This window comes from Erpetoichthys calabaricus, chromosome 6 (genome assembly GCF_900747795.2).
Source record: "Erpetoichthys calabaricus chromosome 6, fErpCal1.3, whole genome shotgun sequence".
Classification (NCBI taxonomy): Eukaryota; Metazoa; Chordata; class Cladistia; order Polypteriformes; family Polypteridae; genus Erpetoichthys; species Erpetoichthys calabaricus.
In genome coordinates, this window is record NC_041399.2 from 83,854,181 (window position 1) to 83,974,289 (window position 120,109).

The following is a 120,109-nucleotide window of genomic DNA, read 5'->3' on the forward strand; positions in this document are numbered from 1 at the left end:
GTCTCTTCTGATGTGAACATTTTTTACCAATAAAATTAAATAAACCAAAATTATTTCTTCTCTGTGCAAATAATAAACCATCAAGCAAATCCTATAGAAATATTTGATTTTATGCAGGGCTAATCATAAACAAAGGTAGATTCCAAGTAAGGGCAAATTACCCTTGTATATTATCTGAAATTTGATTGTCTAATTATGAACAGTTATAATTCTCATTATAAAGTGTGTTTTGCAATCAAGACATTTTACATTTTCTTGTTTCTGATTATTTTTCCAAAACTTAACACTAATTTTTACTTACATATTGTTCACTAAAAAGGTCTGACATGTTTTGTCTTGATTTCACTTTAAAATCAACAAAGGCTGCAATTTCAATAAAGAATTGTAAACCACTGATATGTATTGTTGTAAAGATTTGTTGCATTTAATTTTTCCTGTTTTCTAAATTTATTACATGCATCAAATTTTCTAAATATAATGATTTTTGCACATATTGGCCCTTTATTTCAAAGAATGTTTTTACTAAAGAAGGGCTTCATAGTCAAAATTTTACATTTGAAGATCTTCAAAAGGACTTAACTAGATTTCAGGTTGTACTAATAATTCAAAAATGTTTCTACTCAGAATGTTATAATTCACAAATAAAAAATATACATTACGATTTAAATATTTTAAAATCATTTATGATTTTTTCCTACCAAAATAGTCTTCATTTATACATATATAAAAATGAAAGAAAAATATGCTTGATTTCACCTGGTGCCTTTTTCTGACTGGTAAATACTTTATTTCAGGTTGCTGTCCCATTTCCAACACCTCAGGCTTGGCTGACAGTACCACACTCTGATATATATTGTGTTCAGGCACATCTGCTGACTGAAAAGTAGAGCACAATTGACTAATTAAGCCTAAGTAGTTCTTCTGCAGGCAATGAGACTTCTGAAAAAAATATTTTGACAAATATGAAACACATTGAAATCTAAGACAAAATAATAAGTAGAATGTGAAATAATACATTATGCAATACATGTAACACATATGGTTTACTGGCTGTATATACAGCATTGTGCAAAGATTAGGCCACTCAAGAAAAATATTTTTAAACTAGTAATCTGGACAATTAATGTTTTCTTTGATAAAGAAACACTATATAACATTAGAGCAAACATAAAGAATCATTGACACAATAAAAAACAATAATCTCTTGTGGTTTTAAAACAAGACTGCAAGGTGCCCAAGTCCTTCCCAAGTAATAAGGAGGGGGTAGAGGGACCACCAGCAACCAGTGAAAGACCACAGAAGTCAGGTGAAGGCAGCCCAACAAGTCTCAGGTTGGTGCCTCACCCATTCTAGTCAATGAGATAAAAACTGTTGATATTCAAAAGGCAGAGTACTATCATCTTTTCTTCCAGCTTTTATGCAAGAATAGTTTCTTTGCTGAAACATGCCTACAAGACCATTTTTTACAACTTCTTTGCACCGTCAAATCATTATTACTGGATTTTCTACTGTTCTTTAAGGAAGCAACATTTAACCATTGCTCATAAAAAGTGTTTTAGGTCTTCTGCTGCATGTTCTGTTCCAACTTTCCTAGTTTCTTCAGATTTAGTTTACAAATATGGCATATTTTAAATCACAGTAAATGTGACATGTATTAAAATTAGGGAAACTGTACAATTAATTTAGTAATACTTTGACAAGGCCTAAAAACAAGTTACATGTAAAATGAAATGATGTTACAATTAATATTCTCTCTTCTAATCTCTCAAAATGTTGTTCATACAGCCTTAAAAGTTAAACTCCTGTAAAAAAGGTTACTGATGATTTGAAGATATAGATGCTCTAGCTGAAGAGTAGACCAGATATTTACAAGTAATTAATCCATACATCTAGGTAATTCCAAAAGGTTCAAACTTTTTCTTGTAACTTTAGTTAAATATATAATATCTACTTTCAGTAGCTGCGCACTATGGCAACACCGTCTCCAGGAATGAACAATACTAAAACTTCAAATACAAAAATTCCTCAGATATTCACTCTTTATAATGCACTTCTTAACCCTTTAACCGCCAACTCCCTAAATATTCCCCAAGCCAGGCGAAATCTGAACAATTTTTGTTTTTTTACTTTTTTACATTTTTTTTACATTTTTTACATTTATTCAAGCAGTATTGACCACTAAATGTTGTGCAAGTTGCCAGTGTATACACGAAATCTATAAATGTAACCTGAATTCTCAGCTAAGCAAAACATCTTGATACCAAACCGTGCCCTTTTCAATGGTAGATACTGTCGAAACTGTAAGCGGCCCTTCCACGACAATAAACTTTCATCAACTGCAACTGACGGTCTGGCATGTAGGGCAACTGAAATGCTTCAAATAAATGATTCAATCAAAGGACGTAGCTTGAACAAGTGGTCGCGGTTTGGATCTTTCTTATCTGGCTCGTTTCTGTTGTCATTCAAATGAAAGAATTTCAGCAGCAAAGAGAATCGGTTACGTGTCATGACAGCTGCAAAAATAGGTGTTGCATACATAGGATCTGTAGACCAGTACATCTCAATATCTGGTTTTCTGATTATTCCATCAAACTCAAAATCCCAATGAATTTTTTCATTTCGTTTTCATCAGTGTCAAACCAATCACGAACACGGGAATGTGGAGGTAAATTGGGATTTTTCTCAATAAACTGTGCTGCATACAGATTTGTCTGATGAACAAAATGTCTAATCAAATCAGGTGACACAAACAGCTCATAAAACTGCTCAGCAGTGTAATTGTTTACATCAACAATAAAGCCACACGTTCCCTCAAACGAATGCAGAAAAGGTAGTTCACCTCGGGCAGCAGCCCAGCTGAGATGCTGGGGATACACCCACTCAGCGCCGTCATCCGATGCGTCTTCATTCACAATATCATGCAGCGCACGTTGCTGCTCATCACTGTCACTAAAATCTTCTTCAGAACTGCTACAATCATGATCAGAACTGTCCAAAATCGCCTGCAAAGCCTCACTTGAAGTCAGTTTACGTTTCGCCATATTCACAGCTGTTACATGCGAATCACGTCACATGACCGGCCAAAACAACCACAGACTTGTCGAAATACAACGTAGTAATAATACCCACGCCAAACCGTCAGTTATACTACTTGCCAGGCATTCATATAACCATAGGCAAATGTGCCGGATAATTCCGGCAGTAAGGCGTTAGCATTAAAACAGCGGTGCCGGATATATCCGGCAGAGAGCGGTGAAGGGGTTAAACACTAAAAACTGCTTTTTATCATACACAAGTGCAAAACATGTTTTCATTTTCCACCTTATGTAAAATATTGACTAAGTGTAGCTATAAATCATTATAAAAAGAAAGAGTGTCAAACAAAGTCACACACAAATACAAGACTATTAATGTACTTTTATACTTTGTGTATGTACTCTGATTTGTACCACTGCATATAATCCATGCAAACAGTATACATTTTTAAATGGCAAAATAATTATTTAAGAAATATGTTCTCTGGGGATATCCCCTGCTTAACCTACTTTTGATTAAAATCAGAATTAGATTCACAATAGCCCCTAATCCTTTAGCAGCTTTATTTGTAGTAACACCCTAAGAAGCATTACTGATTAATAAACAGTTTATTACAAACCATACATTACTCTGCTGGCATGCCACCTCACCTTGCTCAGCCTAAAAAATGCCCAGTCCACCTACCAGACTTGAAAAAATGCCCTATTTTATACAAAATTATATAAAATTAAATTAACTCTAAAGCTAACAACTAAAAACATTTTTACAATCTGGTAAGCATTTATCAAAGTTCACTATTTATATAGAAAACATAAACATGTAAACATGACAAGTTACTAATTTACTTTTCTTTTTAATATACTGTAAAGGTGACAGTGACAAAAAAGTGGGAGACAGAAATAATGTTATGCTTTGACTTAACTGTTCAGCATTGTATTGCAATATGACATATTTTCTTTCATTACATGAATTAATACCCTGTTTTACTTGGAAAAATGTAAAGAAAGCAAATGCACAACAGTATTTTTCAATTAATTCATCATCAGTTTTTAGATTGTCGAGGTCTGAAAAGAATGTATAAAACATATGTGCAGCTCGGTGGCGCAGTGGGTAGCGCTGCTGCCTCGCAGTTGGAAGACCTGGGGACCTGGGTTCACTTCCCGGGTCCTCCCTGCGTGGAGTTTGCATGTTCTCCCTGTGTCTGCATGGGTTTCCTCCGGGCACTCCGGTTTCCTCCCACAGTCCAAAGACATGCAGGTTAGGTGGATTGGCAATTCTAATATTGGCCCTAGTTTGTGCTTGGTGTGTGGGTGTGTTTGTGTGTGTCCTGCGGTGGGTTGGCACCCTGCCCAGGATTGGTTCCCTGCCTTGTGCCCTGTGTTGGCTGGGATTGGCTCCAGCAGACCCCCGTGACCCTGTGTTCGGATTCAGCGGGTTGGATAATGGATGGATGGATATGTGCAGCTTAATGTAATACTATGTAAACTTGGGACTTATCCTGATATAGAACACTTTAATACAGGTCACATCAAAGTAGAGAGAGCACAAGTCAATCAAGGACTCATAACGAAATGAAGAAAAATACGTGGTACAAGTTTGATGTCTTATTCATCATGTTCCCAGGAAAGGGCACTGGTCTTTTGTTATTTGGCAACGAGAAATGACAAAATTAAAAACTACTGAAATACCAAGCCTATCCAGTGTTTTTTTTTTTAAAGTATACTTTTTAGGTGTGACCCTTTTTGGATAACATTTCAAATGGGTGACTCTTTCTATACAATGTCACCAGTCCTGCGAAGCACTTTCTAAACTCTAAGAATTAATTAATTAATTAATTAACAGTATGGCAAGATTATACTAACTGTTAAGAGGAAAGACAGGTAGAGGCAATGTAAACCTACTAAACTCTTGAGGCAACTATTGTTTAACCTTTTAGGGGCCTAATTTGTTTTTCTTTCTTCATGGCTGTAATGTAATTTTTTTTCTTCAGAAATAAATTAATTATGGAAAATGTCTATCATTTTTTAATTTGCTATACTGGGAAACATAGATTTAACAACTATATAAGCACTCTATAAACTATCATTTTGACGTGTATGATACCATTCAAGTTATATTCCACTCCATGCTAAGTCATGCTGTTTGCAACATGTATACTGGACACTTCTACTGGACACTTCTTTTCAGCAGCTTTGTCATTGTCACTTTTTTCTGACTGCTCAAAATTCTCATTTGACAGTGCAGAAACAGAGACATCAACACTACACAAAACATCTTCTGCAGAGAGGTCTTTTGACAAGAGCAACTGCTTTAATGCCATGTTGTAAGGGCAACAAATGAAGTTTTCCTTTCAGTATTTGCTGCCATCTAGTGGATAAAACTAAATACCTTATAGGAGAATTGTTAGTTTTCAACTTTTGTGGACACCTGCCTTCTCACTTTCATGTCAACTTTTGTCAACACTTGCCTTAAAAATGTTACATATTCCATTGCACACTCCAACAGATTCCCTGTGAGCAAAGAAATGATTAAGGGTATTCTGTGACAGTCTACAGGAAAGAAGCTTAGCAGGAGCTTAAAATAAGTATACATAAAGTTGCTGTAACAAGTCCCACAGTCAGCACAGTCAGTTTCTTTCTTTGGCCTGTCACATTTCTATTTTCTTAAAGATAAAATGCTCTCTATACATAACAACTACCAACAATGTTATATTTTTAACAATTAAATGTTTTTAATTAAATATAGAGAAACGAATAACACATATTCAGAACATAACACAATGCAACACCAACAGTAACATTTTATCTTTAACCATTAATATGAACTTTCTCAACTGCTAACATATATGACCTACAAATGCAAAATAGCATACATTAAAGTAAAAAGATTGAATCATTAAACTGTCAAGATTTAAATGTGCACAAGCATATCACACTAATATAAAATATAGTTCAAACATATAAAATGTTGTTCATGGAAAGATACAAACAGTAAAGCTAAATAGGCATTGTTTTACTTTCACTATATACATTTCATCTGAAGTGTTGTCATCTGATTCTATGAGGATTTGTATGTTTAAACCCTGTATCACTCACCTGCAACAAGGAAGGAAAGATTGTGCTGCTATTTAATGTAGCCACGCTCATTTGAAAGAGGCATTAGCACAGCCTTAACAGCACTAATCATTTCACACTGCTCCCCTCTACTGGTTGACAAAGGTTTATTATCTTAATTTAACAATATAACATGGAATATTTAACAATAACATGTACACAATTTCCATCCATCCATCCATTATCCAACCTGCTATACTCCTAACTACAGGGTCACGGGGGTCTGCTGGAGCCAATCCCAGCCAACACAGGGCACAAGGCAGGAAACAAACCCCGGGCAGGGTGGCCAGTCCACCACAGGGCTCGCGCGCACACACACACACACCAAGCACACACTAGGGACAATTTAGAATCGCAAATGCACCTAATCTGCATGTCTTTGGACTGTGGGAGGAAACCGGAGTACCTGGAGGAAACCCACGCAGACACGGGGAGAACATGCAAACTCCACGCAGGGAAGACCCGGAAGCGAACCCGGGTCTCCTAACTGCGAGGCAGGTAGCGCTGTGTACACAATTAAAAACAAAATCTAAAAATTATTCCAAAAATATGATCGCACCCTTTTAATTTCCTCAGGCATGTAGATCAGCTCATTTCACAAGTCACCCAGCTTCTGAGGGTGCACTGCATTTTAGTTTGGTTGCGTGTTCTTCCCCCTACCAAATGGACAGCTCCTGCATATTTTCTCCATGCCTCAAACAGCATGATTACTTTAAAAAAAAATGAATGTGCCATGCCTGAGGCAGAGAAAACAATATACCTGGCCTGTCTATAATGTTGTTTTTAGCTGCAGCTACAGTGGGGAGAAGAACACTCAGCCAAACTACTGGCTGCGGGAGAGCTTAAGGGAGGATTCTTGGAGGAAGGGACTCTAGATAGGTCACTATAGAAACCTGCAATTGTAGTGAAGGGAAGAATCTATCTGACTTGCAAAACAGCACACAAAACAGTTTTAGAAAAAAAACTGTAGTAGTTTGGGAACAAGTATAAGGTATGGGGAAGAAAAGTATAGGGAACAAACTTAAATATGCACACAAAAAATAAATAAATTTAAAAAAATAACTGTAAACTATGTACAGAGTTTAGGAAAAGCTATGTGTACGTGTTAGGAAAGGAGTGGAGGCCAAAGAAAAGAGAAATGAGGGCTGCAAATTTGCAAACAAAAGATGTATTTTGCAGTGGTTAAACTTCAACACCTTAAATTAATTTAGTCTGAATCATTCATTGACTTGTTCATATTCAAAACACTATCATATTAAGCCATAATGAGTTATGTTAACTCATAAAATTACACATGTGGCTATTTGGGGTCTGCCAACCCCCTTAACTTCCACCAGTGTCCTAGAAAAAAACGGGGATAGGGAAAATCAAAAAATCTATTGCAATTTTTACTAACCTGAAAAGTGACGCTTTTCTGGTAACTTTAAGAGCTACACGTTGGTTAGCAAAAAACGAATCACCACATACAACACTTTGAAAATTTTTTTTTGTTCTTTATTTCACCTTATACAATTTCTTGTATTAGGAATTTGGTAGTTTTCGCATACCCCTTGGGGTCAGAGCGCAGGGTCAGCCATTGTACAGCGCCCCTGGAGCAATTACAGGTTAAGGGCCTTGCTCAAGGGCCCAGCAGAGCAGTGGCCTTTTTTTTTTGGCAGTGACGGGGATTCGAACCGGCAACCTTCGGGATACCAGCACAGATCCTTAGCCTCAGAGCCACCACTCCGCCTAATTTCTTGACTATTGCAAGGTTGTCCCTTCATAAAACATTTTAATGTTGGTAAAAATGCATGTTATACCTCAGCAAGAATTAGGTTATGTTTATTTTTAAAGCAGGCTATGTTTATTATTTAATATATGCAATGTGGTCTCAGCACATGCGACATGCATTTATATATCTAGTAGGGATTTTTCTGGAGACTTTTCCCGTGTAGACAGTTCATCATAAACAGAAGATTGCTGTCTGTTGGACCAGAAAAATGAGACCACCTCTGATCTTTGCAGTTCAAAATCACCACCCCTACTTTGAGCACCATCTTCATGAGGCATTGGAGTGGTTTAGAAATGTGACACTAAGTGAGCCATCTAATTAATCCCAGCCAGTTTTAAGCACAATGCACTTATGGTTGTCTCCAGATGTACAGTATATATTATATGTCTGGGTTCAGCGAGACTAGTCATTGTGTAAACCACCAACTGGCTCTTATAAGTGGCCAAACAGCTGGCAAAATGCCTTACTTAGTGAGTTTTAATAATATCTTAAGGGAACTGTTTTTCTTCTTTCAAACTTTCTCCATTAGGTTGGCTGATTTTACTTTGATCCAAAATAAGCAACATTTTTCAAGTTGAACTTAAAATGGTTAGCGACATTAGATGGCTTTATCATGACTCTGCAGTAAAGTCTCTAACAGAAAGTACAATGGGCATTAAAGATGCACTTGAAAGAGAAGCCAAATTAAATGATATTATAGATGAAGGTTTAAGTAAACATATTAAAACATAGTTTTGTTGACAACAATTTTGCCTTTATTTTCTAACTTGATTAGAGCAATGCAAAGAAATACAGCCAATTTTACAAACCAAAAAAACTATCCATAATCGATGTAAAACACACCCCTGGCAGACATTTTCAAAATCTTCAACAGCTTGCAGATAAATGGTCATTTATACAAAAATCTAAATAAATAAATATTGCTAAAACTAGCAACAACATCTGATTTGAAAGATTCTTCTCCAAATTTAGCAAAACTAGTTGCTGCTGAACTAGTCATACTTATGAGCACACATGAATGTGAAAGGGAATTTCTTGCCCTAAAATAATACAAACCAGTTTGAGCACTTGCATGTATCAGAATACACTATACAATTTCATGTTTAATTCCTTGTGGGCACCGGATTCATGTGATATTGATTAGGTAAAACCTGCAGACACCAGGGCCTCTAAGAATTAGAGTAAAGAACAGTCAAAGAAGAGGAGAAGTGGATCAGGAATAGAAATGGAAATTAAAAAATAGTGAAATAGCGGATGCTCTAAACTTGCATTTTTCTGAGGTCTTTACAAGTGAGGAAGTACATAATCTCCCAGTGGTAAGAGGGACTACTAAGAAGATACTCAGTGATCTAGAAATTGTAGAAGGAGAAGTACTGCTTAGATTAAATTGGCTGAAATCAAACAAATCTCCAGGACCAGATAATATTTACCATCAAGTTCTTAAGGAGGTTAGTGACTACACATACTGTATAAACCCTTGATGCATATTTTAGGAAGTCCTGTTATATAAAAATGGTGATTATGCAGATCCAAGCAACTATAACTAACCAGTAAGCTTTACTCTCATCACAGGAAAATTAATGGAAAGAATCATTAAGGGTTAGATTGAGCAATACATGGCAAGAGTTGGAGTTTTACTGAACAGTCAACATATTTTACTGACATACTGTTATTCTATGAGGAAGCAACAAAAGGGTGAGGCCAAAGTGGAATATATGATATTATTTATCTGGACTTTCAGAAAGCATTTGATAAGGTGTCATGTGAGAGGTTGGGCATCAAACTGAAAGAAGCGGGAGTTCAGGGTGATTTTTGTAGATGGTTGCAAAATTGTCTCAGACACAGGAAGCAGAGAGTTATGGTACAAGGAACCTTATCAGAATAGGCTGATGTTAAGAGTGGTGTTTCACAAGGTTTAGTGCTAGGACCAGTGCTATTTTTAATATATATGAATGATTTGGATAGAAATATAAACAACAAGCTGGTTAAGTCTGCACATGATATTAAAATAGGTGGATTAGCAGATAAGGTGGAGTGAATCATTATAGAGGGACTTGGACACCATTCAGGCTATAAAAATTTTGTACATGTGATTTCTCCGTTTTTACATTTTTAATAAATTTACAAAAACCTCAAGTAAACTTTTTTCACGTTGTCATTATGGGGTGTTGTGTGTAGAATTCTGAGGAAAAAAATGAATTTAATCCATTCTGGAATAAGGCTGTAACATAACAAAATGAGGAAAAAGTGATGCGCTCTGAATACTTTCCGGATGCACTGTAACTACAGTATTTTTGCTCTTCATATTCTTTTACAACTGGACAAAAATATTAGTGGACATCTTGACACAAATGATATTAATGAATTGCGCACTTTCCAAGTATACATTCTCTATTCCTTGTTTATTTATTTATTTTTTTGATTTTTGATTTCACTCAAGAATTAATGTTTTTTTTCTAAGAATTTTAGTGATTTTTCTAATAAATGTAAAAATTGATTACCTACACTGTGATGTACTAGTCTCTCTATTATAAAAGGAAATCCTGGAAAGCAAAGCAAAAGCAAGGCTACGATACGTGATCCTCTCGGAAGACAATTTTAAAGACCCGCGAGACCAAAGACACTTGCCACGGTGCAAGACACGCCCTACTTACAAGATAAGACCACGGGCAGAAAAAAAAATCAGTAGTGTAAAGGCAGTCACGCAGCACACACAGCTCCATGGCTCTCAGTGCATATAAAGTGTATAAGGTCAATACGGTAGAAATTAAATGAATAGGGTAGAAATGAAACGTCGACGACTAAACGAAGAAGAAAGAAAAGCGCGGAGAAAAGAGACCAAAATGCAGTGGAGAGAAAAAAATGCTAAAAAGAAAAACAATAATCTAGGTGCAAATTTAAAAAATAAGGAAAGTGATAATCAGCCCAGAACAAGTGGAATTGAAAACAAAGCACGTCCAATAGGGCTCAGAATTAAAAGATTAGAACTTCATAAACGGGAGCAGCATTATACGTACTGCAAGTAAAGAGATTTAACCACACCCGGGCTGGAAATAAAGGACAATTATTGTTTTTACAACGTCACGCAAGATAAGTCAGTGAGCCATCATTTAAAACAAGACCACAGACCTCTAACTAAGCAGTTGTTGGATTGCTTTTGGCAGACCGCATCATGTGCTCCCAGCTCTTAAAACAACGACATGAGACAAGCAGAACAGGCAGCTCGCCAGCAGGTTGAAGCCTTTTTTGTTTTAAGTGACTGATAGCTCCGATTGAGGGGGGCGGAGTACAGCATGGAAGACTGATAGCGGGGTACTGATTGATGCGGTAAGGGGGAGGCGAGACCTGGGGGAGGAGGGGTCGGAGAGGGTGTTAGACAGTTGTGTTTGGGGTTACGAAGTCGGCGATTGTTCAAGTAAAACTTTTGTGACACTTTATTACGTCAGTCGCTACAGTATCAAAAAAAAAAAAAGATAATAAAGATCTCATTAGCGCAAACAAAAGGTGATTAATCATCAGAGCCAGGTGTAATTGAAAAAATAGCAGGACAAAGCAAGGTCGTCCCACAACAGTTAAAGCAACGACAAGTTTAATTTCAAAGGATACACAATTCGGTCGGGTGTATATTTATGATGACGGAGAAGCGATGCAAATTTTAGCAGGCGACAAGTAAGGTGATGTATATATTCTGCGAATAACATTAGACACCAAAGGAGATTGTGATATGCCATTCGTATTAAAATGTTTACAGTTTACCGTGAGAATAGCTTTTGCTATGACAAATAACAAATCAAAGGGAAAATCATTAGAAAACGTCTGATTATTTATTAGAGAAACAGAAACAATATTCACTCACGGGCGATTAAACGTTGCGTTGTCACAATGTATCTCCAAAAACGGATTAAAAATTCTATGCGATCTTGAAGAAAAGGTAATTCCAAATATTGTTTTTAATAAACCTTTAAAGTAAAAAGTGCAGCTAATGAAACTGAAACAATTCCAAAGAAAAAAAAGCTTTTAAAATTGTATATCCGATTAACCAAACAGCGGCACGGTGGCGCAGTGGGTAGCACTGCTGCCTCGCAGTTAGGAGACCTGGGTTCACTTCCCTGGTCCTCCCTGCGTGGAGTGTGCATGTTGTCTGCGTGGCTTTCCTCTGGGTGCTTCTTCCCACAGTCCAAAAACATGCAGGTTGGATGGATTGACGATTCTAAATTGTCTCTAGTGTGTGCTTGGTGTGTGTGTGCGAGCCCTGCGATGGGCTAGCGCCCAGCCCAGGGTTTGTTTCCTGCCTTGCACCCTGTGTTGGCTGGGATTGGATCCAGCAGACCCCAGTGACCCTGTAGTTAGAATATATCAGGTTGGATGATGGATGGATGGATTAACCAAACACAGGGGTTGGCGAGCGAAGCGAGCAGGGGGCAGAGCCCCCTAGTGCAATATAATTATAAAACCAGAATATTATTTTATTGTAAGCACTGGGAAATGTGGATTAAAATATGTTCACGTTTAAGAATATCTCTAAACATATACTGAATTTTCTTATCAAAGGACATTTACTGTTAATACACAAAAAGATTATCACTGTTAATACACATGGGAAAGTAGGCTTTAATACATTCCATGCAAGACCTATCATGTGAGACTGGCTTATTATCTCTAATTGTATTCTTGTATAAATGGTCTTTCTTTCAAAGACACATTAAACCAATAGCAAGACCTTCTGAAAAATTTGGGAAGGTGTGCCCTCTGGTGGCATCTCCATGAGAGTAACATGAGGATCCACATTTCCTGCATTTGGCTTCATCATGGGTACTCTTAGACACCAATATTTAGCTCTAAGATTACAGTAAAAGTATACATATTTAAATGCCTTTATATACTTTCCATCTAGTTTTCATTAATTTTGATTTTATGTGCATAATATCTTAATATTTTCCATTTTAACAAAATATTTATATTAATTTATTTTCAAGCGATATGCTTACAAAATGTCTTAATAATGAAATACGTATAGTAACCAAATACTGTACTATAGTAATGAAATATATATCTTATTCCTTTATTTACTGTCTTAAATTTATTTTTCAGTCTCAGTTAAAAATCTGTTAGTCCCAAAAGAAGAAACTGCCTATGAAATCAATAGGCATTACTAAATTGAATAATATACACATGCATTAGATATAAAGCTATAGTATTAACCAGCAGAAGTACTATAACGTAAATATATAGTAGCATATATCTATGTACAGTATATGTTATTTACTAATTTTTTGAAATATAAAGGTGCAGACGTCCGTCAATTTTCTGGATTTGCACTATTACAGCCTATCCAAGAAGTGCTGAGAATAATGATACGAAAGGATGACATTGTAAGGCGCACATCTTTGGGATGTGAAAGTAAATTTATGCATGGGGGAAAAGATGTGCTTGCACAGGGAGAATGTGCAAAATTCACATAGAGAGCCCTGGAGTTGTGAGACAGGTTAGTTAACCACTGTGTCAACATTTCAGCCTTAAAAAAATAAACAAAATAAAAAGTGTACTCTACCCCTCAATCTTATATCACAATCTTTTTTATTATTTTTTGCTTACCTTGCTTTTGTCTTTAGATGTCTGGAGATCTGAATGTATGCTTAAGGTGCTATGACCTTGTGTCATTATGACTGAGGCTCTTTCATCACAACTACTGCAGGATGAACTATATATATTGGCATTCTGTAAACATTTAGTACTTAGTTTTAGTGGAATATTTGCAGGTTTGGCATACGAATGTGGCCTTTGCAAATGTGGGCGACATCTCTTATTTTCTTCAGAGAATGTGCTTTTAGTTTGGCTGGATGTTTCCAAAGAAACTGTCTCTTTCTTTTCAAGTAAAAACTTAGTATCATCAGGGGTCTTTTGATATGCGTTGGTATGAAAAACTGGAATCATTCTGCTTTTTGCTCTGTAGAAAAATGCTGTTGAAAGGTCAAACCTAGGTGTAATTCTCCTTTCTTCACTTTGACTTCTACATACATAGTTAGATGTGCATTCCACAGTAGATTTTGGAGGTGGCTGAGATGAGCATTGCATCGGCTGAGTATATGGTTTCACAGTTTTATTTCCGGATGGATAATCTAGATAGTTGTAAGGCAGCTGTGTCAAAAAGGTTTTGTCGAAAGTATTATGGGTAAGACTGAATGGCCTGCACTGGGAAACCTGTAAAGGAAAGTGAGAATATTTGAAAAGCAAAATTAAACCTTAAAATAGAGTCATGTACAGTATACATATAAATTACACTGCACTTAGTAATGCTGTAATATCCTTTTCAAAGAAAAGCAAGTTTGAAATGCTTTACAAAGTCACACCACACATTATTCATTCAGATAACAATACAAGTCATGTTATCATTTTTTTAAATATACCATATACATGAAACATAAACAAATGTTGCAAGAAATTTTCTTTTAAACTTGACATATGTTGACCTAAGAGGGAGGTCAAAGCTTCCAACTTTTTGAAGCACACATGACATATATATTTGGATATCTACTTTCTGAAACCATTATCCTACTTCAGTTATAGAGGTATTGCTCCCTAAATGAAGTCCAATGTTCAATGTTCAGGGACAAAGCAGCCCCCTGGACTGCACCGGGTATTCAAATTTATTCAAAATTTGTGTTCCTCAAATAGATTACTCCCCTGTTTTTTAAAAATTAACTCTCAATTTGACCCTCACCTCACTAAAACCTTAGAAAGGTTATAGGGTATGGGCAAGAGGATGATGTTGATTATATCCACCACTGGCATTATTCTAGCACATATTCAGGCTCTTTCATGGCCTTTTTATATGTCATTCATTGACCCTTGAACCTGGGGACTCCAAACACAGAATGTTTCTAATGGCACACATATTTGTGATAGCATATCATGTTTGAAGTCATAGTCATTTATTGTCCTACATGACTTTTAAATCAAATATGCTTTTATAATTTACCAAGTTAATTAACATGATTTTAAACATTTGCTTAAGAAACAGTATATGTGTGGTGTTCAAAGGTTCAGTTCAAAGGAAATCATCTGAGATACTAATAGTGGTACTTCAGATTCAAACAGCTGACAGCATACAAAAACTTTCAACAGGTTAGTGAATGTGTTGAAGTACTGATATTTGCTAAAGTTCAGCTTTATCAATGAATAACTACTGTATACTACCTGTATGGTGCCAGGTGCAGGTATATGAAGGTCTCCTGTTGAATGCCATGGCTGACTTGTCATCTTTACAGAAAACCCACAGAGATGCAGCAAGTTAGAATGTAAATCTGAAATGAATGAACTCAGAACACTTTCCAAGTTTCCCCTTGGAAAATATTGTACTGGCTGACTTCTTATACAACAAAATGGATATCTTAGGATTAATTAAGAAACTTGGTATATTTAAAATGGATCTTTTCCATATGAACAGTTAAGTAATGTGACATGAGTTGCATACATTGCTTAAAATTAAAAAAATATATAATTGGAAGTAAAAGGGTAACAAAGTTTATTGACTCAAAAGTGATACAGTAAAAATGAATTCTAACTTACCAGCAGGTGTGCCTATGATTCCATTTTAAAACACTTATTTTCTGAGTGCAGCTTAAACTTTATATGCATATTTGTCTAGCTTTCTAACTGGAAGCTGAACAGATCCATTTCTTAGATTAACTTTAAAATATACAAAAACGAATCATAATAAAAATTTATTGCAAATGTTGTATTAAGGGGCGGCACGGTGGCGCAGTGGTAGCGCTGCTGCCTCGCAGTAAGGAGACCCGGGTTCGCTTCCCGGGTCCTCCCTGCGTGGAGTTTGCATGTTCTCCCCGTGTCTGCGTGGGTTTCCTCCGGGTGCTCCGGTTTCCTCCCACAGTCCAAAGACATGCAGGTTAGGTCGATTGCCGATTCTAGATTGGCCCCAGTGTGTGCTTGGTGTGTGGGTAGGTGTGTCCTGCGGTGGGTTGGCGCCCTGCCCGGGATTGGTTCCCTGCCTTGCGCCCTGTGTTGGCTGGGATTGGCTCCAGCAGACCCCCGTGACCCTGTGTTCGGATTCAGCGGGTTGGAAAATGGATGGATGGATGTTGTATTAAAATGCAAATGTGCATTTTTACTTTCTGAAATTCTTATGCTTTTTCACATTAAATTAATATATTTTCAAGCAATTTTGTATTATTCTCTTTTAAGAAAAAAGAAATGCCCAACTAAAAAAAGTAAAAACCTTAAAAGATACAGTAAATGTTACAGAAATATTTGCTACAGCAAAATCTTATTTGATACTACCATAAATATGGTAATAGGTTTAGACTGTCATTATCATCATGTATACAGATTAGTGAAATTCTTAATTGCAAGTTTTAACACTCTGAAGATTAGTCAGTAAAACTACCTTACCTAAACAAACAGAAAAAAGGAAATTTATACACTACTGTGCATATTAAGGTGTACTTATCTTGTGTAATGGACTACTTAAAGAAAAGCAGAAAGTACTGTATGTCCATCACATCAGAATCTAGACGTTGATTGTATTCAAACATAGGTTCAATATTCTGAATTCTAGATGTACATTTATACTGCACTGTATATGCTGTTTTTATACATTTTAAAATTATTATTAGGACGCCATTTACTGTAAGTGTTTCACAAAAGACCAGGTAGTCATGAAATGACATATGGGACTAAATTTAGCTTATTATTCTTTTTCCTCCTTTACAGATGCAGCAAGATTGTAATACAGGTGACCTTAAAGGAGAAGTTGAGTATTTCTCATGTCAAAGTTACTTTTCACAGACATGGCATACTGTATATTATTTTGCAACAGCAAAATGTGTTCCTAAACAAAGCACTTTCAATAAATTAGAAATAAACACACTGTCTATACCTGTGGTTCAAAATAATATGGTTCTTCCAATTGCTTGCAATATGACAGAAATAACAACATGTCATATATTTGCCTTTAAAAGTACTGATGGCCATTATCATTAACATTATTAATGTACATTCTCTATAAGTCTGTATCACATTAATTACATATGCTTTTCCAAAATTTCATAAAATTTTCATAATTTGTGAGTTGATCTGGAAGAAATGTGAAATGGAATCACTCTACACTGCTGGAATAGTAATCTCACCAAACTGAAAAAATCCTAATTTTTCATTGTAGTTTATGCCAATCTCTATATATATCCCTTTTAAAATTCTCCTAATTGCATATAAAGCTCAGGGCAATCTTACCCCTCCTTATATTTTGGAATGCCTGTGCCCTTATATTCATAGTTGTAATCTTGGACCCTCAAATATTGGTTTGCTTATCATTCCAAGAACTAAGTACAAAATAAGTGGAGAGGCAGTCTTTATTGTTACAAACACTGCTAAAATACTGTTAAAAATCTAGAATGCTTTACCAAGAGAGAGCTGCCAATCTAATACCTTGGAACATTTCGATAATATCCTAAAACCCCCACTTTTTTAGTTGCTTTTTACGTGTTTTTTCTTTTTTGTGCCATTACTAATTAAAGCTTATATGTATTGCAATATCAGACATATACTATATAGATCAGCAATCATTACTAACCTCTACTATTCTCTGTTTTTATCTAGACATATGCAGTGGCACCACTGTCATTTGATCAAATACTCTGATGATGGATGGAATGTGAATAATCTTTAAGGAGAGTACACCTTAATGAACTTCTTTAGCACATTTACATTTTTATAATTAACAGTGGCTATTGGACAGTTCTTTGACCTTACAACCCCTGCAGGTTTATTTTCTTCAGCATCATGCCAGCTTCAGTTTTTGTTTCCAGGCCTCCCTGTCCATCTAACCATTGCACTGGACTTATCATATAATCATTACAGACTTAAAAAATTATCTACATTATGTAAGTTTGTATGAAAACCCAGAGCAAAATGAGGCTCCAGCAGCTGCCCCTGTCTTGCCGCAGACACGAGATGTGCTGCCGAAGATGGCTCCCTCAGACGACCCTGAGTGTTTCCTATTTTGCTTTGAACGTATGGTAACATTGATGTGCTGGGACAGGGGTGCCTGGGCAGCTATTATGGCCCCGTTTTAAACCAAAGAAGCCCTCCACGCTGTACAGAATCTCCCTCCAGAAAGGATTGATGATTATGTCTACCTGAAGCAACAGATCCTCCTCCGCACGGCTGTGAACCTGGTGGCCAAGGGCCACCAATTTCAGCTGTGGCATATTGATCTGGATCACCCTGTACTAGGACAGATCCAGGGCTTAGTGGACCTGATTCAAAGCTGGATCAGCAGAGATGCTTTTGAGCGCATTGTGGAGAAGCTCGCTATTGATGCAGTCCTATCAGGGATAAACGAGAGCCTTTGTGATGAAATACTACGGAACAACGTCCACTTGCTGTTGGATCTGACACGCAGACTAGTGGGTGCAAAAGCAACCTGGAAACAACAGGGCTACCCAGGCTTAACCCCGATTTTGATCCAGTCAGCACAGACCTTCAGGGTCACCAGTGCCACGGGTAGAAGATGCCTGAGTGTGAACACGGACTAAACACAGCTGCTTTCGCTGTGATCAACTGGGACATCTGGCTCAGGAGTGTCACCTCCCACCTGCACAAACAATGGCTATCGGTCTTGCCCAGGTATGTGGCTCGCACATTTCCCCCAAGATGTTAAAGGAGGACAATTTTAAGGTCTTTATTACGTTGGTCAGATAGGAATTCTCAGCACTGTTGGACTCTGGTAGCGACATCTGTGTAGTGTGCCATGACTTGAGACCCCTTATAAGACCACAGATAAAAGTAAACATCCACTGCGTCCATGGGGATGTTAAAACATACGAGACTATATTACTCCCTCTGAAATTTAAAGGGATGAACTTTAAGGTTTCGACTGCCATATCAGACACCTCGCCCTGGCCACTCCTAATAGGAAAAAGGAATGTCCTCTTCCCAAGCGTCTTGGGCATTTTTCAATGATTGAGAAGAATATTTGCACTAATAGTTAATATGATATAATTGATTATATATTTGCTTGTGATATGATATATTTGCTTATGACTGCATATGTGTTTTAGTACATTCTGTAATTCTTTGAATTTCAATTGCAGTTATTATTTTGTAGCAGATATTAAATGAATATAAGTAATCTGCAGTATACGCTACAAGACTAATTCTGCGGCTAAAATAAATTTCTGCATCTATCAGGCGATATGAAATCTGTCCTATACTGCAAATGTTACGGGGGTTTATCTCTTGCTCAAGTGTTTTTTCCCTTTTATGTATTTTATTCATTGACTTTTGAAGTATACTATTAGTTATGTTTATGTTTTGTTTCTTTGTAATTTATTATCCTATTATGATTATTTTGTTTGTTATTAGTCTGATAGTTCCCCCTCCCTTTTCATGATTCATGGTTTAGAACAGGGATGCCAAAACTGATCCTGAGAGGCAACAGTGGCTACAATTTTTGATTCTACCATTTTTTTAATTAGTGATCAGTTTTTGTTGCTAATTAACCTTATTTAATTGATTTACTATTTAAGATTCAGACCCTTTCAATCAGGAGTGAGCAATATCAGTTCTAGAGAGCAGTGGCTACAGATTTTTGTTACAACCAAATTGCTTCGTGAGAAGCCATTTATTGCTGATGAAGCATTTATTGCTCAATTGACATTGCTTCATTTTGGTTGACTTGCTAATTAAGATTTTAAACCCTTAAATGCTTATTTTCTTGTTAAACAGCTGCATTCATTGTTTTTAATGGCTCCTTATTTGCCATAAGATGCAAATGACAAAGGAACCAGCAGTTCTCCATATAGTTTATTTCCATTTACACTTGCATGTATTCATCACGTGCTGTTTGGTTTAATAAAGTACTCAGAAGGAAACTGAAAAAAATGAAAATTACCCATTTTAAGCTTCAAATCATTTGGACTTTATCATTAGTAAGGAAAAAAGCTATGATTTAAGAATGACTTGACATTGGAGAGTTAAAACACTAATAACTCATGATATTAACTAAGACATGTTATTACAAGAATTGTTTTCCAATTAAGCAACTGGGTTGAAGCAAAAATCTGCAGCCACTGCGGCCCTCCATGTGTTCACTCCTTTTCAGCTGGGCTTATGCAGGTCACTTTGCTCCTAAGCCTTATCGAGTCTTTAAGACCTAGTTTTGGGGGTGGATCCCACCAGACCATAATAGAAAATTTGTGTGCTAAAGGCTTATAGGGTCATTTACAGTGTGCCTGAAATAGCACTGAAGTAATGAGGATGAAGACCAGACTACACACTACGGTACTAAGATGGTCCTAAGATGTAAATGATGTTGCAGTTAACGGTGGAACAAGATCAATGTCATTTTTAACTAATTTACAGCTAGTCTTGTTTCCTTTGCTGGCCATCTGATTGCCCTTTAACAACAGTGTACCAGCTGCACATTCCTCTTGATATAAATGGACAGAGCATGGGGAAAAAAATACATCCTCATTTAAACTTATTAAAAATTTGTTGTAATTGCTAAGGTATACAGTATTAGATCAAAATGAGAGTCACTGTTGTTATTGTAAATAAATGTGTTCACTTTGAATGTATAAAAAAGTCATAAAATAGCTATATGGAAATTAATGATGACAGAAGATAAATGTTTGTAGAATCATGCAGTATCTGAAGCATAATTGTCTCTCTGTAGCTCATGGGGAGCTTTACTATCAGGGTGATCTTGGTACACAAGTGGGCCTTGGCATATGTGAGAAAAAAGTAATGCTGGCATTTTCCTATTTCAGTGGTAGCTCAGGCTCCTTCATGTAACATATGTATGCGGTTACTTGTACAATTTGTTACTATCCCTCGATCTAATGTACATGTGACAGATGGCTTAAATCTCCAAGGCAAACCACCACATGGTTCAATTTTTTTAAGATGTGATGCTCATAGCATGAATGCGTGTATATGCGTGTCATACCCTGGGGTCTGTGGGTGTCTTAATCTGGTCTTGCTTAACTCATTTCCTAATTACGTAGATAATACAGAAGAATTAAAACTTGTCATTCACTATGCATCCATCATAACCAAATTAATCCGGCAGTAACCAAAGCATATAAAATACCTAGTAAGAGGTGGAACACAGTAGAGTACAAACTGTCAATAATACATATTGTAAGAGATCTAATATAAAATATGAAGAAGAGGTCAGGTCAGGTCAAGTTGGGGAGCATGCACCAGTACAGTGCGTATCCGCACCCACCACACGACGAAACAGCTCGGGATCCTGGTTGGCAACCCCCCCAGGCAGACATGTGGTCTAGTCCCACCCTCCAGAAATTACCCACTATCTGCCGCAGCCAGGTGTTACTTTGGAATCCCTTTGGCCTGGTCCAGCCACTCAAGTCCTCAACAATGAGGATCCTATAAGCCGGTTCACCATCAGGGAATCACGCCCCATGGCCGTAGTGCTGTAACTGGCGCTCCCTCACAATGCAGGTAATGTGCCTCCCTCTTTTGGGACTCCATGAGCAACCGCTCAATTGACACAAAGTTAAACCAGCGGCACCCAAAGATTCTCCGAAGAGACACAGTACCAAAGGAGTCCAGTCTTCATCTCAGGTCACTGGATAGCGTCCATGTTTCACAATCATATAGCAAGACAGGAAGCACCGGACTCTAAAGAATTGGACCTTCGTTCCTTTGCATAGATTACACACCCCTTTCCAGCGACCTCATGACCCCCCATGCTCTCTCAATCCGTCTACCGACTTCATAGGAAGAGTCACCAGAGACATTAATGTCACTGTTGAGGTAAGTAAACCTCTCCGCAAGATCAACACTCTCTCCACAGACAAACACCCTACTGATGGCTGTGACGAACAGGTCATTAAAGGCCTGGATCTTGGTTTTTATCCAGGACACGCAAGCTCAGACACTCAGACTGTTGGCTCAGTTTCTCCAGAACCCCAATCAGAGCCTCCATTGACTCTGCGAAGATTACACCATCGTCAGCAAAGTCAAGATCAGTGAATCTTTCTTCACCAACAGATTCCCCAGGACCTTGCCCAACACCCAGTCCATGCAAGCATTGAACAGAGCAGAAGCAAGAACACACCCCTGACGAATCCCAGAATCAACACAGAGGTTCTGCTTCCACTCTGCACAGCACTCACAGTACCAGTGTACAGGCCGGCCATGATATCCAGCAACCTTGAGGGGATCCTGCAAACCCTTAGGATGTCCCACAGGACAGCTCAATCAACTGAGTCGAACGCTTTATGAAAATCGACAAAGGCTGCAAAGAAACTCTGCCAATATTCGAGAACCCTCAGTGCCATGGTAGACTACTTAGGCATAAAACCAGACTGCTCTAGTCACTGGTAGGTGAGCAAGTGATCACGGATCCTATTGAGGACGACCCTAGCAAGGACCTTACCCGGCACTGTGAGCAGTGTTATCCCCCTGTGGTTGCAGCAATCCAGGTGATCACTCTTCCCTTTTCAGATAGGGATGACAAGTCCTGTTTTGCAGTCAGATGGATCTGGAGAACACTCACAAATATACAGTACCTTCACAACATTCCAAAGGAATATGAAAAAACTGGCAGCATCTTTCAATGTACACTTTCCGAATTGGCATCATTTTCACTGAAGTGTAATGGTCAAATGAGTGCTGATCCATATTTTACTATTTCTTACTCAATATAAATATTGCCATGCATTACTTGTCTCTTTTTGTTCATTGAGTTACCATATTTTTTCTGGCATATTTGTGCTTTTTCATGTCCATAATAGTCTGTCTGATGAATGTGGAATTCATTTTGCAACATTACCCAAAATACCTGTTCACTTGATGGTCTAAAATTAGTACACAACTTTGTTCCCTCTCGCCAAATCTGAAAAGCACACTGCAACTGCACTTAGCCTTAATCTTGGTCTGCTGCTAGTTTGCAGCTCTGAGGCACATTGCAACAGCATTAAACCCACAAATCACTCTTGTTACCATGAATAAAAATACTAAGACCAGATCAGAACTGAGCTCATAGCACACTGCAACCGACCCACTGTAAGCATAATGTAATTTTTCAAAGAAGGGAAACTCTAAGGCTAAAGTATGCCTGTCAGTGTATGCTCCATACAGTAGTTACTTTACAGTATTTCATTACGAAAACATACACATGTGATGAACATTCAAAACAAAATTTAAAAAAACAACAACTTGTATTCCATTTGTCATTTTATCTTTTATAAACTTGTGGTTGAAATTCAAACCCTCTACTTTAAAAAAGTAAAATATAACAAATATATTATAAATTAATGAAATAAAATTTTAAAGACAAATTTCATATACTTTACACTCAAAGGATACGTGAACAACTTTTCTCCAATAAGTTTGAAGTACACATTGCAATAGATTTCTTCATTTTGGGGTAGCTTGTAGCCATACTAAAACAATAAAAACTGCTTTATTATGCGTTTTGTTAGGTATAACAAAGCAAATTAGGTTTAATTTGTATTTCATACCAGATTGTCCCAGTGTAATTTAATCTCCTCATATGACTGAAAAGGACATTCCGGGGAAAATGTATGACTGATTTTCATTATTTGACCCATCTTCAAACTTTATAACAAAAAAAGAAAAAAAAAGTGAAACTTCCATATAGCAAGATACATTCTTAGTTTAGTTTATGAAAAGCTACACATGGTTGTGCCAATTTTGAAATTGTAGAAGCAGCAAAAGTAATATTTACTCTAATACTGTACAATGAAAAAAGTGAAAACTTTAAAATTACCTTGGTAATACATAACACCAGTTGTTACTCAAGGAGAACTCTGGAATTTCAGAATTTCTGTCATTCATGAAGTCTCTTAGGGAATTCACAAAAATGTCAAAGTCTTCCATCTTGAAAATAAAAATAGCAACCCTTTGCTAAAATGTTATTATTTTACAAAAGTTTCTGTTTGCTCATTGTCCATGTCTTCCTCATGTTATATTATAATCATGAACATAATCCCAGAATGTTTTTTGGTTTTATGGTTCTGTAGCTCATAGTGCTTAAGAAGTTGACAAACAGATATGATGCAAGGTTACATTGTTCAGTGCTACACACTCTCCTGTTTTTAGTAAGTTATGCTCTTCTGTTTATATACAGTATTTTGTTTTGATAATGACAAATTAGGTAGGTAAAAAGAAATACTGCATTCTTATTTCCATATACTTTTAATAAGGTGAGCAATATTTGATTGATTCAACTTTACTCTTAAATGATGTTGTATATTTTTTCAAGTATAACATACTTTGAAAAAAAATAAAAATAGCAAGTAAAACAGAAAACCACCATACAATAGACACACTATACTATACAATAAAAATTAAATATAATTAATATTATAATTTGTGAAGATTACATATACATTTTTTGCATATAAGGTATATGTTGGTAGATTATTAACAAAGTTTATATAGTAAATTATTTATGATACTTTAATACATTTGCCAGGTACTGGCACTAATGAAAGATATGTAAAACATGATCAAGTCTTTTCTGTTTTTCAAAGGCTTTCATTAATTGTTGTAAAAAATGTGTGAAGAACAATTATTTATATTAAAAACAGATGTGGTACTTTAGTTTCTCATTTCTTAAGTAAGAAAAGAAAGTTTACTAAGAAGTAATGAAAAAGAAAAATTTAAAAAATAGTTAAGGGTGCAAGGTTATTATAGTTTTGCCTTTTTATATTAGTCTTTATTTCTATATTTTTTCTGACTTTACTTGGAAATTCAGTTTAGTTTTAGTTTTCCTTCATCATGTATTTTTAGTCTTAGTTTAGTTTTTATTTCACAATTGACATTTCTATTTTATTTTTATATCCATTAGTTTCAGTTTTAGTTTTAGTAATTATGGCGTGGAGCTCCTACAGAGTATAGTTTTGTGTCACAATCAGACAGAATTGTACACTTAATGGATTTGGATATAATAGGGAGTTTAATGTTAGTAAACCAAGTAGTGTAGTAAGCTTCCACTATCTGGTTTTGTTTTTTGTCTGATAAAAACAAGCATAATCAAAACCAGGTACTGAATATGAAACATTTCACACAATTTTATAATTTTTAAAATATTTTCTATGTCATTTGTGCAGAACAAATCTGTGCTGACTGTTGCCACTTTTTATCTTTTTCTTTTATTGCACAACATGGGCCAATTTGTAATGAAATTTAATGCTGTGTTTTTAAGCGCTTAACAAATAAAAATGGTATGGTATGGTATGAAATTTAGGTGAATTTTAAGGTTTGAGGGTTTTTTTACTCTAAATGTCTACAGCACACAACATTTCCTGCTCCAACGACAATGTGCTGGGCTTTGTTATTTTCTACCAGCCATACTGATCTCTGATTCCATCTCAGGCACATACAATTTATAGACAGAATTTTGCCACCTGCAGGCCTGAAAAGATATCAAAAATCAGAAAACAGAAACTACTATGTTTTGGGCAAGAGTAGGTAATAAGAGTATGGACAGGCACAAAATGACAGAGACAGCATCTGCGATTAAGAACAACATATACATTATCTAAACCTGTTTATCCAGAGTATAATTGCAGGAAACCTGGAGCAGGTTTGGATTCAAGGCAGGAAAAATCACTGGTATGCAATATGTATGATATGGCTTATGTTAGGAACAAAAAGAATATGATATTTCAACTATTTTGAGAGAGAGAAACATTGAAAAAAGGAAGACAAATATTTTAAAATATAATTCTGCTAATGGATTACTTTCACAATATCAGGTATTTTGAGTTGTGAATATGAACTAACAAGATAAATTAATAAATATAGAATAAATACAAAAATCCATTAGTATGTTTAGTTTTTCATCACTTAGTTGGCAGACTTTTTTCGCCTTCCTACCTTTGTTTGTATCACCTCATTAGTAAATGATGTTTTTAAAGCAAAAGTGATTGGTCAGTAACAATATGCTGATCTTGTATGACGGCCTTGTCAGTCTCTCGATCAGTGGCGTTTTACTTTCAAAAATTGGGAGTGGTCTCCCCTCGACATTCTCATATACTCAGATATGGGGATGGATATTTGAGGAGTAAACCGCAAGACAATGATTATATTTTTATCTTATGTACATTAAAGAACTATCAACAACTAATCAAATCAAATTAATATATTGAACAATTATTATAAAAGTAAAGTTGAATAAATCAGACTCTGCAGCTGCATGAATAAAAAAAAAACTGAGTATGTGTTCAGGTAAAGTACCATTTCCGGGTGATGGATTTGGCCCAAAAGTTAATACAGATCTACAATTTTGGTGTAACAACCACATGATGAATTTCATCCATCTATCTTGTTGCATTTTTGCGTTATCGCATTTAAACACACACAGACACACACAGAGAGATAATTCCAAAAAATGGTATTTTTGGACTCGGAGGTCTATAACGTCAAGATTCATCAAAATATCGAGGTCAAATTTTCATGATTACTATACTTTCTTTATACTTCGAATACGAGAAAGTAAAAATGATTTCTACTGTGCGAAGTGGCAGGTGAATTGCTGTCAACAAAAAGAAGTCACCTAAGAAATAAACTGAAACATTACTCACTCGTGATTTTTCTATCCATATGGTAAAGTTTTTGTGAACAGCATATTTCGATTTCAGCCGTTTGAATTACATCTTGATATACAACAAGCGCAAAGAAAGGCGGCATGTAAATAGCTTTCTATTTCACACGCTTTATGTGCCCGCATTCAGCTTGCTCTGTCACTGTAAATGCTGTGTGAACACCTGCCCTCTGTCACCAGCCGCCCTTCACTGGATGAATACGTGTGGGCGGCTCATGGTGGGTGACTTTCTGTTTTACAGTTAAAACTTACAAAGGTTAAAGACTAACGGCAAGAATATTCATTCAAAAACGAAAACTAAAAATATTTTAGAAAATTATTATTTTAATTCAGTTTGTCTTTCCAGCTACTTTAATAGTTTTGTTTAGTTTTAGTTTTTCATTTCGGTTTTGTTAATTATTTTATTTCAGTTTATGAAAATGTTTTTTTAATAATAGTTTCAGTTTTGATTTTAGTTTTCGTTAACTATGATAACCTTGCAAGGGTGTTGTAGAAATTTCAAATATGTGGAAATTACCATGGTTACTTTAATGTGAGTTTTAGGTGACCTCAACTTGGACCTCATTTTATTATGTTACTGTGATACATGGATTGTCCATTTGGTCTGGTATAGTAATAAACACCCGATGCCTTTCCCTTACTGGAGATTTTTCCTCTTCGAACACAGCCGCTCATTTTTGCTGCATCTTTTTGGCATTGGCCACTCTTACAGACAAAGTATTTTGATGGAAAAATGCAGCACTGGTCACCACAGCATTGACCTGGTTTAGTGACATGACTCTAGCCTAGTCATGTCATGGCTTTGGTTTCCTGACATGCTCATCGATTTATCATTATTTTTGCTCATTTGTTGCCCACCACCAAAGTTATCAGTCATTAGCATTACCTCTATAAACCTCGTTCATATGGCCCAAGTAAATACAAGAAAGTCACTACCTTGTTGCTGTTGCCAGTATAACGATGAACAACAGAATAGCCCCATAAGACCAATGTCTTGTTTTTAGACCCTCATTTGGTATTTTTATTATCATTTATAACCCTTCTTCTACATGTTTTGCCTATTTTTAAATTTGTCTTCCTAACCCTAGCAAATGAATACAAACACACAGACACTTTTCTTTTATTAAAGTGGATTATCACTCCTACAGTAAATTCTTAGTTACATGTGCTAATTAAAATGCAACATGTCACTTCACTCAGACACCATGATAAGTGATTACAGCCTCAAAACTTTCTCAGATACTTTCTTAAAGAAAAACTGCATAAAATACAAAAAAAGAAATCCATCAGGGCAAACTGAAAATAGGTAAAAAACAAAACAGACTGACTCTAGTGTAATGGATACTGTGTAGTTTTTAATTGTTCCTCATATAATTATTTTTTTCAGGCAATGATATGGTTGGCGAATTTAGACTTCCTCAAGTGAGCAGAAAAGACAGAAAATTAGGTGTGCTTTTATAAATCCAGGTCATTATTGGATGGGGATTTATAGTGGAATATATTCCGAATTAATTGTAAATGTAAATTCTTTACCTGAAACACTTAAGGAATGGGGATAGCTAGAACTTGTAAGCAAAGGAAGAAAGCACTTTATGTCTTTCAGAGGTAGACCTAATTCTGAGGTTCTTACAGGTAGATACAGGTCAAATCCTGTTATAGCAAATACCAAAGTAACTAAATTTTCAGAATATTTTTTTTGACCAAAAATGGCCACCAAAGATAATAATGAGATCCAAAAAATACTTAATCCCATGTCTGCACTTTCGCCGAGTGTCAGGAACCCTGGCACAAGATGTCCCTTTTATGTTAGGCCAAAAGACAGTGACAGTCTATTGCGAAATTTCTGGTCTCAAGCAGTCTCTGCAAGAGTGTGGGTACAACATCATACACATAGCTGAATTCAGTGCTTCATCAAGCATCCACATGGATAGTTGTGTTGTATCCTGATACTGTACTGTTCAAGTTTCATAGCACTTCTGAAGGTTTTCTTTGCAATGAACAAAGAAAGTGACAAACGGCATCAGTTTAGGCTGAAAAAAATTTCATCTAACGTCTAATTTTCATTCTGTATTCATACTTGTATTTCTATAAAAAAAAAGTTACATCTAATGTCTCATTTTCAAATAAAATATTTATTGCAGTTTAAGAAGTGCTTTTTTTAATACAGGTATTGTCAACCTTGAGTCTCAGAGTTGCATGAGACACAGGAAGGGGAGTCCAGGCTTCCAAGGAAAATACAGGTACTTTACTACGGTATAGAGAAGGCAGGTACAGTCTCAAGACTTCATTTAAAATAGGAGCTTTTCGGAGCCACGACAAGGGAAATTGTCCTGCTTTAGCTCCCATTTTCAGATTAGAACACCAGTGGCTCAGAATCACCACTGTGGCAGACCAGGAGAGTGCAATGAAGAGCAAATAAAAGCCCGGTTTTAAATGTTCAAAACATTGTGCGAAAAGAATGTTACTAGGTAAGCCTGATCCTGCAGATGACAACCAATTACTTCAGTTTACCGTTTACCAGATGCAATAAAGCAGCTATGGTACTGTACTTGCATGACTGCCATTAGAGATAGCAAATAGCAACATCGATCACAATACTATATGTATTTTCCCCATATTCGTCACAATGTAATTTCAGTTATAATTCAGCTATAACAAAATTGTTATAATTGCTATTTTTAATAGCAGAATTAAGGTATTTGAGGGTTCCTCTAGAGTGCCTCTTTCTCTTGCACAATTTAGCTCAAAAACTAATCAGCATACCTAAAACGTCAAGATCCATTGAGAACTGGAGATCAAAATTTTTTACGAATCTAAAGCTTTCACTCCTCCCCCATAGATGATAGGTTATGGTTTGGGAGGGCGCCAAGCGAAAAGAATATTGACTTGAGTTTGGGTGTAGAGACTAATATGAATCCAGTATTTTCTGATTTTTGTAATAAATCATGAATTAATGAGGTAGTTCTTAATAACAACTTCACTGTTAAGGACAACTGGCCTTTTTTAGAAACTGTGAAAATCTCCTTTCAGAATACGTTTGTCTTTCTAACTTTGAAACTTGTGACCATTTCTAGAAGCAGTTGTCCACCCATGGCCAAGGCTTGAAAGACACAAGTCTTTTTCCTGTTTTTTAATATAAGTGGACTTTTATCATCAGTAGATGGCAACTGGGAGCACAAGTAACATGAATGCACTTAATAAAATTATGTCATCCTAATATGGGTTTAACGTGCACTACAAATGTAGATTCTGTAGGACACAGGCTGTAACATACTAAAGAAGTAGAACTCCGTGACGTACAGAGATCTTTTGGTGCCCTAATTACAGTGAGACCTGAAGAGACTGAAGTTGAATTAGAAATGGTCCAATCATTTAAACAATCAGAGTCAATCCAATTTTCTGTTTGCCTCATCACTATCAGGTTCCTAACCCAGTCTTCCATCCATCCATCCATCCATTTTCCAACCCGTTGAATCCAAACACAGGGTCACGGGGGTCTGCTGGAGCCAATCCCAGCAAACACAGGGCGCAAGGCAGGAAACAAACCCCGGGCTGGGCACCAGCCCACCGCAGGGCACGCACCCACACACCGAGCACAAACTAGGGACAATTTAGAATCGCCAATGCACCTAAACTGTGTGTCTTTGGACTGTGGGAGGAAACCGGAGTACCCAGAGGAAACCCACACAGACACTTGGAAAACATGCAAACTTCACGCAGGGAGGACCCGGGAAGCAAACCCGGGTCTCCTCACTGCAAGGCAGCAGCGCTACCCACTGAGTCACCATGCCATTGTTCTATGTATCATATAATCAAAAGTTTCTATACTTTACTTTAGAATGCATTCAACACTGCATTACTGTTTTTTGCTCAGTATTTTTTCTTTTGTATATGCATGCGTGCAGACTCCTAAGAAAGTGTGCTTCTTGCTGGTGCACAGTGTGCAAGCTCAAACTGAATCCTTCAAAAATAAATAGTTTGCCTGGAAAAATGTAATACAGTGTAATCGCTTCATATTACATGAAATATAAAAGTACAGCATACAAATTATACAATCAATGACCAAAAGCACAGTAGCTGATTTAATTTCGCCTGACACAAGCAATCATTCTTCTTTAACTTTTTCATAACCTGTCACAAATTTTCTGCTCTCTTTCATAATAACCCAGCTTGCATAGAAGTTGACAAAGCAGGCTGCTTCCACATAAAATATTATTTATATTCATAGAAACAGTGCCTATTTTACATAATACTTTGTATTGTTATGCATCTACTCATCCGCAAACATGCATTGTAAGTAAAAGCATGCATGTACTTGATTTGTCTCATAGCTTTTGATGATGGAAATGAAATTGCAATGCAAGCTAAGAGACGAGAATCTTCAGCAGATATGAATGCAGGCTTGTCATAAATAGGTGCACACACACACACACACTATCCAGAATCTATATATATACTTCAAAACGGTCCCGCCCACACACAGCAGACACGACATTTCTCGATTCCTATTCGTCCTCTTCCATGTCATGCACTATACTGGCCTGCTGAGCGTAATACATCCAACAAGTACTTGAGGTGCTGTCACAACGATAAAGTAGCTTTACCACCTTTGCGGGAGCCACCTGTGTCTTTACAACAGCTTCTTACACAGCAGACATCAGAAGCTAAACATTATCGTGAACACATTCAAGAATACAACTCTTCTCTAGTGTTTGCTTCCATGGGTGCACAGATAACTCAACCTCCTGGCTACGGGCCATACTGTTTTAAAATACACGGGCAAATTTATCACCAAATCTCTCCACTATACACCAACACTTCTACCTCTCCAGGATATGGACAGTTGTATGTTTTTGACACAGCGCAAGCTACTGAAGTACGCTTACAAAATAAAGCAAACTCTGCATGCAGTGAAAATGTACTTCTCTAGCTAGATTCCATGCTCAGAACCATCAACCCCATCGCTAAATTATACAAACACATGCATGAAATCGCTCAGTCCAATCCAAAAGCATCTGTACAAATGGTTTTCAAGGAAAACCCTAGGCAGGATTTACGACGATACAATGCCCCGACATGTCACACCAATGTTGCGGCGATTTTCGTCGGAGAAGATGGCAAAATGCCTGCCGAAAGGCACCTTTGCATCTATCCCATAGGCAACTCCTGTAAACAGATTTCCACGCTCAATATGAATTGCGATCCTATGGTTTACCCACTTTTATTCCCTTACGGAGACATTGGCTGGCACACAGATTTACAACATGTTCCAGATAAAAGAACCGTCAAGCGAATAAGGCTTACTCAATGCCAATTTTATGCGTACAGATTAGCAATAAGGAACACATTTAGTATTTTGCACTCCAGCGGCAAACTATTCCAACAGTACATCTTAGATGCGTATGTTAAAACAGAGAGCACGCGTCTCAACTATCTCAGATTACATCAACAAGATTTGCGTGTGGAACAATACAAAGGACTATCTGACGCACTGCAAGCAAACGCTGAAAATAACAACGTACGTGTAGGCAAAATTATCATATTACCGTCCACATTTCCAGGAAGTCCAAGATACATACAACAAAACTATCAGGATGCCATGGCCATAGTACGTTAATTTGGAAAGCCCGATTTATTTATCACTTTCACATGATTACTAATCTTGCTTGGCCGGAAATTCTACATGCACACTGCGTCTTTCAAGAAGTATTTATTTCTTCTTGATTTCTGAATTCCTTTCTCACCGTTTTCCGTTCCTATTCTTACTCCGCCGTATACTGCAGCGGGCGTCGGCTAGTATATTATAGAGCGCGGAAATCTGTTTACAGGAGTTGCCTATGGGATAGATGCAAAGGTACCTTTCGGCAGGCATTTTGCCATCTTCTCCGACGAAAATCGCTGCAACATTGGTGTAACATGTCGGGGCATTGTATCGTCATAAATCCTGCCTAGGGTTTTCCTTGAAAACCACTTGTACAGATGCTTTTGGATTGGACTATATATATATATATATTCCCTCACTTATGTACTATTACTTTACACTCTGTACTTTACCATGGATATTGAGCATTGTTCGAGCTTTAAAGTCCTGCATCTTTTGTTTTGTTACATTGTATTGTTGCACTGGCTTTGGTAATGTTATGATGTATGTTAAATGTATGTCGTTTTACCTATGCAACAGGGGCTGTAAGGAACAAAATTTGTTCAACTATATACTATGTATGTGGATGAATGACAATAGACGTTGAGTTGATTTGAGTTGAGTTGAGTTGAATCTACTTAGTTTCATGTAATTTCCATACTACAATAATATAATGAGAACAAGCAAACATATAAACCATGCAGGGAGGACCCGGGACACAAACCATGGTCTCCTAACTGCGAGGCAGCAGTCCTACCACTGTGCCACCCAACAGCTGAATTGTCTGCAATATTAGTTAAAATTCCTTGTTCTTACATAGTATAGCAAACTCTTAAACCATGAAAAAGACAGAAAATGTTTGTAGTTTGACACTGTAGATCATTATCTATGTCACAAAAATGAACAGCAATCACTTTATAGGCAAGAATATTGGCCAACACTTTAAAGAGTACACTCACCTTTGCTGGTGGCAAACGAATAGTATTAACCTCCACGCTTATACAGAGCTGAGTTTCAGTAACATTCAGTTCCATGTCTGTAATAGAAAAAACAGCCATAAAACAAAAATCACATATACAAGAAATCAATATATATAGGGACTGTTAAAAATTGTCTGAACCATCTGTTCATTTCTACTGTTTCTGTTCATTAATTAGGGCCTTTTCCAACCATTAAAACTCTAAAATAACATACTTTTTAAGACATAGTCACATGGGGAGATCAAATGATGCCTCTATGAAAACTGATGCTTGTGTTTTTAGCTCCACATCTATGTCTCCAAATTTGCAATTTGCTATTTATACAAATAGATTTACAGTAGTCATTCAGCCAAAGGGTAAGCAATTCATCTTTGCAGGTCTGACTCTTCTGGTTTTCACCCAAGAAATCTTCCCAGCCTGAACTAGCATGTTAGTCTCAGATGCTTTGGAAATGCTACTTAATTTAATTCTGGAAGCCATTTCACAGATGAACAATTCAAACATTAAGTTTTCACAAAAATTAAAGCAGAAACAGGAGTAATTAAAGAGGAGAAGATTAATATAGAGGTTGCAATAGCTGCCTTGAGAAACTCCCATGTATGCCATGATAAGAATTATGTGATAAAATGAAAGTTTCTAAAAGTTTACAGTTTTACCTAATTGGAAATATACTGCTATGTCTTTAGAACGGATTGTTTAAATGCGTACCTCAGTTCTGGAACTGAATTTGAACTGATCCAATACCTTTTACAGTCATTTTGCCATCATCTCTCACTATGTGTTTGTTTCTATTCACTCAACCCTCCCTCTTATGCAGATGCTTGTATTTGAAACAATGTAATAACAATAATGCTCCGATCTCCATAAACCATTCTTTTGAGTCAACTAGTCTTTGAAGCAAATTTTATATGATGGTATCATTACTCTGATCTCTATCATGGAACAACAGGTTTCACCAGGCTAATATAATTAAACTCCATTTTATTTCCCTCGGCATAAAGTCTCCAATGGAATATAAATTTGCTAAATAACACTTAGTTCTGTGCTGATTTCAATGTGGCTTTACAAGATTTCCTTTCTGTTAGACTAGGGGGCTTCGCTCGCCAACCCCCGTGTTTGGTTTTCTGAATACAAACTTTTAAGATTTTTTTTTTCTTTGAATTGTTGCTATTTCATTAGTTTCTCTCAGAACTTCTGTAAAAACAATATTTGTAATCTTGCGAGTCCCAATATGCTGAATCTTTTTAATGAGGTCAAGATAGGTTTCTCTGTTTGGAATTTCAGTACAGACAAAACAATCTACATCATCAGCAGTTAATAATTGTTTTTTTACAAAGCAAAAAAGTAAGTAGAGTTCTGCATTGGACTCCTGTCTGTAAAGTCGCGCTATTTTCCTCTCACAGTTCCAAAAGTACATGGGGTTACCAAGGTGATACCCCAGCTTTTGTCTAGGTCTTTGTACAAGGGCTAGACAGAACGTTTTTGACTCCTGGGGTAAATGTAGCTTTTTAAATAAGCAGACAGATAAATATATATACATGAACAAAGTAACCAATAAATGCATGTGCGGTAAACTCCGTTTTTGAAATTCTCAAGATTCTTTATTTGTCACATGCATAGTTATACAGGACAACACGCAGTGAAATGCATCCTGATCCGCCTATTAAAAACTGTGCAAAGTTAGAAGAATATCAGTTAGATTAACAAAAAGTCAAAGACTGAAAGGTAACAGTATAGTAGAACATAATAAATAAGTACAATTATGTGAATAAAGTAGAATTAAGTGTTAAGGTGCAATAGTGTGGTAATCCATCCATCCATCCATTTTCCAACCCGCTGAATCCGAACACAGGGTCACGGGGGTCTGCTGGAGCCAATCCCAGCCAACACAGGGCACAAGGCAGGGAACCAATCCTGGGCAGGGTGCCAACCCACCGCAGATAGTGTGGTAATTATTGTGCAAAACCAAAGTTAGACTGGTGCATAGTTAAATGAGGCAGTTTGTTTGTTTGCGCTACTGCGATCTTTACTTTTTTATATTTTCTAATTTTCCTACTTTCATATCCTTTAACTTTCTCCACATGTGTATAGTGCCATTTTATTTTATTTTTTTGAGCCTTTCTAATTTCACTGGTTTCATAGTCTCTAATCTGCTCTGCATGTGTTTAGCGCCAACGTTTGTAAACGTCTTTATGAAGTTCTACTTTCTTTTACTCATTGTCTTTTAATTCTGAGTCGGATTGGACGTACTTTTTTTTCAATTCCACTTGTTCCGGGCTGATAATTACCGGTACTTTCCTTATTTTCTGAATTTGCACCTCGATTATTCTTTTTTGTTCTTTTTTCAGTCCAATACATTTGAATCTCTTTTCTCCGCTTTGCTTTCTTCTTCACTTAGATGTCGACATTTAATTTATAACATACTGTGCTGTCCTTATACGCTTTATATGCGCTGAGAGCCCTGGATCTGTGTGCGCTCAAATCTTTCACAAGACTGCATGTTTTGCTGCCTATTGTCTTATTTGATAGATTGTAAGTAGGGTGTGTCTTTGGTCTCGCGGGTAGATTGAAAGTAGGACGTGTCTTTGGTCTTGCGGGTCTTTAAAATGTCTTACGAGAAGATCACGTATCGTAGACTTGCTTTTGCTTTCCAGGACAGGATTTCTTTTTACAATACATAGATGGGACTAGGTTGCAAATAACTTCTTTTGTATGCCAACAACATATGCAGATTCCTTTTTACTGTCTTTTGACATAAAACCACTTTAGGCATTGTTATCTCTTGATGTTGAATACGCTTCTGACAGACTGAGTTGGTCATACCTTTGGGTTGTACTTCAGCAAATAGGCTTTGGTGACCCATGTCTCCCCTTTTGTTAGCTGTTTCTCTAGAGCTGTTAACAACTGTGATACTTTTTCAGGGATGTCATTCCAATTACAATGCATAACTTCCATAACTTTGCTTCCCTATATGCAGACGTTATTCTTTTATTTTCAAATAATGTTACATCATATATAGCATCAGTGCTGCACTAATCTGACAGTTATAGCACCGTTTCAGGTTACAAGATCAATTAGTCTAAGTCTGCTTTGCTCCCTCTTAATCATTTGTTGTTAAACTATGGGCTTGAGATCTTAATTTGTCTTGTAATATTTCTGAACTACACACAGATATAAAAAATATACCTCTTTTTGCGTCATGCATATAAAATGCTTTTCTTTGAATATTGTTATGTAAGAGTCTACATTTATTCTTAAGTCTTTATTATCATTGCACATATTCAATGAAATTAAACATATACAGTGATCCCTCGCTATATCGCGCTTCGCCTTTCGCGGCTTCACTCCATCGCGGATTTTATATGTAAGCATATTTAAATATATATCGCGGATTTTTCGCTGCTTCGCGGGTTTCTGCGGACAATAGGTCTTTTAATTTCTGGTACATGCTTCCTCAGTTGGTTTGCCCAGTTGATTTCATACAAGGGACGCTATTGGCAGATGGCTGAAAAGCTATCCAGCTAACTTTCTCTCTCTCTCTCTCTCTCTCTTGCGCTGACGTAGGGGGGTGTGAGCAGGGGGGCTGTGTGCAGCTGCTTCCTGAAGGACAGGCTGCACGGAGCTTCGCATACTTAAAAGCTCAAAGGGCACGTATTGATTTTTTTTTATCTGTCTCTCGCTATCTCTCTCTCTCTCTCTTCCTGCTCCTGACAGAGGGGGTGTGAGCTGCCGCCTTCAACAGCTTTGTACCGGCGGTGCTTCGCATACTTAAAAGCCGTATTGATTTTTTTTTTGACTGCTTGCTTTGCACTCCTTTGAAAAGGAAGATATGTTTGCATTCTTTTAATTGTGAGACAGAACTGTCATCTCTGTCTTGTCATGGAGCACAGTTTAAACTTTTGAAAAAGAGACAAATGTTTGTTTGCAGTGTTTGAATAACGTTCCTGTCTCTCTACAACCTCCTGTGTTTCTGCGCAAATCTGTGACCCAAGCATGACATTCTAAAAATAACCATATAAACGTATGGTTTCTACTTCGCGGATTTTCCTACTTCGCGGGTGGCTCTGGAACGCAACCCCCGCGATGGAGGAGGGATTACTGTACAATGAAATTGGATGCCAGCCTATCAGTGCAAAGTAAAAAGGGATTATAAAACATATAAGTATATACACACCATGCCACATATACAAGACAATTTTTCACATTCTGTGAAATATTTTTGTGCATTTTATGTTTTATTATCATTTTTAATTATTATATTTTACATTTTTATGTCTTTTCTCTTATTTTCATAATTATTCCAATAACTGTGCTTCCATTCTTTATGCTTTGTGGGTGGAGCCCCAAATGGTTGGGCCAGCCTGACATTTTTCCTTCTGAGCCCTCTATCTGTGGTGCGTTTCACAAAAAGATTGATCTTAGTGAATAATGAATGAGATAATGACCAACGGAGATAAAGAATGAGTGGGTTTTACAAGTGTTTCCTGAAGCTCTTCATTATTTGATATTTAACAAACAAGTTTAAAGTACTTCTTTTTTGGGCTCCTCCCCAAGGTTCATGTCAGACAAGTAGACTATCAATAACAGGAACATTGATCCCACGTATTTCATTTGTCAAATATATATTATATTGTCACTTCAGACATGTGCATATATAAAAAGAAAAAGTAATACAAAAATCAATAAAACACAAAATAAAGAAATTACATTTTTGACTAATAGGTAAAATTAATTCAATGTGTTATTTGAAAATTTATGTGGGCTCAAAAACATTATGTGGTTTCCTTGCAAAAAAGAACAATGGCGAGCAGTGATCGGAAAAATAGCAACACTTTGTAAAAGAGGAGTTAAAACAATTTATATAGCAAAAAATTAAGAAATACTGCTTTCCCCACAATGAATTATGCATGCATCTTCAGCATGAGCTCAGTAACAGTAGGTGTGCTTTCATCTGCAGCGTTCTACCTCTCCTCAGCCACAATTTGGGGATTCAACAGTGGAATTACCAGGCATTGGCAAAAACATGCCCAACTCTCTTGCAGAAACCAGTCATTAGCAAACACACTGCAGAGTTGGACCAGATATAGTTATCATGTATTCCCAGGCCGCTTAGCCACAAGGACTATAAAATGTACCACATGGTCGGTTGCATATTATCTGGACATTTAGTGCTAAAAACCCTTCTATGGATAGGATTCAAGAGGATGAAAGTGTGAATGAGGATGAGCATTCCATTGCAGCCACAATGGCAGGTTCCCCTGCAATGGCATTAAAATCAACTTTAGCGTCATGCAGGGTATTTTGTTATTATTATATACTTATTTGGCTGGAGCCTATATCCAAGGTGACTTAAATTTGACATAACAATTTGTTGCAATTCTTTTGCTTTCCCAATTAGATCAAAAGCATATATTGTGACTGCATGACACATTTGAACACAGCAGCCTTGCTGAGGCCATGTGAATCACTGATGGTTTGCAGAAATCTATCTACCAGTGGCATAGAAAGGCATCTGTCAGCAGCTGCACAGTGGGGCTAAAAATTCCAGCTTGTTCTTCTTTCTAATTTGTCCTGTATCAAACTAAGGAGGGGTATTAATTTGTTCCTTGGCAGCCAGTATTTCTCTATTAGTTGTTAATTACTATGATGGCCCAAAGAGGTTTAGGTCCACCCACCTGCAACATGGCTTCTTAAAAGGTAAAAAGAGAAGAGTTGCACACTTCTCTGGACAGTTGTCATTTTCATTGCTGGTACTAAGGGGCTATTTACCTTCTGACTTTAAAGGATGTGATTGATTAAATAGCGAGTTTGATTAGTTAACTCAATTTACACTCAAATTGTCTACAGGTATTAAAGCTACAAAGATCGATCTAATCTATAGCCTACAATATAATTCTTTATCTACAACAAATTATTAATTATTACATTAATGATTATAACTGTTATTTGTATTATTATTGTTGTTGTTATTCTTATAATGTTGTTCAGATAAGGGAATCAGTATGTCTTTTGTGATCAAACTAAAGCGACTTCTGTCTCTCTGTGACAGAATCACAGACAGAAGTCCAAATAAAGAATGATGTTAAAATATAGCCACACAACCACAATGTCCATTTTGCAATGTGGATGTCCATCCATCCATTTTCCAACCCGCTGAATCCGAACACAGGGTCACAGGGGTCTGCTGGAGCCAATCCCAGCCAACACAGGGCACAAGGCAGGAACCAATCCTGGGCAGGGTGCCAACCCACCGCAGGACACACACAAACACCAAGCACACACTAGGGCCAATTTAGAATCGCCAATCCACCTAACCTGCATGTTTTTGGACTGTGGGAGGAAACCGGAGCGCCTGGAGGAAACCCACGCAGACACGGGGAGAACATGCAAACTCCACGCAGGGAGGACCCGGGAAGCGAACCCAGGTCCCCAGGTCTCCCAACAGCGAGGCAGCAGCGCTACCCACTGCGCCCCAATGTGGATGTTACAGACACATTCATCCATATGTTTTGGATCTGTCTTTTATTCTCCAATCTATGGTCCAGCATCAGGTGTTTTCTTTCCTCATTATTATCCATTCATTCCTCAACTTTTCCTCATTATGCATATGTCTAATCTTTTATATTTTCCCTTTGAAAACAAGATCTTTAGTTCAGGCAATATTGCTTCTATGCTCTTAACTACTTCTAGGCAGAAGCTTCCTAATCATTTATCTTTTCAGCATTTCTGTTTTTCCTTTTAAAATCCAGTCTTACTGGAGGGTTCAGCTGCACGAATTTTATATAATTTTATGGGAAAATATAACTACAGTGATAAGAAAAAAATAAACCTTATGGGCAGCACGGTGGCACAGTGGTAGAGCTGCTGCCTTGCCGTAACGAGACCTGGGTTCGCTTCCCAGGTCCTCCCTGCATGGAGTTTGCATGTTCTCCCTATATCTGCGTGGGTTTCCTCCGGGTGCTCCGGTTTCCTCCCACAGTCCAAAGACATGCAGGTTAGGTGCACTGGCGATCCTAAATTGTCCCTAGTGTACACTTGGTGTGTGTGTGTGCCCTGCAGTGGGCTGGCGCCTGCCCGGGGTTTGTTCCTGCCTTGCGCCCTGTGTTGGCTGGGATTGGCTCCAGCAGACCCCCGTGACCCAGTGTTAGGATATAGAGGGTTGGACAATGACTGACTGACTAATTACATTCCATTAAAAAAATTGATCACAAAAATAATATTTTATTATAAGTAACTTTAACAATCTGCCTCTGTGAAATTAAATAGCAGCACAGTAAAATCACTGCAAATAAGAGAATTCTAAATACCACATAGTCTGTTCCGTTTCCCTTTGAAAAAGGAGTTGGATGTGCAACAGTCCAGACACAATGAGGAGGGTTCTGAAATTTACTTGTGGGCCAAGCCAATGAATGAGGGTTCAGAATGACATTTACAAAGGATGAATAGCATCTGTCCCCCAACTAACTGGGCTTTGATTTGTTGCTAGATTACATAATACATGGAGAAAAGTCCAGGAAAGCCTAAAAATGGCAGAAATCCCTAAGAAGTTCATGGACAGCAAACTCCTTGGTTTATTGGTTTGTCTCGGGTCATTTATCGGTCAGCCCTTCCTGTTGACTTAAAAATACATTTCACTGTTCATGTTTCTCACATAAACCCAGTCCAGTCTACCTCCATTTTCCAGTCTTTTTCTCCTCCACCCACTGTTCAGGTACATAGGGAATGGAAATTTAGGGTCAAATGCATTTTGTACCCATGTCTTAGGGTACCATTGTACAGTATCTTTTTTATTGTGGGGCTATGGCCCTGAAGAAAGTTCCTGGGTGCCTTTTTGTGATATAATTGCTCTATTCATTGTTGCAATCCTGGAAAGCCCGAAGCACATATCTGCATTCCACACTTTATAAGAGTTCTGCTGTGATTGTAATATACTCATTTTTTCAGGGCTTTATCTTTATCTACGACCTCTAATATTTTATAGCAGTTTTGAATCATGGAGAATTCAAATATACTTTCATTGTCTCATGACATTTTGCTTAAAACTTGTTGATTTTATTATTTTATTTTAAAATTTACAATGACCCCAATTTAGTTTTTTTCTTTTTCTGGCATCGCTGTTTTTGTTGGGTGTATCTATGATACAATGATTGTTGGTAGGGACATAGTCCTGGAAGTTATACCCATGACATAATCAGCAGAAAGATAATTAAGCTAGCATCATATGTACTTCAATATCCAACACTGTGGATAATTTCTCAACTCTTATGAATGTGCTTTTAATAAAGATCACCTAATTACTGTTATCATCTGGCCTATTTTTTCTACCTGCTTCTTGGCCTCCAAAAATTATTTGAGAATGTTTTTGGAGTTTCTGAAGCCAAGGATTCTAACAGATTTATTCTTTTTTCATTTTCTTGCAATTTTTACATTGATAAAAATGATTCTCTTCTCAGCATGTAACACTGCCTTAAGATTATTGTTTGTCAAAGCAACCACAAGAAGAAATTGGAGCTGAAAGACATGGTCAGAGGTAGCAAGGGGTCTAAACCAGCGAATCATCTGTACTAATAAAAGGCAAAGCCCTCACTCACTGACTCACTCATCACTAATTCTCCAACTTCCCGTATAGGTAGAAGGCTGAAATTTGGCAGGCTCGTTCCTTACAGCTTACTTACAAAAGTTAAGCAGGTTTTATTTCGAAATTCTACGCGTAACGGTCATAACGGTCAACAATGTCCGCCATGTTAAACTTTCTTATTTATGGCCCCATCTTCACGAAATTTGGTAGTGTGGAATAATAAAAATCTGAATCAATGTATTAAATAAAAGTTGAACAAATAATCTTGGGCTGAGGGCTTTTAACCCAGTCCAAGGGAGAGGAAGAAGATTTTGGGACTACGCCTTAGTGCAATGAATATTTGGGTAAAAAAGTCTAAAAACACCTTGGTGATTACTATCTGTGTGTATTTGAGTGGATAAAAAATATAAGAAAATGTATATGTATATTGTATTTGCAAGAATAAGAGTTCTGTGTGTTAATTATATGAAATGCATTGAGATTGTGATGAAGGAAAGTTAAGGTTATTAAGCATTAGAGCCTAAATATATAAAATAGCCACAAGATTAATAAAGGAAATAAATAAAGGGTGGATCAGCTTTTAGGGGCCGCACCCTGTCCTAGTTCGCAAAAGCAGAAGTTTATTCCACTTCTAAGGAAAGGCTACTTGTAAGGTGCAAGAATGAGATAACTATGTGTACGTGTTTAAGAGGACATAAAAAGCCGGTTTGGAAAACCGCAAAGGGCCTCCTCCTGTGACGTTGATGCTGTCAGTGACAAACTGTCAGCATTCTGCAGCGGGTCTCTGCTCACTAAGAAAGATCAAGAAATAATAAAAGAAGTTGTTTGTTTGAATTTGTGTTTGTCTGCTGTTGTTTCGACCCTTCGACCACAGTTTTCTGTTGCCGTGACCCGGATCGGAGACGGACAGCTGACTCCTCGGGCTGGATCGTCCAAGAGGACCGGTAAGGACCGATTAACAGCTGAATCGGGAAGGACCAGCTCCGGAAAAAGTTAGGACTGGCCTGCCTCCGGCGCATCCTGTGTGGGGGGTCTCTGGCCTCCTCCGATCGAATGCGTAGGTCGAACCAACTGGGATTTCCCTAGCAGGACAAGAACTTCTTGGTGAGTAGACCGAGGGAATCCGATTGAGTGAATGACCTAGCTCAGGGATTTGACCGGGTTTATGGAAAAGAAAATTGAGAAATGAAATACTGTATCACTTAACAAATAGTAAACTGGAAAGCAGAGAATAATACTTGGGTGCTGAGAACATTAGTAAGTTACTCCCCGTGAATTAGAATAGAAAGGAGTGCGTGGCACACTCCTAGAAATAGAGGAAAGGGAGTGAAACGAGTAGAATATATATTGAGTATCTGGGAAAACACTGTGTGGGAGGGCGAGTTTCTGTCTCTAACGTCTGGTCATATTCCTGCTCCTACGGGTTGATCTGTGGTGGACACCAAGAGCGGTTACCAGCTAGGAGGCACTTGATGAAGGGATCGGCATTAACCTGTCGAAAGGCCCGGACTCCGTGCTGAACAGACTGTCAGTCCGCTAAAGCCACGAAACCACAGTAGGCGGCTTCCCTGCGTTAACCGAAACCGACATACATACTTATTTTGGTGGTATGACACCACTGTCAGCCGCCATACTGAACTTTCCAACGGTCTTTGTTACGTATGGGCCCATCTTCAAGAAATTTGGTACGCGGGTTCCCAACGCTAACTGAATCCTACTTACGTAGATATATACGTCCATAGCCTGCAGCTCGGTCGCCGTGTGAGGCGGCGTTGGGTCCCCCATCCCCGCGCCTCCCACGTAGTTGGCTGCCTGCATATATAAGGCCATCCATCGCTCTGGTCTCTTCATTCCCTTACTTGCTTTGCCACAGTATTCACGTCTCCCTGCTGATAACTGCAGCCTTTTTATTTAATCAACGGCTTCTCCGCTGTTTTATTGTTCGTTTATTACGATTATAGTTATTGTGTAGGTATTTTAGACTTAGTTTACATTGTTCAGGTACCCATTTCCTTTATCGTTCCAACCGTACCCCCATTAACATGTCTATCGAGGTGATCACCATCGATCAAAGAAATGTCACTTACCGAGTGGTTTCCATGCCCGGAGATGGCGACTGCCTTTTCAATTCTCTGTGTTACATATTGCACGGCCATATCAGGCTCACTCTTGATATCCGGAGGAACATTGTGTCTTATGTATTGAATGACTGGGACATGTTCAAGGTGTGGACTGATGACGGTACAGGAGATAATTATACTACACAGGAGCACTACAAGAGTGAAATGCTTAAGCCCTTCACCTATGGTTCTGCATGTCAGTTGATGGCTGCCGCTGAATTGTTCGGTTGTCGCTTTCAAGTGTACCGAAATGGCCAAATATTTTACACCTTTGGACAACCGCCAATGCCTCTTAAACATCTTAGATTCACAGGTGATGATTTGAGTAGTGGACACTTTGATGTTTATGAATGTTTAAACTCTCAAAAGCTGGATGCGAAGTTATCGATGAAACCCATTTCAATTCAAACGCCTCCAATTTCTAGTAAGGCTCTGCTTCACAATGACAATTAAGTCTCAGGGACAGACTCTATAAAAGGTTGGCATTGATTTGAGGCAAGATTGCTTTTTACATGGCCAACTATACGTTGCATGCTCAAGAGTAAGCTCAGCGCACAGCTTGGTCATATTACAACCGGAGGGCCGAACTGACAACGTGGTATACAAAGAGATCCTTAACAAATAATTATTGGTATATTTTCCCTCAATTTAAAAAGGTTTACTTTTCTTCTTAATAAAAATTTTAAAGCAGTACTTCACTGCTGCGAAGCACAGGTATTTTGCTAGTTAAAAATAAGAGAGCAATGCCCAAGGACAAAACATAAACAAAGACCAGAGTCAGAAACAAAGTCAAAACCAAAAACACAATCCTGTCACTAGGCCCTACCTGAGTAAAAGCTAACTACAGCTAAATATTCATGAAGACATTGTATACACCAAGGGATTAAAAAAGAAAATCAGATTACTGCCATATCTATAGTGTCATGTCCTGTGACCTTAAAACTGCTACAACAGTGGTCACATGGCCAAACTGAAAATGGAGTCACATACTATAACAGTAATAACAATTTACTTTATAATGCCAATCTGATTGTGAAACTGATGCAAATTATAGAAATTGATTCACAAAAGAAAAAAAATGTACTGCTTACAGCAGGGGTCCTCAATCCCAGTCCTGGAGGGCCACAGTGGCTGCAGGTTTTTGCTCCAACCCAGTTGCTTAATAAGAAGCACTTACTGCTCCAGTAACACTTCTGCTTCACTTTAGTGGTCTCCTTCGTTAAGATTTTGAACCCTATTTTATTCTTAAACAGCTGTATTCTCGGTTTTTAATTGCTCCTAATTAGCAATAAGATGACAAAAGAGACCAGCATTTCTCCATTTACCTTACCATTTACACCGGTTTGTATTTATCATGCACTATTGGGTTTAAATTAATACTTGGAAGTAGGGATGCATCGATACCGATACCGGTATCTGGTATCGGCCTCAATACCACATTTTCTAAAGTACTCGTACTCGTCAAAAGTCCCCCGATACCGGGGACCGATACCACAGTCTGAGAAATGTCTATGTTTGAGCGGCGTGTAAGGGGTTAATCACAGGCGCCGAGTGCCCACCCCCAGGCCCCGGCTGCAGCTCAGAGCGGGGAGAAGGCGAGGCGAGACATGTCAGCCGTATGGAACTATTTCAAAGTGAATGAAGACGACAAAACAAAGGCGGACTGCAAATTGTGCTCAGCGAAATTGTCCAGAGGAGGCTCAAAAGGTAGCGCATTTAACACAAGTAATTTAATCAAGCACCTAAAATCCCAACACGACAACGAGTACAAAGAGTTTACCCACGCTTCTAAACCAACACAACCCACGCTGCAGCAAACTCTTGCAAGATGAGAGAAAATGTCCAGAGACAATCCACGTGAATAACACAGGCAATTATCGAGTACATTGCATTGAGTGACCAGCCACTCTCGGAGGTAGAAAATGTGGGATTCCTGCATCTCCTCCATGTTCTGGAGCCCAGATATGATGTCCCAAGCCGCCGCTACATGACTGACACGGAGCTGCCTAAACTACACGACTCTGTGAAAAAACATATCCACAGCCTACTGCAAGCCTCCTCTGCGTTTAGTTTCACCACAGATATTTGGACAAGCAGTGTTAGCCCCGTGTCACTAATTAACCTAACCTCCCAGTGGATAGACGAGAGTTTCACGCCGCAACGAGCCATATTACATGCGAAACAATTCCGCGGCTCGCACACCAGCCAGGCTATAGCGCATGTGTTTGAGGAAATGCTCCAGACATGGGGTATACCTAAAACATCAGTACATGTTGTGCTTCGTGACAATGCCAAAAACATGATTAAAGCCATGAATGACGCAGGGCTCCCAAGTCTGCCATGTGTCGCGCACACGCTCCAACTGGCTGTTCACGAGGGCTTATTAGCACAGAGGAGCATAGCTGATGCTATAGCAGTGGGGCGGAAAATAGTTGGGCATTTTAAACATTCCGCCTTAGCCTACTCCCGCCTCGAGGACATTCAGGGACAGCTCAACCAGCCAATAAAGAGACTGCAGCAGGACGTACAGACACGCTGGAACAGCACGTATTACATGCTCCAGTCCCTCATTGAGCAAAAGCGAGTGCTGGGGGTGTATGTGTCCGAGCATGAACTCCCTGACTATCTCACCGCTCACCAATGGGCTCTTATGGAGAAGACTGTTGCCATCCTCGCCCCCTTTGAGGAACTAACTAAAAAAGTGAGCAGCTACGACGCACTAGCCTCTGATGTCATCCCAGCTGTGACTGTGCTAGTGAGACTTCTAAACAGAGAAACAGACGAGGACCACGGCGTCAAGACAATGAAAGCAACCTTACTGGCAGCTGTCAAGAAGCGCTTCAGTGACGTCGAGACCAACCCACTGTACTTCATCTCCACCATACTTGACCCAAGGTAAAGTCTGTGTGCTATAGGTATTCAATGATAAACTACAGTACTAAATGTAAGATTAATTTCCATCTGAAATATTATATTATATTTTTGTAACTAAAATACACAAATACAAATGTATGCAATATATATAATATGAAATATATTTCCCTTATTACTACCAGAAAGCCAAATGGCTGGCATTTGTGACAGTGGTTTAGGGGAAACTAAAATCAGTCCTATTTTTCCACATATTAATACATTCATGAATTTTGTTCAGGTATAAAGATCGCTTCTTCTCCAACAACACTGCTCCAGAGGCCAAGCTGCACCTGAAGCAGGAGCTGCAGATGATGTCCAGAGCTGAGGCAGAGGGGAGTCGGGCAGAAGCTGCAGAACCTCCTGCTAAACTGTTCCTCAAGGCCCAGGCCAGCACTAGCAGCAGTCTGGACACTGTATTTGAAGAAATCACTAAGGAGCAGCCCCAGGCAGCACAGCCGCTGGCAGCAGGTGCTGCCATTGAGCTCGACACATACCTCGGAGAGGCCCCAAGCCCTCGTGAAGACAGTCCTCTGAAGTACTGGGGTGTCAACAAAATCAGGTTCCCCACTTTGGCTAAAATGGCCCAGAAATACCTCTCAGCCCCATGTAGCAGTGTGGAAAGTGAAAGGCTTTTTAGCTCAGTGTCACACATTATAGATGAAAACAGAAACAGGCTGACTGCTGATAATGTAGAAAAGCTACTTTTCTTAAAAAAAAACCTGCCACTCACTTTTTCTAAATAGGCTCCATTAAGTGAGTCGTCTTAGACTTGATGTTAATACCTACCTCAGTTGCACTGACTGCCACAGTTCTATGTTGGTGGATGTTTATTCAAATATTGTGCACTAAATAGCAAAGATGTTTATTAATGCCCCTTGTGTTGTCCAAAGCAGCAGAGTTTACAACAAACTGAAAAAAAATACTTGAGTTGCACTGTCACTGTTTAAATTTTTTTTTATAATTATTTATTCTGTAATATGTTGCATACAACATGCTTTTCATTTTAAATAAATGTTCTTAATTCCAAACTAGTCCCTTGTTTTTTTTGTTAAATTATATGACTAAAGCTGTTACCTGTAAATTTAAATCATGTTTTTATTAAGTTCTCGGTATCGGCGAGTACTGAAATGCAAGTACTCGTACTCGTTTTCCAAAAAAGTGGTATCGGTGCATCCCTACTTGGAAGGAAAGTGATGGACTGAGAATTACTCCTCCATTTTGCCTAGAAATCATTCGGATTATATGCTTAGAAAGGGGAAGAAAATGTGGGATATGAGAATGACCTGACATGGCAGAGTTAAAGAAACTAACAAGCCATTAATTAAATTATTGGCAAGAATTGCTTTCTAATTAAGCCACCAGGTTAGAACAAAAACCTGCAGCCACTGCGGCTCTCCAGGACTGTGATTGAGGACCCCTGGCTTACAGCATTGTTTCTGCTCTCTAACTACAATTTAAGTATTGTGTTTCTTGGTTCTCTTACATGAATGAAGAATTACAGTATCTAGCCAACCTTTGTGATCTTGGAAATTGGTCATACACTTGTAAATTCAGAGATTGTTGGTCGTATTTTTCTTTCTTTCAGCCTTTCTTTTGTTGATGTTTACTTGCTGAGCTGACCGTTCTTCGTGGGCTGCCGCCGTGTATTGTGTGTCTTTAATTTTCTGTGACAGTAATACTGTCTTGTATGGCTCTATTCAATAAGGGTGCGCACAAAAAGGCGAGCTTCAAAAGGGCGACCTCAATTGAGTTTAGTTCAAATGGCTCTGGAATATGTGAAGAGCAACAAAGGTGCAGGTCTTTATTTGCGTGCGCCTTTATTCGCTGCGCCCAATTGAGGTCGCCCTTTTGAGGCTCACCTTTTTGTGCGCGCCCTTATTGAAGGATGCCTGTGCGCGCCCTTATTGAAGGATACCGTCTTGTACGTCCGCTGGCTTGTACGTCCGTAATATACCTTTAATTTTCTCTGGCGGTAATAGAGGCGTGCGCGCCGGTAATATGCCTTTAATCTCCTCTGACAGTAATACTGGCTTGTATGTGGCTGTAATATGCGTCAGTGTATTGTGTACCTTTAATTTCCTCTCGCAGTAATACTGGTTTGTATTTCCGTAAAACGCCTCTAACTTTCTCTGACAGTAATATCGCGCATCGCACCGTGCCCCGCGCATGCGCACTTCACCAGAAGACACCCACACACGGACACCTGGACGCACATAGGGATTTTATATATATAGATTAAACCATAGAATGCACAGCGTAACAGTAAACTAAATGTAAAAACATTGAATAACACTGAGAAAACCTTGAACAACAGAGAAAACTAACACTGCAATAGTTCGCGCTATAGCGCTCCCAACCGCTGGCTAAAAACACTTTTTTTTAATGAGTTTTAAGCACAGGGAAAAAAATGAACATTTGAAAAAATCCTTAATTTAATAAATCACCAAGAAAAGTAACATTTCAACAATGCATGCTACGAACCGATCGCTGTAAACAGAAGTGAAAACAAAATCAAGCCCAGCGCATTCTTTAACTGCCTTCCTACCTTATGCATCCAGGCCCCTCTCTCTTGTGCTGCCTGTGTGTGTGCGTCTGTCTCTCTCTCGTCCCGCCTGTGTGGTCTCTCTCTCTCACGCTGCCTGTGTGTGTGCCTCTGTTTCTTTCGCGCTGCCTGTGTGTGTGTGTGTGTGTGTGTCGCGCTCTCTCGCTCTCTTTCTCTTGCTCGCTGCACAGGAAATGCACAGGGAGAGACTGAACACGTATAAACCGAAAGGGAAACTGGCTTGTTCGTATACTGAGTGTGTGGCCGTGAACCGAGACAAAAGTTTGGCGAACTTTTTGGTCGTAAACCGATTGTACCGAGACGTTCGTGAAGCGAGGTTCCACTGTACAAGTAAAATCCACAATACTGCCATAAAATGTTATTTATATGAAAATGCAAAAATAGCTGTATCTCCTGTATAATACCTTACTCAACTATAGAATTATATTTTGATTTGAACAGGTGTGAAATAAGGAACCAGCTGAATTCCCATAGTGCATATGGACACCAAATTTCCATTTCCATGTTATTACCTTTCTCAAATGAGTCTCATAAATTATTCTATTATTAATTATTCAAAATATTTAAGCACACTAAAATAAATCATCTTTCTCAGTTACACTTTTTAAAAAACTTTCATTAATAAACCTTAAGAATGGATAAATAATTTCAACTTTATATTAGGTACTGCAAAAAGATCTTCAACTACGTATGAATAAATGATTAGTAAAGATGTAAACTGTGAAAGTGCATAAATTCAGTAAGTGTTATTGAGCAGGTAGACATATAAAAATAGCCACTTTAACAAACTGTACAACTTATGAACAAACATGTACTGTACACAGTAGGATTTAAAAAGGCATTGTAATTAGTCTGTAAAAATGATTACCTGACCAATTGTATCAGGCACGGATATATATCTGGCTGATATTTAGTCTCTACACATGCATCAGTAGCAGTTGAAACTGAAACTGATGCTGAAACAATTGTAAGCATTTATTAGGCTTTTTCTCTTGAAAAAAAGGCTTCAGTTTAAAAAGTCACTCCCCTTGATTGATATTGGGAAAGGAAGTAATAATGTGCTAGAATGTGCCAAATATTTCCATACACTTCGAAAATTAATTGTTCCTGGGACTGACAAAAAGATTTTTTTACAGAGAATGCAGAAAGTCATTCATTTACTTACTGTTAACAATTGAATTTCACAACTTTTGTGTTAAAATGCTGTATTTCTTCATTTCTTTATTGTCTTTAGTTCTGCCAAACTTCTTGCTGTACAGCCTACTCCAAATATGTACAAAGTTTTCACTCAGTCACTAAGATAGTGTTTGTTTTGAAAGGTAATGTGCTTATCCAGGACCCGGGTTCGCTTCCCGGGTCCTCCCTGCGTAGAGTTTGCATGTTCTCCCCGTGTCTGCGTGGGTTTCCTCCGGGCGCTCCGGTTTCCTCCCACAGTCCAAAGACATGCAGGTTAGGTGGATTGGCGATTCTAAATTGGCCCTAGTGTGTGCTTAGTGTGTTCGTGTGTGTCCTGCGGTGGGTTGGCACCCCGCCCAGGATTGTTTCCTGCTTTGTGCCCTGTGTTGGCTGGGATCGGCTCCAGCAGACCCCCGTGACCCTGTGTTCGGATTCAGCGGGTTCGAAAATGGATGGATGGATGTGCTTATCCAGTAAAAACTGCAGCTGTTTTGTCTCTATATGCTTCATCACAACAATACAGAACTAACACTTTAAGAGTGTGAAGATAAGGATTCAAGAATCTGTTTTTTTATCAAAATGACATGCAGCTTGTTGTTCAGTCTGATATTTGTTGGCCAGTATGTTCACATTCAAAAGAGCAGTGGGTTGGCTTTCTAAAACTCATAGGCTTGACTCCATAAATTATGGTGATTGCTTGACAAGATAATTAATTACTCAATAAATTCATGCCAACTTGTGTTTATCGTGAACTCAATATTGTGTTTTCAAACAGGAAGCTTTCTCCAAAAAAATCGGAACTGAAATCGTTTCCTCTCAAAAGAGCCTGGACGTGTTACTTTGGCTCTGGAGCGAATTGATCAGTTTTTATTCAAACAAAAAACTTTCTCAAAATGCCTGGCTGGCTGGGAATTTATGTAGACATGTCAAACAAATAGGCATTGCTTCATCTGTATCAAGGAAATCTTCATATGTTACACATTCTTAAAAAGCACAGATGTTTACTTTTACACAGAGCTGCCATGAAAAAAATATCTATAAGAGCCAAATCCTTTAAGTTAATGTTAAAGGCAATTTTCCTTAGTCTGCTTAGCCTGAACTTGAATATAATATAGCTTAATATAGATAGTGGAAGATTCAGTTTAACCCCTTATAAGTTACCGAAAATGGAATGATCATAATCTTAACTCTGTGTGAGAGTAGAATAGCCCATAGATTGAGGTTAGACAGCTGGAAAGAAACATGAACGGCTAAACAGATTGTCATTAAGGTCATATAAATTCTGAATGTTGCAAACAACTTTACATAGAGTGATACATAGAAACCTTAAGAAATGTAACCTACATATTCAAGCAGAATATGTTTCCCTTTTTCTCTTTCTTTTGCGTGTGAATTATAAACTTTTTTCTCTATTTTTGCATAAACTGTTTGCTTTGAATTTCACTTAAATCTTTACAAAGACACTTGTATTATGGAGTTTTTTTTTGTACAGCGAGTCATACTAGTGCCGGAATGCCTATCTGGTAGCTGCATTTGAACTATTTTGAACCATTTGGAAACCCTCGTCAAATGCAGCTTCAATATCTTATAGTTTATTCTTTTTTTTTTTTTAAACACCCGTTGGGTATTACAGTGATCCCTCGCTATATCGCGCTTCGCCTTTCGCGGCTTCACTCTATCGCGGATTTTATATGTAAGCATATTTAAATGTATATCGCGGATTTTTTGCTGGTTCGCGGATTTCTGCGGACAATGGGTCTTTTAATTTCTGGTACATGCTTCCTCAGTTGGTTTGCCCAGTTGATTTCATACAAGGGACGCTATTGGCAGATGGCTAAGAAGCTACCCAGCTTACTTTTCTCTCTCTCTCTCTCTTGCGCTGACTTTTTCTGATCCTGACGTAGGAGGATTGAGCAGGGGGGCTGTTCGCACACCTAGACGATACGGGCGCTCATCTAAAAATGCTGAAAGATTATCTTCACGTTGGCTACCTTCTGTGCAGCTGCTTCGTGAAGCAACATGCAGCACGGTGCTTCGCATACTTAAAAGCACGAAGGGCACGTATTGATTTTTTTATCTGTCTCTCTCTCTCTCTGCTCCTGATGGAGGGGGTGTGAGCTGCCGCCTTCAACAGCTTTGTGCCGCGGTGCTTCGCATACTTAAAAGCAAACAGCCCTATTGATTTGTTTGCTCCTTTGAAGAGGAAGATATGTTTGCATTCTTTTAATTGTGAGACTGAACTGTCATCTGTCTTGTCATGGAGCACAGTTTAAACTTTTGAAAAAGAGACAAATGTTTGTTTGCAGTGTTTGAATAACGTTCCTGTCTCTCTACAACCTCCTGTGTTTCTGCGCAAATCTGTGACCCAAGCATGACAAAATAAAAATAACCATATAAACATATGGTTTCTACTTCGCGGATTTTCTTATTTCGTGGGTGGCTCTGGAACGCAACCCCCGCGATGGAGGAGGGATTACTGTTTATGTTTCTTACTGGTCCTATTTAAGTTGTGAGAAAAGCTGTCCAACCAGTTATATGACTTCTCTGGTTGAAGGTGTTGTGGAAAATAAAGCACAAACAGACAATCGCACAAGTAAAAAAGAAAGCTTACACTATTCATAACCATGCTGACATTTTTCAATTAATCAAATCATTTGGCTCAGCTAATGAGGAAAAGCTGATTCTGTTAGCTACCAATCAGCATTTTTATTCTGGACAAGTATCATTTTTAAATGGCAATAAAATATTAAAAGAATTAGAATAGAATTAGAAAACAAACTTCACCTACATTGCTTTTACGCAATCACTCTGACTGCATCCAATTCACCATAACTCATTCCCATCCCACTTGACATGTGTTTATTCACCAAGTTCAACACATTTTAGGAATTATGCTTGTGAACATTAGTTTGCTTTCAAAAATCAAAAGAATTGCACATATTTAGTGTTTGCAGATTCATATTCAGTCATGAAGTATGCTGCTTTGGCAGTCCTGCTAACTGCGTGTATGTCTCTGTGATTAGACATTTCTATTAATGCAGTACAGTACATGTCACTTTAATAGTGAGATATGCCTTGTGCTTTGAAGCACTGAAAGACAAAATAAATTTTACTTTTGTATTAACAAATGGAACAGCTCATTTCATCAGCAGTACATATAAACCAAATTGCCACTTGGTTTAAAACATGCTTCAGTTTTTATTTACTATAACTGCACTTAGTACAACAGATACTGCTATAACAGGCTATAACAACTATAACAGGCACTGCTAATGTGTGGTTTCCCCTCACATCCTACAGTACAATAAATCCTGTTCTGGATATGTGGGGGGTTCCCCCACAACCCTAAACGCTATACACCAGTTAGAAAATGTATGGATGCTTGGAAGGACATCTGTAGACGTGTAAATCACAATATGAGATAGAATACAAAGTCTCTTTTTTCTGTCAGGACTGTGTATAAGATGGTATTAGAAAGTGACTAATCACACAATATCATCTCCTGTCAGAAACATGTGACACCACAAGTTACACAATTATATTACACATAACCGTTCACATTATTGCACTCTCCAAGCACACACAAATCTATTTCTGATCTAACTTCATAATGGGGTATGCGTGTGTTTTGCCTTTTTTTTAAATAATGGCATTCCTGTAATCATGCACTGAAATTCCCCTGCCTCAAACTCAAAGTATTTTAAGTGACTTCTTTCTGACGTATGTTAATACAGAGCTGTAGCATCACTACTGTGAGCTGTTTTCACATGAAGTTTTTACTCACGTTTTTCACACGTATGATTGTGCCTTCTGAAGTAATGTTTCTATCTGCAGTCACACCTGAATGCAGTACCGACTCTCTTTGAATACTGTAAAACAGCTAATAACATTAAATTTTTGGAATTACAGTATCAACTTGGTAGCAAAGTATCGGCTCTTTTCACATCCCTGTGCTTCACTGCATTTTATATTATATGTTGCTTTGATGCTTGAACCTTTATTTTTGTATTTATTATAACTTGCTTTGTAAGGTGCCTTGAATAAAAGTGAGTGCTAAATAAATAATAATAACAATATCAGACTTTAAATGCATAACAAAATTAATGCTTCATTTTTTAGATCACTATCCAGTTCCCCCTCCCACAATCCTTTACTTATGTCCTACCCCCTGTAAATGATCTAAATGTAAACCTAACTGAATGCCAAAAACAGGTAACAGCTACCTTTTTTCTCAATACTAAAAACCCAATTAACTACAAATCATGTGAATTTTTGGCTGCCAAAGTTCTAAATTGTATTATCCTGCATATGCATCCAAATTTCATAATAATATGTCCAGCTGTTTTTTCATATGTGTTTTGATTATGTTACATTTTTGCACATATTTTCCTGTATCCTAATCCACTATTTCATTTACCTGTGTTTCCTTAAGCTCATCCGTGTATCACAACAATGTGGCAGTGGGCACACAAACAGAAAGAAACACTTTTAAATTTATTAATATAGACTTGATATTTGCTTAAAATGGTATTTAAAAATATGACAGTAGAAAAGGCTAATTGAATTCTGAAAATAAAAATACAAATCATTTATTAAAATGTACTTTTATAAAACTTACCAATAGCATTCTGTTTTCCACTTTCTGTCATAAAATTCACTCCTTAAATACAATAATATTTGTTTAACATGCAGTCACTGCTGCTTGCATAAATAAAATGACAGCTTCAGAGATAATGTGTTAAACCCATGAAATAGCCAAGACAGGAAAATGAGAACTGTCAGTTTCTAGCCATTCAGTATTATTAATGCAATTCATTTTATCACAGAGAATTTTTTTTGACACAATTAGCAAACATGCCGTTGAACAGGTGTGGAAAATAAACATATAAGCATCCTTAAAGAAAATTAATTTTGGAACAGACATTGTGGAATAGAATTCATCCTAAGCTTGATCAAATTAGTGTAAAGATCATTTCAACAATGAATGTTCTGCATGTATCAAGGAGCTATAGCCAAACTATATACATTTTTTCCAGTGTAATGGTGCAAAAATATTGAGAGACGATGACATAGAATGTTCCTTTAAATAAATGGCTAAAGAAAAATTGGTATTGATCATTTTTCCACAGTATAGAACATATTGTCACCCTGGACTGAAAACTGTTTGCGTGAAATTCGCTGTGTCACTCTAGCTCATTAAGAAAATATTCCAAGACAGTAAACATGGGGCTAAAGAATCTTTTGCAGTGGTGCTCATATCATAAAACTACCTGTTAAATGAAAGTAGTATTGGCATACTATTTCACATTTCAGTTTTATTTTAATATTATACATTTTGTTTTACTTTTTGCTGTCTTAATTTTCTTTCATAGTTGTACATACTTCATCACATAACTTGAGGAAACCATATTTTTTCCTCCTGGCAATCTTAAGTTCTTTTCTTTCCTTCATAATTGTAATGATTTCCAAGTCATCTAAAAAACTGTTGATTGAAAAAACATTGTTAGTAAACTCACCTTGAATAAGTAAATGTCCAGCTTTGTTCCAGTTCGGAGCAAGTCTTGCTATAAGTGTATATGTCAGGCATGTCTGAAGCTCACCAGGAAAAACTCTTTTAGGAGAATCCATCTGTCGAAGGAATAACAAGTAAATTAACAAAAACATTTTCATATTCAAAGACACATGGTATTATAAAAAAGAAGACGATGGAGCTTACCTGAACTTCATGTCTTTGAGTGTAGGCCTGCATGTTTCCAGTTTTAAAAAACTGTGTCTGTAAAAAAATTAGCTAGTGTAAAATACTTTCCCCGTCTTCTTATTTACATATTGTTGACAAAGAAAACTATTAAAAATGAATGTGAATTTTAAAGAATTGCACATTTTATTAATGAAAAGTTATGGATATTAAAAAATTTCAGCCTTCAAAGCAGTTGTTAATCTTTTTTGTAACCAGTTATTTTGTTGCAGTAAGTATATACTGTACATCCAATTTCAGGAAATTCTCAACTACACAGCCATAGGAAATTTCAACATATAGTACATATTAACGCACAAAGATGCCAGAATAAAGTTACCCTTGATTTTTATTAAGAACAATGTATTTTCACATACTTATGATATTCTAAACTTGTGAAGAGTAAAATTAATAGAAAACATAAAAAGTAAATGTGCGTAACTATATGCATCCCTGTTGTACAGAAATCTTAACTGTTCCCTAGAAGAGGTGTGTGCTACATTTAGCAACTAAGGAGTGAAAAAATGAGACTAGCCTAGTTTAAGCCATACTCAAAAACAAACTAGAGCACTGGAGAAAAAAACAGATGTAGCAAAACTAAACAAACTAAAAAAAAAACAAATTTTCCTCTTCTGGGCCATTGTCAACAGTTTCACATTCAGATAGAAAGAGGAACATTAACACATGCTCGTACCAATATTTCCCTTTCACTCCAACATTTTTTTCTCTTTCCTGGCTTTCTTTCTTTAAATAAACCCTGTGTAATGTGGCCTTCTGTTCATTATCTGACTGCTACTTGATAAAAGTCTGCAAGGCCACTTACTGCCTTATCTAATAACCTGCTTACATCCGCTAGAAGGCTCTGAATTCTTCTGAAGGCTGCTGAGTTTTCTACTTGAGCATACTTCACCATGCCTAAATGAAGCATGTGAGACAGGGGTAATTCCTGTATTTTGTTCTGATCCTATATCTTAATAGAAAACTTGAAGTGAGATTTTTGATATTGGTGTCAAGACAGACAGCATATATCAAGTGCCACCCATAGTGTTTGTATTTATTTTCATTTACATAATACATTTGACCCTAAATTGGTTCGGGAGTGTTATGTTATGTAAATAAATAATAGGAAGCTTTCTTATTCAGGTTCTTAGAGTGACTTTTATATTATTTACAGATGCTAAACCTTTAACCTTTTTCAACCATGATTTCCTACACACACGCTGCAGATATTTTCTTTTGAGTATAAGGTGGCTGGAGTAAAAATTAGTGTCACTGAAGTCTGACCCAAAAGATCTTTGAAAGAAATGACTGAACTGATCTTTATACATGAAGGAGGAACTACTACCATTAGTGAACCTGCTCAAGCAACTCATTGTTCTGTTACAAGACTAAAAACTGCCTTGATGTTGGAATATTTGGGTAATGAATTAATCAAAGTATTTTTCACAACTTGTAATTCATTTTAATATTGTGAGTCATGACTTTGGAAAAAAAGTTGCAGGTGTATAAATTTAGTGTTATTATCACTGCATGTACATAAACAATTACAATTCAATGCTAATGCTAATTTTATGCACCATCACCTTTTTCACCAAAATAACAAATATTGTATACAATTTGGAGTAAGGAGACCAGGGATCACATCCCGGGTCCTGCATGTGTGGAGTTTACATGTTCACCCAGTGCCTGTGTGGGTTTTCTCTGGGTCTTTACCACAGTTCAAAGACATGCAGGTTAGGTGGACTGGCGTCACTAAATTGGACCAGATATATGTGGGAGCAAAGGACTGGCACCCTCTTCAGTGGTTGTTCCTGTCTTGCACCCTATGTTTGGTGGGTTAGGCTCCAGCTTCCGCAAACCAGTGCATTATTAAGCAGTTTAGAAAATGACATAACATGTAAATGATGCCTGAAGACCAAAACTCTGTTGAGTTCAACAAATCTAGTTTTATTTTTGAGCAAGGCAGAAACCAAATCTGAACAGGTAATCAGTACATCATAGTGTTCATTAATGAACTATAGTATAAAGGTGGTATATTCTATTTTGCACACTTACAGACATTATTGTGATCAGTTCACTACAGGTTTCTTGCCCTGGAGAAACAAGAATGCCAGGGAAAAGGAGCACAAGTTCTCTAAAACAAAAAAGTAAAAACAGCCCATCAGAAATTTCATTAAGTGTCAACAGACTGTAAGTGTTCACCTATATACTGAATGGTTACAATTTATATGTTTCTGGAGGAAGCCAATATAAGCAAAGAACATTAAGTAATATTACTACTTATAAAACCCATTTAAAAATCCTTATACCTTCAATTTTAATATATATATATATATATATATATATATATATATATATATATATATACATACCACAAAGTGGTTAGCTCTGGTGGTGTCCTCCTGTTTCTATGGAAAGTAAGTTAGGGTGAGTTTTTTTTTTTTCTTACAAACATTAAGTTAACTAATTACTCTAAATTGTCCCAGTATGTTCTGCAATAGGGTATCCCTCACCTATGATTGGTTCTTGCCTTATGCACGATACGGTCAAGTTAGGCTGAAGTCAGAAAATATAAATAATTTAAGAGTAAATCAAATGCACCTGCATATTTTCATCTGTTTACTTCTAATGTCATTGTTTGAAGAGTTACTTGAGAACGATATCCTCACAGTGCACAGTTTTCGAAATTCAGGTAAAGACACAAAAAACAGAGACTTCTGATTTTTGCCATTAGGGTCAGCCATCACCTGACAGTAGAGAGGAAACAATTAATAATGATATTCATGCTCAGTAAAATAAAATATGTATAGTACATGATCAGTGAAATTATAATTGGAGCAATAATGATATAATAATAAACCTTAACATAAATAATGAATATTTTCTTTTTCTGTCTGAAATGCAGAATATGCCATAATCATGCACTAAAGTACATAGTATTTAAATACTATGTCACATAGTTATTTTGTATATGTCTTTTTTTATGCATTGCTTTTAAATTTCTATTATTGCTGTTTAGGAAGTTTACTTTCGATCTACTGCTCTCAATGAAATATCTACATTCTGTGAAATGAAAAATTTTGGACCAATAAAAATAAAAAATAAAATAAATTACTGACGAGTCGAAAGTACTAAACGACTACTAAAACCTGTACATTATACAGAACAAAAAAAATACCAAAAGAAGACACAGGGTTTCTAGGTGTTATTGCCCATTGAGGTTTGATGAAATTTAAAAATTTAAATCTGATAGGCGCCGACCTCCAACTTCCATGAACTGGATAAACAGATTATAAAAATAACCTGCTGCATGTGTGAATGGATGTTTTGAAATACATGCTTAGGTCATATAAAGTGTGTCCCAAACAACGTATATATATTTTTTGAATCATTATAAATAAATAAATAATTTTGAGCGTTTAGACCACATTTAAGGTTAACGGCTCAAATAATCGCAAATATTACATGCAGCTACTGGGCAATTTACAAGCCGCGTGTTACGGAGGCACACCATGTGAATTTTCGAAAATAAGTCTAAATGCGTGAGCTGGACAACTAGCAACTGCGATACATTTCTTAATATATTCTAGAGCCGGAAGGAACGCAAATATCCAACGTTTATATCGGTTATAATATCCGTGTGAGTAACAAAGTCTACTTAGATATTACTTGCTTTATATACCTGATAAAATGAATAATATTTCACTCACTGAATTAAGTAAATAATGATTTGCTTTCCTGAGGTCTTTCTTGGATTGTTAATGATGAAAGCACAGTTTCTATTTAGTAAAGTCCACCAGCTCACGATTTCTTCATACTTTAAATTCTATACAACTTCCTATTTTGTTATGCCACGTACAACTTGCATTGCCACTTTTATGTGCAATACATAATTATCTACATTTATTGTACAGTGCAAATCTTAAAATAACACACGTACGATTGGTATATAACTTTTAAAAATAGTAATACGGACAACTACTGCGCCGCGTACTTACTGAAATTAGGAGAATACGCTTCTTTGAGTGGGAGGCCGTGGGCGGGAAGGAATCCTCAATCCTATTAGTCGAGGAGTCTACAAACCATCCAAACAGAGAACTTAAATGGTTCAACATCCTGCGGGTCAAAAGAGCGCGAAAGGCCGAGATTATAAACGAGGGAGGAGATGGACTCTGACGCGTACTCGCGTTTTTCAGAAAATACGGCATTGGTTAATTTAATGGATCGTTATGTTCAGACATGATTCTATAGTTGTTACTCAACCCCAGATCGGTTATGTTTGAATAAAGTGGCACTTGTTTCAGATTAATTTCGATATTTGTCCGCATCTAGAATAAAGGTATTCATTTCTCAAGCGTTTTAAAATGAAAAATGTGTTGCATATTAATCCTTTTTATAAAACTTTAACAAATACCGTAACAGTGCACAATGATTATACTGATCAATGTGAACAAATGAATACTACTGGAGCAGAGGGCCACATCATCTGAGCCTTACATCTTCTTCATTTATACACACAATCAGATGTGCAGCACACTGTTTCTCAGACGTTTGCAATACAGCTTGACTTTATTTACAATAGTTTCCTCAGTAACAGGGAAGTCACTGCTCAAATACTAAGTGTGGTGAATACTTCTTAAGCTTGCTATATATTCACGTTATTACACTTAATGTGTTTACACACATGTACAATAGAACTATCAAGGTTGTGTTTACATGAATTTAATTGTCTGTCATTTAAGATTTCATCTGCATTGATTTTACATACACATGCAACATTTGTTTTCTTAATACAGAAGAACCCCAATTTAATATTTTCATGTTTAACAGGTCATGTAATGTGATTTTCCAATCCTCTTAGTCCAGACCAGGGTCGTTGTGGGGGTCGCTCTTGGGATGGAGCCAATCCCAGCTAACATTAGGTGTAAGACATTAACAAACCCTGGACAGGGTGCCACTCCATCGTGGGGTCCATGTTTACATTTTCCCACATTTTACATTTTTAAATTGTGAGTGATGGTGATGGCTGTTTTTTTTTTGAAAAGCAAAATTTATTTTTAAAACAAAGAGGAATAATTGTGTTATTTTTAAATTTTATTTTATACAAAGGTAAATCAAAACGTAAAGGTAATTTTGAAATTTCGTGGTGAACGCAAAGGATAGAAACTAACACAATCCAACATGTTCATAAAGGACTATGGGTGGTTCGAACACGCAAAATGTATCACTCTGCTGTTAATCTAATTAAAGTCACGGTCAAATGAACATGGATGCTTCCCTGCGGGATTGCTCCATTTTTGAACAACACACCATAGTGAAATTTCTTTGGGAGTGAGACTTGTTGAAATTCACCAAAGAATGTTGGCTTAGTATGGAAGTGAAGGCAACATGACATAAGGAAAAGTTTATGAATGGGTAGAAACTAGGGAAAATAAGTGTAACCAAGAAAGTTAGATCTAGTGGATCATCAACATCATGCACACAAGCTCTCATAGACATGGCGAATGCTTTCCATCAGAGAAGATGGATTACATTGTCCGCTGTTGCGGCACAGTTGGATATCAACTATGGCTCTTCAGTTGATGGGTACCCAAACAGTTTACTGATCTGCACAAGCCAATATCCTATATTTCAGCAGGTTTCACACCCTCTGCCCAAAAAATCTCACTATGACATGTTGGTACAATGCCACAGCGGAGCATCCATGTTCATTTGACCTTGGCTTGAACTAGACAGCTGCAGAGCACTATGCACTGTATATGTGTGGATAGCGCTTTGAGTACTGAGAAAAGCGCTATATAAATGTAATGAATTATTATTATTATTATTATTATTATTATGTCTGAACTATCCATAAGCTACTTCAAATGTGCTGTATTGCATCAGCTTCTATTATGGTTACCGTGTGATTTTCAAATTGGCTTTACTGTTTTATTTACCCAGGTAAATATTTGTATATCAGTAATTTGCTGTATTACTGCAAAAAAAAATAGTGATACACATTTAAAAAGTGTGATATATCTTTCTTCTAATAATAAAAAATGTAATAAATGCTAGATATAAAAATTTTCAACTGATCCAGCATTTAACAATTTCAAATTAACATTTTTTAAGTGGTTCCCTGCAAAATGAAGGTCTAACTGTACTGTGTGTAAACAGAATACAGTACTGTATACGCAGTTGACAAGACAAGCTTCATATTATATTGTAAAATGAATAATCAATTAAATATTAAAGGCAATAATTGTCAATTATCAATTTTGTCATAATTGTGCAGCCCTATTAGAATGCAAGGAAGAAGATATACTAACATCAAAATTTTCTCTAAGAAACCTACTAAAATAAGAGACCGGATCATGTGGCTACAGTGAACTCACTGAAGAAATGTATCTCATGAAAGAAAGGTATAATAAGAAACATAAAAAACAAGGTATTGCAAGTTACATTTTATTATAATAAAGACAAGTATTTTGTGAATTGTTTTTTGATTTTCTTTTTGACAACTTCATGCTATAAAATCAGAAATGTAAGAAGTCAGTTTTGTTTGAGAGCACCAAATGTGTCTTTACAGTAATTTAAGCATGATGCACTACTTTGGCAATTTTGTTTGCAACTGGTCATTTTATTTTACTCCATAAGTAGTTCATGTTATATTGGATGCCAATTCGCTATTTCTGCTCATAATTGGGAATAGTAGTGGAAAATCTTTTGATGTTGGATGTGAATAAACTGTCATGTTCCCATAAATTAACACCCTCAACAGTCACTTCCTGTACTTGTGTGCACAAGGACAACCAAATGTTGTTCTGTAAGTCGCAGAACCCCTATGTTACAGAGGTTTTGTAATTGAAATGTTAACATTATTGCTTTTGTAAATACTGATTGCCTAACCAGATTTACTATTTAAATTTTGTGGGTTAAGGGGGGGGGGGGGGGGCAAAAATGTATCCTTTCAAGAATTTTAAGCAACATATTTGCTTTTAATCACTTTGAAAAAATATTACTGAAAAATAACTATCTTAAGAAGATCGTAAAAATTGTATTGTACTTTCTTCAGCTAAGATGACAATATTTGTCATTTGTGGGCCTATTTGCTTACAGAAAATCTGCTTTTTCTTCAGTACTTTTTCATATTCTATGTTACTAATTCAAAATAGCTTAACAATATTTTAATTTCAAGTTACAAATCTAGATATAAGAAATGGATGGATGGAATGATATTTGTACAGTAATGTTTAATGTATTGTGTAATAGACATATTTAAAAACCCCTTCTCACCAAATGGAGCAAAAAGGAAAACATTTATTTCTATTGGACATTTCCATACAAGGTATGCAGCTTGCTGTGAATAACAAGAAGTTAAGAAACAAAATTACAGTTACAAAGGACAATTACAAAGTTACAGGTCCATAAATATATGGACAGAGACAACTTTTTTCTAATTTTGGTTCTGTACATTACCACAATGAATTTTAAATGAAACAACTCAGATGCAGTTGAAGTGCAGACTTTCAGCTTTAATTCAGTGGGGTGAACAAAACGATTGCATAAAAATGTGAGGCAACTAAAGCATTTTTTTAACACAATCCCTTCATTTCAGGGGCTCAAAAGTAATTGGACAAATTAAATAACTGGAAATAAAATGTTCATTTCTAATACTTGGTTGAAAACCCTTTGCTGGCAATGACAGCCTGAAGTCCTGGACTCATGGACATCACCAGATGCTGGGTTTCCTCCTTTTTAATGCTCTGCCAGGCCTTTACTGCAGCGGCTTTCAATTGCTGTTTGATTGTGGGCCTTTCTGTCCAAAGTTTAGTCTTCAACAAGTGAAATGCATGCTCAATTGGGTTAAGATCAGGTGACTGACTTGGCCATTCAAGAATTTTCCACTTCTTTGCTTTAATAAACTCCTGAGTTGCTTTGGCTGTATGTTTTGGGTCATTGTCCATCTGTATCATGAAACGCCGCCCAATCAATTTGACTGCATTTAGCTGGATTTGAGCAGACAGTATGTCTCTGAACACCTCAGAATTCATTCGGCTGCTTCTGTCCTGTGTCACATCATCAATAAACACTAGTGTCCCAGTGCCATCGGCAGCCATGCATGCCCAAGCCATCACACTGCCTCCACCGTGTTTTACAGATGATGTGGTATGCGTTGGATAATGAGCTGTACCACGCCTTCTCCATACTTTTTTCTTGCCATCATTCTGGTAGAGGTTGATCTTGGTTTCATCTGTCCAAAGAATGTTTTTCCAGAACTGTGCTGGCTTTTTTAGATGTTCTTTAGCAAAGTCCAATCAAGCCTTTCTATTCTTGAGGCTTATGAGTGGCTTGCACCTTGCAGTGCACCCTCTGTATTTACTTTCATGCAGTCTTCTCTTTATGGTAGACTTGGATATCAATACGCCTACCCCCTGGAGAGTGTTGTTCACTTGGTTGGCTGTTGTGAAGGGAATGGAAATCACCATGGAAATGATTCTGCGATCATCCACCACTGTTGTCTTCCGTGGACGTCCAGGTCTTTTTGCGTTGCTGAGTTCACCAGTGCTTGATTTCTTTCTCAGGATGCACCAAACTGTAGATTTTGCCACTCGTAATATTGTAGCAATTTCTCGGCTGGATTTTTTCTGTTTTCACAGCTTAAGGATGGCTTCTTTCACCTACATGGAGAGCTCCTTTGACCGCATGTTTTCTGTTCACAGCAAAATCTTCCACATGCAAGCACCACACCTCAAATCAACTCTGCTTAATTGATAATGACATAACGACGGACTTGTCCACACCTGCCCATGAAATAGCCTTTGAGTCAATTATCCAATTACTTTTGAGCCCCTGAAATGAAGGGATTGTGTTAAAAATGCTTTAGTTGCCTCACATTTTTATGCAATCGTTTTGTTCACTGAGTTAAAGCTGAAAGTCTGCACTTCAACTGCATCTGAGTTGTTTCATTTAAAATTCATTGTGGTAATGTACAGAACCAAAATTGGAAAAAAGTCGTCTCTGTCCAAATATTTATGAACCTAACTTTACTTACAAAGGACAGATAATTAAACTAAATTAAATACAAAATAAAAAATTCAATAATAATAAAATAAATAAATACAACTTACATAAGCAGATAAACAAAAAAGTAATGGAAATAGCAGAGCCTTTAAATATGGATTCAATTGCTAAACTAATTTTTTAAGTTTCTAATAATTATAATGATGTCTGATGCTATATAGACATAAAATACAGGCAAATGAAAACTTGAGCTGGCAGGATGCTAGAAAAGATTGACTTGCAGGGGTTCCAAGGCCAAAAGACCACCTAGACCAGATAAAGATTGTTTATGCTAGGAATCTAGCTAAGTCCATAGAAGTTTAAGGCAAGTCCCATTGTGCCACTCTGCAATTGGAATTCTCTCCTTTAATCTGTGAAAGTATGGTATCTTGTCAACTATGGTCATGAAATTTTACATATTTGATCTCTTTGTAAATAATTAATTTGTAACTGATCATTTGGCAAAGTGTGGTTGACCCTGGGTTAATTTGATACACAGAAACCCACCCCTAACAACCCCCCCAACTCCACCATTCAAAGTGCCAAACATAAATAATGTCTTCAAGTTCTGTAGCTCCACTACGTTCCTGTAAAGAGGTAGAATCTTAGATGGGATGCCTTCAGGGCACACTTCCTTAGTTTACAAGATGCAGAGAATTCCAGGCATTCCGGATTCTCACGCGTCTCGTGCAAAGTGTGCATTTACTCTCACGCTCATAGCTCTCTCCTCACACAATGCATTAGTATTCAGTTTCATAAATCTCTCAAGACCATTACAAGGTAAAATGTTTAGTCTTTCTTAAATGCAGTGGAATTTATTGCCTTTATTAGAGAACAGTTAAAGATTCAGTGTTATTTAATTAAGTTTTGAATGACGAATTAAAGCTGTCCATTAGTGGTTAATTAAACATGAGCAGTAGCTATTTCTTGGGAGTGTGTGTGTGTATATAAAAAACAGGTCAATCAACTATCATTCTTAAAATTATTTCTGAATCTTAACCTGAAATATTAGTAAAACACAATGTTTAATTAATGTAATGTTTTGTTGTTTAATATGCTTTAGTTTCTATAATGCATTTCTCTTTCTTTAGTTTCAACATTAGCTTCTATGTCCAATGAATTAGGACATTTATACTTTATAGTTATTTAGTTGTGTGTGTGTTACAGAATAGTTGTTGAAAGGAAGTTGCTTAGTGTTAATACATTTTTCCCACTATAGGTGTGATAATTTAAATATTGTTATCACATTGTAATATTCATTGTCTATTCAATGGCAATATAATGTTAATACTAATGTTTGTATAATTCACAAGTATATAATGTCTGTCTTTATCTGGACCATTTATACATTCAAATCATGGTATGCCCTTTTAGTGTTCAAAATGTTTGTGAATTAATACTCCAAACTATTATGGCAATTTGTGCTTCACCATCAGACAGGCAGAATGCAGATCCTTCTGTATGGCATGTGCATTACACAGAGATGGCTTGAACATATCAGTAATCCATTAAATATTTTATGTCCTCTACTAGAAAATTAAGGGATTTATAAGATATTATTGTTGATCCACAACTTCTACTACAGTATTGTACAGGGGATACTGCTGTTCAGCATATCATGCTTGGTTGCATCCAAGAATGACATAACAAGAATCTGAGCCAGCGTACAAATTTCAAATTATCACAAGTAATTTTGTGGTTTCAAGTGATAGGCAAGGTTTATAACTATTATAGTTTAGGCTAGCACTTCACAACATACAGTATCTACATTTACATTTACATTTATTTGATTAGCAGACACTTTTATCCAAAGCAACTTAGAAAAGAGGTAAACAATTGAGTAACATTAGGCCATGGCCTGTTTGTTCAGTATGTGTAATAGTACGGGTAACAAAAGTTGATAACTCATACATTTACAATCATAGATTACAATCACTATAGCAATTAAACTTAAATACATTAACCAAGAATATAAAACATTTTTTTTCACCAATTCAACAGATATTCACAGAATAGATGGGTCTTCAATTGCTTCTTAAATCCATTCCACCATCTAGAAATTACATAGGAAAAGAGTCTGGATTGAGACTTGAGGCCACATAGTGGTGGAATCACCAGACACTGTTTCCTGGCAGACCTGAGTGGGCCAGAAGTATAGCACTTCACCAGTGTTTTTATACACTCAGGTGTTGTCCCATTGACTACTCCATAGGTAAACATCAGGGATATGAACTTAATATATGCTGCTACAGGGAGACAATGTAGCAACCTGAAGAGAGGAGTAACATGTGCCCTTTTTGGCTGTTAAATACAAGATGGGCCCCTGCATTCTGGATCATCTTCAGCAGCTTGATAGCACATGCGAGTACTGCCAGAATCAAGTTGCAGTAGTCCAAATCCAACAAGACCAAAGCCTGGACTAGAAGTTGTGCTGCATACTCTGCCAGATAAGGTCTGATCTTGCGGATGTTGTACAATGTGAACCTGCTTGAACAAGAAACAGTGGAAATGTGGTCAGAAAAAGATAGCTGTTCATCAACTACCACCAAAGTTGCATCCTGACTTGGCAGGTGTTAGCAACAGTGAGCCAAGCTGTACAGAGATGGGGGGATGAGCAGACTGGCTGGCCGGGATCATGAGAAGCTCTGTTTTTGCCATGTTGAGTTGTAGATGGTGGTACTTCAACAAGGTTCAGATATCAGTAAGACATGCAGAGACTCTAGCTGATACTGTATTGTCCTCCAATACAGAGGGAACGACAGGTATAGCAGTGTATTATCAGCATAGCACTGATAAGAGATCCCACAGGATTGGATGATGGAGTGCAGAGAGGTGGCCTAGAGATGAGTCATAACAAGAAATGCTGAAAATCACTAAAACATCTGGAAGTTGCCTCTGAATCTGAAATAGCAAACAGTGGGAAAAGAGAAAACATGGATGGCAATCTAAAAACTTTCCAGTTAGTTTGGCTTCAATGCCTGTATATGGTGTTTAAATTTTATTTAACTTATGAGTTTAAAAAAAAAAGTTAATTCTTCTTTTATGTCACCAGTCAAACTTCTTCATTTTTATCCTACATATGAGCAGGATGAAAATTCTGTCTTTTTTTAACGGTGTCAAATTAGGAGATGGAGGTTTTCTAAATAATAAACAAGTAATTTACTGTTCTATGTTCGTAAAGCAACTTTTAAGGAAAATTACTAAAATAGCAGCATTTTAAAATGAATTTAGATACAATTTGCTAGCAGCAGTAATTAGATACTAGATATTTACATTGGGCATGCAACTTGAGAAAGGTTTAAATAATTTATCTACAGAAAACATATTGGAAATATCCATCCATCCATCCATTATCCAACACGCTATATCCTAACTACAGGGTCAAGGGGGTCTACTGGAGCCAATCCCAGCCAACACAGAGTGCAAGGCAGGAAACAAACCTCGGGCAGGGCACCAGCCCACCGCAGGGCACACACACCAACACACCAGGGACAATTTAAGATCGCCAATGCACCTAACCTGCATGTCTTCGGACTGTGGGAGGAAACCAGAGTACCCGGAGGAAACCCACGCAGACACGGGGAGAACATGCAAACTCCACGCAGGGAAGACCTGGGTCTCCTAACTGCGAGGCAGTAGCACTACCCACTGTGCCACCGTGCCGCCCCATATTGGAAATATGACACAATTAAACAAAAGCAATAATTAAATTGAATAGCTTATACTGTATTCACAAAGAGATGTCAACCACATCCTGCTCAATTTCAGTGTTATACTAAACCGTATAATTAGCAATGATAACAATTAGATGCAGTAATGTGTGTTAGAAAGAAACACAATATTAATATTTTGCAATGATCACCTGGGAATAACGGGATGCGTAAAGTCTGACTGTTCACACCTTATGTTTTAATGCTATGAATGGAAGGTGAGAATGAAAGGTGAGTAACCACACCATCAAATTCTAGGAGATATCTCCTATTTTAAAGATGCATTAAATTAACTAGCAAAGGATTTTGTGTCCTTTTCCAAAGATATACAATATTTATCTTTCACAATTTCTAGAAAAGTTGAAGAGAACAATATCAGTCTTTATTACTATACTTATATATACAGTATGTTAAAAAATTAAGCATGCCATTTATAGTTACTTTTTATAAATACAGATGTTTTTACTTTTAAATTAAGCAATGTCAAAAATGTAGGCTAAATAACTGTTTATCTTTGATATCTCATTTTGTGTAGTAACTGTATTTTCTGTAGCATTTTTATTAATAACATTCATTATGTGTGTGTAGTATTCATCAAAAGAATAAGAAAATAAAATGAGCTAGAACATATTTTTTCTCATGTTGTGATTTATTTCCTTCTAGTAGTAAAAATAAAAATGGTCAAATTAAAGTTCCACCCTGCTTTAAATGTTATGTGCATCTGTTCCTTGTGATGGGCATACTTTAGCCAACTATACACCAGAAAAATGCAGCATTGCTTTTTATAATTATAGCAACTTGCACAGGAAGAAAAGGAATGTGAACATTCTCTCTTTTTGCTCAGTGGAATTTTAAGGGCATAACCAACTAAATGATGGTAGAAGCTAGCATATCAAAAAAAATCATTATCTGTACTAACTTTGTACTACTCAGGTACCATCACAAAAGCTTTCCGAATAGAGGAGTATCCAACCTTAGATCCACATCCAAACTCAGAAGTAATAAGTGATGTTATTATTGTTATCATTAACAAAACATGCATATTTTATGAATATTTAAAAAAATGAAGTAAAATGTACATCTTTGAGATATATGAGGCAAATCAGTAGTCAGCGAAAAATACAAACAGAAACAAGGAGAATGAGTAAACTCCACACAGGCAGTGAACAAGTCTTGGATTCAAACCCTGTATCCTAGAGCTATAACAGAGTAGCACAAACCAGTCTACCACTATGCTGCCCTAACATATCAACTAAATCAAAAATAGTTTTCTTGCTACTTTTACTATAGTTTCATGTAGATATTGTTAGAATAAATGAACAATGCCTTTTTGCCAAGGCTTTTAGCAGCACATAAGCCCTTTCTGAGCAAATAAAGGGAATAAAAAGCTTGGCTTCAGGTGGAAAACTTTAGCACCAGACCAGACACTGCACAGTGCAGGTTTGAAGGCAACTATATAGATAGATAGATAGATAGATAGATAGATAGATAGATAGATAGATAGATAGATAGATAGATAGATAGATAGATAGATAGATAGATAGATAGATAGATAGATAGATAGATAGATAGATAGATAGATAGATCTTTATTGTCATTGTCACTTTTACAAAGGAACAATGAAATTGAAGGTGCAATCGACTCAGTGTGAGGAATAAGAGTTAAAAAGACAAAAAGACAAGAAAAGAGAAAATAATAACAAACTGAATAGCAATAAATATACAAATTGCACTTGTTGACTTAAGTCTATATTGCACATTGGTAGAATAATATGGAGCAGTTTTATTCTGAGTTCAGGGCCATGATTGCTTTCGGATAAAAGCTGTTTTTAAGGCGGTTTGTCCTAGTTTTCATAGCTCTGTATCTCTTGCCCGATGGCAAAAGCTGGAAGAGGCAATGACCGGGATGTGATGAATCCTGTGAAATGTCAATTGCTTTTTTGCGGCATTGGGACGTGTAGATTTGTTCCAGAGTGGGGAGGGTACAACCAATTGTTCTCTCCGCTGTCCTGACGACCCTGTGGAGCGCTTTCTTTTCTGAGGAAGTGCAGCTGCCGTACCACACACACAGTCCGTACGTGAGCACACTCTCGATGGAACAGTGATAAAAAGCAAGGAGCAGATTTTTTGGGAGATGGTTCTTTCTGAGAATTCTCAGAAAATACAGTCCCTGCTGCACCTTCTTTAGCAGCTCCTTGGTGTTGGCGCTCCAGGTCAGGTCATCCTCCAGCTCCATACCCAGAAACCTGAACACCAGGACCCTCTCCACACAGGCCCTGCCAATGATGAGTGGCTGGATGTCAGTTTTGCTTTTCCTAAAGTCAATAACAAGCTCCTTTGTTTTTTGGTGTTGAGGAGCAGGTTATTGACTGTGCACCACTCTGACAGTCGCTCCACCTCGTCCCTGTATGCTAGCTCACCCTCCTTGCCCGAGATGAGTCCGACCACCATCGTGTCATCCGCGAACTTTATAATCTTGTTGCTATGGTGAGTGGGGACACAGTCATATGTGTAGAGGGTGTAGAGGAGCGGGCTGAGCACACAAACCCGTTATTTAGCCCGTTACAATAACGGGCACTAAAACAGTAGTGCATAAACATTAGTAGGAACAGTCTATATTAAATGGCAAGTGACTTTGACCTCATTCTTTTTGTTGGTCGTATTTTTCTTTCTTTCAGCCTTTCTTTTGTTGATGTTTACTTGCTGAGCTGACCGTTCTTCGTGGGCTGCCGCCGTGCATTGTGTGTCTTTAATTTTCTGTGACAGTAATACTGTCTTGTACGGCTCTATTCAATAAGGGCGCGCACAAAAAAGGCGAGCTTCAAAAGGGCGACCTCAATTGAGCGCGGCGAATAAAGGCGTTCGTAGATAATTTAGTTCAAATGGCTCTGGAATATGTGAAGAGCAACAAAGGTGCAGATCTTTATTTACGCGCGCCTTTATTTGCTGCGCCCAATTGAGGTCGCCCTTTTGAGGCTCGCCTTTTTGTGCGCGCCCTTATTGAAGGATGCCTGTGCGTGCCCTTATTGAAGGATACCGTCTTGTACATCCGCTGGCTTGTATGTCCGTAATATACCTTTAATTTTCTCTGGCGGTAATACAGGCGTGCGTGTCGGTAATATGCCTTTAATCTCCTCTGACAGTAATACTGGCTTGTATGTGTCTGTAATATGCGTCACTGTATTGTGTACCTTTAATTTCCTCTCGCAGTAATACTGGTTTGTATTTCCGTAAAACGCCTCTAACTTTCTCTGACAGTAATATCGCGCATCGCACCGTGCCCCGCGCATCAGAAGACACCCACACACGGACACCTGGACGCACATAGGGATTTTATATATATATATATATATATATATATATATATATATATATATATATATATATATATATATATCAGTCATAGGTAGAGACAAGACTTTTTTGATCAGACATTAGTATATTAGGCTATACTCATTTAACAAAAACAGAATTAGTTATGACAGAGTCAGTCAAACAAATGTCAAATAAAGCAGGATATTATTGAACTGCCTTACCTGTGTCAAAATCACATCAAGTATTTTGTAGCAAGGAAATAATCCAGCAAATAATTTCTGTATGTTAGTGTCCTATATTTAACTGTTAGTTTGCAACATGGATTAGCAGTAATGGTTTCAAGTAAACTTCTAACTATTGCTAACATTTTAAACTCCATAATTAGAAGCCAAGGTTCTCTCTTATTCAAACTGGAACTACAGTATGAGTACAAAAAGTATGATATCATGCATGATTTAGTAACTGACGATATAATATCATTATGGATCAAAACAAGATTGTGAAATAAACTAGAAGCTAAACCCCTGTGTTTTTCTTGGAAAAGCTGAAAAATTCTAAAAAAGCTTAGAAATACAGATTCTGGGTTGCATGTGGTCTTTGTCTATGTCTGTGTTTTGTTCAGTCATTCATGTTTAGATATAAGCAATTATCCTCTTTAAGTCGTTGCATTTTTCAACATATTATAATATTCTGTTACCTAAAATATTACCTTAAAACAGATATTATCACTGTGTAGGTTTTCTCATTATAATGATGCATTATTAAAGCTAAAGATTTATTCAAGGCTGACTTGCAAAAAATAAATTGAACATCTCTTAGATTAAAGTCAAGACTGCTGCCCTTCCTGACTACAACTCTTTCTACTCCACATGCATTTTTTAGAATGGTGTTTCAGGCATTATATTATCTTGATTCAAATGATGTGGCAGGCAGGTTGACTAATTCAGTTTGAAGATAGACATCCATATCTTTCTAAACTTTTGTAACCCACCCAGATGTTTCAAATGGCCATCAATCTAGAGGCACATTCAATGAGCAGGTTTCAGTCAGGCACCCTTTCAATCCCCATGGAATATCAAACATATTATATTTCCAATACACTGTATCATATTTTCTCACATACAGTCACTGAGTACTTTTAAGCAATTCATTATTCAACATAAGTGTGTCCAGAAGCGCTGCTGGGGCTACTTTATACCTACAGCAATGTGTCCTAATAATGCCTTACTGTGGCTTTTCTCTTAACTCTTGCCAAGTCAGAATTTGTCATCATTTTTATAATTCTTTGTGTATTTGAAAGTTGTTATTTGTGTTGTTGTTGTTGTTGTCATAATATGTCTTGAGCTAAATTTCCCACTTCGGACAAATAACATACTGTCTATTTACTATATCTGTCTATGATACAAATGAAACACAAATGGGCAGTACTGCTGAAAAAAGGTTAGACTCCTGAAATTTAGTTTAAAAGCAGTTTAGTTGGGCCATTACTTTTACATCAACTACATATGACACATTCAAATACAGTATCATAATAATGAGTAAAATATGATATTGCAAATAGATTTTCAATGAATTCATCAATTCAGTTTTTTACATATAGTAACATCTACTGACAGTAAGTGGAATCGCATACAGTTATTTTTGCTTTGTAGGATAACTCAACTGTAAGAGACAGGGCAATGTAGAAAATTAATAGTACTACTGTGATAACTTGCATTAAAGACTGCATAAAACTGCATTTTCAAATTATAGGAAAAATAAACAATAAGCTTATATAATGAAAAAACAGCAATTAAAACAAGATAAACTAAGGAAGAATAATGTGTATTAATTTCAGTTATTTAGTTTATGTTGCATCAGTATAAATATTCATAATGAAGATTAAGAAATCTTTACCCCCTTGTTTTATCCATTAGGTGGTTTGTTTTATTGTTCTTCTTTTATATTGAATTGTGAAATGTTTTTTCTACTTATTCTTTCTAACTTAACAATTTATTCTTGCTTCACTGTAATAAACTCCAGTAAGCAATTAATCATTAAAACCCAGCCAAGATAAAAATCAGCCACTTGCAGATACAGTACTAGGAAAGAAACTGTATAACAAACAATGTGATTCAATACTTCAATCCAGGAAACTCACAAAGTTTTCAACTCTTAAACAATGGAAAGGAAAGTATAACCCACAAATTGCAAAACTGACATTTGCTTCCAACGATGATTGGCAATGTCTGACCTGAAATACAGCACTCAAAATGGAAAGTACTTTTTCCTTAAAAATGCTTGCTAACCCTGCTCAGTGTCAACAGCGCAGAGGCTTGTGAAATCACAGCAGGAAATGATAGAGGTAGTTAGAAGTTCGCTGTACTTTTTGCTTACAGCAAAGAGGCAATAAAGGTTAACATTTCCCATTATTACTTAGCACTATGGTGTTGTACCGTGTTAGCCATTATGAATGTAGAGAAAAGCCAAGCAAAATGACACCTTTTATTGGCTAACTAAAAAGATTACAATATACAAGCTTTTCTCTCCATTATTACTTGTGATTTTAGTGTTACTTAATTAGGCTTCTCTCTATGCACACACCTTCTTTTTTGATCAGTATTAGTACTTAAATTAGAAGTTTATATTTATCTATTTTTCATCTGGGACAATACTTTCTAATGTTCCTTTGTCTTTCTCATGCCTTCTGTGCTCCTGAACATTTTCACTGATTAACAATGGTAAATTGCCTTTGCTATCTCAGTTATTTATTCCAATTCTGCATGCAGATCCTTGACTAAATTACCATGTTGCTGACTACCTCCAGTTGCTTGTTTCCTTTTATGGATTCAGTTGTGAAAAGCTGTACTTATGTAAGCATACATTTTTTAACTAAAATTCAAATATTCACACTGTGCCCAATGTACAACAAATAATATTTCATGAAGAACAAAATTCAAATATACTGTCAAGTGAAAGCAGGTGAATTTTTTTCTTAGCCAGCAGCCAGAGCACCTGCACTTCAGAACAGGTATTCCACATAAAGCTAAGTATGTTTGAGGCTGGCCAGTACTGGGATCAAAGACCATTTAGAGAAAGCTTGGGTTGCTGCTGGAAGAGATGTTGATGTTGGTGCTGCTCTGCTTCCTGCACCACTTGCTAATGACATATTCATCTGTAAACCTAGTATTCTCGCATTCTTCAACAATCCTGATCATCAAATCTTTTGTGTACAGTTCATCCATTGATTATAATTCAACAGCCTAGACAATCTCACCTACAAAACAATATGTTCCATGACTGCTTCTGTCCCGTTTCCCCATTATTATCTATACTCTTTCAGTATCATTGATATCTTTATACATATATTTTATAATTTTTATTTTCTGTTTTACTTTGTATCACTATTATCCAATCTGCTTACCGTTAACATTACTTCTCTTCAATGTGTGTTCATCTTGACTGACACTGCAAAAAAATAAATAAATAATATTGATGCAAAGGACATTTTGAAGATGGAAGGAACCAGATATAATAAGCACAAAGCTCTGATGCATTTTTATTTATTATATTTGGAGCTCACTGCTGCCATGATGTGCAGTGCTTTCACTAAGTCCATTAGTCATTGAAAAGAAGGCTGCTAATTAACATTAAAAAAAATTAAGTTTTTATTAGATTTACTTCAGGCTGAAGTGGTGCTTATTTTTATCTAAGATATCTCAAGTCACCACTTTCCAGCATTTTTGTTCTTCTCTTAAGTTTTCAGCAATGATATAAAATGAGGTATAGCTGTGGATATATATGTGCCTGTGGATCAGTGGTAGGAAAATTTCATTTGAGGTAGAAATCTGATGTCGGTCATTTCAGTTGAGTTGTCTAGAGTATTTCTGATGTGAGTTTAGCATTACAATTTACGTTTGATAGATAGATAGATAGATAGATAGATAGATAGATAGATAGATAGATAGATAGATAGATAGATAGATAGATAGATAGATAGATAGATAGATAGATAGATAGATAGATAGATAGATAGATAGATAGATAGATAGATAGATAGATAGATAGATAGATAGATTGAGTTAGTTTCTGTATTAGATTCCACAGTTTTAAACTAGTGGATCTAATAGTATTTTACTGTAATTGCACATGAAACAACTACCTCCCCCTCTCACTTAGATGCCCACCACTGATCATATAATACTTAAATAAGTCAATATAAGTTTGAAAGAAAATATTTGTTCAAAACATTAATACAATTCTATGATCAACATATTATGAAAACTTCAAAAATTACATTTTTTGTTCGATAATAGACTGTAGTAAATTCAGTATACTGTGTGTTTTGAGTCTGTTAGTAAACTGTTATTATTTTCTACATAGATGTATATTTTCTATTTCTGTGAAACAAAACTAAAAAGTGACTTTTTTCAAAGTATTCGTTCATTTCTTCTGTAAATAAATCAAGTGATCTTTGATCCAGTTTTAAAGCTGACATGGTTGAATATTTGCTAACTGTTAAAGCTAATCTTTGCACCTTTCAACTGTAGCCTATAAGGTTTTGCTGAGCAGCATAAAAATTACTACTGCCATTTAGAAAATATGTAAAAATGGCTTTAAAATGACATATTTTATGTGAATGAACTGCAATATATGCATACTACCAGCAATCCATCCATTTTTAAAATTTCCTTTCCAGTTCTGGGTCACTGGTAACCAATACCAATCTAAGCATGCATTTGGGACAAAGCAGAAAACAACCTTGCACAGGCTTATGTACTACTTGATGAAAATATTAATTATATTAACAAAGAAAAGAAGACAAATGTTTTTCCAGTCATAAGTGCCTAAATCTCCTCAACAACAAAGCAGCCAGAAAATTCTTTTATGTACTAAACAAACTTTATATTATTTGAAATGCCAGACAAGGAAGAATGAGAAGGCATACAAGGCATATTATTAAATTACTTGCTTCATTAAGAGCAGAATTCAGCTCCTAAAATTGGAGATTAGTTGAAACAAAATCCTGCAGCTGACCAAGACTGGAGACCCCTGACATAAATGATGAAAACGTTACAACAATATCCATCCATCCATTATCCAACCCGCTATATCCTAACTACAGGGTCACAGGGGTCTGCTGGAGCCAATCCCAGCCAACATAGGGCGCAAGGCAGGAAACAAACCCCAGGCAGGGCACCAGTCCACTGCAGGGCACACACACACACACATACTAGGGACAATTTAGAATCGCAAATGCACCTAACCTGCATGTCTTTGGACTAAGGGAGGAAACCCACGCAGACACAGGGAGAACATGCAAACTCCACGAAGGGAGGACCTGGGAAGCAAACCCGGGTTTCCTAACTGCAAGGCAGCAGCGCTACCACTGCGCCACCGTGCCGCCCATTCCAACAATATAAACCTCCAAAGTCCTTTTCAGGGGCTCCTTCCTGTAGACTAGAATTGGTTATTTTGTGTTCATAATTAAGAATGTGCATTCACAATATATTGTCATATTGGTCAGTTAGTCTGTCTGACCCTGTGAATCCATATGGCTCTAACTGGTCATATTTTGCTCGCATTTGTCTCACTATTTTTTCAAAGATATTTCTTTGTCTGAAAAGTAATAAACTATATTGCAGGCTTTGCTTTGGTTTACTACTTCTGTTGAACATTCCAACATGTGTTTTGCTCTCATAATCCCATGCCTCTTGTTAGATAGATTTTTAATTACAGTTTTAAAATTTTGTCATGGGTTAGAAGTACGACTTAATAGTTTAGAATTACTGTAATCCATTTTGTCATCCTTCTTGAGGAAAGAGTCACATGTGCAACTTCTCACTCATCAGGTACTTCCATCTGAAGTGACTGCCAAAATAAACTTAATAAAGGTTTATAAATATTTTGTTTTTTTATTTATTTACTTTAAAACTAATAGTAAAATCCCATCAGTACAATTTATATGAAATTAATACTCTATATAACAAAAGGGATGAGCTAATGAGAGCAAACTAATTTATTACACATTTTTGAATGGTCAACAGAAGTACAAAGCAAAGTATACAATATATTTTATGACTTTTCAGAAAATTTCTTTGAACAATGAGTGCGGCAAAAGTCAGGAGGATTGGGAGATGTATTAGTTTGTAAAGCATCAAGGGTCTGGTGCACAGCTGACTCGTCTATTTTAAAATATTAAAATTTGAGCTTCTGCCTTAAACATTTCAATTATTCCTTCTTTTAAAAGCTGATGATTTTTCTTATGCATCACAGAAACTAATTAAAATATCTTTCTGGTTTTTTTTGTTTTGTTCTTTTTACCCGGAGTAGTGCTTAAAAATGTTTTTCTACTTGTTTGGCTTCAGTAGCAATTTGTTTCTATTAACCTTTAAATGTTTTTGAATCCTTCATTACAGTTTATGATATTCCTTTAGATCTGAATTCTTGACTTATTTTTCATTTTCATGAACAACATCTTTCTAGTCTTATTTTTTTAATCCTTTACACATCTGTATTGGTCAGTTCTTTATATAACATAATATGAATTTGTACAATATTTACTTTAAGACAGGATCAAGATGCTTCTGAAGTGATGCCACCTATCACTTTTAATTGAGAAGTTTTTATTCTCCCATGGTGTCTTTTCTGGAAGTTTCCACTTGTCCATAAAGTCTGTTTTTTTGTGGTCTATATCTGTGTGTTTTTCATCCATATTACAGGATGTATCCCTTTATACTCTGAACAAAACACATTGTGGTATAGCATTCCTGACCAGAAACACATGCACATAAATTTCCTTTACTCACATATTTCAATTAGAACATTGACAATATCAGGCTTTAAAGAGATGTTTCACCCAAACCTCTAGATTGCCTGCCTTTAGAAATAACTAAATCCTTCCTTTGTGCATGAAGTATTAGATTACCTCAGTGGTGAATTAGCAGTTGTCTTCATGTACTTTTGTTCTGGCAAAAGAAAATGTTGAATTCAGACACCATGGTCTTGAGCATAATGTAAAAAAATATTTCTTTTAAAAGAAAACAAACATTTAAAGCAAATCAGACTTCTCAGCTCTGAGTATACAGCTAAAAATAAATCAAACTGTAATTATTTACTTATTCTTTTTTCAGTTCTACGTCACAAGGGGGTGAAACTAAGGGGCAGAATACAGGAATACTGGGTGAAATATGGAGGACCTCTTGAAAGCCTTAAAATCAAAATTGTTGGGTGGTCCCAGAAAATACATTTTTAAAAACATGATATGGATAAGCACCACAAGGAACAGTCCTGACTCTGTTCACTCTGTACACCTCAGAGTATACATAGCGAAATGCGCTAGAAGATATTCAGGTTCTTGCGAAATAATAGGTTAAAGCTACTACAAATGAACCGGTTTTAGTAATCTCTTAACCAATGCATTTTCTTTATATTTTTAATTTGTCGTGATTTTCAGCTTAGTGGGCATAATGTTTATTTACAGTCTAAATATATTCGTTCATTTATTCTGACTGTAGGGTGGGGTATTAAGTGCACAGTATTAACTAGCTCTGTAGGGAGCTACGGCAAGATCTGTTTGACCATATACCTAATCATGCACACACACAGTTCCTATATTTGCGCCGTGTAACGTATTAACAGTACAGCGAGTACGATCTTTTACATATATGCATTTATTCAAATAACCTCAACATGATTGGTCAGTGGTTTATGAATAGTAAGCAAAGAAAACGCCCGAGTTAGAGCTGTCCGAGACTGCGTGTCTAGGCACGTAGCTCACGCTCGTATGTCCCATTGGTCATTGCAACAAGCAGGCACGACTTCCCTACAGTAACGCATTCTGTTCACCTTTGACCCAAGTCTTTACCGCGCCAGTGGGCGGGACGTAAGCTTATGAGGATTTTGCTTGTTTTCTTTTTGCGTCAGGAAGCTGTTTGATAAAACTTGCTATTGTAGGTTGGACGGAGTAAAGAAAGGGAGCGTGAAAAAATATATATTTCCCCAAAAATGAGTGAAAAGAAAGGAGAACAGAACCAAGTAAAATATTACCGTCTGGAGGAAATCCAAAGCCACAACTCAAGTAAAAGCTGTTGGATTATCATTCACCATAAGGTTTATGATGTGACCAAGTTTCTAGAAGAGGTAAGAGAAAGTTCATGGAAAATGAGACCGCTCCTTTTTTAACTGTGTTAAATAGCAGTGCGAGTTGCTAAACCTGACACCTGCTTTGATTACTGTATAGCGCATTTTTCATAACGTGCATGTGGTAATGATCCACACGTAAGCGTTTATTTTTTTACGTCAATTGTAAAGGCGGTAATTTTTATATGTATACACATTCGTAAAACCGATAGCTCAACGGGAATGCTTTTGATGTGCGGCGGACGACTTTTATGGTTGTAATTCTAATAATTGTATTTACTTTGCTTCAGTCACGCGTGAATGTACTTTTTGTAAACTGAATTCTACGACTCGATATGCATATATGTATTTCCAAATTGGCTTACTCACTCGCCCCGTTGTTGCAATGTATGGTGCACGTTCCGTCTGTGTTTTGGTTGAAATGGGTTTTCCACCTACTCGAGATATGCTTTATTACTGCATAAACCTTATACGATTCAACATCATATGTGCATTTAATGCGGGACACTCTTGTACAATTTTGAAATCTGTATTTTAATTTGGAATCTTGATCGTTTTAGATGTTAGACTCCCTTATCGGTCATTTTTTCTGAAACCTTTACTTGGGTTGGCTTGAGCAGGAGTCTTCGACAAGCATAAGGCGCAAATCAGCAGTCAGCCGTGGACGGAGTGCCAGTCAAACGCAGAACGCTTTCGCACATAGCGAGCCAGTCTAGAGTCGACAGTTAAAGTAATGGATTTGCAACAAGTATAAAGTTTCTTTTCATTTCTAAGTAGTGCTTGTATTCGTTTTGCGCCTCTCACTTTTATTGAACAACTAAGTTTTCTAGTGATAGCCTAATTTTTATACTTTTGAGCTAATTCGGTTCAGTTCGCAACCGAAACTTTACCCCAACCCATAACTCCTTTATTACTGATGGAAGGTGCGGGTCTTGCATCCCCCGGTGCATCTGCATTTTTTTTTTGTTAATGCTATCATTTTTATGTACTGTTCACAGAAGTCCTGCTTGATGTTAACAGTATGACAATTATTATAACGTGACTATTGCAGGGCCATTTTAATCCTGACAACATCCGGTGTAAATCAAGAAACAACACTGGAAGGGATAACAGTCTATCAAAAGGCCCACTCCTGAAGACACTAAAAAATAAAACATGAATGGGATTGTGGAATGAAAACTGGAGTACATAGAAATGAGCTCACACAGGCCGTTTGGAGAAAGTGCAAATTCCACAGAAAACAGTTACCACGTATATGATTCAAACCCATTACTCTGGAACTTTGATGCCACAGTGTTAATTGTGGATTTATTGACTGCAGTATGAAATGCTGATTAAGTGTAATATTCACTATCAGATATTGGTAACGCTGTTTTAAAAATGATTAAAAATGGTTTAATGGTTATGACAAACTACAGGTACTGCCAATTGATTACCTAAAAATGTAGGAGGCAAGTTACAGAATTTTCTGAAAGAATGTGTTTGTTGAATAAATAGTCAATCACAAACTTCTGTAGGGTTCAAAGCCCTGAGTTGCCTCATCACAGACTGGACATGCAGAAACGCCCGTTGGACAGCAACATATTTTCAAATTGGGTGCATTCCAAGATTCAACCCAGAACACAAATAATTAGCTCTCAGGAAAGAGACAAAACAGAAAAACAAGAAAGAAAATCACAAGCTCATCACAACTGATAAAAATCATTTAACTACTTCTCCAAATTTAGAGACCACTCATGAAGCACAACGAGTTCTAAGACATCTGTGGCTATTGTGATCACTGGTAGATTTGAAGAGGTATTTTAAGTAAGATTTACTTTATATTTTTATGGTACATAGTGAAGTTTGGTGTATAATGTTTAAAAACACTTCTTACTGCATCTAAAAACCTGAAACCGGTACGCAGTTGACACTTAGGGTTCACTAAACCACTAGTTTGAATTTAAGTAGTCTGTCTTAGGAATGAAAATTTAAATCCTGCAATAAACTCCAGTGAAAGCAAAATATTTCTTATACATAAATACATTCTTAAACCTACTTAGTCCAGTTTAGGGCCAGAAGAAAAAACATTTAGTATTCTGATTTTAAAACTGAGTGTTTGTCTTTCTTTGGTCTTGTATAAAATATAACACTTTAAATCATGAAGCTATTTCTACTATATGTGCATAATTTGTTTGTAGGTGGTGTGGTACATAATGTGCATACTGTATATTTCTTCAACAAATGTCCACAATTAAGTAGAATGTATAATGGTATCACAAATTTTCTATTGTCTGTACCACTTCCTTAGTATTATCTTCCTATGGCTTAAACTACATTCAGTTGTACAAAGAGAGAAAACTTTAAAAGTATTGATTTCATGATATTATTATTCTGTTAAACAGACATGTTTATTTTTGGATTTTTTGAGAGTCAGTATTGTTTCCTAAATTTAATAAAACATAATGAAAGCCAGGGTTCTTTCAGTGTATGGTGTTAAGAGTTTCCAGTGTTTATGTAGGTATCCTGTGTGACCTCCATCTTTATCTCTTCATTAAAAAGTAATGCCAGGTTGTCTTAATTTTGACAGTTATACGTTTGTGCATGACTTTGCTCGTACCCAGCAATTGACTCCATTATTTCCAGGTCAGCTTTATGCTTTTGGCATGTTGTCTTCTTGGGAATGTCCAGACCCAGTGTAAACTAAACACTTTAATGTATGATTGCTTTGAGAGTGAACGTAACATAAATTGTGCAAGTTCAAAATAAAAAAAAAATTGTATCATTCCTGTTAAAAGTTCCAGCTCTTTTTTTATAAAACACCTTCTGTTACATTTGTCTAGTTGACTTTCAGTTTTACTTATAGTGACTTTTAAAACTGATGCATAAAGAGATATAGTGATTTACTTAGTGTAGGTTGATGGTAGGGGTTGCACAAGTCTAAAACATATACCACTAGGTTACACTGTTAAAGAAGGTTTGGTATTTTTCAAGTCAAATGTATTTTACTGTCATGATATTCATTCATTTACCAGGGAAACTTGGAGGTGACTAAGTCAGTATGATCAAGGGGGGGGGGGGGGGGTTGTATAGTTTATTTATTGTGTACATGTCCTTCTTAAGTTGGCATATGCTGGATTTATGTCCAAGTGTCTGTTGATGGCGTTTTCATCTGATAGCCAAGACTCGGCCAACTCTCTGGCACTTTTAGTACTGGCCTTAAATTTTACTTTTACGTTGTCCCAGTTGAATGTGTGTCCTGTCGATTTAGTATGTGCATATATCAAAGATAGTGCGTCCTTTCTTCTGACGGCGTTGCGATGTTCCTGTACACGTGTTGAGATTCTCTTTGACGTTTGTCCTATGTATACCGCTGAGCAAAAAAAAAAAACATTTTATGATACGTGATTCGTTTTTTCTCCCTTCGTGGATCTCCAGCTGCAAATATATATATATATATATATATATATATATATGCAGTCCTATATAGGTTCCACAGGGCATTGGGTGCAAATGTGTAAAAAAAAAAAAAAAAATTAAAAACTTACCAGATGCGCCAAGAATGTTCTTGAGTTTTGATCTATGTCCTGAGATTGCACACGTATTGTAAAGCAGTACTTCCCAAGTCATTTACATGGGAATGTATAAAATATTTTAATTTTTTTTTGTGAAATTCTGATATATTAAAAGAAGTCTGGTCATGTTCTTCCCTCATTGCATTGTCTCCTTCCGCTGCAACCTTTCACCTCAGGGTGTTTTCTTTTTTTTCCCTGCTACTTTTTTCTTTGGTTCTGCAATTCTCGTTTCTGCTGAGAGTAACTTGAGGGCTTAGGACACAGCTAAAACAATTTCTTTTAGAGCATATTTTTAGATAGGTGTATACACTTTTTAATGTATGTATTTTTTGTCATAAAAATGAACATAATGTAAATTCACTGAATAAAAATAATCATCTTTTAATTTTCATCATGACTGCAGCAGTGTTATGTCCCAGTCTCATTAAGTTCACCTCTAATAATGGTTAGTTCAGTGGTTTAACATCTACCTTTGTGTGTTTAACCTACTAATATTCATCAGACCCAGTGCAGTTTTAATTTATCTTTAAGGAAGTTTTTTGTTAGCTAACTATTAAGCTGACAGTGTATTTGCGGTGTTATTTAATTAGCTTTGCTTGCAGCATGCATGTGGTAGGCTCAACTATTGAAGACTCATTCTTGATTTGGTATGCCAATGTTTATTTTGTATTTTTTATTTTATGATCATCTGTTACACTGCACTGAATAGACTGTTTTGTGAATTGGATTTTCTGTATGCTGACCCTGAGTGCTAATGGGTGCCACCTTATACGTGTTTGACAGATACAACTTATGCTTTGGACATGTTCAGCACTGACTTAATTAAGATTTTTCTCAGGACAGAGACAAATCCATTGTCAATTTATACCCAATTGGACATATAACCCATCCATATTTTCATTCATACAAACTTGAAAGTGCCCCTTTGCCTAACCTGCATGTTTTTGGGGAAATGGGAGGAAATCCAACATCCACTCAAGGAGTGCTATCTCTTCATGAAAAAACAATCGGGTATGAGATTCAAACCCAGGATGCTATATCCATGTAGTAGTAGTGCTAAAGTGCTTCTCCACATTAAAACTGTTCATGTTTGTAGTATTAAGTTTGTCAATAAACAACATTTTCAGCACTAATGCTGCAATGCTTTGTTGCACACCAAGCTAAATGGCTTCAGACCATGTGTAGTTTCATGTTGTTTTACATTATTATTTACCTGTATACAATGCTTGCTATGCTCCGACAACTGAACAGGTACAGTATGCATCTTTAACCCAGTAACAATAGTGGCTAGAATCAGTGATAAAATGTATTTCCTCCAATTTTCTCCAATTTCCTTTTTTTTGTTGTAAACATATGTCACAAAAACATATGTTTATCAAAACATTTTAACATCCCTTCCTTTCAAAGATCCCAGGGTATGGTGTGGAAAAGACCTTTCACTTACTATTTCAGAAAAGGAGTAGAAGGCAGCCATGCATGGAATACAGTCTAGCTCCATATGAGCTTTTATCAAGTGCATTTATCTCATTTAAAATTGTCAAAAATGTATCCAGGGCAAGATTCAACCTGCGAACGTTGCAATCAAGCTCCAGTCTCACTGGGCTACATGTTTTGGGCGTGCACCAAATTAATATAATTTTGGACAAAATCTTTGAATGCCTTTCTGACAGCCTTGGTGTCACAATCACTCCTTAACCCATTCTGGTGTGGCTGTTTCTGTGTGTTAGTATATCCCAGTGGCTACTGTCCTATAATCATGTTTTCCTTACTTAATATCAGAATCCCTGAAACCTACAAAAAAAGTCGTAATGCCGGGCCTCCTTAAATTCCTTCGCACCTCTTCGTCAGTGTCTTTGTTTTGAAAATGTGTCAATCAGCACAAGCAAGCAGCCTGCCATCCCATCCCCCACCGACTCAGCTGAAGTCTTTCGTAAAGTTCTCCCAGCTCAAGTGTGTTTATCTGGGTGTGAGGTGCCTTAAATTGTATGGGGTAAATAATATATCATTTTTGAAATACATACATTTCATGTGTGTTCCATGTCTACAACGATTTGAGTAAATGTAGAATGACAGGAAAATGCAAGGCAAGAAATGTTGAACACATAACTAAAACAGAAACTTTTTTCATGTTAAATACTGATGTGAAGTGTATAATGTGTAAAGACTGAAGTACAAATATCAAATAAACACTTTCAAATAAGGTATAACAAAACAAGTGTGCTTTTATTCAGGAATATAACCAATGAAAAAGAAATTATTCAATGTACATTTTGCTGTCAATGAGTAAAACAAAAGCTCAAATATTAATTGACAGAAAGTTGACGTGTCTGTCATGTAAACCAAAGGTTGTGGGTTCGAGTCTGGGCTCTCCTTCTTTTGAGTAGTCAGCTGCTATTATTATTATTAATCAATGATGAAGAGGTGCGAATTTAAAGTGGCCCGGCATTACGACTTTTTTCGTGGCTTCAGGGATTCGAATGTTAATATCTTTTCTGCCATAATATCCTCTCAAGGTCCTTCTTCTGATATAACTTTATTTGAAATTCCATCCCTTGTTTTATTCATTTCCTGACTTCTTTTCCTGGATGCTGGTATTCATAAGTATGAGTGAGCTGAGTATCCCTTGGAGACGCAGACACTCCAGATGAAGGTGAGCCGGCATTGCTGTTAAACAATGCTGGCTCAGTCTTTCCTCATCAGGCTTGCATTCTCAAGCATCTTTGACCTATTTGACCTTTGTTCTTTGAGAGTAATCTTTGACCTGTCTTGTCCTCTATGGTATGCTGGCCCTGGCCCTGAGGCGATGAAAACTGGACTTAATTTCCCCATCTCAAGGCGGCATCATTTTCAAAGTGTGTAGCACCTTCATCTTTGCTGTGTGCTGTGGTTTATAGGCCTTCCACTCTCTGCACTTGGTCCCAATCCAGGTGGTTCGTTGTGTGGTTGGTGTGGCAACGTACAATCAGTACATGCTCCAAATCTCTCTCTCTCTCTCTCTCTCTCTCTCTCTCTCTCTCTCTCTCTCTCTCTCTCTCTGTACTCTTTGTAATTAATGATACATTTATTTCTGAATTCTCTGATCTCTTAGCTGATATTATGCTCTGATATGATAAAGTACTCAATCTAAACGTTTGGTTAATGACTTTTTATCATTATTGGACTCTTGATTTTATCCTGCATATTGATGCTCCAAGTCATTCTCTTGGTCATACCCTTGATCTTGTTTTTACATGTGGTATTTCAATTAATAATATCGATGTATGTGCTGTTCCTTTTACTGATCATTTTTCTCTAACAATGGATTTGAATATTACTGTTGACAGTGCCACTATAAGCTGTGCTCCATGCTACTCTTGCTTTTTAAATTCTTCTATATCTGATTTTAAAACCATGTTTTGATCTACAAGGCCAGTGCATTAGTATTGACGATTGTGTCTTAGGTTTAAATTCATCATGTAAAACAGTTTGACACAACTGCTCCCCTCAAAATACGCTGAAAAAAGGCAAGACCTGCTCCATGGCTTGATGACACCACACGGCAGCTGCACTGCTGCTGTAGGATTGCTGAATAGAGGCTGAAGAAAGACAGTCTTCAATCTGCAGCCAAAGTTCAAATTGATTTTGAACTTATTGGCTTTTTCATGGATTTTTGCAAGTTCACAATCTTGGGGTTATTGTGGATAGCAACCTCTCTTTTGAGAAACAAATTAATTCTGTGGGCAAGTGTTGCTTTTTCCAGCTTTGTCTTTTAGCCAAGGTTCAGCCTTCTCCTAGAGATCCTTTTGAAAGTTACTCATGCTTTTATTTTTTTCTCAGCTTGAATATTGTAACTCGTTGTATTACGCGATTAGCAAATCTCTGATATGCAAGTTGCAGTTGGTTCAGAATGCTGCTGCTCATTTTTAGGTTGGGGCAAGAAAATTTGATTCTGTATCTCCAATTTTAGCCTCTTTACACTGGCTGTCTGTTAGATTCAGATTTGATTTTAAAATTTTGCTGCTGGTTTTAAATCAATATATGGGCATGCTCATGTCTATTTATCCAAATAGTGTGTTTTATACCAGCCATCCAGAGAGCTTAGATCTATCGGTCAGTTGTCTCTTGTGGTCTCTCGTACTAAGTGTAAAACTAAGGGAGACTGGCCTTTTGCATCTGTATGTCTCATCCGTGGAATGCTTTACCTAATTACATTAAGCAGTCGCCTTCAACTGAACTATCTAAAACTAGATTGAAAATGCATTTCTATTCTCGCATTTCTATTCTCTCATTTTCTGTAGCCTTCAGTGATACTGATGATTGTATTGTGTTTTATTGTATTTTATTTCTATTTATTTTATTTGTGTTTAATTTATGTTTTAACGTAAAGCACTTTGGATACAGCATTACTGATGTTGTTTTAAATGTGCTCTCTAAATAAATTGACATTGATAGTAACCCATTAACAACTGTGTTTGGTGTACTCCCAGATGGGTTTATGGTGGAGAAGGACAAACAAACTGTATGCCTTTACCTCAATACTAGCACATAGTCTTATCTTGCTCAGTGGGAAGAATCTCACCCCACCTCTTAAGTCAGTAGGTAACTGATGTTCTATACAATTCGAAAATGGAAAAAATCAAATTCTTACTTAAGTGGATCTGTTAATTTTTTTTTAAATATGGCAGGATCTAATCAATAACATTTTAGAATAAGCATCTATATCAGGGAAAGGGATACTCTTCCTTCTGTGCTGCTTTTAAAGATTCTCTCTGGTTGTTAGCTCTCCTCTCTTTCTCTTGGTTGAATTTTGGTTTGTTAAATTTGACCTGATTGTATGAAATATTACTTGCTTCAAATAAATTAATAAAAATATATTTAAAAAAAGAACAATGGAGGGTGTTTTTTGAAATTTAAACCTTTAGCATTACGATGTTGATATATATAAGTTTTAAAGTTTTTTCTTCATGTGTGAACAAATTCTCAGTGGACTCTATTTTAAACGTTAAGAACAGTTGTGTTATTTTGTTTGTTCATTTATAAAAAAAAATGTTTAACTTATGGACAGAATTTGGCATGGCAAATTAATGAAGGGTATGATTGTGAAAAAATAAACTTGACTTGAAAAATACCCAAAGTTAACATTAAAAAATTTTAACATAGTATGCCAGTGAAAGAGTTTGGGGAGATTAGTCTTGTGGGGCCAGGTATGATTCTCAAATGAGAATAAATGTCTTGGGACAATTTGCTAAAATTTTGCAATGAATAGAGGAGAAATCTATTGCTGCAAAGGCTACACTCACAGGGCCTCTTTCTAAAACACCGCCCCCAGTTCTTCCAGTTTGTAAACTTTTAAATTGCCATGGTTTCATGGAGAGAGCAAATGAAACTGAGCAAAATACTTGGCACAGAGTGAAAATAAGAAATAAAATTGCTTTTGTTGTTTCAGGAGCCCATTAGCATATTGTAACTAAAATGTAATGATTGATACATTGTAATGAGCGTGGTGACAGAAGAGACACACAAATGCATGCACACGTAGACTATTGAAGCTACTTGGCCATACACACTTGAGACGTGCTTCTGTCTGCTATGATATCTTTGTCATTTTGACTATTACTTTACAATATGGTATCCATCCATTATCCAACCCGCTATACCCTAACACAGGGTCACGGGGGTCTGCTGGAGCCAATCCCAGCCAACACAGGGCGCAAGGCAGGAACAAATCCCGGCCAGACACACACCAAGCACACACTAGGGACAATTTAGGATCGCCAATGCACCTAACCTGCATGTCTTTGGACTGTGTTAGGAAACCGGAGCACCCAGAGAAAACCCATGCAGACATGGGGAGAACATGCAAACTCCACAAAGGGAGGACCTGAGATGCGAACCCAGGTCTCGTTACTGCGAGGCAGCAGTGCTACCACTATGCCACCATGCCGACTTGATAAGCATTGTGGTGCAATCTTTTTTGCCAATTTCATTTTTGATATGAATAATTCCTAGTTACTGTTTCAAGTGTTATTTATGCAACATTGTTATAAAAGGTAAAATTAAAGTGACATATCATCATTGTTTCTTCTCTCTCCTCTAATTTACATTCACTCAGTTATCATTTTTATTTTGATATTTCAGTGACATTATTTATTTTTAAATACATTTATTTTGTATGTTTTTATAAAGTGGTGGACTGGCATCCTGTCCAGTGCTGGTCTTTTGTTTTTGAATCTTGCTTATGGAGAAAGTGGATTTAGAAGAACATAAGAATAAATGTTTTTTGTAGAGCGAGTGTAAATTTTAATTCCAACAGAGTTGCTGGCTGTGTGGAGTTTTTTTGTTTTGTTTTAACAAGGTATATGGAGAAGTCAAGCTAAAGTTAGAAAATGGGATTTCTTAGAAAATGGAGCAAACCTTAACAATACTGATAATGTAATTTCTCAATGTAGTCTCCACCCTTCTCAATGCACTTACGCCACCTGCCTGAGTAAAAGGTTTTATCTTGTCCTCGCAACCACTCATGCACCTGAGTTATTGTCACTACATGCTGAGGGGTACTACAGTCACTAGTGCAAGTTACTGTGACTTGCTGGAGACCAATGTGAAGCCAGCTAGATAAAGTGGAAATGTTGAAAATAAAATCGACATGTCGACTTTTTTTATTCTTCACTGAGTCCGTATTTTTTTTTTCTTCTCCATGGCTAGGGCTGCACGATAACAGAAAAAATGATTATCACGATTATTTTGCTCAAAATTTTTATCACGATTAATAATGACGATTATTCCTTTGGTAATGAACTTTTATTCACTTGTGTATTCTTATTGCACTTTACAGCCACAAATAAAGAAAAATAAACAAACCAAACATGTTTAGAATGGAGAGTTTTTCTTAGCTGTGGTAAATAAATAAAATTAAACTGCCTCTTTTACATCAACTTGTAATAAAATCAAATAAGAATAAAAAATTTTTACAACATGTTACAGATTTTTGGCTAAGAACACAAGCCTGTCAACTTGATCGGGCTTTAGGGAAGACCGCAAGCAAGTAACTACATTTCCACCGGAACTAAAAGCCCTCTCTGAAGGAGAGCTTGTGGCTGGTATAAGTATTTTTTTGCCACTTTTGAAAGCCTTAGGTAGATCTTTTCATGTTCTTTCCACCATTTTAATGGGTCCCCCTCACTATCCAGGTAGCTTGACTGCAAGTAAGATTCCAGCTCACAGGCTACACTGGATTTCTGGTTGTTAGGTGGCAAGGCTTGTTCAGCAGTTTTAAAGTAGCTTCCTAAAGTCATCTTTTTCTTTGGGGCACATCCAGCTAGCATCCTCCTTGCTGGTCTCTTGTGCTGTTTCTTGGGGTGGCACCTAAACACAGAAAAAGGCATTTAGAACAAATTTAACTAATTGAGACTCAAAACACTAATATAGATCTCAGTGCAGCTCATTTTTATTACCATCATTGCCAAAGTCTGCATCTCAGCTTTGAGTCTGGAGTGATTTGTTGTTTTGTTGTCCTCAGCCGTGTATCTCATCTTAAATCGTGGATCCACCGTAGATGCCATGTCCAATAGAGCTTGGATGTCTGGGTCACTGTATTTTTCGTTTAGGTACTCCAAAATTTTAGACTTGATTGCTCTTGACAGGTCAGTATCATCATCCTTAACTTTCAAGATCGATGCGTTGAAAAGATGAAGAACTGGCTTAACAAATGACACGCTGACGTACTTCTCGCCAGACAGTGCATCTGTAAAATTAACTAGAGAGTGCAAGGATTTGTTGATTGCCTCTAGTACATCCATGTCCTGCCATGTTGGGATAAGATGACGAGACTTCTTGTCAGAGGACAGGACATGTGCAATGGCCTTTTGCTGCTCGATGATTCTATCATGGCCTGACATGATCCCCACCTTGTTGGACACTCTGTTTTCAGTGAGTGCTCTGGGAGTTTCATCTCCTTTTGTGCAGCTAAAAACTCTCTCTTACGCTTCCAGCTGTAAGAGAAGGAGCTCACCAACTTTTTACAGAGCCCCACAGCCCAGTCAATTCTTGGATCCTTCATGGCATTCTCTTCAGGAAATAAACATGATCAGAAAAAAAACAGTAAGACACAGGAAGACTCTTGTTGTTTATGCAACTTTTGATCAGAAATAAAAAAAAATGTTTTTTATTTCACTAATTATATACACCTACATAAGACAATTATCAAACATTTATTAATAAATAATAAACACTCACTTATTCTAAACTCATCTGGGTTCACAAACATTAACATAATAGTATTTGACTAATCAAATATTTTTTAACTTTTAAATGTATCTAATCTGATAGATTAGCAGAATAAAAATGATGATTATTATACTGTAGACATATGACTCATTGTCATTATAATGTGTCATTATAATCAGGGGTGCACATAACTTTTTGAGTGTGTTCCTCAGGTGAGTAGCAGGAGCTGGTGTTTGGTACGCACTCCGCAGCGAGGTCTTAATAAGTGCAGATCGCTCCCTTAAGGTTTTGTGGTTTTTATTGTCATTGTGCAACTTGACGGAACACAAGGTTGCGTCTTGAGCGTAATATGCATTAAACAAATGTATTGCGTTTCATTAAAAATGGTATGAAAGAATCAGTTGTTCTTTTGTGATAAAACCGAAATAAAATAAAATAAAATGCTATTTGAGTACGTATCTAATATCGTTTAATAAATAACGTCACTGACTAAAGACCGTTGGTGAAGAGCGCACTGTCATTTGGCCGTCTTAAAGTAGCCGAAAATGCGCACAGCTGCGCCTCATTTAAAAATTACCACTGCCACAAGCGGAAAACACGCAAAATTATTTTATTTCAAAACTAAACCACTTTGTATGGTGCTTTCCGCCGGTGCAGAATAGGGTCCTGAGTCGGAGGAATAAACACTTTTCGAACATAAACGCAGTACCTAAACCGAAAGGACATAAAACAAATAGTGAAGGTGAAATTTTAATCGCACGCTGTCAAAAAACGGTCACAGTCAAGAGCTCTTCTGTTTTGTACGCGAAAGTGCTGTAGTAACAAAATGACGTTACGCGTTCATCATTTTTGCCACGCATGTGTACCTGCGTACCAGTTATGTGCACCCCTGATTATAATATCACTAAAACAACAACAATTAATATTTTTAAATTGTCAAATTGTTTCAATATATCTGGGAAAAAAACATACAACTTACCGATGGCTAAATGAAGTCTGTGACCAAAGCAGTGTAGCCTCGGCCAGTTATTCACAGATGCTGCCCTAATCATATTAGCTGCGTTGTCCGTTGTGATGCACACAAGTCTTTCTTCCACCAAGCCCCAAGCGGACATCGCTTCTTTGAGGCCCACTGCAATAAACTCCGCTGTATGGTCTTGTGGGAAAAACGAAGTTTGCAAAAGCTTGCTTTTCATCTCAAACTCGCTGTCAATAAAATGAACTGTCAAGCTCAAATACGGTTCCGCAGTTCTGCTTGACCATAAGTCGGTCGTGGCAGCAAAATATTCAAGGCTGAGCCTGAGAATTTCTCTTTCTATTTCTTTTCGGCATTTCGCATACAGCGAAGGCAGCGCAACATTGGAAAAATGGTTGCGTGAGGGAATGCTATATCTTTTATCAAGTGTTGCGATCATTTTTTTAAACCCCTCACTGTTCACGGTGGTTATTGGACACATATCCTTGGCTATATGGTACATGATCGCCTCTGTTATTTCCCAGTGTCTTTGCAAGCTAGGCAGATATGGTATTGTGTTGAACAATGTCCCTGATATTGTTGTCTGTGTTGTGGATGGCTGGTAATTTTTTGTTGTTGCTGTTTGTGCCTTCAGTCGTTGAAATTCTTGATAGTGTACTTTGTGGTGGCTTTTAAGGTGGTTGATGAGGTTTGTTGTGTTACCTTGGGACGTTTGGATGGAACAGGAGCAAAGTTTGCACAAGACTCGTACCTGATCAACATCACATTCCTCGAAACCGAAATAGTTCCAGACAACTGAGTATGACCCCTTTTTAGGAACTAACGATCGCACTTCTGCACCTTCCTCACGTTGCTCCGCCATCATATGTTTATTCTGACTGACTGTTATTGCTGCTATTGACTTCTACTGCTTCAGAAAGCGCTTGCAATCTAGACGCAGTAACGTCATAGTGACGCAGTCCAATCCGTAAACTCAGCCCATAAAAAACAGTTTGGTCTTTATACTGTAAAATCGCGACGATATTTATTAACTGATCGTGGGTCATAAATATCGTTATCATGAGAAAAAAAAGATTAATCGTGCAGCCCTATCCATGGCCCTAATATGCTTCCTTATTATCCTATATCCTGGAGTGGGTGATTAAAATGGCCCTACTCATTACTGGGGCCATGCTGTCATCCATACAGGACATTTATTACAAAAGGTAACTGAAGAAATAATTTTTCATCATCTTAAACCACACACGTATGCACAAGAAATAATCTTCCTATATTATAGCATGAATTATTGTAGCTTTCAAGGCTATTCTTAATTGACGTAGCTCTGTTCAGTGATTTGTGTATGCTATGCTAAATCAGTGGAATATCTACTACATTTTCCTGCATTTTTGATGTTTTTACATCAGTGTGATTAGTGAAATGTACTTTTAATATACTTTGAGTCATGAGTACACTAAATTATTTTGAATTCAGTTAAATCATTACCTTATACACCTGTTCCCATACTTGGTTGTAAAAAAAACACTATAGCTACTAGTTTTTGTTGAAACCATTTTTGTTATCAGACATAATTCTTACCATTAATTAAGTAGATTCAGTCCCTCATTGTGCACTTATTTGATTACCTAAAAAATGCCTCACAGGATTTGGTATAATTTTCTTAGAAATGTAACAGTATGGTTTATATTAAAAAATTAAGATAAATGAAAAGTAGGATTTTCATGTTTTAAGCATCTCTTAATCATAAATTTAGTACAGTGAAAACAAGATGGAAATTATACTATGACATTTGGGAGAGTTCCCTGTGTCCATTTTAGTTTTGGAGATGGGGGATACATACAGTGCATCCGGAAAGTATTCACAGCGCATCATTTTTTCCACATTTTGTTATGTTACAGCCTTATTCCAAAATTCATTTTTTTCCTCAGAATTCTACACACAACACCCCATAATGACAACGTGAAAAAAGTTTACTTGAGATTTTTGCAAATTTATTAAAAATAAAAAAATTGAGAAAGCACATGTACATAAGTATTCACAGCCTTTGCCATGAAGCTCAAAATTGAGCTCAGGTGCATCCTGTTTCCCCTGATCATCCTTGAGATGTTTCTGCAGCTTAATTGGAGTCCACATGTGGTAAATTCAGTTGATTGGACATGATTTGGAAAGGCACACACCTGTCTATATAAGGTCCCACAGTTGACAGTTCATGTCAGAGTACAAACCAAGCATGAATCAAAGGAACTGTCTGTAGACCTCCAAGACAGGATTGTCTCGAGGCACATATCTGGGGAAGGTTACAGAAAAATTTCTGCTGCTTTGAAGGTCCCAATGAGCACAGTGGCCTCCATCATCCGTAAGTGGAAGAAGTTCGAAACCACCAGGACTCTTCCTAGAGCTGGCCGGCCATCTAAACTGAGTGATCAGGGGAGAAGGGCCTTAGTCAGGGAGGTGACCAAGAACCCGATGGTCACTCTGTCAGAGCTCCAGAGGTCCTCTGTGGAGAGAGGAGAACCTTCCAGAAGGACAACCATCTCTGCAGCAATCCACCAATCAGGCCTGTATGGTAGAGTGGCCAGACGGAAGCCACTCCTTAGTAAAAGGCACATGGCAGCCCGCCTGGAGTTTGCCAAAAGGCACCCGAAGGACTCTCAGACCATGAGAAAGAAAATTCTCTGGTCTGATGAGACAAAGATTGAACTCTTTGGTGTGAATGCCAGGCGTCACGTTTGGAGGAAACCAGGCACCGCTCATCACCAGGCCAATACCATCCCTACAGTGAAGCATGGTGGTGGCAGCATCATGCTGTGGGGATGTTTTTCAGCGGCAGGGACTGGGAGACTAGTCAGGATAAAGCGAAAGATGACTGCAGCAATGTACAGAGACATCCTGGATGAAAACCTGCTCCAGAACGCTCTTGACCTCAGACTGGGGCGACAGTTCATCTTTCAGCAGGACAACGACCCTAAGCACACAGCCAAGATATCAAAGGAGTGGCTTCAGGACAACTCTGTGAATGTCCTTGAGTGGCCCAGCCAGAGCCCAGACTTGAATCCGATTGAACATCTGTGGAGAGATCTTAAAGTGGTTGTGCACTGACGCTTCACATCTAACCTGATGGAGCTTGAGAGGTGCTGCAAAGAGGAATGGGCGAAACTGTTCAAGGTTAGGTGTGCCAAGTTTGTGGCATCATATTCAAAAAGACTTGAGGCTGTAATTGCTGCCAACGGTGCATCGACAAAGTATTGAGCAAAGGCTATGAATACTTATGTACATGTGATTTCTCAGTTTTTTCATTTTTAATAAATTTGTAAAAACCTCAAGTAAACGTTTTTCACGTTGTCATTATGGGGTGTTGTGTGTAGAATTCTGAGGAAAAAAATTAATTTAATCCATTTTGGAATAAGGCTGTAACATAACAAAATGTGGAAAAAGTGATGCGCTGTGAATACTTTCCGGATGCACTGTACATCTCTTTGCAAAGTCAAAAATGACATAACTGTCAAGTTACAGAGCCAATCACTATTATAAGCATTAGCAATAGCTATATAGTACACCCCCAAATTTCACGGAGGTTTCGTTCCTAGAGCACCAGCGAATTGTGAAAAACCGTAAATTTTGGATGTGGTTAAAAAAATTTTTTTATATTTTTATAGTTTAAACCCTAAATATGCCCCCAAAACACATTAATTTAATTTCAAACTCAGCTTAATACATTACCTAAAAAAAGAATGTAAAAGTAAACCTGTATACTGCACAGTACTGTACTGCTATGTCTCCTGCAGTGCTAGAATGTAAAATACTGATGTTACCGCTATATGTACTGTAATTCATGCAAGCGCGTTTACATTGTCAGAAGCCTTAGAAGGTGCACAGCGTTTCGACGGCATCTTGGGGCTTTAAGCCTTAAACTGCCACATACTTGGGGGTTAATGCATCCCTGGATGCCAAATACTTTTTTTGCTGCACTTTAAGTAAACGTCACAATTCACAAAGAAAATGAAATTTTAATGGAACACATTTTTTTCATGCAAAGAGCATCACAATTACTGCAACACTGATAATTTTACACACTGCTAATGAACTGTAAAAACTATAAAAAAAAACTACTGGAACAATATGTACAAGGTGTAACTGATGCCAAGGATGAAATCACTGAGCCAACTGCGCTTGAATTGGCTGCACGCAAGCACACAGAGGAAAGCGCTGATGCTGGCAGGTTAGTCTAGTGCAGCGGCTCAATCACAGGAACAGTGAGGCTGCAGTGCTACAGGATGTCACACTTGGGTCACAGAATTGCACAGAAACACAGGAGATTGTAGAGACAAGAACTTTATTCAAACACTTCAAACAAACATGTCTCTTTCAGAAGTAAAACGAGCTCAGTATGCAGTTAGTTCTTGTTTAGAAGAATAGGCAAACATCTTAGGGGAGCACAACGGGAGCGGGACCCGCAACAAGAGCAGAGGATGTCTGGGGGAGGAGAGACAAACAAAGCAATCAGCCAAAAAGGACACGTGGTGTTCAGGCTTTTGAGTGAGTGAGTGAGTGAGTGAGTGAGTGAGTGAGTGAGTGAGTGAGTGAGTGAGCGAGCAAGTGAGCGTAGTGTAGTGTAGTGTAGTGTAGTGTAGTGTAGTGTAGTGTAGTGTAGCGCGAGAAGCGTATCATGCGACAAAGCAGCCGCAAGTAAGGGAGCAATGTGAAGGTAGTTTATCAGCGTTTTTTTTGAGGAGCGTCCATGTCTTCTAGGGGTGCGTTCAGCCCCCCGCTCACAAGGGGCTGGCAGTGATCATGAGCTGGCTGCTCAATGAATGTATGGGCAACAGTACGGGCACTGGTAAACGACTATAGCCGGTTGTGGCGGTTTAAGGGTTCAGAGGAACAAAACGTAAAATACAAGCACATTCAGCTGGAGATGCATCACAGTCAATCAGCAGCAAGGAGAAATGACAAATGCTGTAGCGGTCTGGTGCTGCTAAGATTCACACCGTCAAGAAGACGGTGATTTATTTTTATGGTGGAGATTCCAGGGACGCACCCAGCCTTGGCCCAACCTGCACGCACTCACAAACAGAGATAAAAACAAAGCAAACCGATTTATTTCCTGAAACCTGTTTCTAGACGTTCATTTGATATTGTTCATGGCAGAGTGCATTCTGTCACGTTTAGCTGAGATAAAGTGCATGTTTATGTCATGAGTAACATGGAGCTTTTGTGTGGACCAAAAAAAGCATTCAGTAAGGCCCAATTGTCAAATTGTTTACTTTTCAAATTGTGAGAAGTCAAGCAAAATGACACCTTTTATTGGATAACTAAAAATATTACAATATGCAAGCTTTCAAGGCAACTCCGGCCCCTTCTTCAGGCCTACATCTTGCCTTAAGAAGGAGCCTGAGTTGCTTTGAAAGCTTGTTTATTGTAATATTTTTAGTTAGCCAATAAAAGGTGTCATTTTGCTTGACTTCTCACTACATCCATAATGGCTAACACGGTACAACACCCTAAACTGGAAATTGTAAAAAGAAAAAGTTTATGCCAGTTTTGATAAGGCTGCCGTTCCTTTCCCTTCCTAGGTAACATACCCAGGAACATTTTAGGCAAACTGAGAGTAGGAGGTGACATAATTGAAGTGTTTAATATATTATGTAAGGAATTAGTACAGTGGATCCAGGCTGTTACTTTAAAATAAATTCAACAAGAACATGGGAGCACAGTTAGAAGCATGTTAGGGTAAATCTTAAACATGAAGAAACATGGAATAAGTTACAGGTGGTAGAGAATATGACTTTAGGGACATTCAAAGCTTTGTGGGCAGAGTGTCCTGTTCTCATCAAAATGTTTTGGTGTTCTAACCATAACATAACTGTAATGGAAATGTAGGCTGTGATTAAAATCTCTGACAAGAATAGTTAAGATTTATTTTATTTAGATTTTTAAGTTGAAATTTATTTTTAAATATTTTTAAAATATATATATATATATATATATATATATATATATATATATATATATATATATATATATATATATATATATATATATATATATATAATATTTTAATGACACCACCACCACCATTTCACAAATTCTCTTTTTTCGTGAGTCCCCTAGCTCCTCAATGTTATATAATGGGTAATGTTAAATATCATAGCATGTCTAGCAATGTTTTTTCCAAGTCTGTTAAAAATATTTAATACAGGTTGAGCATCCCTAATCCAAAATGCCTGGGACCAGATGTATTTTGAATTTCATATATTTTTGGATTTTGGAATATCTGCATGTACATAATGGGATATCTTGGGGATAGGACCCAAATGTAAAAATTATATTTATTTATGTTTCATAAACACCTTATACACTGTAATAAAGGCGCTATATTGAACCCGACCCGACACAGACTTGACACAGGAGGCACGTATAAAACAAAAAGACTTTTATTTTTCTTCAGCTGGATGGCACGTTTTCCCCGTAATCACTCCAGCCACAACACAGTCCCAAGCACTCAGCACTGAGTCACCACACTCCTCTCTCTTTCACCACCACTCCTCCACAGCTTTGTCCTCCTTCCACCCGACTCTGGCTGCCGAGTGGTGGTTGCTGGCTCCCTTTTATTGGGTACCCGGAAGTGCTACAGGTGGTTGATTATCGACATCCGGCTGATTATCGACATCCGGCTGCACTTCCGGGTAAGGCGAAACCAGTGCCCAAAAGGGCCCAGTCGTTCCTGTTGCAGAACCCCCTGGCAACGCCTGCGAAACCCCACAGAGCTGCACAGAACTCCAATCCCCATGAAGCCCTGGGGGAGTCCGAGGCAACGCTGCAACCCAGGAAGGCTTCCATCTAGTGTCCAGGGGGAGATACTGGGCTTCCCACCCTTGTCCCCCTTGCAGATATGGTGAATGGGCGTCCCAGCCAGGCATGGGCCCCGGCCATCCGTCACAACACATATCCTGAAAGTAAATTTGCACAATATTTTTTCATTACTTTTGTGCATAAAAAAGTACTTTTGTGCACAGTATCATCAGCAGAATATCTTTATCAGCTGGTACAATACAGCAACAACAAACAATAGCAGGCTTTCAATCTACTGTATACAGAGAATAAGCAAAAAACACAATGAGTAATGCACATAGGACTGGCAGTGATAATGGTTGGTATAACAAACTGGCATCCACAGAGCATCAGAGCCTATATTCCTGCTAAGATGTGGCATGCTTTGAATCCTGTATTGCAGTTGCAAGTGCCACATAGCACAGCAGTTATCGCACCTTTCACCTGCTGCTCCCAAAACTCTACAGATGTGTTGGCATTTCTAATTAAATTCAAAGGGAGACTGAAGAACTTGCTTGTAAATGGCAAGCATGTGTTCTTCACATCAGTTAAAAAAAAACAAAAAAACAAGGGAACGTTGGCAGAGCCCCACATGGGTAAATAAGGTCAGGTATGTAATTTTCCACTTGTGGCGTCATGTAAGTGCTCAAAAAGTTTTAGATTTTGTAATAATAATAATAATTCATTACATTTATGTAGCGCTTTTCTTGGTACTCAAAGCACTATCCACACAGGGAGGAACCTGGAAGCGAACCCACAATCTTCCACAGTCTCCTTACTGCAAAGCAGCGGCACTACCACTGCGCCATCTGTGAGGACATTTGTAGCATTTCAGATTTTGAAATTATGGATTAAGGATACTTAACCTGTAGTACTTTTTATCTTGTGTCTTTCAAGATGCTGAAGACCACATTACAAGATAGATCCTTAAAATGCATAACATATTAGCAATAACTACCATAAAACAAAATAAAAAGAAAAAGTTTTAAAGCAGTGGTTATCAATTCGTTCTAGGCCCCCCAGTGTACTATGAGATTATGTGAGGGTCCCCTTCACAGACCATATTGTTTACTTTTTGTATGTATGAAATGCACTTTAAAGGAGATTTTCAGAAAACTAACAGTCATTGAGCCCTATATGCACCAACTCTGGAATATTGATGAAGTAATCTGCTAATAACAGCGTTAAGAAGGTTTTTTTGAGGAGCGTCTGTGTTTTCTAGGGGTGCTCACAAGGGGCTGGCTGTGGTCATGAGCTGGCTGGTCAATAAATGTATGGCACTGACTGATCAGGTCCTGCGTGCTCGCAAATGGCACTTGGAAATGACTATAGCCAGTTGTGGTGGTTTAAGGGTTAAGAGGAACAAAACGGAAAACACAAGAACACTCAGCTGGAGATGTATCATAGTCAATCGGCAGCAAGGAGAAATGAATAACGCTGTAGCGGTCCAGTGCCGCTAAGATTCACACCGTCGAGAAGACGGTGATTTATTTATTTTTATGGTGGAGATTCCAGGGACGCACCCAGCCTTGGCCAGACCTGCACGCACTCACAGAGACAAAAAACAATACAAACTGGTAATCAAAAAGCAAATAAAGAATGTAATGAAAACAAATGAAATAAATGAAAACAACAATACCACCCCTATTCCCCGTACGGCGATTATTACGATGTGAATTTCCCATTGGGATTAATAAAGTATCTATCTATCTATCTATCTATCTACACATTAAATACAACAAAGCACAAACAAAACACACAGAGTAAATCATGAAAAACGTTCATGAAAAACGGCAACGGATGAAATGTAATGATGAAAATAGATAGTCCAGAGATCCGCAGGTTGAATGGGAATGTAAAGATAGTCCTACCGCAAGTTCCTGAAATGGTGAAGACTGGTTCAGGAACGCTCCTTTTTTTGCAGGATGGCCATGAATCCACTTACAGTCCTCATGTACACAGGCAGACAGCAGACAATCAAGACACACGAAACGATCCAGGACAAAATGAATAAATACAGGTAACCCAACAGAAGGCAGGCAGACAGGAACTTGTAACACTAATTAGAAAAACTTTTTTTTTTTTGCTTTTGGTCACCAGCCCCCTTTTTAAAAGTCACGCTGACATCCTTTGACCCCAACAGCCCCAGCACCCTCAGCAGAAGACCAATCAGAGACACTGCAGGGACTGCTGGGAGTTGCAGTTTCAAATTCTGTTGGCTACTTTCACCATCCCAAGCTGCGTTTTCCAATACAGTTGCTTCCTGGTCTCTATACAGTGCAGTATTGCCACGATAAAAGCAATAAAAATTGCAGAGGATATTTGTGGTTTCCGCTAACAATTATTAGATAGGTTCTATGGAAAAATCCGCAAAAGACTGAGGCCGCGAACTCTGAACCGTGACTTCGCAAGGGTCTACTGTACTCATACAAGGTAGAAGTGATGGAAGTGATTTGCAGGTAAGGTGTTGGTGACTGGCATTGAATTTGAATTGAAAAATAACTTTTATAAGGAACTACATTTCTAAAGAAGACTAAATAAGTTAGAAAATCTAGGCCTGGCGTAACATTAAGGTGCATTTGAGGACTGTGCAGGCACTGTAGCCATCAAAAAACTAAGTTTAGCAGGTTCTATAACCATCTCTATCCATTCCAAGGTAGTTGGGGCCAAAGGGCACTGGGACTGGGCAGAAGGCTGAAAACATCCCTGGACATGACTCTACTTTATCACAGTGATCACTCTTACTCATATGCACACACCCACACCATATTCATATACAGTAACAATTTTCAGTTGTCAGTTTACATAACCTAAGTACATAGATAATTAAACCTTTTTGTATTAATTCCTTCTGTGCTTGAGCATGTCTGACTGTAGTAATTTTCATGAAATGGGGCTTGCACAGCTATTCAGTTATTATAAATGTTAGGAAGTAACAGAAGTGAAAAGCAAAATTTATTACAGCAAGTTGCCATTATGGATATGGAAAATCTGGTCACCCCATAATTTACCAAAGTCCCAAACCAAGACACTTGCGTAGCCATGTATGCCCACGCGTAAAACCTTCTCTTATAATGCCTGCTTTATCTCATCATCATCAGAGAGGGATCAAGGCACAGGAAAAAAACACCTTCAGAAATACACACGTAGGATTACACACAGTGGTTGAAGTATAAACAAATAAATGTCTGTGCTCTGTTTTTGTCTGCTTCTTGTTCCTTGGGATGCAGTTTAAATGTAACACAAGTTAATAATCAAGCGGGGTTCTATCTTGGATTTTGTGCATGCTGTTGTAAATATATTGTAGTGATGTTTGTTTCATCAAAGCAATGTTTGTGGCGCTGAAAACTTTCCTAGATGGGCAGCTTGTTAAAAAGGGGACATTTTGATAATCTTCAGTTATTTATCGGTACATATAGCCTGAAATTGGTGCTGTCTGTTGTCACTGGGACGTCTGGTCACCCTAGTAAATTATTGTGTCACTGAAATAGTCACACCACAGGGTACTTCATTCATGCATAAATAATATTTTCTTTTCCTTGTTTGCATTTCATACTTCTGCAGTTAGGAGGTTCATGCAATTTAGAGTTTCTTTCGATCTTCTCCACAAGCAGACTGTTTTTATTTAGAGAATGTCTTCATGGACCAGGAGGGTTCTTCATGTGGATTTGAGTAGATTGATTGATTAGTGTTCGATCAAAGAGTGAGGGTTCCCTATGGGGTTTTGAGTGTCTTGATCAATTAATAATAGTTAGAAGAACAAGTTCCTTCTGGGTTTACTGTCAGTGGAGTTCTGCGGACCGTGGACTGTTTGTAGGCCAACAGGAGGCACTAACAGAGTTGATATACTTGCCATGCTTGCCTTCTTGCGAACTAGCACAAAATGCCTCCAGAACAGGACCAGTGCCAGTCCATAGCGAAACACTGCTTTAAAGCATTAAGAGCAGTGAAATGCTGGTGCACTGGTTCTTTTCCGTTTGTGGTCAAACTGCTCGGAAGACTTCATAAAGCAAAAGGAATATGCTGAAAAAAGTTTCCATGCATGAAACAGATAGCAAATAGGTGGTTTGCACATTATATGCAAATGCACTTTAAAAAAAAAAAAAAAGGGTTAGGATTACTCTGACCAATCATAGTGATGGTGGAGTAGTAATTTCATCTGATAGCTGCCTGTTTATATTTAATAAGACAGTCAGCATACACTTAAGAATGTATAGTATAGTCAGGCAGCTTCTTTTAAAGATGTGTTCCAAGTGATGCCCTGCTTGTGTCATAAGATTGAGCTGTGCCACTATAATTAAATTAAACAGTCTGTGAATGAAAACTGTCACTAGGATAACTAAAAAAGCATTTAATTAACAAAATAAAAACTGTCGTAAAAGCTGAGTGAAAAATGAAAACTGAATCAAAATTAAAACCACTTACTTGGAAACCAACTGAACTAAAATAAAAGTGGGTATAAATATTTTTGTTTGTTTTTTATTTTGTAAGCATACTTTTGATTGTTATTTTCTCTGAAGTGCGCACATACAGTTGAGCACAACATTAAGTTGCACCACTCACAATTTTGTAGAAGCATATGAAGAACTGAGTCAGGAACTGTACTTCATCCCCAACCTGGCATGTAAAGCCTATAGTCAAATCCTTTGAAAGTTGACACAAAACTGACCAAAATAGTTTGGCTTAATGACCACCTGTTGCAAAAGGTATTCATGCACATATTGGTATTCACTTGGAAGTAACTGGTTTGTGAAACATGGCAAAGCAAAGTTCTATAGCTGAATATATCGACAAATACTCAAGATTTGAAGAAGAAAGCTTGAAGCTGTGAGTTCAAACCACTGAGTCAAAGAAGAACCCCAGAGACAACAGTTTGTGAAGAATTAGGTCCTACATCAAGTTGTCAACATTTGTAACAATTAGAATATTCTAAAAATCAGAGTTTTTATTCACAATGATATGTGAAATATATTCAGTAGTATAGCAGGAAAACAATTTCTTTAAAATATGCAAAGACAAATACATGCTGGCCTGTGGAAGTGACTGGATTATAGTAATCAGCACACTCTTCATCACCGAAACGCCTCTTGTCCATCAGAGTCACACTGTCAAGAAGACGGCAATTTATTTATTTTTATGTAGGATGTATTACAATTTAGGATGAACCTAAACATTTTCTTTTCTTGCTCTCTGTTTTTAACTTTTATGAAGGTGGCTAAAGTCTTTTGATAAGTCATTTTTGCAAATGTGCAATATGACTCTGCTTTTATTTCTTTTGTAATTACAGAGTCATGATTTATAGATATTTTAAATCAAGTGTGGAATGATTTGAAATATTCTGGTTGTATATAATTTTCTATTAAAGAAAGACACACAGATATTTTGGGTAATTATTTTTAACACCTAGACAAATGCAACATTCAATATATTATTCCAGCTTGATAAACAAGTGATTGAATGAATTGTTCGTGTCTGAATAGTTTTAAAAGAAATGCCACTTCAATACATAAGGTTTCAAGTGTTTTTGTATAATATGTACAATCTTATTATTGCATATGAATAGATGATTATATTGAAAACTAGTAAGTGATGTTTGCATAAGCTAGCATGGAAGATGTGAAGCTCAACGGTAAGCAATAAATCTCGAGTGTCAGCACCAGTGCCATGCGCTGTGGCCACAAGCGAAGGTGTTGCTGGAAAAAAAAAAGGGAGAAAACAGTAGAGGTGGAAGTGGTATCTTTGAAGCCAAAATAAGCCAGCAGTGATACAGAGGTGTCCGGAGGGGTGTAGGTGATTTAGAGGCTTAGGCACCAGTCAATTGTGCCCAGTCCCTGATCTTTTTCTTGATTTTATATACATGATGAATAGCAGTAAGCCCCTGATCTTTTTGTCCTTTATATACAATATAACTCCTGATCAATGTTACACCATTATATGAATATGAGCCCAAAGGGATTAATCAGCCATCCAGTTTTCGATTCTATATACATGTAAAACCACATGTGACAAAGAAAAAGGGCTAAGACACTGATTGCTGCAAATCCTAGAAATGCCTCTGTAGACCAACTGCAAGGTCCTCCACATGCAACTCCATTGTAATATATATCAATAGGCTTTGAAAGGGGATCCCCTGTGCGCCTGCTTGGCCCCACTGCCCCGCTGTCTGATATTCTTTAAAGTCTGCAGATGCAAATGTATTTATAAATAGGGACCACATACAACTGTTGAGAAACACAGAAAGAAATACTTGAGTGAAAGATGAAAATCATAAACATTTAATAATGATTATAATATGTACTCATATTTTACATTGCTCCTCTTAATTGCCTATTTCAATTTAAAAGAATACACTTTCCTATAAAATTGTGTTTTGCAGTGACTGTTAACAAAAGCCAAATTACTAGGCAGCCATTGATATAATGCGGAAGTGTTTTACTCATGGACAATTGTATTTAACATCTTCAAGAATAATCAGCTCCAATAACCTAATAATATTATTACTTATTATTTGACTGATTCCTTTAACCAATCTGACTAACAACATTTGCTTCCTGGGCGACCCCGAGTAACACAGCTTGTTTTCTATAAAACTGAATGTGCTGCCAAATAAAAAACAAAAGTCTAAAAGTAGGTGAAGCTTGTATAATATCCATTGTTCTTTTGACGTATTAATGTTTTGTACACCATCAAATGAAAAAACAGTTTACATGAAACTTGACTCTTCTCTTTGAATCATATGCTTTATTTAAACTCCAGATTTAGTAAACCTACACACTTGTCTTATAGTAATCCACATGAACTCACTGTTTCACTCACTCTCTTGAGTTAATAAAAACACAGAATTCACTCCTTAGCCACACAGAATTTCCAACATTACGTAACCCTGTGTTACTTAAAGTCTGCCAAACCTGTTCTTATCAGAGTTTCCAGGTTCCTTTTGATGGTATAGGAGACTGTACTCGCTGACAACTTGGCTTTCTTTTCAATTCCACTAAAGGAGAGACCAACACTTTTAAGGATTAGAATTGTCTGCCTGTCCTCCTTTGTTACTTGCCTTTTCTTGCCATTATGATAGCAGTATACACTGCAATTTTGCCCACATATTATTTCAAGGGGTGTAGCAACACAGTTTGTTCCAACAGTGTTTTTATACAGCAGGTTGATAACAAATCAACAAAAGTTGGGACACCTATAGGAATTGCTTGCGTCGACTTTAAAGACTTAATTAGTTTCCATTGCTGTCGAAAAGCTATAAGTTGTTTACCCATTAATTGTTCCATGAAAAGGCTATTTTGTAGTATAACTGAAAATTAACTTTTTTTATTTAACTTCTGGAAGTTTATTGCTTACTTTTGTACCATTTCAGGTTATTCACTAGGCCTAAACTGGTTACATATCACTGAAAACTGGAAAAGTGGGAACTGGTACTAAAACTTTTGACCGGTAATATACATTCTGTTGCATATAAAAGATGCAATTGAGTCAGTGTATCACCTAAAAGTAAAAGAAACAACATATCTCCAAAGAGAAATAGAGGGATGTAATATAAAAAATTAGACTACAATGAGAAGATTTAATTTGAAAATTTAGTGAAGGCAGTTACCTGTATTCTAAGACCTAAGCAAGTTTAAAGTCTCAGATGTTGTCATTTATTGCTGTATACTTTACTTGTAATCAGTAGTGAATTTTATTTCAACTTGCAGCACCCTGGAGGAGAAGAAGTTCTAAGAGAGCAAGCTGGGGGGGATGCTACGGAGAGCTTTGAAGATGTTGGTCATTCTTCAGATGCTAAAACTCTGACTCAGACATATGTTATAGGCGAGCTTCATCCAGTAAGTATATGTATTACTGTTTACTACAACGAAATAGCCAGATGCAGTATATTGAGAATCCAGTAATAGGGTGAAAATAGAGCCTCCCTTTCTCTTTTTTGAGAAAGGGAATTAAAATGTTTTTTTTTCTCTGTTTAACTAAGGCATAAAAATGTATTTATTCCATGTATAAACTACAGCAGCAGGTGAAGGGTTTGTACTGACACGGCCTAGAACATTAAGTCTGAATAAATTCTCATCTTTTAAACACTAAAGTTCTCCTACTTGAGATTATTGCTTCTGAGTGTACATTTTTAGGCTGTGTAATGTACACAGCTAGGACATGTTTTATTACAAATGTATTTTATCATTTTAAAATAGCCTTTTCAAGATACTACTATTACTTCTTAAATTGTTTTTATGTTCTTATGTGCTTTTGATTGTTTGGCATTCACTTTTAATGCTAGTTTTACTTGTTTCAAAAATGGTCAAAGAAGTATTTTTAACATTTATTGAGTCAGTCTTTGAATATGTGAATAGCATACATAGTTTTTGGGACTTAACAGATTATTTCTTTCTCTGTAAACTCTTCAGATAAGTTATAGTGTGTAACTGATATCTTTTGGTCACAATTAACATTACCAAACAATCTTAACAATCTCTTTCATGCATTCACCTACTTGTTTGTTTTGTTTTGTAAACAGACAGGTAAAATCTGCCTTTGTGAACACTTTTTAAAATTTGTTTCTGTAAAATAAGAAACTGAAAAATGCATATAGATTATATTTTCCTCTTTTTCTTTATTTTTCCACAGGAAGATCATCCAAAAATTGCAAAACCAGTGGTGAGATGTACATTAATGAAAATAATAAATATATAGTCTAGTTATCATTAGTTTTAGGAGCAATATTCCACCTTAATAATTAACTACAATTCTCTTATTATTTTAGAGTAGACTTTGAAAGTGCTTTGGGTTTACCACAAGAAAATGCTTTATTATTATTGTGTGTAATGGAGGAAGGTCTTTTTTAACCCTTGAGTATGTCAAAGTATGTCATCACAGTAGTGTAATGTGAATAATGTTTAGGTTATTGTACATATTTTATTAATTTTTTTCCATTCTTGACTTTCAGGAGCCACCCCTTAAAATGGTGCCTGAAACAAGGTAGGTTTATTCCCCCCTTTTTTCTTCATAGGACAGTAAGTACAAGAGTGATAAGTTTATTAATAAAATGTTAATGTGTGAATGCTAATTTTGTTTAAAAAATAAATCTTTAACAAATCTCTAATGCATTATTACCCACCACCAAACCCACATTTGCTCCTTGCTTTTTTATCTAACAAGAGATACTTGACAGTGATCTTATTCCACTTGTCAGGAACACTGGGCTATATCTTAATATGTCTGAAAAGACCTTTGTATTAACAGCTGTTGCACTTTAACATTTAGATTGTTGGGGGAGTATTGCATGGAGATCATTGACAACATTAGTTTGGAACATTCTTTTGACATTAGCAGATACACATTTTTATCTTTTCCTTTGTACGAAGGCCATTGTGAAGGCAAGCATTAAGGTCAGCTAGTGGTTTATTTATAAGAAGTCATTCGTCAGTTGTGAGCAAAACTACTTTTCACTTTTTAGCAGACTCTAAAATATTTTATTGCCTCACGTTCTTTTAAATGCATTACTTTATATGTACAGTATCTAGGGCAGCTTAAATACAGTGTAGAGTTTAGCAGTGAAATCACATGCTACAAAACATAGTGTAAGTCTCATTTTATATTTGCAGTTTTATATAATATTTACTAATATGGCTTTATTGGTAAAATCACAGCTGTTATGTTAGTATTAGTTAGTCTTTTTCCTCAAATTCTTTGGATGCTTTGCGTTTGCATAGGAGATTGAATGTCTACCACACTGCTTGTGGTATTTTTTGTATTGTGCCTATACTACTGGAATTCCAAAAAGGATGTATAGAATGTATTGCTGCTTCCAAAATATTGTAATGTTTTTTTTTTTTGGTTAAACAGACAATAAGGCAATAAGCAAAACAATTCAACTCGTGCCTTATGAATAAAAGACCATTAAAGAAATATTAAAGTGGTGTATGGATGCATGATTTCACAGTAAAGTGTAAAACTGTGAGATATTATAGGTTTCTAGGGTTATTATATTTTGTAAATTTCCCATAGCCAGAAAGCTATGTGGTATATTGTGTCTGTTGCTGGTCCTGGCTGTACAGTAACAATAAGTTCTTTCTGAGAGGTCATATGTTATGTGAAGATATAACACTGTATTTGTAGTGTTCACATTCAGTCTACTGATTCTGGTAAGGGTTAGATTGCATCAGGTGATTTTTATCACCCATGAAAGAACATATTTATCTTTGTTTTTAATGTTATAAGGGCACATAATTGAAAGGAGCATTCAGTATCATTATAACAATATTATATTGAATTAATTTAATTGAGGAGCACCACTGAATACTACTTAGAATGGTTCAGTCTTAACTTGAAGTAGTCCCTCATCTCGTGAGTCCCGATGATTGGACAGGGATGGTAAGGGGCATGGTATTTGGTTCTTTTATTACACATGAGAACAGAAGGAACCTAGAGGCCTGAGCATTGGCCAAGATTGACTGATCCGTCATGTTATGTAAGGTTTAATAGATAACTTTAATAGCTTTTGGTATGACAAGGATTACTACAGCTGCTACACAGATCAAGTGTCCTGGTTTCAAAACTTGAGCCGAGCTGTTTTTTGTGTTATTGTTGTACACATTTTAAAGTTGTCTTCATAGATTTTCCTCTGGTACTCCAGCTTTCCTCCTAGATCTTCAAGTTCTTGTAGGTTAGGTTAACTGCCCCTGTGTGAACTTCCACTAGCCCTACAATGCTTCTCTGCTGCAGTGCTGCTACCCTTCCTAGTGAACACCCTTGAGATGCCCCAGAACATCAATAGTCATATCCAAAAATAGAGTAGAGAAAGTGAGGACACAGCAACAAGTATGGTGCAAAAAAGTAGAGTTCTTTTCATTTAAGTCAGCCAACAAACAGTGTCTAACTCTTCAATAAATAATCCATAAAATAGTGCCTATAATAAGGAGGCCAAAAAGAAAATAATAATAAACAATAAAAATCACAGTCAGATTGGTTCTTCCCTTTCGTTCCCTAGAGCTCTCTTGCTCTAGTTCTCTCTTATCCACCCATTAGCCTGCTCAGCAAGGCTGAAACTTCGGGGAATGTGGTCCACCAACTGGCTCCTGATACTTTCATCTTTCCACTTCAATCGGTACCTGCAGGATCTCTTGGTCCAACCTCTTTACATGTTTGATCCTCCCCTGGAGTGCATTTCCTCTTGCTCCACTGCTCGGCATCCCTAACCGCTTAGCCTCTTCTCCATTTCACTGGCCTGACCGCCCAACTCTGCTCTCTCCTTCTTTCTTGTCCTTGATTTTTCTTCCTCTTCTTTCTTTTTCATTATTTTTTTTTCTGCCCTCTCTGACCTACTCAGATGTTTTTTATAGTCCTGTGAGTGTAGAAGCTTTCATAACGAACCACAGAGCACTAATGAGGGATAGCTATGCCAACTGTACTTATGCATGTGAATGAGTTCCCTAATTAAGCACTCTGAGGCTGCATGACTTTCCTCCCGCACATACCTACTGTATACCCTCAACGTCTGAGCCACGCTATCCTGCACGTGCTCTTGCCTGCTGATCACGCCTCAGACCCTTGCCACAATTCACCCCAGGCCTTAAAAGGCTCCAGTGTCCTGCGTGTTTGAATTGGATTATGCAGGTTTGAAAATAATGCGTTAATATTTAGTAGCCTTTAGGCACCACCACACATGAGAACAGTTCAATAAAAGCTGTCAAATTGCTCACTTCTCTTTTTAATCAGGTACCGAAATGTTAAAATTGTAAAGATACTAGAGACAGTTAGAGGAATGTTAACAGAACACTTTGTGTATATGTTAAAAACTGTTTTATTGCCAAAATTGTAAGTACATGGATAGTTATATCTAAACCATATTGATTATCTAAAGATCTTAAACTTGATATTATTTGAAATGCTAGTTGAATAGGAATTTAATCCAATATGTGAAGGCATAGAAAGATGAAAGATTTATGGAGTACATAAAAGGTTATAGGAGCCGAGTATGGTGGCAGTAGTTGTGAACTCTAGGCCCTGTAGGTGACTGGACTATTGAAGTTTGGTGCAAATTGTATAGTGTAAAGATTAAGTTATAATTTAAATAAATTCATAAAGAACCACATGGGCACTTAATTTAGAACATTTTGTTGTTATTATTAAATAAAGCATTAAAAAATGACATGTTTCCTATTTAATACTGTAGCAGAGAAGGATTTAAAATAAGTAAAAGCTATATATAACATACTTTATAAGGAAAATGCAATGTATTGGAGTACATTTTCTCAGGCGGATAGTTTAGCTTTAACAACATATAAAGGTTATCATTTACCCCATTTCATGGCTTCATGGATCTTGAGGATTTCTTTATCCTATATACATGTTTTTGCCTAGTGGCAACATGAAGAACTAGATTGAGGTAAACAAAGGCCTCATGATGATAGCACTTCATCTCACACTGGCTCTTGTGCTAGTTTTAGTATGTGTTAATCCTCTCACATATGTCTCTCTGACACTTTAAACATATTTTTGTTTGAATTGTAATTTAAAAATTTTTTTATACTTTTTTTGTGTTTTTTTTTTCAGTTGTTGGACCAGTTGGGTAATTCCAGGAATAGCAGCAGCTCTTGTTACACTGTTGTATCGATTATATGTGACTGAAGAATAATGGAAATTAAGATAACTATGGATCAAATTCATATAATAATGTAACTATTTGAAATATAATAATCAATTCTAGCTCTAATTCAGAGTATTCCCTTATACATGAAGGTTTTTTTTCCCTTAAACTCAGAAGATTAAAAATATTTATTTTAAGTGTACCTTTTGAGCCATTTACTGTTTTCACAGTGTAATTTGATGTATATATGATCATGTGCCACCAGCATGAAAATGCTTACTTTTAGCATAGTTAAGATGCTTTATCATGAAAGCTGTAATAATGTCTGTGGATTTAATCTGATATTTTGTATGTTGTTAATGAAAATAACTTTTCTTGTCTTAACACAGACTTGTAATCTGTCTAAATACAATAAATGTGAATTAAATTTTCAATTAAATATATTATCATTCTTTACTACCTTTGGAACATGTTATCACAAAACGTAGTAATTCATCACACTTTTTGTTCATTAGATGATCTGCCTGATTCATATACTAATCACTAAAGCTGTAACATTCTTGCCTTGTTTTAAAAAAAACAATAATAGGAAATATTGAAAAGCACAGCAGTTCTCTAGACTTTTTATTTCACATTCTTAACTTCTGACACATAGGTACAACAACAGGGCCAACAACACTGATGTTTCATGCTGCTGAAAATAAATTTATCTCTTGATTCTCCACTGGAACACCACAGAAGGGTACCAGTTCATCACTGGACCCACACATAAATGCACACAGAACCAGTTTAGAGTTACCACAAAAGTAACACCTATATCTCTGGGAATATGGGGGGAAAACCAGAGAATCCAAAAGATTTCCTGTGCAGACCTGAGAAGAAAGTGCCATCTGCATCAACTGTGTGTGGGATTTAAACTCTGGGTGCTTTTATACGTGAGCAACAATACTAACCACCAAAGCCATCTGTTAGCCTTAGCCACAAAAAAATTTATATTAATAGTATTCCGAAATATTAAAAAATAATTAGGATCCATCAACATTTGGACATTTGCATGTTTTTATTCATTAGGAAATTAGTGCAAAATCTTATCATTACTTAAAGGAAATTTCTGGTACCATCTGAGCTGTGAGTTGTATTATAATTTACCCAAAAGTGTTAACTAATTAATGTGTTTGTCAAGATGTATCATACCTGAACCTCAGGCAGCATTAACAGTTGTCACTTCACTATTATTCAGGTTTTTGTTTGTTTATTTTGCAGCAAGCAGTCAATCATTTTCAAATTTTGACAGGGGCATAAACTGAAGAACGAAGAGTTATAATTTGATGAATTAAATTAATCTAAGAGTGGCATTAGATTTGAAGTTTCTAATTTGTATACCTTGCCTAAAATTCTTTGTTGGCAAAATGAGAAAAGTATCATGCAGATTTGCAGTGCACTAGAAAAATTCATGACGTCTATTTACAATTTAAAACCTAAATTAAGTTAAATGAGTTTTCACTTACTGTTAAAAAGCAGAAAATGAATTGTAACTGATGTTCCTGTGAGAAAATATGGAAGCTCCCCACAGACAGCGACCGGAGTGGCACTTAAACCCCTACTTTTGGAGCACTGAGTCACCAGAGAGAACCAGTGTGCCACCATACACATACAACCTCTAGAACTACATAAGTGAATCCTGCAATTCAAATAATCTGTTGAGCTTTGCACTCTTGTTGCATGTTATTGTCCCACTCTGTCAATATAAAATGAACCACTTTGCAGGTAAAGTCACTCACCTGTTTTACACAGTGCACCTCACACACAGTTCCGTCAGTGAGGCAGCATTTAAACTTAACATGGCTTATATGGTCACAAGAGGGTCAAGTTCAAACACCCAAGTACAGTAGCCATGATTATCCACACTGGCTATGACAGAATAAATATTTGCAGCTCATTTATTGTCAAGCATCATTGCTGTTTGGTGTATGTTACCAGTTCATTGGAATTCTTACTGCATTTATTTTTTCAGTGACAAGAAGAAGAATATCTGGTGAGTCCAGCATGACTTGTTCCACATTTACAAATACAGTATATGGTGTGAATTTACCAATATATTCACAAAACTTATTAATACTAAAGTTTATTTTTCAAAATGCAATCCACTTTAAAAGTAAATCTATACAAAAAAAATTATTTTTCATGAAACTAAAATATGAAACCTTTTTGCCAGGATTGGAGCAATGAATTACTGTTGTATTAACTCCTTCGTTTATGGTTTATTTAATTTTGGATGTTGAAATTTAGCAAAGATGGAACTGTAGCTTTAAGGCAACTAGGATGGCCTTGGAACTGGCACCCCAACTCATAAGTTCAAAACTTAAAGCAGTAAAGCTTTTTCTTTTTTTTTTAAACACAAAAAAGGTTCAATATATTCAATAAAACAAAATAGACATATTGGCAATTTAATAAAGGCAGAAAATGTAAACAGTGCTTCTTTATACAGTGCCTATAAAAAGTATGCCACCCCTTGGGAGCTTTTCACATTTTATTATTATCCAACTTTGGATCACATGGGACTTAAATTAACACTAATCAACAGAAAAAGATGCTTTAATGTCAAAATGAAAACTGATCTGTTAATTACAAATATAAAGCACAAAATAATATGTTCTTGTGAATAGTCACCCATTCAAGTCTGTATTTATTAGATACACCTTTGGCAGCCATTGCAGCATTGAGGTCACTCTCTGTTTGCTTTGCACATCTGGATTCTGCAATCTGTCTACATTCTTCTTTGCAGAACAACTCAAGCTCTGCCAATTTGCTTGGGGATTGTGAGTGACCGGCCTTATAAAGTCCAGCCATGCATTCTCAACTACATTGAGATCTGGACTTTGACTCGGCCACTTCAGGACATTAACATTGTTGTTTTTAGCCATTCCTGTGTAACTTTGGCTGTATGCTTGGGGTCATTATCTTGTTGGAAAACAAATATTCCCCCAATGCTGTGGATTCTTACAGTCTGCATCAGGTCTTCCTTCAGGAATTCCCTGTCTACCATAACAAGCTTTACACAATCTGCTGCAGAGAAGTATCCCCACAGCCTGATGCTGCCACCACCATGCTTCTAAGTGGGGATAGTGTATTTTTGGCAATGTACAGGGTTTAACTTGCATCAAACATGACGTTTACAGTAGTTTGATGGCCAAAAAGCTACAAACCACAGAACTTTCTTCCCACTGCCTTCAGAGTCTTCTGTCGAAATGTCATGTGCTTCTTTAACAGTGGCATTTGTTTTGGTTTTTTTTGTCATTCTTCCGAAAAGCTGAGACAGTGAAGCACCTGAGAAACAGTCGTCGTATGCACGGTCTGTCCAATGTTAACCCCTGCAGCTTGTGACTCCTTCAGAGTAATGAGAGATCTCTTGGTGGCGTCCATCAATAGTCTTCTTCTTGTATGATCATTCAATTTTTGTGGATGTCCTGCTTTAGGCAGTTTTACATCTGTTCCATTTTAATGGAGCTGCTTGCAGTATTCTTTTGTCATCACTGTGTACATAAGGCCATGAGACTGACTTACCACAAGGTGGACCTTCCAGATAAGGCGCATTTATACTACAATCAACTGAAACCCCTTGACTACAGACAGGCGATCTCCATTGAACTAATTATGCGACTTCTTAAATCAGTTGGCTGCACCAGTAATGATTGAGGTGTGTCATATTAAAGGTACTGAATTCTTATAGTAAGTGATCATTTATTTTGTGATTTAAATTTGTAATTGCTTTGGATTAAACTCAAAATTCACAAATTCTTTCTTTCATAGTTGTAATTGTATGCCAAATTTAGCAAACTCCTGAGTAATATCATGACTGCTTACCATAAAGTTATATTCATTGAAAATCTAATCAACTCTTTAGACCAACTCTTGTAAGAATCGTTCCATTCTAATATCAATTACAAAGGCCTAAACACACATCTTTCCAAAAATGGAGCAAATAGGGATATCAAAACTTGTGCCTCTATTTGTTAATCATCTCCAAATATGAAGACAGTGCTAACTCCCTCAAAAATCTCAAGAGTGATGCAAATTGGTCCTACTTTTAGAAGTAGAAATAAAAATCTTTTTTTTTTTTTACTTTTTAACAACTCCTAACTTTACAAACAAATCTCACTATGGCACCCTGTTCAACAGTGGTGCAATCCCACAGTCCATGTTCACTTGACCTTGGCTTCAAGTAGACGAACAGCAGAGTGCTGTACTGTTCGTGTTCAAACTACCCATAAGCCATCACAAATGTTTATATTGCGTTATCCATTGTAGTTACTGCATAATTTTCAAATTGCCTTCACTTTTTCATTGTACATTAACCCATTTTCTACTGAAACCATCCAAATCTGTCATTATAATGTGACATTGACTTTTGGCCACTCCACCCACTCCAGCATCCAGATCAAGATACAGTATATCCAGGTTAATCGGTGCCTACAGCAGTTAATACAGACTTATGGTTTGGTGTTTCTTTTAGACTTATTCAGAAGAACCACAAAGTACAGTTGCCTCCTCCAAACATCTCCACTAGTGACCCTCATATCTCTTCACTATCAAGAAACTTCAAGGGTTATTTATTCTAAGAGACTCAACCAGACCAGAATTGTTTTTTGAATGTTCCCCAAAGATGAATGTTTGGTGTGGACAAGTATGTAACAAATGAGGGGAGGCACTAGGGTTTGAAAGATGTTAGTTTAGCTAATAACTGACGTGGCTACAAATCTTTTATGATCTGAGGGATTTGTTATCGATCTCAGAAGTACAGTGTGACTGCTACAGAAAAACTGGGGCAAAAATTGTATAGTGTGCCCCTGGCATCATTTGGGGTCCTGACCTTAATCACACCATAATCAAGACATTAAAATTGTTGTCCTTTGTAATTCTTGTACTAATCTGATACAGACAAAATAATTTTACACGAAGGCATGGGCAAATAATTTTTCACAACACTATGCAAAGGGAGACTTGTTATCAATAAGTCAACAGTATGCTCTAAACTTGCATTTTTCTGAGGTTTTCACATGTAAAGAAGTGGAAAATCTCCCAGCAATAAAAGGGACTAATATTAAGGTACTGAGTGATTTGGAAATTGTAAAGGGAGAAGAGCTGTTCAGATTAAATAGGCTGAAATTAAATAAATCACCAGGACCAGGTAATATTTTACATGCTGGAATTCTTTGAGGAAGCAACAAAAGGATAAAATCAGAGTGTTGCTTATTATATTATTTATCTTGACTTTCAGAAAGCATATGATAAGGTCTCACATGAGAGATTGGGAATCAAACTTAAAGAAGTTAAGAGTTCGGGGTGTTTTGTGTAGATGGGTGCAGAATTGGCACGGGCACAAAAAACAGAGGGTTATGTCTGACTTTAAGAGTGTTGCCCCTCAGTGATTAGTGCTAGGACAGCTGTTATTTTTAATATACAGTATATCTATAAGTGATATGGATTGGAATACAAGTAACAAGCTGGTTAAGTTTGCAGATGATACCAAGATAGGTGGATTGGCAGATAATCTTGAATCTGTTGATTCATTACTGAGGGACTTGGACAGCACACACACTTGGGCAGATTTGTGGCAGATAGAATTTAATGTAAGTAAATGTAAAATATTACATGTAGGAAGTAAAAATGTAAGATTTACTGTAGGTTCACAATGGGAGATCTGAAAAATGAAAATATAACTTATGAGAAGGATGATGTGCAGTTAATAAACGTGTGAAATTTGCAAATGACACTAAAATTAGAGGGATGGCTTACAATGGGGAGGCAGCAAAAAGTATTCAATAAGCTTTGGACAAGCTTCAGAACTGGGCCAACACCTGGAAAGTGCAGTTTAATGTAGAAAAGAGCAATGTGCTACACTTGGTCAAAAGGAACATCATAGATACAAGATGGGAGACACTGTCATACGGGAAGCAACTTCTGTAAAGGATTTAGGGTTGTACACTCACCGGCCACTTTATTAGGTTCAGCTGCTTATTAGTGCAGTATCCAATCAACCAATCACATGGCAGCAACTCAGTGTATTTAGGCATGTAGACATTGTCAGGATGACCTGCTGAAGTTGAAAATGAGCACCAGAATGGGGAAGAAAGGTGATTTAAGTGCTTTGAATGTGGTGTGGTGGTTGGTACCAAACGGGCTGGTCTGAGTATTTCAGAAACTGCTGTTCTACTAGGATTTTCACGCACGACCATCTCAAAGGTTTACAGAGAATGGTCCGAAAAAGGAAAACTATCCAGTAAGTAGCAGTTCTCTGGGTGAAAATGCTTTGTTGATGCCAGAGGTCAAAGGAGAATAGCCAGACTAGAAAGGCAACAGTAGCTCAAATAACTACTTGTTAGAACCATGGTATGCAGAAGAATGTCTCTGAACATGCAACACGTCGAACCTTGAAGCAGATGTGCAACATCAGCTGGAGACCATACTGGGTGCCACTCCTGTTAGCTAAGAACAGACAATTGAGACTACAATTTGCATGAACTCACCAAAATTGGACAACAGGAAAAAGTTCAGTTCATCGCAAACTGGTTTCTTCAACATGACAATGAGTTTACTGTACTCAAATGGTCTCCACAGTCATCAGATCTTAATCCAGTAGAGCACTTTTGGGATGTGGTGGAACAGGAGATACGTATCATGGATGTTCAGCTGACAAATCTGCAGGAACAATGTGATGCTATCTTGTCTATATGGACCAAGATCCCTGAGGAATGTTTCCAGCACCTTATTGAATCTATGCCATGAAGAATTATGGCAGTTCTGAAGGTAAAAGGGGGTCCATCCCAGTACTAGCAAGTTGTGCCTAATAAAGTGGCCAGTGAGTATATGTTGAAGCAACATATTCATTGAGTAGGCAATGCACAAAAACAATTAAAAAGGCAAATAAAATGTTACGTTATGGTAAAAACTGTTCATTTTAAGTTAAGAGACATCATGCTTAGACAATATAATGCACTAGTAGGACCACATCTGGAGTACTGTGTACAGTTCTAGGGCCTCATGCATAACACCGTGCGTAGAATTCGCACTATAACATGACATAAACACAAAAGCCGAAATGTGCTTATGCACAGAAAAATCCAGATGCATAAATCTGTGCATTCGTCAACTTCCACGTTCTTCCGCTACATAAATCCCAGTCGGCGTGAAAAGTAACGCTCGTGCACGCGCCTGCTGTCCCGCCCCAACTCCTCCCAGAATTATGCCTCTTTGAATATGCAAATCAATATACATAGCCCTTAAGCTCAGCCTTCTGTGAAAAGACAATGGGAAAAGCACGTGGGAAAATATAAGAATTTCAGCGAATACCAAGTTTAGGCAAGGAAAAACGTACTATTTATTGGTTTAAACAGTGATATAATCAACAAAAGGAAGTTGATCGAGTGACATGGTATGTCGGAGAAACTCGAAAGCACAAGTTCACAAAGTCGCACAGTGCCCGAAATAAAAAAGAAGTTGTCACATATCAAAGTCGGCGT

At 37.0% G+C, this 120,109-nt stretch overlaps 3 protein-coding genes across 3 annotated transcripts; 2 read left to right on the top strand and 1 right to left on the bottom strand.

The window, feature by feature from the left end:
- Nucleotides 1-7,472: 7,472 nt before the first annotated feature.
- On the bottom strand, nt 7,473-58,991 carry LOC114653072 (uncharacterized protein C18orf63). The gene is made up of 11 exons (XM_051928755.1): nt 58,849-58,991; nt 58,303-58,381; nt 56,230-56,286; nt 56,030-56,141; nt 55,132-55,173; nt 33,143-33,219; nt 23,702-23,811; nt 23,433-23,529; nt 23,265-23,354; nt 13,516-14,121; nt 7,473-7,490 (listed from the first exon to the last, which is right to left on the bottom strand). The coding sequence occupies exons 1-11, from the start codon at nt 58,989-58,991 to the stop codon at nt 7,473-7,475; spliced, it is 1,431 nt and encodes a 476-aa protein (XP_051784715.1).
- On the top strand, nt 46,005-47,575 carry LOC114653922 (zinc finger BED domain-containing protein 4-like). Its single transcript, XM_028804462.2, has 2 exons — nt 46,005-46,756; nt 47,013-47,575. Exons 1-2 carry the CDS (start codon nt 46,095-46,097, stop codon nt 47,515-47,517), a joined length of 1,167 nt encoding a protein of 388 aa, XP_028660295.2. The 5' UTR covers nt 46,005-46,094; the 3' UTR covers nt 47,518-47,575.
- Nucleotides 58,992-80,159: 21,168 nt separating the features above from the next.
- On the top strand, nt 80,160-113,028 carry LOC114653445 (cytochrome b5). The gene is made up of 5 exons (XM_028803785.2): nt 80,160-80,437; nt 107,707-107,835; nt 108,629-108,658; nt 108,948-108,979; nt 112,556-113,028. Exons 1-5 carry the CDS (start codon nt 80,303-80,305, stop codon nt 112,635-112,637), a joined length of 408 nt encoding a protein of 135 aa, XP_028659618.1. The 5' UTR covers nt 80,160-80,302; the 3' UTR covers nt 112,638-113,028.
- Nucleotides 113,029-120,109: the final 7,081 nt, after the last annotated feature.

What these genes read in the sequence shown, in the direction of transcription:
- LOC114653072 (XM_051928755.1), bottom strand. Translation starts at nt 58,991, where the DNA reads ATGGCTGACCCTAATGGCAAAAATCAGAAGTCTCTGTTTTTTGTGTCT. An exon ending in TTCGTTTGCCACCAGCAAAG is followed by an intron (nt 23,812 to 33,142) that starts GTGAGTGTACTC and finishes TTTATTTTCAAG; the next exon opens with ATGGAAGACTTTGACATTTT. An exon ending in AATTACACTGGGACAATCTG is followed by an intron (nt 23,355 to 23,432) that starts GTATGAAATACA and finishes TTATTGTTTTAG; the next exon opens with TATGGCTACAAGCTACCCCA.
- LOC114653922 (XM_028804462.2), top strand. Translation starts at nt 46,095, where the DNA reads ATGCTCCAGACATGGGGTATACCTAAAACATCAGTACATGTTGTGCTT. An exon ending in TCCACCATACTTGACCCAAG is followed by an intron (nt 46,757 to 47,012) that starts GTAAAGTCTGTG and finishes AATTTTGTTCAG; the next exon opens with GTATAAAGATCGCTTCTTCT.
- LOC114653445 (XM_028803785.2), top strand. Translation starts at nt 80,303, where the DNA reads ATGAGTGAAAAGAAAGGAGAACAGAACCAAGTAAAATATTACCGTCTG. An exon ending in TGACCAAGTTTCTAGAAGAG is followed by an intron (nt 80,438 to 107,706) that starts GTAAGAGAAAGT and finishes TTCAACTTGCAG; the next exon opens with CACCCTGGAGGAGAAGAAGT. An exon ending in CAAAAATTGCAAAACCAGTG is followed by an intron (nt 108,659 to 108,947) that starts GTGAGATGTACA and finishes CTTGACTTTCAG; the next exon opens with GAGCCACCCCTTAAAATGGT.